General features: G+C 37.0%; 2 long non-coding RNA genes across 2 annotated transcripts; both read left to right on the forward strand.

Moving 5' to 3' along the window:
• Window positions 1-7,335: 7,335 nt before the first annotated feature.
• On the forward strand, window positions 7,336-108,438 carry LOC105491480 (uncharacterized). The gene is made up of 4 exons (XR_011616176.1): window positions 7,336-7,585; window positions 94,039-94,164; window positions 102,503-102,647; window positions 104,502-108,438. It is a non-coding gene; the product is annotated as an uncharacterized lncRNA (long non-coding RNA).
• LOC105491479 (uncharacterized) lies at window positions 16,621-37,694 on the forward strand. The gene is made up of 3 exons (XR_011616175.1): window positions 16,621-16,719; window positions 33,072-33,232; window positions 36,899-37,694. It is a non-coding gene; the product is annotated as an uncharacterized lncRNA (long non-coding RNA).
• Window positions 108,439-144,179: the final 35,741 nt, after the last annotated feature.

The following is a 144,179-nucleotide window of genomic DNA, read 5'->3' on the forward strand; positions in this document are numbered from 1 at the left end:
ATTATAAAGTGAAACTAAGTGGATCCAAAATAACTTAGTGACTATTTGGACCTCATATACTAATTTTCTACTTTAAAAATATCCAGATTGAAATTACCCAAAGCTGAAAAGAGGACAGTTGCATGAGCTGAGAAGAGTTATCTACCTATCTAACTAGATGCACATGTAACTTCATACGTGGAAAATCTATTACTAAAAGTATATAGCCAGTTTATCATCTTTATCATTCTATTATTACACATTGCTAGTTGAGACATTAAAGAGGTTTGATAAACATACTCCTCAGTTTTCTTCTTCTTCTTCTTCTTTTTAATTTATTTTTTTCTTTTTTTCTTTTTTCGGTGTTGGGGAGATAGGGTCTCGCTCTGTCACCCAGGTTGGAGTGCAGTGGCACAATCGTGGCTCACTGCAACCTGGAACTCCCAGGCTCAAAAGATCCTGCCTCAGTCTCCTGAGGAGCTGGAACTACAGGCACCTGTCACCACACTCAGCTCATTTTTTGTTCTATTATTTGTAGAGATGGGGCCTCCATGTATTGACCAAGTTGGACTCAAACTCCTGGGCTCAAGTGATCCTCCCCGCTCGGCCTCCCAAAGTGCTGGGATTACAGGCATGAGCCATCATGCCCAGCTATATTCTTCAGTTTTCACCAGGGAAAAGGTTATGTTGTTTCAAAAAACAAAATCATCCATAGAGTAAATAGGAAGCAAAATAATTCATCAGATACTAAACTAAATTCCCCTAAACAAAGGTGAGACCTTCTGTCCCTAACTCCCTGAATTGAGGGAAGGAAAAAAAGGAATGTAAACTTTGAGTAGACACCAAGACTAAGAACATGAGAGTACATATTATATCGCTGAATCCTGTACGCTGGATGATGCTGCCTCCTCTTGGAGACTTCTTCCCACGCAGAACCATATATTCTACTTGTCTTCTCCCACATCATTTCAGTCTCTGAGACTGAGAACTAGCCTCACTTAATTTATCCAATTATATCATTTTTATCTTCCATGTTCAGTTTTGGCTTTTTGTTAGCTCTGGCTACCACTGATTTGATTGGCAGATGAGAATATACTGATTATCTACACATATGATTGCTTTAAGAAGCCAGTAGATGAAGAAAATTTATGTCAATGATTGATTATCGGCAATGGTCATTTGGTGCTCGCAACCAATTGAGCTCTAGGCTTTTATTTCCCTCTTGGAATGTGTGTATATCATTGTATGAACACACAGACACAGCATTCAAACTAACACAATCTGGGATAAATATCTTCTTCCAGTTTTCAGGAAATATTTTTGAGAGTGGGACATGGATGTAATAGGATGAGTTAATCATGTCCAGTAGTTCTCAGCACACTCTTGTCAGTAGACTGTGCGAGACTTCCTCTCCTGCTTGACTGGTTTCCTTTTCTCCTTTTCCACACACATCCTTCTCACCCGCTCATGAACAATGTTTCTAAAATGTTGGTGTATATATTTTTCTTGTTATGTATAATTGCTAAATGTTCTGTTTGTGTACATGCATTTTTTATTTACGTAAGTTGTATTATACAATAGATCTTACCTGATTTTTAAAAATTTTCTTGCACTATGGCTTTAAGATCTATTCATGTTATGATGTGAACCTCTAGTATACTTCTCCGGCAAACTTTTTAATGATAACCATCCAAGTAGTTATTAATCCTGTTGCATATCAAAATATCTTATGGAAATTTTTGCTTATTTGTTTTTCTTTTATTGTAAGACATATATACTAGATGCCCATCCCAGGAAACTCTCATTTGGAGATCTAGAGTACCAGCAAGTTTTAAGTCTTTGTAATATTGGGGTTCAGTCAAGATTGAGAATCAAAAGTAGGTTCCAGCTCTACACAATTTCTTACACTTCAACTCATACCCTTTATGTTATGAATCCCAACAATTCAATTAAACCTGCTTTCTTGGAGAGTATTAGTGTCAAGTTAATGTTAATGTTTTAAAATAATAGGTTCATTGGAACCTTCTGCAGGATCTGATATTAATTTGTGACTCCTACTTGAAAGGTTATCTTAGTTTGCCTCTTCGCTTTCCCCAGTGCCTGAAACATAGACTTGGGTACAAGTAGTGATTTTTGTTGTCGTCGTCTTTTGTTTTTAAAATTGTATCTTAGGCTGGCTGGGTGTGGTGGCTCACGCCTGTAATCCCAGCACTTTGGGAGGCCGAGGCGGGCAGGTAACTTGAGGTCAGTATTTCAAGGCCAGCCTGGCCAACATGGTGAAACTCCATCTCTATTAAAAATACAAAAATTAGCCAGGTGTAGTGGCAGGTGCCTGTAATCCCAGCTACTTGGGAGGCTGAGGCACCTACTTGGGAGGCTGAGGTTACAGTGAGCCAAGATTGCACCACTGCACTCCAGCCTGGGAGACAGAGGGCAACTCTCTCTCAAAAACAAAAACAAAAACAAAAACAAAGCTAAAGAAATAGAGTGAAGAAACAGAAGGCGATCAATGGAAGCAAGAAAGCCAGTGAAGTTTACATTATTGAAGTATATACCATCATGGACACCTGTGACTCAATCCTGTTGTTGACCTATGGAACCACGGAAAGAGTTTCACAAAAATGTTCTAGCAAATGATCAGAATGTGGACATTTATCCAATAAGTTCTTCAGCTCTTTGGTTGAGGATTTACCCTCTACCTGCCCCAGGTGTTAAGTGAGCTCCCTTCCTCTGTACCATCAGGCTGTGCCTATGCGACCAGAAGAGCAGTCACTCAACACTGGAGAAAGCCTAAAAGCTGCCACAGGGTTCCTTGAGATGAGATTCTGGAAGTTTGCAAAGTGCTGTCCCCCACTGCTATGCTGAAACTAGGGGGGCCAAGGGAATATATTGTGGACCTCAAGTAGTGTCTGCTTCCAGTGACTTTCTCTTACTATCCTATTCTTATTTGTTCTTTTTTTTCTTCCTGCCTGAAAATAAAAATATGTTCACATACCGTGTAAAAATCTAACAATAGGCAAGACAAGATACTTTCCCATTCATAAATGCTTGATTTAATGTGAAAGGCAGATCATTCAATTCAAAATGGTAGTGGAGGAGATATGCAAATAGAACAACTGAGACTGTTTTTGTAAAATCACCTTAGGAAAGTCAGAGAAGGCTAAGTGGGAAGGGCTAATCCCTGAGATGCATCTTAAATAATGTTTACAAGAAAGCCCATGACAGAAAACAACCTGTTTCATTAACATGCACTCTGATTATTTCCCTTCCATCTGCTTGCAGAGATAAATTATTCTGTTCTTGGCTTTCTCTCTTTACACATATTCTCATTGTCATTATGTAAAATTTACATTCTTTATTTGAGTGATTATTTGATTAATGTTGGGCTCCACAATTGACCAGAGGCCATTAGAGCAGAAATATCTGTTTTCATTAATCTTGCTTGAATCCCAAGTAGTAACACAGTGCCTGACATACAGATAAATAAACAAACAGATGAGATGATAGAGTCCCAATATTGAGATTTAAGAGTCCAATGCTTTAGCAATCCCTTTAAAACAAACTTAATGTATGACTTTAGGAAGGTCATTTTTCTTTCATGGGCCTCAGTCTTCACAGTTGGTTATTGCATTTAGAGTCCTAAAATGGACCTTGTAGTCGAGTCTTTAATGACTCAAAATACCATGAAGATAAATTTGGCATTTTTGTTTTTCAATAAATCATTAACAGCCACTCTTTGTTGAGGCATTTGCCTTGGAAAAGAATCAACCACCTTTACATAGCCATAGCATTTACTTCCTCAGACTGGAGCTCACATCTACACAGGTCCAAACCCTTACCTCTCTTACCCTCCCCATATAGTGCACTTCTATATAATCTTATGCTAGAAAGAGAAGTGTTTATTATTTGAATATCAAACAACATAGACATGAGCATGCTTCCATTTGAAAAATCTTCTTGGTTCTATAGTCTGAAATATCCTCCAAGTAGATCTGTAACCAGGGAATATTTAAAGTCACTATATATATATTTTGTTTTTTATTTTTAAAAAAGAGTGGTTTTTTTTTTGTTCAAATAAAGCATGTGGAATTGCTATGTTAATATAAATCAGGTAATGACACAGTTGATTTTTAGTGTCTGGTCAGCCCCCACTATCTGGAAGGTCCATGGAGTCTCAGATGTGTCACTAAGTCATACAGTCTTTGGAGAGTTGGGGCAAAAACAGAGGTCTGGTAAATTCACTGTAAAACATGGTTGCCATAGACAATCATGGCAAGTTTCTAAAAGCAGAAAAAATCCTCATTGGTAGAAAGTCACAAGATGAAGGCCCAGATAGTCTTATTTCATGCATCCAGGCCTCTTGTTACCCTCTTGTGTACCCAATTACAAAGTCAGGAGAGAGATCACAAATTCGTAATGGATGTGCCTACACACGACCCTACTGGGGAAAGCATCCACAACTGCAGAGAAGAGAGAATATACTCTGAGAAAAACTATCTAGTGAGCTAAACATTTCCCTCAAACTTTCTGAGTTGTCAGCAGAACACAATGTCCCGTGCTGAAAATTATGTCAGCCTTTCCCCCCAGAAATCACTCCATAAAAATTTAGCTCTGTGCCATTTCAAATTCATCTGAGAAAAAGAGAGATAAAGTGTCCTTAAATCAAAGAGATTTATGTATTCCAATAAAGCTGCAAGATTTTGTTTTGATAGCAATAATGCAAAAGCCCACAAATTAAATGCTCTTGAGGAATGATTATGGCTGCAGGAGTTATTTTGTTTTTATCAGGATTGAATGGCTGTGTAACTTGTCTCTTACAGTTGTACAGATTGCAGTTGTATTGATAAGTGGCTTATGAGAAATGGTGTTGAATGAGGAGGAAAGTATAATTTACTTTTAATTTGATTTCATTTGGTAAACCTGACTTTACAGCTTGCATTGTACTTATTTATTATTCACCATCCATGATACAAAGTAACCTGCCACCAGGGACATCAATTATGACCCCCCAACTCCCCACCCAATGAAGATTGCTGTCATCGGAAGGAATGCCACGCTCTCTGCCCGTGTGTCAGTGACGAGTAAATGTAAAATTGCCTCTGACCTCGAAGGGAGTTTCTGCTTCTTCTCACTCCCTATTGCCAGAGGGTCCTTCACTTTACTTGGCATTCACTAAAGAGCCACAGAGGCAGAATAGACTGATCAAGCAATCCGGAGGCCAGTCAAGATAAATTAGATGCTTAATTTATATGCCAGGCTTTGCAGACAGACTAATTACACAAAGACAGTTTGATAAAGTAATATAAGACTCTGCACATATTAGCCAGAGTCTGCTTCCGTGAAATTATTGCTGATATATGTGCTATGGGCTTTGAGATTTCATATGCGCAAATGTTCAGTGGGCACTATGAAACACATTCTATAAAGGTATTAAAACTGGGTGCTATCTGCCAATTGTTTCTAATTTTATGCTGCCACTAAGAGACTATTCTTCCTTTGCTTTGTGATTTTATAGCACTCATTGAGATGAATGTGAAACAGTTAAACAGGAAATCTGAAGATACGATGGCCAAGAAAGACACTGGAAATGAAGCACAGACAATTTTCATGGACCCAGTCACTAAAATATTGGTGAAAATGGGCCTTTTGAAGAATCACGCTGGATCTAAAGCTCTTGCCTTATCTCTTGAGAATTCAGTCTATCTGAGTGACCAGAGACACAGAATACAAGATAGGAGCTGAAACACACCGATACAACAAGAGAATCCTTTGGCTGCTAATGTTGTATTGCAGGATCACAGGATCAAGGACAGACTTTATATTCCAGAACTTTGTGTTTGTGGACAGTGGCTAATAGGGGCAGCTAATAGCTCATGTTCTTGGAATAGCTTTAAACACTATAATTGAAATGTAAGCTTCACCTAATTGCATAAGAGGGGCTAAGAATTGAGTGCATTTAGTATAAATACTGATGGAAAGAAAAGGACATTTTAAAGTGAAGGATGTGAGAGATGAGATAATTGGAAGAAGAAAAGAGTTTTAGGTAATTGAATGAGAAGTTTGAGGATATTAGTACAGCCAGAAGAGAAACAGCTCTCACAATTACAGGAAGGTAAAATTTTTAGAAGTTCCCAGATATGAGAAGATAGCATCAGACTCTCTCTCTCTCTCTCTCTCTCTCTCTCTCTCTCACACACACACACACACACACACACACACACACACACACACACAAAGTCTTCATTTATTCCCAGAGAAAGATATTTAAAGCAAATACACATATAAAATAAACAAAAAATGTATCCAAAAAGTCACTGCAGCAACATACAAGGACACAGAATTTCTAGATGGGATAAGCACTGCCTATAGCAAAGTCAGACCTGAATAAATTTCCTCTGATTGTTCTACATGTTATGTTTCCAGTACAGTGGCTGCTCCCAGGTGAATGATGGTGCAGAGGTCATGGATATCTGGGCCATTGTATACATTCATTCCTTTTCCTAGTAAGTTTTTAAGAGACACTTTCATCCCTTCCTGAACTTTGGTTCAGAAACCTCATAGGGTCAGAACCTTGTTTTCTGACTTTGAGTCAAGGGCTACCTTGGGGCTTCATAGAAGTTTTGACATGAAAAGTCCTCAATGTAGCTTCTCTAGAATTTCTGAAGAAAGTTTCAATTAATGATTTATAATTTCTCAAGGGAATGTGTTAAGTTCCTGGACATCTAAAATCAGCTTCGAAAAAATTTCTGTTCAACCCATGATTTAGCCTTTCCAGAGAGTTAGAGCACCTAATATCTCCTCTTTGATCTGTAGAATGATCAAGCAAATAATTGTGGCTACAGACACATGCCTTTACGTCCCTAAGCTCCATGATACTTGGTTTGCCAACAGAGTTTCCTTGGCAACATGCTTTAGTTATGTTTTACACTCTCTAATTCCTCCTCTGACTCAATTTATATCAGCATGAACTTGCTTTAACAACAACAACAACAACAGCAACAACAACAACACCACAGTCCTATATTTAAATTCTTCACTTAATCATAAGCTGCTGATTACAAGTGCATGCTGGGAGGCAACACAGCATCCTCCATAAGTTTAAAAGGTCTGTAAGTTCTGAAGGTAGACTTCCTCAGTTCTGTTATTTTGTCACAATGTAATCTTAGACATGTTATTTTTAAACCTTCAGATTATAATTTTTGTTAGTTTATTTAATAATATAGCAGTAATAATGCTTACGTCACTGGATTGCAAAGGGAATTAAGTAGCATAATGTGTGCAAAAAGCTTAGCGGTATGCTTGGCACACAATTGGCATTTAACAAAATTTCAGTTGCTACAGACGTCTCACCAGACTAGAACAGTTTTTTTTTTTTTCCCAGAAACACATATGGATAATATTTCAAAGAAATAGAGAGTGGATTCTTTACAATCTCAAAAGTACAGTGCTCTCAGTTACACACAAAAAATTTCTACTTCTGTTTAACAGATACACAGATGAAGATGACATCTATGGAATCTTTTCCTTGCAATTGATGCATTCTTTAGTCCAGTAATATCATCTCACTTTGTATCCAAGACATTCTCTCTGTTCATGTAGAATTCAGGTAAGTCCCCTAAACTTCCTGGTCCTTTTCCATCTGTGGAAAAAGTGTGGTGGGAATATTTGTACACCAATGCTACTCTTTTATGGCTTTCAGTTACCAACTTATAAAAACCTCAGTTTTATCTAAAAAGTTAACTTTAATGTTTCATCAGTTACTAAAGTATCTTCATTCTTGGTTTATTTCCAAGTTTAATTTCTAGCCTAATGACATAGAAATGACTAATTCCTCTGGCACAAGAAAGTAATCAGTAAATTAAATATTCTTATGCCTGTATTCCAAACTTAAAATTGCTTGTTGGAAGTAAGGATTGAATGGAGTATTTGATTACAGTCTTGAATAAATTTATTAATTTATTCAAAACTCATTTGAGTGTCTATTATGTGCTAGATACATACTAACTTCTAAAGAAAAAATGTGTGTATATATATATGTTTTTATATATGCTTTATAATTCATAAAGTGCTTTTGAGTGACATTATCTATTTTAACATTTACAATAATCTGATAAGAAAGGTGAATATCTCCCGTTTTAAGATAAAGAGTTTGATTGTGGGAGATGCCAAGTGACTTTTACATCATTCTATAATTAAGTACTGGACGGCATGTGGAAACAATCTACTAAAATTATATGTCATTTCCAATCAAACTGCACTCATTCTAAAATTTTGTATTTGTTTGTTTTACCACATAGTCAGGAAACATCCAGTTCAATACTTGTCTTTATCAAAACTTTAACCCTATGATAAATAAAATTTCCTTTCTTAGCCTGGGTCAGTTTTAGGATATACTTATTTCTGAATGATGGACTAATGCAGTGAAAAGCAATACATTATGCAGAGTCGGAGGGCCTGGAAAAAAATTTTTTTAGCTAATATATAATGATTTCAGGTTTTCTGACTAATGAAATAGAGAATGTCATGTTTCTCTCTAAATGGTGCAATTTCAGCTCTCAGGCTGGAACTTTATCAGAAATGCAGATTTAGAAAAACAGAGTGGTCTATGCATCTGCTCAGTAGAATGGGCCATGAGAATGCTTGTGAATCTTTATTTCTGTAAACCTGATGATTTGAGAGCAGAAAGAATGATTAAGTTCCCATGATTTCTAAATCAGGGGTTTGGGACTCAAATCCATTTCTCTCTGGCTTCTAAACCGCAGCCCCTGCCCCTGCCTAATGGAGTCTTCTGAATGTTCATCTTTTCATTATGGGGATGGGTAAGCTCCTTCTTCTCTGTAGCCTCAGTGCCAAGCATATTATGGGTGTTCAGTAAACAGGTGCTGAATTGCCTGTGTGGATGAACTTTTCATCATAGCACCAAATACCCGCCTAAGTACTCCATTTTATGGGGCTGGAGGTTTTAAACTGGTCTAGCCAGGGGCAGTTGCCTTGTCATGTTATTGAAATTACTTATTAAGCTTGTTTATAACAGTCTCATCCAGAAGGTGATTGTTTCATGTTTAACACCTTCTCAGTGAACTCACAGCATCTGATGTTGTCTATTCCATTTTCACAGGCGCATCTGTACCCACATGCACACAAACATGGAAAAATGATGTTGTTATTATCTATTTTTTTAAAAAAAGTTACTTGTGATTAGCTTATTATAAGCCAAAATCTGGCCCCTGAAATTTCCATTATGTTTTCTGTCCTTTTTGGGGGGACAAATATGTAGTTTAATTGTCTATATATCCATATATATAATCTCAATATTTATATTACAGTCCTTTCCAGCTATTGCCAATTAAATACAAGACCACCAAGGTTATTTTTCTTCTAAAAATACTTTCCTTTGACCATCATGAGCACAACTAATACCATGACCAAGGACACTTTCTGTAAAATATCTCCATGGAATTTCTATGTCAGTGAAAAAAATATGTAGAAAAGAGAATTACCTTAAAGGCAAGTTAAATATTGAGACAACACATACGTTGGTATGTATAATAGCAAAAAACAATTTGGTGAACATTTAAAGTTCAAACTGCCTAAAATTTTTATCTCAGTGAAAAGAATATTGCAATGCACTTTCTGTACATAAACAATGTATTGTAATTAAATATTATTCAATATAAAACTGTCGATTTTTAAATATATGCTGTTATACCCAAATATAAATATGTTTATGTATATCTAATATATGTATATTAAAATTTATTTAACCATCTATCTCCCAAAAAAGATTTACCACAAAGTAAATTTCAAGAGAGCAATGACATGTTTATATTTTGTTCACAGTTATATCTTCAGTAGCTGAAACATTACCTGCCAGATAGTAAGTAATCAGTAAATGTTTATTGACTTAATTACCAATGAAACTAATCCTAAGAACTTCTAATGGTAATAGCTTTATGTTAGGCATAAGGTTACCACTGATAATTCGAAGATGAATTTGAACTGTTCACCGTCTTTAAGGACCTACTAGTGTGTTGATTTTTATAAAAGCATATAGGGTAGGCATCACTTTCAATTAATCCATGTCCCAAAGTTGGAAGTCAAGGCTCCGTGAGACTGAGTGTCTTGCTCAAGTTCACCTATCTAATAGTGGCAGAGTCAAGGCTACAACAAATAATATCTATCAGAAATTTCTTTCAGAAATTGTTCTGCATGCCAACAATTAAACTGCCAATGTTTAGACTAAGGAACCTCAATGAGTAAACCTGAAGCAGTTCCTTAATTGACTCAGCCTCTGGCATGATTCTCATGCCAGAGAATCAGCTAAAAGATACTCGGGGTCATCCCAAGGAACTCAACTCTTTAATGTGATTCATAAGCATAAGAAGAGCTCTTGGAGAACGATTTTTCCCAGAGTCCCTAGAATTCCTGAAGTTATGGGTGTGAGACGAGGGAAGTGCTGGGCCAGGGTTTTTAGCTGTGAAAGGCACTGATTTTTGAAGTCTAAAAGAAGCTCACATGATTTTACTAATTTCTAGTGTTTTTTACAAAAATGGTTATTATGAGCATCGCACATTGAGTTGTCACTTTGAACACCTGGCAATTACAACAGTCTGGCTTTGCATCCCAAAGGAAAGACATACCGATACACTATCAAAGATTGTAACAAGTAGCACTACATATTACTGCCATAAGTAAATATGTGAATATATGTTAAGTGCCTTACAAATGGACAGGTCTTTAAATGATTTATTTCTAATTTTAGGATTACATTTCAAAGAAACAATCTCAAATAAGGACAGACTTTTTTGAGAAAATGGTATATGTATTTTTTTCAAATAATGGAAAGAAGAAAATATTCAACTTACAATGGCTTTAGGGTTGTATGATGTGTGTGTGTGTGTGTGTGTGTTCATTTTGTGACTACCTACTACCTAAAATAGTTAATAGTTATAAATGCAAAGCATGTCTTTCATAGTGGTAATGTGCAGTGGACAACTATTTCACTTGATAGGCTTTAACTTTCTCAAGGTATTGTTTCTCAAATAGCATATTTCTAGGCCCCAAAAGGACATATTTGTAGCAGTCTGAGAAAAACATATTTTTCCCTTTGCAAAAGAGATGATTCATTACTCAAATTTAAGAAACACTGTTTATTATAAAGTGTAAAGCCAAGTATATAACATATGCATGTGTTAACACACACAAACTTACACAAAATCCTAAAAGAAAATGAAAATGTTAAATATTATTTCTTTTCAGAATATTTTTATTTAAATGAATATATATTTTCCTTAGATTAAAAACAAGCAAAAAGCAGTAAAAATACAGTAAAACCATATTAAATTTACCAGTTATTGTATAATGAAGTCCAAATATATCTTATTTAGTGTTATTCTCTTTTACTTAGAATCACTTTTAACTCAAAATTTTATACATCAGCTCTATGGCTATCAGGCCATTTTGCAGTTTATTAATTGGACAAGATCTGTTGAGAACATTTTAACATTTTTTAAATCTTTAAACATATGTTCAAAAAAGCTACAATAATATTGCCTTTCTGATCAATTCTGGATTGTTTTAACACAGAAAAAGATATTTCCTATAGTTTCAATAAAAGTGTATTATAAAATATAAATTATTAATGATATTACTATTAAGATTAATAATAATTATAATTATAGCCTGAGTAATGAATGAGTCTGATTCTCCACAGAGGAAATGGATGAAAAGAAAGAGGTGTTTCTGAATCAATTTGTTAGGGCCTTTTACTTGTGAGGTTGGCATTATTACCTCTATTTTTTAATGCAAAGTTAACACAGAGAAGTTAGCAACTTTAATCAAAGCTACATAAGTTGTATATAGGTGAGAATGCCAGAATTTGAATTTGAACCTTTGGTCTTTACATACACTTTTTCACCATTCCTATGCATTCCTGCCTCTTAAGTCCCCTTAAAGATGAAGTCAAGATTCTGACCTTGTCCCATGCAGCCTTTTATCTCTGCATGTCACATCTCACCCTTTCTTTACTGTCAGTTCCACTGAAACCAGCTTCCCCATGGTCAATCTGGAGACCCAAATGCACCTGGTATTTTTCTTTTCTTTCTTCAACTCAATTAAAAAATACTTCTACATTTTCTTCTTCGGGTTTACTACTATGGACTACACACATCAGATGCTGAGAAATATGCAGTTAAGATACAGATATTCTTCAGAATCATTTTCATCATCTGCTATTCTTCAAGTTATCATTTTAAATATGCTCTGAAGATGTTTTTAAAGTACAATCTAGTCCAGGCGCGGTGGCTCATGCCTGTACTCCCAGAACTTTGGAGGGCCGAGGCGGGCGAATTGCCTGAGCTCAGGAATTCAAGACCAGCCTGGGAAACACAGTGAAACCCCATCACTACTAAAATACAAAAAATTAGCCAGGCATGTTGGCAGGTGCCTGTAATCACAGCTACTCAGGAGGCTGAGGCAGGAGAATCACTTGAACCTGGGAGGCAGAGGTTACAGCGAGCCGAGATTGTGCTACTGCACTCCAGCCTGGGCAACAGAGTGAGACTCCGTCTCAAAAAAAAAAAAAAAGTACCATCTAAAACTTGAAAGAGGTTCTCAATTCTGAATAGCTATTAGAAAACACATACACGTGCGCATGCACACACACACACACACACACATCTCCCTTTATATCTACTTCTATCTGTGTATGCTTGTACGTCTATATTTTGCCATCGGATTCATGGAGTTCAAAAGCAACACTAGCTTTCATTGAATACTCCTATAGCAATATTAGCAAAGTGCTATTGCTGCTGGCTCAGTGCTTATTTAAATGGAATAGCAGGGCCATTTCTCCCCATGTTATGGGCTTCAGTGCACAGCAGGGAGCAGCTAAGTCTTTCTTGGCACACATCTGAGTGACTCTCCACAGAGGTCACCTAAGGACACAAGAAATTGGAGGCCAGATAAATATCCCTTTTGCATCTTCAAAGACTGACCTTTCTAGGTGTGCTTAAAGGAAGGGGATTTTTCTTCTCCTGCCAAGGACAAGAATCTGGCCTAAGCTCAAATGTTAACAGCAACAAAAACATTAATTCTAAGATGCCACTTCCTCATCAGAGCTTTCTAAGATGGGAGCATTCATTGCCAGTGTGAATTCTGTACCAGGAAGAAAATCACAGGAACAAGGGTACTAAATTTGAACTAGGGCACTGTAGGAAGTGTGGGTGCAAGTGTGGGCTTTGTACACAGACGAACCAAAATTTGTAACTGTTCACCCGAGTTCCACCTTCTAGCAATGGTCTTTTGTGATCTGGCAGACCCCAAGACAAGGATTTGAGAAAAAAGATCCCAGGAAGTACCTTCTTACTTAGTAAGAGGGAGTGCTTACTAGTGAGCCAGAGAGACGGGGAAGGATTAGTAGTTAACAAAGGATATTTTAATAAGCAGCTTACAGTTATGGGCAACTGAGGCTCAGTCCCATTGGGAAACTCTAAGAGACAGTATAGAACATGCCTCAGAGTTTTCCCACCAGGTAGGCCAAGAAGCTAGGTGTTTTTCTTCTCACTTCTATTGATCATTGCCTGAAGTTACTTCTGAGACCATGAACATCCTGGCACTCTAGGGGAGTTGCAGGAAGGTCCTATGAATATATATTGGAAACATGAATGTGAGAGGAATCTGGGTGGGGCCCTTGCTGTACTAGGTAGGTGACTTAAACTGCTCTTACCTTCATCTGTACATTGGGTAGAATCATCAGTATTTCACAAAGTGTTATTGAACATCAGCTGGAATTACATACATAAAAGGTCTAACAATGCCCATTCTCAACGACTACACAAAGAAAAGCATAGCTATATTTCACTTCTAAGGGGTGGCTGACAAAGGGTCCATTTAAATATTCTTAGGATACTATAAGCTTTAAGGCAATCAAGTCTCTGGGCCACATGTTGAAAGTCCTTGTAAAATAATATTTGAAGTGCTTTTATCTAGGGATAGAGGTGCTTTATTTGAAGGTGAGGATAGAGGTAAGAATGAATTATGAGTCCACTTACTAAGTAGCAAATGTATATTAACGCCAGGGAAAGGAAAGTTCATATAGGAGGAGGGAGGAAGTGAATTAATTACAAAGCATCTTGTTAAATAATTGTAAGAACCAGAGAAAAGGCTAAAAGAATTATGGTTCCACGTGTTGACTGTGGCCATGTCTACATTGAGCAAACAGGTCAACTTATTTAACCAGGAAAAGAAAGAAAATATGCAAAGAAGAGGAAACAGCCTGAGACAATGAAATTTTCAGGTTCTGTCTTGGTGTGTGGACATCTAAATATATCAATTTACCTAGAAGAGTTATTTATGCATTTTGTTCAGTACTCTCTGTGGATATCTGTGCATGCAATGTCTATGTTTAAGTTATCAATACGTGAAAATAGTACCTTTCCTTGGGTTTTATAGGAAAGGTATAATTACCTTTTCATGTATAACAAAAACAGTAAAATATACTATAAAAAAATAAAACCAATGCAAAATAATTTTAAGTCCATGTAAGGGTATTCTATTCGATATAATTAGGTGACTTAATTGCTCTTTTAGGACTATTTCAGATTCAAAGCTCAGTTTAAGCCTCATCTGAGATTTGAAATTTAACAGCATGCAGTTCTATGTGAAATACATGAAAGCAGACAGATAATTGGTTTGAAATTATGACTGTGTCCTTTACTAGACAGAAGACAGTGACATAATCTCTGCAACCCTCAGTTTGCTGGGCTACATGGTGACAGTAACAATTCTTACCTTGGATGAAATGTATTTGCCAGTCTAGAGTACTTCCTGGCGCTTACAGCATCATAACTCAGATATAATTCATTTAATCAATGCTCCTATGGGATGTTCTCATAGCCCAATGCATGACACATGGGACAGTTTCTGCAGATGAGCCAGGATGAACAAATTACGGTGTGGCATGAGTCTACAGAGTACATGTCCTAGAGGTACCACATATATTCATTACTAGAGGTACCACATGTATTCAATTATTCACAATATTTGTCAATGACTATCAAATATGGGACCATTTAAAAACCTTAGGAAAAAAAATACACAGAAGATCTAGCCATAGTTCACAAGTTGTTTGTTTTAATAGGGAATCCATTTATATAATTAGCTATATAATTAATTACAATAAAGTGTTGCTAGGGATGTTTGAAAACAATTAGGAATTAATAATTACGAGTAATATCTGCAGCTGACACTAAGGTAGGCAGTGAGGCATATGGAGGTAACAATAAGAATCTGAAGACTGTGTGTTACAGTCCTACTTCTGGTACTAACTATTAGAATGACTTTGGGCAAGACATTTAACCCCTATATGTTTTAAATTTCATCATCCATAATATGGAATCCTTATGGGTCATGTAATTTTTTTCTGTGAGGGAAACACAGGGTGAGTAACTAGAATGTTGTCTGATATGTGGCAGAGTCTAATTAAGTGTTGGCTTTTATTTTTATGTCCTAGATTTTAGATGAAGGGCTTTATGAACACCATTTAATCTGATCAATACAGTGAACTAAGGCTAATGTCTTCCTCATTTTGTAGACAGGGAAATTTGACTTCAAGACGTTATTTTAACTTGCCCAGTTTTACACAGATAATCTATAACTGAGACAGGTTTTCTTCTATATGAGTACAATGCTATCTCTTACCCACACCACCATATACGCTCTTTGAAAAATCAGACAAAGCAAGGAGAAAAGTCAGGATAATGTCTTTGTTGGAAATGCAGACTCGGACAATTAAAGGATGTTGGCATTTAAAAAGGGGGTGCCTGGAGTGCTTAGAGGCCAGGCACAGTGGCTCATGCCTGCAATCCACGAACTTTAGGAGGCCAAGGCAGGAGGAGAGCTTGAGGCCAGAAGTTTGAGACCAGCCTGGGCAACATAGAAAGACAAAACAAAAACAAAACACTGAACAACTTAACTTGGTGTGGTGTAGTTGTGGCTTGACTTCACAAGCTAGAGGTCAGAGTGAGCTATGATAACGCCACTGCACTCCAGCCTGGGCATCAGAGCAAGACCCTTATCCCTCCCTTCGCCAAAAAAAGGAGGGCTTATAATCTTATAATTGTGCCTGAAAAACAGTAGGTGGGACTTGCGAATCTGTATCCAAGGTCCCTCACTGTTTGGTGTGGTTGATAACGTAATCATGATTGAAGCTAAGATTTACCTGATATTGAAGAGAGTTGACAAGAAAATAACCCCTCTTTCTAACAGGCCATATTGCCTTCTCTATGTAATATTTTAATATATACTTAAAAAGGGCATAACCCAAATATCTTTTTTTCCACTCAAGAATCTAAATTAGCCTAGGTTCTTTGGGAAGACCCAAAAGAGAAAAACTGGCAAGTCTATGTGGGTGTTTTAAAAAGTCTGCTGTGAAAGTTCAGAAAACCAAATGACTAGTTCAGACTGGGTACAGCTGGAAAGATGATCATGCAAGACTAGTCTTACCTTGAGGCTGTAAAAAGATGTGTAAGCTATTATTCTCCCATAATGAGTGTTTTATTGACAGTAGATTTTAACCCCCTTTGCTCAATTACCTTTTATTTTACTTCCTTCAAACCCTCCATTCTCTAGGTGGCCATCTATTCGGTTATCTGCTCCAAAAACAAGTCATTCAACATATCTAGCAGTAAACAGCAAATATACTGAAACTAGCCTGTCTTACAAGGAGTACATATTCAGCAGGTAAAGATGAGTTAACGGGATTTCTTAAATCTTGAGAGGGGGTTTCCTTCAGCTGCAGTAATTAACATGTTTGAAAACTAGAATTAATAAATAATCATAGCAAGTTCAACTTCAATTACCATTACAAATGTTTGTATTTTTTTTTGCAAAACAATTGACATCTAATTAGCATGTTAAAAGCTACTTGTGTTCAGATATTAATCAGATAGCTTCTAAAAATCTTCGAGTTATTTATTAAGGATAAGCAGACATATGCATAACCGTAATTAACTCATAACACTACATGATCTATGACTCAAATAATTGTTAGAACTATGACCATAGACTCACCTGTTTATTCGTTTATTCATTCAATAATATGATACAGCAGAAGCCAATTATTCCCTAAAATATACTAAGATTATTATAGCTGAGAGATGTGTGTCTCCTCTATATTACTCCAGAAAGCTAAAAGTTACAGGTACCAGAGGATATATATATCCTACTAAACAAAACTAGCTTTGCTTATAAAGCTTCTTCCAAATTTTAGTGCCCTAATGCTTTGATTGTGTTTTATTACTTCTTATTGCATTGTATGATAACATTTGTTTACAAGTTATACATTCCCATGTATTGCAAACTTCCAAAAAATGATATTGAAGTCTTTTAGTTTGCATTCCCAGTTCATGACACGATTGTCTAGAAAATAACAGACATCCACAAAATCTGTCAAAAAGGATGGAATATCTACTGGTGTGATCTGTTGTTAAACTGTGCACTTTAAGTCTTTTTAAAGAGAGTTAACTCAAGGAAAAGTTCAGGCTTTGACATTAGACAGACCTAGAATGAGAAGCATGCCTCGGCCCTGCTCTACTTAATGTGAGCTAATCACGTAACCTCTGAACCTCAGATACCTCATCTGTAAAGGAGGAATTATATTTCTTACCTCACAGAGTGGTGGCAAGTATTTCGTGAGATAAATATAAATTCCAGCCACTATGAGCATTAAGAGACCTCTTTCCTGCAACTCATACATCAACTATAAAAGGCCTCCCTTTCAGCCTTAGCCCAGTTTGTGGCATGAAGTCAGCCCTTGGAATGTATAATTTTCCTTTATGTTTTTTAAATGTAGAAATATGATAAACTTCAAAAATGAGATTGCATTTGCAGAAAACCCACACTGATCCCAAGAACTCATTCCATGGCACAGCACTTGTTCAGACTCTGATAGAAGGACACAAAAATGTGGAGCCATTCTTATCTTCGCCTGGAAGTTTCCAAATTGCATGGCTCTGGAGAGCAGTCTCACTGACTCAGCGAATGTGGCTTGGCCCAGTATGCATGCTGCTTTGAGATGTTCCTTGGATTTCAGCAGCTCTGTCCTGCTCTCTCTGTCCCAGGGTATAATGTGTTTTCCCTGACTCAAAGTTTCCATGTTTGGAAGTCAGTAAAATAGTCTGAAAAGCAGTTTGTTGTTGTTGTTGTTGTTGTTTGTTTTTTAATCAAATGAAAGAAAGTGGAGCAGAGCCAACTCTTGAAATGAAATACAAAAGCAAGCCAAGTGAAAATGCTAATATTTCAATTGCTACCCTGGGTATAGAAACTCAGAAGTGTAACAAAGAAATCTGAGTTCATATCTAAATGAGTCCTTACTTCACTGTAACTTAGAATAGACATTGCCTTTGATAGCATGTTGAGAGAGAAGTCCGTCTACCTGGTTAGGTCATCTCTTGTGACTGGGACCTCAGTATCTCATTTTCCAGTGCCTCTATCATTGATTTGTTTGTTTGTTTGTGCTTTGTTTGTATGTTCAGCAGCAGCTTTTAAAATGTCTACCAATAATGCCCCATTTCAGGTATCCCGGCCCTTTATAATCCCCTCCCCTTGAGTCTAGGCTGGAACTAATGATTTGCTTCTAAAGAACAAAATTTAGCAAAAGGAATGGGATATAACTTATCAGATTAAGTTACAAGAAGAGTCTGGTTTCTGTTTTGTTCAGTGTCTCTTACTTTCCCATTTGTTCATTCTGATGGAAGGCAGCTGCCATTTTGTGAGCTGTTCTATGGAGAGGCCCACATGGTTAGGAAATGGGGGATGCATCCAGCCAACAACCAGAGAAAAACTGCAGTCTTCTGTTCACTTACCCCAAAGAAACTAAATCTGAGCAATAGAAAATATTATGAACTAAATAAAAAAGAAATCAGTCTGGCGTGGGCTCACGCCTGTAATTCCAGCACTTTGGAAGGCCAAGATGGGAGGATCATGAAGTCAAGAGATTGAGACCATCCTGGCCAACATGGTGAAACCCCATCTCTACTAAAAATACAAAACTTAGCTAGGCATGGTAATGCGCGCCTGTAGTCCCAGCTACTTGGGAGGCTGAGGCAGGAGAATCTCTTGAACCCAGGAGGTGGAGATTGCAGTGAGCTGAGATCGCACCACTGCACTCCAGCCTGGTGACAGTGTGAGACTCCATCTCAAAAAACAAACAAACAAAAAACGTTAAATCAATCATATCAAAACATATCAAATTTTGTGGGATGTAACAAAACAGTGCTCAGAGAAAAACTCCTAACATTGAATTTTTATTTTGTATAAAAGAAAGATTTCTGATCAATAATCTAGGCTTTCAACTGTAAAAAGTAGAGAAATGAGGCAAAAAATGAATTTGAAGCAAGTAGAATAAAACAAGTAAGAAATAATAGCAGAAATCAATGAAATAGAAACAGAAAAGAACATAGGAAAAATCACTAAAACCAAAAGCTGGTTCTTTGAAAAAGTAAACTGATAAACATCTAGCAAGACAGACAAGAAAAAGAAACAAATAATCAATATTAGTAATGAAAGAAGGGTTATCACCACAGACCACATAGACACTACAAAAATTTAAGAGAATACTACAAACAACTCTACACAGATAAATTTAACTATTTTCAAGAAATGAACTATTTCCTGAGAAGCGATAAACTAAAAAATGGTCACTAAGAATGAAAGAAAACGGTATAGTCCTATAATTACTAAATAAATTGAATTAATATTTAAGGAGTCAGTTTTATTTTCAAAGTTTTTGCAGAAGTAATCCGAACGGTTTCCTGTGTGCGGTACCCTGTGGCCTACCTGGGAACTTCAGAGTGGTCTATCCTGTTGGTCATTTCTTAAAGGCTAATGAATACTGCTTAGGGTCAGAATCGTGCAAGAATGGCTCATGGGTGATCCCAGAAGTTCATAAACAAATATATGATGTCTCCTTTTTGAATTCCTCTCTCTTCATTTCTTCTATACTTTACAACTCCCTGAGATTCCTCTTGAGAATATTCACCCAGAGAGCTGGGGCTTTATTTACACTGTTATCCCATGCACTTCCTATCAATGCACCTACATCTGGGGCCAAGTGGTAGAAAAAAGAGAGAAAGGAAAAATAATCAGGAAGTTTATTTTATCCTTTTGAGACCCATGGTTTTCCCTCCAGTGTTCAGCGCCTATGGGCTATCCTGGCCCGAGGAACAATAGAAAGAAGAAAAGAAAAATAATAGAAAACAGAAGATTTTCTTCTACTATCTAGGATTCTTAAGAGACCTCTTTCTGACATCTCCTGTATGAACTATAAGTTTGTCTTTCAGCCCTCACTGCTAAGGCTACAGCCCAATTTCTGTTTTGGGGTTGCCTTGAGTATAGGCTGGGAGACACTAAAAGGGGAGAAAAACGATAATTTCAATGGTACATAAATTCTTGTTTACTTCCTCAATCTGCCTGTTGCTCTCTATTTAGTCCTCAAATAGTTGCTACATTTATTCCGTTCAGGTTTCACAACACATTCAGTGGGGAAAAGAGAAACATTTTTTTTCCCTAAAATTTAAACGTGACTCAGAATTGTAGTATTTGCTAATATTTTTGTAGGTTTTGTTTTGTGTAAAAACAAAAGATTCCTAGTATGCTACCACTCAGAAGATACTGTTAGCTATTTCATGGTGCACATTTTAAAAAAAATGAATATATGTTCTACTTCTAGGGGAAATGTACATTAAAAATCCGTGATATGCACTACTGCAGAACGACTTAAGAGTAGTATAAATATTCTCACAATGTAAAAGTGCATTGTACTGTCTGATAAATACAATGAGAGGTTTTGCTGGCCTATGTCTTTGGAGGATCTTACTGGAACATTTGGAACTAAAAATGGAAAAAAAATGTGTCACAAAACTTTTGATGAATATTTGTTATTTTGAGATTTATGATCTAGGATTTTTGACTCGTAAGAGATCTAGCTCACCCACTGAACTGCAGTTACTTGTCAGTACTGAGGCACCAAGCTTTAACTCAACAACAATATTCAGCAGATGCTTGGAGTATAAAAAAGAGAAGTCATCAAAATCAATATGAGCCTATGTTTATAGAAAACTGTACTTCATAAATAGCACTCCCTTCATCTTACAAGTTCAGAGCACAGAAGTTTCTTCTTTTTGGAGTTGATCAAAATTCTCTCTTGCTTTCCATTTCTTTATATCTTACTTTCTTTCTCCCATATCTCTTTTTCTTTCCATTCCTCAAATTTAAAATTCAATTTGTTAAAGTTTTATGTAGATTGATGCAATTATTTAAGAACCATGGACCAAAAATCATGCTGTGAAATTTCAATATATCAAGAAATAAGATATGTTTCTAATATTTTTCTTCCAAGAAAAGGATTAAATTTGAGACACAGTTCAGTGTAAAGTGGGGTGTAGAGAATGGGGTGGTCAGCTTTGACTTACAAAGTCAGAGAATTTGCCTTTGCCAAATCTATTAAGGTTTGGATATCCTGTCACTTGCAATCCTTGGGCTTCCATTTACACAGAAATCTTCATAAAGGAAGTAATCTGACCTGGATCCTGGGGGAATTGTAGAAGATATCTAGGTTTGGGGCATTGCCTGGAGTGAAAACAATATGTGCAAAGGCAATCCAGCGCTTTTCAGAAAGTACCATATATTATATACACACATATATATGTCTAGAAATGGTGAGCAGTAATGGAAAGAAAGTTAAGTTGAAATTAATCTAATCAAAAAGGACCCATATTAGAATTTTGCTGCAAAAGGCAGGGACTCATATCCTTTTATGTGTGTGTTTTGAGGGGGACATGAGTGTACATTTTTATTTTAGAAAGTGGAAATAATGGATTGGATGGAGACAATCAAGACATGCAAGAAATAGTTTTATCAGTTGGTAGATTATGATAGTAGTTTAGAAAGGGAAAATGATCCCAAATGAATAAGGTCATCAGTTGAATTTTTTAAATTATTTCAATTTAAATGTCAAATTCTCTGTAGTATAATTTATTTAATAATTTGTTTCATACATTATTTCTATTTTATAATGTATAATATGACTTCAGATGTATGGATTATAAAAATTTAAGTTTTTCTACATTTATATTCACTTTGAGGAATTTTTAGGTGGGTTTTTATATAAAAATATCAGAAAAGCTGTAATGGAGCAAGTGGCTTTAACCCACTGAGTTTCTGTTACTGTGTTTCTCCAGTAGGGATAATAATATCCACCCATCTGGACACTAGGAGTGATGTCAGTGTTGTTTAGTTGGGATTGGAGCTTATTTATTTCTGGGATTTGCTTACAAGGGATCACAGCAAGAAATGGAAACAAAAAAATACATGATTCATATTCTTAAAGAGATTTAAGACTGATCCACAGAAACAACATGAGGACCATGTTCAAAGAGAGAAAGTAAAAACAATATATGAAACCAGGGACTAGCTGTTCAGTTAAATGCAGTAGGAACGAGGGCTAAAACAAGACAGGTATTGCCCTGGAAATTGCTGTTGACTTTTCTTTGTGTTCCTAGGATATCAAAATGTAAGACTTGTCTATTATTTGTATCAGCAGGCTGGTAAAGACACATATGTTTTAGGTTGATTCAGAAGTATGGATATTAAGAGAAAAGTATTAATTATTTATAAACACTTGGAAAGAAGAGATTAAAATATAAACACTTGGAAAGGAGAGATTATCTTTTGTTTTGATCGTGATTTGACTGTTTACCTAGAGAATTTAAAATAATATATTAGAATTAATACAGTATTTAGTAAGGTTAATGGAGAAAACATACAATTAACAATAGTTTTCCTCTGTTTCAACAATGTACTTCCAGAATTCATAATTGATTTCTTCATTTATCAAGGAATTACTAGTCATTAACCTGCATTTGTCCCACTTGTTGGTGGATAGGTATAAATAAATATACAAAAGAAACAAAACGCTTGACCTTATTGAGTACAATTCTAGATAGGATAAGTAAAATATAATCAGTAAACCCAAGAGATAAATACAATTGTATGGTATGCTACTGATGGCAGCAGTGGCCCATCTGGAATAGCTGTTGCCAAGATGCTGGCTTCAGCAGGGGAGGTACAGCAGGGGTTGGACTTGGTGGGATTCCTGGGAGCTGGGAACAGGCAGGAGCCTCTCCCCTTACTGAGCTGTCAAGGGGAGACCTGCCCTCCCAGGCACAGCTGCAGCCACTCAGCCATGGCTTCAGGCCTGGGCATCCCTGCACTCTTGGGGGCCCAGGAAGCCCCCTATCCCCACAGGCTCAGAATTGCCTGCTCCCACTCCCTGGCCTCTCCCTTATTCTGGCACTTGCTCTAATTCTGGAGTAAAGTTGAACCGAGCCCAGGTGCTGTAGTGACCTCGCTGGGAGTGTGTGCACTCAGGGCGGTGCTACACACTAGTCCTCCAGTTGCCTTGGCCCCATCCAGACTTTGGGCACTGAGGAGTCCAGAAAAGAGGCCAGGGGTGGGCTGAGGGTAGCTCGGTGCAGGCCTACAGGCACTCCTCAGCATGAACAGCCTGGGTGCTGTGGATGGCATGTTGAGGACAGGAGGCAGACAGGCTCCTGGGAAGAAAGGGGTAGGTCCCAGGTGAAACCCTACCTTGAAGCCAGGATAGCCTGAAGCCTGGGGGCTGAGCTGCCAGCTCCAGGTGGAGTCCTTGGCCCAGAGTGAGAACTTATGGTACTTTTTCTGGGCCTGCCCATGGCTATCCTTGGACCAATCAGCACTCACTTCCTTCATTCTGAGCCCATAAAAACCCTGGACTCAGCCAGACTTGTACAGATGTCAGGACTACCAGTTGTGGAAAGGAAGTAACCACTGCACTTCTCCTCTCTGCTGAGAGCTGGACACTGCTGAGAGCTGGACACTCGTTGGCATGGCCTGTGGAAAGGCACTATCCATTTTCAGGTCTCCTGAGTTCTGTTCTGTCACTCATTGAAGCTCCTCTCCGCCTTACCCTCCAGTTTTCTGCCTACCTCATTCTTCCTGGATGCAGGACAAGAACTCTGGAGCCTCTGAATGGCAGAACTGAAGGAGCTGTAATATAAACAGGACTGAAACATGCCCTCCACTCACTATGTGGCTTGTGATAAGAAGGAGAGAAGCACAACAACCCTTCAGGAAGCCCAGACCTAGGGTCTCCCTGAGCCAGAGTAGTGACACCCTCTTTGGGGCTTTGCAGTTCCTGGCATCTCCAGGCTTCTGGGTGTCGCTGTGTTCCCTTCTCCAGACATGGTTGCCCACAGTGGAAGCCATGTGTGGCACATGTGGTCCAGCTGTAGCCTTGCACAGAGCCTGCACCTGTGTCAGTGCCTGGATCTGCCTGCTCTGCTGCACAGTCAGCATCCCTGGCCATGCACAGTGGCCAGACTCCATGCTTGCTTGCTCACACAGCCCGTGCTGTTCTACACCTGGCTTACCCTTAGCAGGTGTGGGGTCCATGCTGGTAAAGTGAGCCAAGTGCAGCCTGCCAGGCCAAGTGAGGAGAATGAGCTCAGCTCTGAGTATGAGAAATACTGAGGCAGAAGGTGCCACTGGCCACAGAGGTTTCTGGCTGGTGAAGTGACACCCCAAGAACCCTGTGACACTACAAGTGGAAAAGTGTGTTTGAGTACAAATGTAAGCAAGGGAGCAGAAAATTGGGAGTGTGAAAGGGATGCAGTTCTAGATTGAGAGATTATATTCTCAAGTTACATAATAAAGTTGATATGACATTGGTATGGAGATTGACAAAGTATTCAGTGAAAAAAAAACAGAATGTTTCCAGAACTGGATCCCAAAGTGTATCATAGTTTAATGTATAGTAGTGATGTTACTTTAATTCAGTGGAATGAGACATGTTCTGTTTATTCAATCAAGCTGGAACAATCCGTTTGAAAGTAAATAAGAGGGGACTGCTCTCTCATACTAAGCAGAAAAATAAAACTCATTTAGAAGAAAACCTAGATGTAAAATTAATGGTAATAAAAAATGATATCAAAATTCTCTTGTGGAAAACTAGAAAGTGAATACATCTTTCATTCATTAAATGCATAGTTATTGAATCCTGTTAGTCAGGTGTAATTCTGGGTGCTTGAGGCACACAATTAAATGAAACACGGATCTCCATGTTGAATAAATAGGAGACAATAACTAGCAAGCAAAATAAATAATTATACAATCTATTTTGCCATGAAATAACAAGGGCTGTGGAAAAAAGTATAAATAAAATGAAACTGGGAAAGAGAGATTGTGAATGCTGGGGCCGAAGAGGGTGGGTAAAGAGTAGGCTAGATTACGATTCTTTGTAATACCATAAAATAGGACTCATTGAAAATGTGTCATTTGGTAAGTACATTGACTCACACCTGTAATCCCAGTGGGATACTAAGGCAAGAGGATCACTCCAGGTCAGCAGTTCCAGACCAGCCTGGATGACACAGTGATACCTCCATCTTCACCAAAAAAAAAAAAAAAAAAAATTAGCTGGGCATGGTGTCATGCTCTTGTCATCCTAGTTACTTGGAGGTTGAGTCTGAAGGATTGTTTGAGCCCAGGAGGTTGAGGCAGCAATGGGCTATGATCACACCACTTCACTCCAGTCTTGCTGACAAAGTGAGACCCTGTCTCTAAAAACAAGAAAGAAAGAAAATATCGCACTTGAGCCAAAATTTAAAGAAACTGACTAGTAATTCAGGCAGACGCCTTAGAACACAGAGCTCTAAGCAGAGTCAGGAACTGAGGTAAAGGTTCTAAGGTGTGTGTTTATACACAGAAGAGCAAAATCAGTATCTGGCTTCAAGAACTGGAGGGATATTAAGAGATAAAATGGAATCAGGTCATACAGACTATTGTAGGCTGTTTTAATAACTTCTCACATAACCATTCTTTATATGCAAAAATTCAAAGTTGAGCCCCATTTGACAAGATAGAAATTAGAAAACTTTTTGAGTTATAATACCATAAAAAGAAAATACACAAACCATAGATTTGAAAAATTCTAATTGCCATACCTAAGATATACTACATGTTTAATTTACGCAAAATAGAAAAATGAGTTAAATGTGTTGAAGGCAATTCACAAAGAACAAATCCAACAGTTCAACAGACATATGAGAGTTTATCTACCTTTATGGTAGTGAAGTCAATGAAAATTAAAATAACAGTGACTTTTGAAATACTTATGAGACTGGCATAAGTTAAGAAGAAAATAACTATAATTCTAATTGATGGCTAAAATATAAGGATATACTTTGCTAATGGAAATATCAATTAGTCTATTTTTAAAGCAATCTGTAAATATCTAGTGACATTAGTGACATTTATTGAAAGTACAATTTTAAGTGATCGCTTCTATATCTCTGTAAGCCTTTTTATAGAAATCATTTTAAGTACTGATTTAAAAATCTTTGGACAAAAAAATCTTGATAAACTATAAAACCTGATTGTGTGTATGCAAAAGACTGCACATGTGTACCTATACTCACACAGGTGTTTTTTGGATGGACTTGAAATTTGGAGAAAGATGCTCAGTAATTCTGGCTTTGGTACTACCACCCTGTTTTAATTGTAAATTTGTCATATTTGTTTTATACATTATTATGTACATACAATTATTTATATGTGTGTGTGTGTGTGTGTATATATATATATATTCCAAACAAGTATTTTATTTTGCGTAACAATTCAAGCTTACAAACATAGACTTAATAATCTTTGGTTTATATCAATATTCTTGTTGTATAATGTGGAAACTGAGGCCTCAATAAATATACAAATTTACATAGTGAATAACAAAGCCAGATGTAGCTAACATCCTCTCCCTTCTGCCCCACCCCCCTTACTTTCTTTCTCTCTCTTAACCATGCCAGTGTTCTCTAGACAAAAGGGCGTGAGAATCTTGAATTAGATGTTTCCACATATAAAGCTTGATTGTCTTCTCTGAGTTCTGTCAGGATTTTTGCTACTATTTTCCAGCATCTCCCAAACTTTTTGAAGTTTAAGTTTGAAATAAAGTAACATGCAAAAGTTCCCTGGACTGGGGACAAATTTCTTCTTTGATTATTGTGCCATATTCCCCATTATAGGAAGGTCAGAAGGAAACATCTGGCCAGCAAATTGCCACGGAGTAGAATTGAAGAATTACTGGGAAATTCATGAAATTCCATGGACAAGTGACAAACGATCCCGAAGTCATTGATGCCAAAACATTCACAACAGAAAAGAGAAAATAAAGAGCGTTTTGTCCTAAGAATTTAAAAGAAAAGACAAATATAAATGTCAACCAAGGGCCATAGATGTTCTATATTTTATTCCAAGTGGAAAACAGCAAGTCTTCCAACTTTGTGAAACACTTTCTTTAGGCAATAAAGATCACATTTATTTACGTCTGGCATCTTTAATCATCCTCATCTAGATTGTCTAGATTTATATAAATTAAATAGCCAAGACCAAGAAAAAAGGGTAACTTGCCCAAGGTCACCCAGTTAATTATCAGCAATATCAGACTAGACGTGTATTTTCTGACATTATCCTCCCCCATCCTTTCCCTCATAGAATATCTTGGGGTGAGATATTGAATGAATGTAGAAAACAGATAATTCATACTTAGAGGAATAAAGAAAATTAGTTTTCAAAAACATGTAACTAATATAACTGCACAGAAGACATTCTCTGCAATACTGATATTACTTTTTGTATTTTTTTTTTTTTTGGACGTAGATAAAGGGTGTGTGCTACACACCACAGTTGGGAAATAGTTTCTTGAAGGTGATACATGGTTAAGTTCTTAGCATCTTCTTTCCTGTGTCTTTTTGGCCCAGAACTATAATGTGTTTTTCACTTCATTTTGAGCACCGTGAGTTCATGGAATTTTTCATTATTATTATATTTGGTCCTTGGGCCACTTAATATGATCACAAAATACATATGAATAGATGTTGAACAAACAAATTGATAGATGGATTAATATATTCCTGGCTTGTAAATGGAAAATACTTCCACTTGTTTACATACGGCCTTAGGAAGTTGTTAGTGATTCCCAAGCCCTTAATCATGAAAATCCCTTGTGTGTTAGTCCATTTTCATGCTGCTTGTAAAGACATCTGAGACTGGGCAATTTACAAAAGAAAGAGGTTTATTGGACTTACAGTTCCACATGGCTGGGGAAGCCTCACAATCATGGTAGAAGGTAAAAGGCACATCTTGCATGGCAGCAGACAAAAAAGAGAGCTTGTGCAGGGAACTTTCCCATTTCAAGACCATCAGATCTCATTAGACTTATTCACAATCACGAGAACAGCATGGGAAAGACCTGCCCCCATGACTCAATTACCTCCCACCAGCTTCCTCCCACAACACATGGGAATTCAAAATGAGATTTGGGTGGGGACACAGTCAAACCATATCACCTGGTTATTATACCTGTAAGTGTGCATGTGTGTGGGCACTGATGCTACCTCCCCACTGATGCTACCTCCCCACTGTTGTCACTACTCAGAATCATGTGCTGTCTATGACACGTTAGTGTTCGTGTGATATCAGTACGAGTTTGTCTTCTTGAACCAACTGATGATCTTTGATTGAAAATACAACTTTGGGGAACCTACTGTAGGTCAGTTATTGTTCCAAGCACTAGAAATAAAATAGTCAAAGACAACTTTTCTACCTGTGCAGAAAACTCACAGATAAGTTTAGGACAGAGATGCACAAAGAACTGGAGAGCATTAAGAAGAGCTTCTGAGCTGTGTTTGGAGGTGAGACCTGAAAGATGAATATAAATTGTGCAGACAAAAAAGTAGGAGTTTAGTGGTAGGCAAAAGAGTATTTGAATAGGGCTTGCTTTTTTTTCAGAGGAATGGGTCTGCATGTGGGAAGGTAAATGAGTAGATCCGAGAGACCATACACATTCATGCATGTGAAATGTCTACGTTTATTTGGAATAATAGGTGAAGAAAGAGATTAAACCTGAATGTTAGGAGAAGACAAAATCTGAGACATTGAAGAAGAAAGGGGGCCGGGCGCGGTGGCTCAAGCCTGTAATCCCAGCACTTTGGGAGGCCGAGACGGGCGGATCACAAGGTCAGGAGATTGAGACTATCCTGGCTAATCCAGTGAAACCCCGTCTCTACTAAAAAATACAAAAAAACAGCCGGGTGAGGTGGCCGGCGCCTGTAGTCCCAGCTACTCGGGAGGCTGAGGCAGGAGAATGGCGTAAACCCAGGAGGCGGAGCTTGCAGTGAGCTGAGATCCGGCTACTGCACTCCAGCCTGGGCGACAGAGCCAGACTCCGTCTCAAAAAAAAAAAAAAAAAAGAAGAAGAAAGGGATAACACTGAGAGTAAGCAAAGCCACACCTTGCAAAACTTTGCCAACCGAATAACTTATACTTTATCAAGGGTTTTTGAAATTTATTGAACAGTTTTCAGAAGCGGGGATTATATTTAAGTTACTTTTTTTTTTTTTTTTTTTTTGAGGCGGAGTCTCACTCTGTTGCCAGGCTGGAGTGCAGTGGTGCGATCTCGGCTCACTGCAACTTCCGCCTCTCAGGTTCAAGCGATTTTCCTGCCTCAGCCCCGTGAGTAGCTGGGAGTAAGGCGCGCACTGCCACGCCCAGCTAATTTTTGTATTTTTAGTAGAGACGGGGTTTCTCTTTGTTGGCCAGGATGGTCTGGATTTCTTGACTTCGTGATTTGCCTGTTTCGGCCTCCCAAAGTGCTGGGATTAACAGGTGTGAGACACCACGCCCAGCCTCAAGTTGCTTTTAAAATTACTTGGTCTTCTCTGTGGAAAAAGAAAAAAATGGCTAGGAGAGCAGTGTTGAAAGGAAGAGATATGTTTCTTTATCTAAAAGGTAATGATAATTGTAAACTGCCTAGGCTTATTGCAAATGGGTTTTATACCCTTTGGTGTAATGGGGCAGATTGGATTTGAAATGGAGTCAAATACAGAGCCTGGGACATAGAATTCCTGTACTATACCTTAGTTTCTCTCTACCCATATCTAATTTCCTTATTTGCTCTTGCCTTGCCAAATTTTTTTTTTTTTTTTTTGAGTGGAACTGTATGTTGCTTCTGTCATGCTTGTTTTATCCATGCCTGAGAAGAGTGGGGAATAAGCACTGGTCTAACTAGAGCCAAATCTCCAGGCAGCACTGAGTCTTTAAAGAATCACACGGGACAGGCGCAGTGGCTCCTGCCTGTTATCCCAGCGCTTTGGGAGGCTGAGGTGGAAGGATCCCTTGAGTCTAGGAGTTTGAGACCAGCCTAGGCAAGATGGTGGGACCCAATCTCTACAAAAATTAAAACAATTAGGTTGGCGTGGTGGCACATGCCTGTAATCCCAGCAACTGGGGAGGCTGATACAGGATAGTGTAAGCCTGGGAGGTTGAGGCTGCGGTGAGCTATGATTGTGCCACTGAACTCCAGCCTGGATGACAGATTGAGACCCTGTTTCAAAAAAAAAAAAAAAAACTCCTCCTTTCCATTGTCCTCTTTATTTCCTTTTAAGTTAAAGTTACATAGTCTTCTGTCTACAGATACTCTTTATCATCAGACAGAAAAAAAATGGAGGAGACGTTTACCGAGCTTTTGTCCAGTCTTTGAGTGTGACATTGTTCCATTGCGATATAATCTCAAACTTCAGGTATGCATGGAACAGATTAAGCGAGGCATTTTTGTCATCCTCTCCCATATATTTACTTGATATCTGTGATCTTCTTAATGAGAACCTGGGATAAAGTCATAGGATCATAAGATACACATAAACCTGATACTGGTACCAGCATCTGCTCATCCCTTTGCTGTTTTAGATGAAAGAAGCTTATTGTGCTGTATTTAGCCGGATGGCAAACTAGGAAAACTGTCAAAAGGGCATTATAGAAAAAGAAAAAAAATCTTTCAATAAAACATGTTTCATTTCCATCATTTCAATTGCTTTGGAATTATGGGCTATTTCTCCAGGGACAGCAGCTTTTCAGCAAGTGGTTGAGTCTCTAAAAAAACTACTGATCACTTTCCTAAATGGGACAATCTCCACAATAAGATACAATGTTTGAGTCATGTTCAAAGGAAAGTCACAACCACTGTTCACTTGACAATTCAGTCTTGAAGGTCAAACAAAACATCACATTTCTATGAATTTTTTAAAATCTCCCAGAAAAAGAATGTCACAACTTCCACTGTGCTCACAAAGAACTTTGTACCCTGGGTTGTACTTCACTGTATAGTTTAACTTTGGGTTTGTCTGTCCATTGGTCCCACTTAGTATCTTGTGATTACATTATGTTCTCATCATGCCTTATCTCTGTGTATCTAAAATCTTCACATAGAAATAGATGGTTAGCAAGAAAAAAAAATGCTTTTAAGGAATGGATTCATTGGTAAGTACAGGTTCTCAGAAATGTATCCCAAGATATTTTTACATTATATTTGCAAACAATTATAGAGTCACTGGAAATTGAAAAGATAGTACAAAAAGTTCCCCTTTGACCTTCATTCAGCTTTCCCTAATGGAAACATTTAAATAACTATTTTACATCTTCAAAACAAGGAAATTGATATTGGCACAATACAATTAACTCAAGTTTACTTGGATTTCATCAGGTTTTGCATGCACTCTTTCTTTGTGTGTGTGTTAATTTTTGTAATTTTGTGTATAGTTATGTGAGATTTTCTCACCTGCTTAGATTTATACAAGTGAGAAACAGAAATGTTCTGCCACTCAAAGGACCTACTTTTATAGCCACACCCTCTTCATCTGCACTAACCACAGGCAACCATCGATCTGTCCTCCCATTGGTGTAGTTTTGTTGTTTAGAAAATGTTATATAAATGGAATCATCTAGCACTTAACTTTCAAAGAATGACATTTTTCACTCAGTGTGATGCCCTTGAAATCCATCCAGGTTGTCGCATTACCTGCAGTTTCTTTCTTTTTAGTGCTGGGTAGCATTCTATTATGTGATTGTACCACAGTGTGTTTAGCCAGACTCCTCAGATATTTAATATAATTTTCAATTTTTTTTCACCGTTACCATCTCATGCTTACACTTCTCATAGGTAACAGTTAAAAAATTCTTTTCCCAAGATCTTTCTTGTGAATGCTTCTCATTAAATTCTCTATAAATCATGTCCCTTTATTGATGTGTCAAAGAGGAATAGCTCCACATCTAACTTGGCCCTCCAGCATTTTTCAACTTGGAACCCAGTGGAAGAATACAACTTCCCCAATAGTAAGAACAACATGGTTATAGGATCTTGGCAAGAGTTTGGAACTGTACAGGTTACAGTAAGTAATTTTGGCAAATGTTCCTAATTCACTCTGTTCTTTTGCACACATTAATCTTTTACTCCAGGGTTCTTTAGCAATGCACTTTTAAGTGCTATCAGAGAGAATGTATTTGTTCTAAACCATGCATAACCCAGTGAATCTGAGAGCTTGGTCTTTGGGGGGAACTGTTTTTAAAGGAAGACCATTTTGTATTTGATACAGCTCTGGCCAGAACTGAATTTAACAAATCGATATACACTTATGGTTTCACCAAAGGCTTCGGGTGGGTAAGGAGGTGGTGGTGTGACTTGGAAAGGCATAGACAGCTTTTTATTACTCTAAGTAGTGGAGTTGGCATTTTTTTTTTCAGTGCAATAATGATTCAAACACACAAAAGGAATCCCCATGATGCTAAGTAAAAAATACTTTGTGTTTTCTTTTTCTGCCTTTTTCCAACCTCACCCTGAGATCATGAAAAAGAATGGAAAGAAAAAGATAATAATGAGAGTCTGACTTAGTAAAAGCAAAGTTCTTTCTCTGTTAGTATCACACAAACAGAGAAGTCCCCAGGCCTTTCATGTGTATTCTGGAAGGAATGCCTGCTTCCAAAAATGGTAAATTTAACCTTCTCAAAGTTACATTTTCCTGAATTATCAAGGCTCAATCTTGTTCTTTTGTTACTGAATACATCTCTCATAAAACTCAGACGCCTTTTTGGGCTGACCCTGGAGCTGAGGGTGGAGGCGCAAAGAGGCGGGTGAGAAGGAAGCCCATGTATTTCATGTTTCTTCTAATCAGTTTCTTTCAGGTGCTTCTTCAGGGACTGCCTGATCCCTGCACAATGCTCCTGCTCCTGATCAAGGAAAAGACGTGTGATTTTGCAGTCTCCTTTAGCTCTCCTTCATGGAAATGATTCTCTTGATACTGAAACTAAAACATATCCTAGGCATGGCTGAAAAGTAAGCATCCTGGGCCTCTTTTCAATTTCTCCAAGCACCAGCCGCGACTGGAAATTGTTAAGCAGTCTTTCTCAGAGTTTCTTTCTGTTTTTACTATTTTGGTTTCCTTTATATGAATCATTTTTCACTGCAGCAAGAAAAGCGAGGGAGTGAAAGGTAACAGAAGTGCTGGGGAATAGAATAATATTTGCTCTCTGCTGCGTCATCTGACTCGGATCTTTAGTAGGGGCCTTTCAAGCCTGGATTTCTAGCTGGAAAGGGATTTTTAAAATGAGAAAAACTGAAAATAACCCTCATGCTGATGGTCAGGATTTAGCTAGGAATAGAAGTTTGCCTCCAAGAATGTTAGGGGAAATTTCTGAGAGGATCTTGCCTAAGAACTTCTCACTTGTGGATTCCAATTTTTTACTTTGAGTTTTATATTAAAATAGGTGTGTCATGTTCTCCTAATATCTGTGAAATATTTTTTATTCTATGATAGGATAGGCTAGGAACAAAAGCAGGGAATTTTCTGAACCTTGGTTCATGTCGTGAGTGGATATTTGGTGTAATAGAGACAATTAGGTATTGAAGACAGACAGCCCTGACTCTGTAAATTAGGTATTGAAGACAGACGGCCCTGACTGTGTTTTCTCAATATATCATTTATCAGCTGATGTTTTCTTGAGAAGCCGTGTTACGTTTTTGATCTGGAATATTGTAATGCTATCTTTCTTTCAAGGGTGCTGCAGGGATTATAATGTGGAAAATAAATCATAATTTATTATTAGAATAATAGTATTATTATATTATTAGAAATCTAAATTAGACAAATTTAGATGTTGTACACGCCTTCAAAGTAGTTTACACAAGCACCGTGAATTTAAAAATAGTATATCAAAACCTAGTGACATGAATTTATAAAGATAGAAAGCTAGTATTAGAGACCTTCTGACTTTTAGGTTACTGTATGTAGAATACTTTTGACTTACATTTGTAACTTCTGTGTGTATGCTTGTAAATATTTATAATACATGGATACTCACTACTTATAATACTGATTAAATAATTTTAGAGTAAATTTGTCATATATCTCATAATAAAAAATATAAATACAGGTAAAGAATTTGCAAGCAATGACAACTCAAAAGAAAATAAAAGTGATTCGGCTAGATCCAAACCAAAGATTAAATTGAACATGAGGATACAACATGAGTTCACTTATTTTTATCATATCCAGCCTACATCTGACTTTGTTACCCAATAAATGTTATGCTGGGACTGTTATATAACTTTCCAAATTCAGCTGTTGTTCCAGCAGATGACATTAAAACTCCTTCAACCACCATTAAGATAACAAGTAAGTTTCACTTCCTTAGGATTTCTGGCAATAATTGAAAACTTATTGAACATATGCCTAGAAAGACCAGCTGAAGAAGAGAACAGAAAAATGATTATTCAACGTGTTCAGAGTCTGCCTAAAATTACTCCAGAATGATTGAACTGACAATTCCCATTGGATAGGAGGCCTGTGGCCCTTATGGTCGTAAAAAGACGCATGATCTGTGACCTCTACAATAAAAGATGGGAAAGACAAAGCTGGGTGTACAATTGTACAGATGCTGAAGGAGGTAGAAATGTTCTTTCATATTTAATGATTAAAGATACAATTTAATCTTTGAAAATACATAAATTACATGATACATAAACAACCTCCTGTATCTCCTCTAAATTATATTACTCAAACAAAACACAGCTTTAGCCTAAGGGAAGGCTTTTACAATAGCTAAGTGAACTGATAGAGTTTCTTTAAAAAAAAAAAAAAAAACCTACTTAATAAACATGTAAGTATAGAGTACAGTATTGTTAACTATGTGCATTGTATATAACATAACTCCAGAAATTTTTCATGCATAACTGAAACTCTATAGCCAGAGAACTCCTTATTTCCCACTCCCTGCGGCTCCTGGCAATCACCATCCTACCTTCTGCTACTAAGAGTTTGAGTACTTTAGATGCCTCAGATAATTGGAATCATACAGTGTTCAAAAGATTCGAAAACAAAATCTCAAAGAGATATTATTTATAGTCTGAAGTTTATTCTAGCATTATTCACAAATGCCAATATATGAAATAACCCCAAAGTCCATGTATAGATAAATGGATAATGAAAAGGTGATAACGATCTATCTCTAGATATCTATCTATATGTCACATCTATCTATCTATCTCTATCTACCTATCACCTATCTGTTGTTAGATATCTATAGATAAAGAGAGATATAGATCTCTCTATATATACATACACACATATATAGGTATCTACATATTTATATGTAGATATAGGTAGATATAGGTATCTACATATTTATATAGAGAGATATCTATGTCTGTCTATCATCTATCTATCTATCTATCTATCTATCTATCTATCTATCTATCTCTAGCTACCTATCACCTATCTGTTGTTAGATATCTATAGATAAAGAGAGATATAGATCTCTCTCTCTATATATATATACACACATATATAGGTATCTACATATTTATATAGAGAGATATCTATGTCTGTCTGTCTATCATCTATCTATCTAACTATCTATCTATCTATCTATCTATCTACCTACCTACCTAATACATAGTCATGGTCTTTTAACGGTGGGATACTTTCTGATAAATGCATCCTAAAGCGATTTTGTCATGCATTGACCTAATGTACATACAAAAACCTAGACAATACAGCCTATTACATGTCTAGGCTAATTATGTAAACATTTCTTATAAAGAGCTTGAGGCCGCCGGGCGCGGTGGCTCAAGCCTGTAATCCCAGCACTTTGGGAGGCCGAGATGGGCGGATCACAAGGTCAGGAGATCGAGACCATCCTGGCTAACACGGTGAAACCCCGTCTCTACTAAAAATACAAAAAACTAGCCGGGCGAGGTGGCGGGCGCCTGTAGTCCCAGCTACTCGGGAGGCTGAGGCAGGAGAATGGCGTAAACCCGGGAAGCGGAGCTTGCAGTGAGCTGAGATCCAGCCACTGCACTCCAGCCTGGGTGACAGAGCGAGACTCCGTCTCAAAAAAAAAAAAAAAAAAAAAAAAAAGAGCCTGAGGCCAACTCCTTATATAAAAATGTAAATATTACCAAGACAAAATATTCTATGTTTAATTAGTTTTATATAATATAATAAATAACTTTTGTTCTTTGGGCCTCAATATTTCTTACCAGTTTGGGGAAAAAAAAAAAAAAGAAAGGAAGAAAGGAAGGAACTGAAGCTTGTTATTTTCTAAAGGAAGCTTGATAGTTACAAGTTTATGAAAGTTAACCTGATGAAGTTTAGAGATTTTCCAAGGAATTTGGAGTCTAAAGGCTTGGATCTGAGTTTTGAGTGTGTCATTAAACGGCTTTGTGATCTGGTTTTGTATCCTCGGTTTTTTCATATATAAAACTATGCCAATACCAGCTTTTCTCCAGGGTTTTTGGGTAAATCACATGAAGCTGTATATATGAATATATGTTTTGTTTACTAAAAATGTGAATGTTTGCTGATGATTCTATTAGCATTGTTAGTCAGTAGGATGTACTACACCTGAGGACTGAAATGTTAACATATATATATAAATATGTCAGTATATAGATATAACATTTCTCTGTCATTTAACATCTGTTTGCATGTTCTCTGTCTAGGTCATGCAGGTACTGGATCTTTACCAGTGTCTGTAAGTGAATCTGAAATTGTTTAGAAGGATCCCAAAATTTGAGAACTGTGTAGTAGGACCTGGAATCTGGGATCTAAAGATGCTAGGACAACTAACGAAGGCTAAGCCAAAGGCAAGTAATGATTCCAGATAATTAATGAAATTAAGAAACGTAAACTTCTGGGATAGAAGGCATTTCTAAATACTTGTGTTTTAAAATATATTCCTTATACAAATACTCAGTTATAATGTTGGTTTCAAGAACCGATCAAGAAGGATTGATAAGTGTTTCTCAAATACCAGTGAAGTGCCTGTCCATCGCCCAGGAAACTTGCATGTATTACTTTGTGTAATCCTCCTGATAATTCTATCAGATGGGTACTCCTATTTACAAATGTGGGGCCGAGTTGCAATGAATACTTAAAATGCCCGGAGCCATGACACAGAGATAAGATCTTAGCCCAATTGTTCTACCTGTCTAAATATCTGTTATCTAAATACACATGATGTATTTTTATCTATTTGTATTAGTACATTCTCTCATTACTATAAAGAAATACCTGAGACTGGGTAATTTATAAAGAAAAGAGGTTTACTTGGCTCACGGTACTGCAGCCTGTACAGGAAGCATGATGCTGGCATCTGCTTGGTTTCTGAGGAGGTCTCCATAAAATTATAATCATGGGAAAGGTGAAGCAGGAGCAGGCACATCACAAGGAGAAGCAAGGAAGCAAGAGTGAGGTGCTACACACTTTTAAATGACCAAATCTCATGAGAACTCACTATTGTGATAACAGTACCAAGGGGGATGGTGCTAAACCATTCATGAGAAATCTGCCCTCATGATGAGTCACCTCCCACCAGTCCCCATCTCCAACGCTGGGGTTACATTTCAGTATGAGATTTGGGTTGGGACAGTTCCAAACCATATCACTATCAATGTTTCTTTGTGTGCACATATCTATATATCCTTGCCTATCTCTCTATTTCTACACCTAGATAGTACCTTGAGAAAGTAAGTCTATATCTTATTTTCATATTGGCATATCTTGCTCAAGTAATAAAAAAGACCAACCACAAGTGAAAATCAACCTTAGGATCATGTCCACTGTATAGAATAAAGAAAAAAAGAAGAAGGAAAAGTAAAAGAAATCTGAAATAATTTATGAGTATAGGATGGGATAGTAATTCCAAGAAAAACATTTTAAGTAACAGTAGGAATCCTGTTATAAGCTTATATAACTCCATGGAAGAAATGGAGAAAACAGGGAAAAGTAAAATTAATTGTATAATTCAGTTACATTTTAACACTTGATTCACACCTTATTAGGATGAATCAGTTCTTAGTATTTTCTCAGAAGACAGAGGAATCTTAGGAAAACTCTAGGTGCCCCAGAAGCAATTTATTTGCATTATAGTTTAGTTAATGGCTTTTGGAAGAAAAAAGAGCCTGATCATATCAAGAAATGTGTTATGTTTTTTGTTTTTCTTTTTCTTTTTTTTTTTTTTTTGTCACCTGACAAACTTGGATCTGCCTGGGAAAGTTGAAAAGGGGTAGGCAGGTAAAACTATGTGTGCAGAATAGGCAGAGAGCATGCATTGTTTAGCATGAAGGCATATATGTTTCCAGTCTAAACTCTTTTATGAAGCCCACCAATGATCCGAGTTCTTTCACCTCCCTCCTGAATTTTCCTTCTCAGAACTCATCGTATGTGTCTAGCAGGCTGGATCCATCTTCAGGCATTACCAAAGACCTCAAAATGCTTGTGAAACTCTTAACCCTGTACTGATTTTTAATAAGATAACTCATCTGATTTCTTTTATAATCTTACTTAGTCCTTCCAAACCCTATTCAAACTCTTCCATTGATTTTAATTGTGAGTAACTTTTTGACAGGGGCCTATCTAATTATCCTATTTCCTCTGCACAGCATAGTGCTTTGTGCATCATAACTGCTCAGTAATATCTAAATAATTCTGTTTTCTTGACTGCTAGGGATCCACTACTAGACGTCCCTGCATGCTGATGTCCAGCTCTGTGCTCCTTAAAATGGTGCCTTATTATGCCTTTGCCTATGGCAAAGATAAAAATTCAGGTTTAGAGAGATTGAACAAAGTCACATGATTAACTAGTGGGTATGAGCATGAGTTAAGCTCCATGCTTGTCCCATTGCCCCGTAGTGCCTCAAAAGTTCACACGCAATGAATAAGGCACATTAGGGTATTTATCTGTGCCAAGGGAAGAGCGTAATAAAAGCTTGGAGAGTCTGTACTTGCAATGACATTTGCACACTTCCACACAAGTGAACACTCAAGTGACCCATTCTTTCTGTCCTATAATGCATGAGCTAACATTTGAAAAGAGATTTGAATATCTGCAAAAATGTTCTGAAAATGTTCATGTGTTTCACGTGCTCTTAAAATATTTTTTCCACATTCATATAGCCTTTTGCCAGTACAAAGAATGAGTTCTACATTTCTTCCTCTTAGAATAAAATTCAAAGATATGTTTTCCAAATGCTTCACAGTCTAACCTGTACACGCTGCTCTTTGATGGTGGCTGTATTTCAGAGCTCATGGTAGGTAAGGCAGATGGAACATTGTCTTATCTCCTTCCTGTCCATACCAGTTTCTTCTTGTAAGCTATAGAATGAACTAAAGGAAGATGACTGCTTTGTTTCTCACAACTAATGTGATCCGTGATTCATGATATGTACTATTCTCTTGGAATAATGTAAATAGGTTGTTTTATCCACTATAAGAGTTGACAAAACCAATATTCATGGAAAACAATTATAGTTTTAAAGTATGCTGTATGTTTCAGGTCCTTTTATAGGTGGTTCATACTTTTTATGTGTAATATTCAGTACAAGCCTATGGTTGATATTAGTGTTAATATTTTACAATAAGAACTCTGAAGATTAAAGTGATAACTACCACAGAGCTAGCCAATGGTAAAATAGGATTCAATTCAAATTGATCTGTATAAAATTAAGTTCTCCTTAATGACATTTCAGTGAGCAATTTTTTGTGGTTGCCTTTCAACTCTTGTAGCATCATGATGAAGCAGAGAAAAGAATATCTTCTGAGGAATGCTATATAGCATAGTAGCGTAGTATAGGGAAGGGAGGTAGACTTTGAAGCCAGATCCCCTGGGTTAAAATCCTGGCTCCATTATTTACAGCTGTGTCACTGTGTTTACGTCAGTAAAGTGCTCTTTGCCTCAGTCTCCTCATTTGTAAAATGGAAGCAATGATAGTAGGTACCTCTTTGGGTTATTATCAGAATTAAATGAACAGTGGTGAGCACAGTACAGGAGGAACTGTACGTGTTTGTTTGCTCTCACACCTTACCCCAGGCACTCCTGGGCAAGAAACTACCTCACCATTGAGTTTTAAGAAGAATATAATGTCTAGACTAAAGAAACAAAATTCAACACCCTATATCCTGCTATATACACATATGCATTCATTTTAACAAGAAGCAATGGAACATGTCCATTCTGTCTTTTTTTTTTTTTTTTTTTTTTTTTTGGAATTCTAGTTTGATGGTTTACTTACAAGGATAGAAGGATAAATTTAGAGATGAGACTACATATATATATATACACATATATATGCATAAATATGTTTGGTCTGCGATTTTTGAGTAGGTATATGGTTTTCAACCATCACTGTCTGCACATGAAATAACACAGAATTTAATCATTATACAACCCTACTTGTGAATTGGGAAAGGAGGGGATTTTTTTTTTCTATTTCAAAATATTCTCCTTATGTCTCTGAGTTTCTGAAAATCTTAAGTAATTTTCCCCCCTTTGGCGTCTTGTCATATCTTGAAGGTCAGGCTGACAGCAATGGACAAGCTCAATTTCTTTCTGATTTCCCAAGGAGACTCATTGATACACTTTTTTCTGTAGTGTATGATTAGGTCCCTCACATTAATAACAGAATACAGATCATCTATGATTCTGATTATTAGTCTCTCTTTAAAAAATGAGGGATTCATTTAACTAGTATTGAAGAACTAATTTAAAATTCACTAGCAATTCATTTCTCCCAGGTTATAGAATAGATTAAGAAGCACTGAATTTAAAATAAGCCTGGATCCTTAATGCATAGGGGAACATATTAAGAAACTATCTATAGGTAGCTTAACATAAAAAGAGAAATTTTAAAATTATAATTAAGTAGATATTATTTCTTGAGATTCTATCAACTGACTTAATGTTGTAATATTTTTTAGAGAATATTCAAGCAGATACACATCTGTACATATTAATGGGTATATAGAATAATGAGTCACACTTCTTAAATCAGGCCCAAATCAGTTCAAATCCTCTCACTGACATTTAGTAGCAGCCAGATCTTGGGAGAGTTGTTTATTTAACCTCTCTTACCATCAGTGTCTTCATTTATAACAGTGAGAAAAATAATTTTAGGCTTAAAGACAACATTTTTAAATATCTGTCACTTATTTCTTAGTCCACTTTATCACTGAAAATATCCCTTGATGTGTGTGTATATGTATGTTCAGCTATTCTATAAGAATGAAGGATTTGTAACATCTCATACATAGGTTTGATATTTGGAGCTTTGGCTCCAATCAAAAGTATTTTCAGCTTTATAGATAAAGGGAGCATTTGGGGTGAACTGAAAGAAAAATAGTCATCCAACAAAAAGTGATGATGCTTCTAACATCTTTTTACCAAGGTGATTTTTGCCTTTTATGGTTAATTATCTACCAAGTGCCTTTTACCCCCTTGCTGGGGTCATCATGTTCTATTTATTTTGAAGTCCTTCCAGAAATGTTTAAGGAGATAGCAAACTCCACTTGATCACTGGAATTTAGAAGGGGTTGGATATACAATGCTGATGTCCAACAGAACCAATGCACCTCTTTCCTACGTGTCCAAAACTCCAATTTTCTTTTTGCGTATAATTTTACTTAAAAAAAAGAATTGAAGTTTGACCTTATTCTATGTTAATACCCATTAGCTTGTCAGCAATTCTTCTTCTTATAAAATATTGCATTTTTAACTCCTTCCTGGAGGCTATGTTACCCAAGAGAAAATTTTTGCAGAATATGATCATATTTGAACCAAAATGTTGATTCTCAATTGCTACTGTTCATTTAGTTTTCACTTAGAACTGATGTCATCTGGTAGAAGCAATCATTATTAACACATACATCAATCTGGATTGTGTTAACTATTGAAAACTCTAGTTTATTTCATGGATCTCCCTTGTGTATATTGGCACATTTAGTGATGACCATTGGACTATGATAAATTTGAACTCCTGCAATTAGGTGTAACACCATTTATTTGAATAAAATTGTGGACTCTCTCTCTTTTAGATATTCACTATCTTTCAGCTTCTCTAAAATCTGACTATTTTCTTGTAATAATAAATTACAGGGTAAGAAAACATAAGATTAGTAACTGACAAAAGAATGGATAACAACAAAGAAATGAGTGACACTAATACTAATAACATCCAGCAGTTCCGAAGCATTGTCCACATGATAAACACTGGGTTAAACACTCTATGTCAGAAACCTCATTTAATCCTCATGAACAGCATATAAATTAGAAATAGTAATGTATTTCCATGTAACTGATGAAAAAACTGAGGTCAGAGGGGTTACAGGATAACCTACTCAAGATCATAATTGCAACACCAGACAGATGTGTGTGATGTATCGTATCAAAGTGGGCAGAGCTGGGCCCCAAGGAATCATCTATGTTTCGTGTCATGTTATGACACATGCTTCTAACCTTTACTATGGATTTGGCACAGTCTCTGTATATTTGTGTCACTCATTCACTATTTCAATTCTGGGCAGAAGCACCCACTTGACAGATGCTGTGGGGATTTCTTCCCGTGCACACCTAGGGCTTATCATAACAAAGTGGGGTTTTAAAAATGTTAAATTGGGTTATAGTTAGCTCCTAGAGGAACTGCATTTGTCCACATTGACTCATCTTCATTCAAATATTCAATTATGTTTTTTATTTGATCAAAAGGCATGAGTTTTGCATACATATATAGATATACACACTGACTGGATTTAAATAGGTATTGATGTTTAGCACAGCATTGGTTCAGAATCACTACTTGTTTTTATTGTGGAAGAAAAATGTACAGAAAACTTCTATGTTTACAACTCCATCACTGGTGCTAATCATGTTTTTATTATAATATCAACATTTAGGTAGCTAGTGTCTACAATCAAGTAGTAATATACTTGGATTTTTATAAGATGTTTATATTCTTTCATCTTGAACTGCATAACTGAGAATAAATTTCTATCATGTGTTATTTTTTAAAAATATTATTCTTTCATCTTTTAAATGAAGAGCAATCATTGTCATGCACTTATATATGTCATTTCACATTGTACCATGTGCATTTGAAATTTGGCAAATACTGTGTTAACATCAACAAATGATGGTTAAATTAAACTCAACTCGGCCAGTATATGTGTCTCTGTGTGTGTGTGTGTGTGCGCGCGCACGTGTGCATGTGTATAATACAAATTTGGTTAAAAAAAAATTCTAGAAGTCAAGAACAAGAGCTGTCTTAATCATTTTTGTTCTAGCAACACATTGAAAATGTATATCCTCCTGAGTAGAAAGATTTGGCAGCATATACTGCTATTTTGCCTCTTCTTTTAACGTTGAAATATTTGTATTAAGTTTTTTTTTGTGAACAATAAGAAACAATCAATTAACTCAAAAAGAAAGAAGTTCAATAGAAGGATATCAGCAAATGCACAGGGAGGCGAGTGAACCAGAGGAGGCTGGCCAGAGGAAATACAGATCCCATCCCTACTTCTGGCTCTGCCTTTCCTCCCAAGAAAGGGATGCTGCTGCCTCCACTTCAAAATAAACTGTGAAGTGTCTACACCTTTCTCATTACTCACTGAAGATTCCAAGTCCTGAGCAAAAAACGCTGATTTGCCACAGAGAAGCCAGGTCATGTGACCACATGTTAGTTACCAAAGAAGTAGGAGGAGAGAACACTGGGCGTTTTGATTTCTGAGTTGGGAGCAGCAGGAACAAAAAGAGGTGGCAAATGTCTCCTGGGAAATGACTAAATGGGGTTGATCACCGTTGATTTCAGTGAAGGGTTTTTTTCATAACTAGAATACGTTCATTTTAGAGGCGGAAAGCAAAAATAAATAAGGCCAGAAAAACTGTTCAAACATACTTTTTTGGGTACTGATTAACTTTGGGATCAAAATCATAACAGTTCCTTGGTGAAAATGAGAATGTCCAAACTACCTAGCACTTTTCAGGTAGAAGAGGTTGTCTGTCCAAGTGCAGTTACTGAGCTAAATGAAAGGGGCAGGTTTGTCATAATAACTTTTAAGCTTCTTCCCACTTGTATTCCTGGGGCTTTACTAGAAAAACATAAAACAAAAAAATCACACTTTTATATTATCTGTGGTTCTCCTTTCAAGTTTGATAGCTGATTTCTTACAAAAGGTTTCAGAACAAACTGAAGTCATAACCGAATTCCACAATATAGCTGTTGCAATCATTTCTGCCCAGCCACATGTTTTCAAAAGAAGAAGAAGAAAAAAAAAAAAACCTAATGAATCTGATAAAATCTTATACATGTTACCATATAAACAATACATGATTTTAAAAACAAAAGAAATTCTTATAGAAATGGACAATTGAATGGAATGTCTGGAGTGATGAAATTAAAATACCAGGGCTTTTCACCTATGAATGAAGTTTTAACACATAGACTTGACATAGCTTTGACTTGTTTATTTTACTCACACTTTGTTTAAGCATTTTCATAGTTACACCACAATTTCCTTTCTCTCTCAATATAATGAAATAATAATGATTACAACCACCACCAACATTAAAATGACTTTGTTGAATCAAACCCTTTAAAACAATGATTTAGTTTGTCTTTGTAATGACATGATATCAGCTTTTTAAAATGTTCTTTTTATTTTATTTGCTGAAGTCTCACTATATTATTTAATCATAATGGGGATAGTGAATATCCCTGCACAGTCTCTAAGCCGGTGCCTGTCACCTGATTGGTAACACATGAATCTCTATTGAATGAAATTTGATGAAGAAACCATTTATTATGTAATGCTAGATTAAAAGTAAGATGTCACAAAATGTTATATAGAAGGAGTCAGTCAAGATCGAGTACATCCTATGTAATTCAATTTTATGAAGTTCAAGAACAAGCAACATTTATATATGGTGATAGATATTAGTTTAGTGGTTTATCTCTGGAAAGGGTTTTGACTGGAAGGGTCAATAGGAAGCCTTTTGGGGTACTGCAAATGTCTTTGGTCTTATGCTTTGTGCATATTAAATTATGCCTAAAAATAAATCATAAAACAATACATATGTAGAGTTACTGATAAATTTTAAATATGTGTGTGGGAGCGTTTAATTACTTTGGAGAACATTAAAGCATATTAAAGGTCTTTTTGTCTTAGATGCTGCAGTTATGGGTAATTATGTTTTTATATCATATATTTTATAATTTTCTGTTATGATTACTTATATACTTTAATAAATGAAGCCAAAGATTTTATCATTGTATCACAATACCTATGAAGTCTTATACAGAGTTTATGCTCAAGAAAAACGAGTACAATTATTTGACCGGGAATAGAGCTGTTATTCTGAGTCAGAGGTTTTGAGCGGAAATAGATATTTCAGTTCACTTCATATATTTGTGTTTTGGATAAATGTCTACTTTCTTCTCCATAGTACCCTTAGTGGCTAGAATAGTTCTTGACACAGAGTGGGATGCCTATTAAATATTTGTTAAATGAGTGAATGAATCTCATGCACACTAAAATTATTACAATGAGCTTAAGTATAACTTGAAGCAGAACTCAAGTGTCCTTTACCTGTAATGAAATTGTGTTTGTCTCTACTCAGATAGGTAGTGAATAAACAATGAGGCATTCTCTTACAGAAAAGCCCTCCTAGTTTCAATAGCAAGTCATGTAGCATAGCAAGAATAAGGGATGGGAATTAACATCTGACAGATTCATTTGAAATCCTGATTTTGGCCGGGCGCGGTGGCTCAAGCCTGTAATCCCAGCACTTTGGGAGGCCGAGAAGGGCGGATCACGAGGTCAGGAGATCGAGACCATCCTGGCTAACACGGTGAAACCCCGTCTCTACTAAAAAAATACAAAAAACTAGCCGGGCGAGGTGACGGGCGCCTGTAGTCCCAGCTACTTGGGAGGCTGAGGCAGGAGAATGGCGTAAACCCGGGAGGCGGAGCTTGCAGTGAGCTGAGATCCGGCCACTGTACTCCAGCCCCAGCGACAGAGCAAGACTCCATCTCAAAAAAAAAAAAAAAAAGAAATCCTGATTTTGTCACATTGTCTTTTTGTGAAGTTTGCCTGGCTGCCCAAATATTCAAGTCCAATTTTCTTTATCTGCAAAACAGAAATGCTTCTGAAATTGAAGTAGATGATAAGAGTCAGCTCCTACTAAGCATTTGCTATGTACATTCTCTGTGCTAAAAGCATTGCATATGTTACCATATTGCTTGTATGCAAAGTATATGAATTGCTTAGCATAAAGCTCAATAAAAATACATTTCTTTTTTATGGCAATTCAATTCTTAAGACCATTCCAATTAACTTTCTACATATTTTCTATTGTCTAATTTATTTTCTTTGGGTTTTGTAAATTATTTTAGATTGTACTTTGTTGGCATTTCCCTAAAGACTTTAAATTTCTTAAAGGAATGAACATTTTGCTTTCTGAGTGGTATAAAGTTCAACGAATTACCAAATCTTAGCATGGTCAGTGATGACATGTAATCTTTCCCACAATAAATGCAGTATTTCTCTAATGATGACACATTTGATGGATTTAGGATACAGGATTTTTTTGAGATAGGGTCTTGCTGTGTGGTCCAGGCTGGTCTTGAAATCCTGGGCTCAAGCTATCCACCTGCCTCAGTCTCCTGAGTATCTGGGACCACAGGCACACACCACCATGTCTGGTGGCTTTATACTTTGAGTGAAGCAGAGTTATTCTCTTCTGAGATGCCAAGTTCCATTTTTTGACAACTCTGTGCCTTCCACTCTTAGACCATTCTTTTTTTCTCTGAAACAACATAGTTCTCTGACAAGCTGGAGATGGTTGCATATGAAAATCCCCATAAATTGATCATAAAAATAACAAATAGGGTAGTGATAGCTCTATTCTATAAATTGAAACTTTGTAGGGAGTGGCATATTCGATTTAAGAGTTTTGACTCAGAGAAAGGTAAAGATAGTGGAATCTGGAATAGGTTCTGATAGGAAAAAAGGGTGGTTGATTTAAAAAAAGTAGAAGAATTTCTTAACTTCCAGGGACTGGTGCCAACATAGGAGATGTCTTGGCTAAGAAACTGGAGAAGTGACATTTGCAGAGAAGATGCCATGGAAGAGAAAGACAAACACATACAGAGCCTCCTCCTTGAAAGTAGGTTTGAGAAAGGTGACAGGTTGAGTGGATGGATTCAGGGACTCTAGTCACACTAACAGTGCCAAAACCAATAGGAACTGATGTCCCTGGAGTTTCTCTATAGTGAGGGGACTATCAGTTCCTTGTGGAGTGTCTGCTTTGTGTCAGCTTCTCTGCTAGGCATTTGGAGGAGTTATTTCATTTAGTATTCGGAGCAGCCTCCGTGTTAGGAATCATTATCCCAGATGAAGAAGCAGAGGCTGAGGGAGATGAGGAGGGGGAAAGAAGAGAAAAAGGCATAAAAACTTTCCTCCTTTGGAACACAAATGAGAATGAGGCATGAGTTTTTTAAAAGTACTGAGATTTCTCTCTACACCCCCTCCCAGCTTTTTTTAATGTCCTCAAAAGGCTGGGATTAGGAATCCTCCCACAGCCCATGTCTCCTGAGAACTTACATAGCACTGCTTCTGATTAAACTAACAGATTAGACCCAATGGCATAAGGCACAGCTTCTCTCCTTTGAGAAAGAGCAAGTAAGAATGAGGTGTTAGATTGCAAAGCTAATTATACATTCTGTTCAAGTGTCAACCATCTGTTGCAATTGTTTAAAAAGCAGACATAAGTCAACTGTTGGGGCGGGATGTTTATTGTAGTGAACACACAGGAAGCTTTCAACACCCTTGGAGAACCCTTGCTCTATCACGTGCCTGTAGGCTGCAATGAGATTCCACTGATGTCTTGAGAAACCCACCTTTTCAAGGGAGGGTAAGTGATAGCTCCAGGTAGCTGAAGATTAAGGACTAGTCACAGAGACTCCATCAGCACTGGAAAAGACCTTAAACATTATGTGATCCACACTCAGTGTACAGATGGGAAAACAGAGATACAGTGAAGACAAGGCACTACCTATTACTTATAATCTTAAAATTTTCTGCAAAATTTTGTGTCTGCACATAGAGCCCTCTCTAAAGGAAAGGGTAGAACACTATTTTTATTTTTCTCTGTACTTCATGGATAGTATAATACTCAATGCAGAAAAATAAAGGAAAGTTCTTCTCAACATTGGAAAGTCAACAAAGAGAAGGAAGTTGTCCAAGGGTGTGCTGCTAGTAATGGTCAGGGTCATTTGTAAAACGTTGTAAAAATATAATTAGTTGTAGTGTGGATGAAAGGTCAGGATGTACAGAGAAAGCGGCACATTCCCTCCTACGCCAGAGTCGTACTGTTCTTTTCCTTATCAATTTCTTTATTGAATAAGCTGAAAGTTCTACCAAACTGAGGCTGCCCATAATTTTCTTTGTTAAGAACAACTGGAATGAGCCTGAAAGTTATTTTCACGTACAAAATGGGAGTCAACTGACATCCAACAATAAGGAACACTAACTCAAACCAGAAAAAAACCTTTTATTCTGATTCATTCTATTTCTGAGTGAATAATGAAGTATTTTTGATAAAAGCAAATTTTGCCTTTTTGTATTAATGAATATATTTAGTTTCTGAGACAATCAAGGGGAGATTGTTGTAGGCATCATGGGGAGGACTTCCTCCAGCCCAGTTCCATTGGAGTCTGCAACCACCATGTAGAGGTGGGAAGCGTTCTCTTGCATCCCTGGCTTCAGATCACTCACCAGAGATGTGCATTTCACTATCAGCATGTCACAGTGCATAGACTGAGTTATCTTTCATTGATTTGAATGAAAGACAACTTCCATGTTTCTTTTTGTAATTCTATAATTGATTTTTAGTTTTGCCATCACTAGCAGCATGTCCATGTACAACTTGCTTCTCTCTTTGTTGATGTTCCAATGCTGAGAAGAACTTTCCTCTTCTATTTTCTATGAAAAATTACAAAATCCCTTCACTTGTTCTTCACGAGACCTATTACCCAGACTCTGGGACTGTTTCCTGTGGAAGCATTCCTGTTGTCAGTGACCTGTGAAAATAACATGCTCAGGTTTGGCCAATGGAATTTCTGAAGAATAAGTGATGGTTCTAATAACACCTTGCCACTGAGTTCCTATTTAATTGAATCACACTCAGGGAGTCAGGTAAGAATAAGAAGTTGTTTCAGATTAATTACTTTTCCTCAAAACTAGACATGACTTTAACTCAGGACTTCAGTTGGCTGCTGAGTCTTTCTTTTATAATTTTCCCCCTATTTTCATATTCAAGTCTTGGGCATTGGGTCCTGGGTCAACAGAGGAATACCTGACTACAATTTTCCAGCCACCTACAGAGTCATTTCAGCCATTTCCACCACTTTTTCAAAGAGAGTGAAATGGGCACTACTTTTCAACCTGAGGTGTGGCTGATGAAGCTCAGTAGAGCTTCTGCCTTTGAAATTAGATTGGTGATTTTTTTGTGTGTCAAAAGGAGTGGTCACTGAGGTTCATACAAGGACAACTTTAAGGTGTTTAAAAAATACTACCCCCTCTTGGGGTTTGGAGTTGAAGATCTCTCAGTGGGACTTAACTGGAAATTAGGTATCTTCTTACAGCTTAGAGAGAAAATAAATGAAAAAAATTATTGCAAGAAAACTCACTGGTTTTTTTCCACTTCATTTTCTTTACATTTCGTTGTGATGTCAGAGCTGCTGTGGCTGTATTAATGCCTCAACCTCACGATTATTTTTACCCTGTTTTCTTTACTGTTCTTACAATGTGAGGACCATATCGTTTCCTCACATAAATGCTGCTCAAATGACCACCTCACTCCCTCACTCAGGGGAATGCTACCCTCAGTCTCTATGCTTTTAATATCAAGAAAAAGAAAACTATCAGTGTATCTTTTTTATTTAGTAGCATTTATTTGCATACTACCCCCTAAAGATTTAAAGTGCATTTTAACAAACAAAAAACAAAACAAAACAAAAAATATATATAATAAAATAATGAAAAACAAAATGAGAGTAAGAAAACAGGAGTAAGAGGAAATATTATTGAGAATAGAAATTCAAAATCATGGTGAAAAATGAAATTAAGTGTTCTGCCACATTATGGCCACTTTCCCACCTCCAAGTTGGCCTCAATTTTGTTGAAAGCTAAGCATTATAATTTATATAGTTTTCATCATGGAAAGGAACAAGATAATTATTTTATCTTGAGTGTTTTCATCCAGATCTTTATTATAGTTGATGTGCAATGTCCCGGTTTTATTTTGCATTCTCTTAATTAGAGTGAAAATATATTACAGTTAATGTTAAAAGTAGTTTGTGTTTCAGTAAAAATACATAATATGACAAATAACAAGTCACAAGGAGTGAATAGGAATGAGAGAATGCACATAGCTCAAATCCATGTAACTAAATTTCTCCAAATTCTCTCAACAGTAGCCTTTGTTGTTAGCAATGTGTTGCTAGATACCATAAGGAGGACTCACAAATTAATGTCATCACAAAGTTCAGATGAGTGTGATCGCCTAATTGCCCCATCTAGGGCAATGTGACCTTCACATACTGAGTTAGTGCTGTTGCAGACTAGAAACTCAAGGAGTTCCCGGTAAGGAGTGTCTGCCCTCCTCCTGATCTTGCTCCTCAGCCTGAGTAACTAGGATCCGGTCTTTTCTGGTATTCTGGCAAAAACTGGGTCACTACCTTAGAACAATGTCTAGTTATCCCTTCTCTTAACAGGGTGATATGTTTTGCTTTCGTCATACTTCTTAGGCACTCTAATTTTTACCCTAAATCCTGTCCCTGTGGTTTGTCGTCTGCTTTGACCTTTGGTCATGAGTGTTCTTGATACAATACCAGCCAGATCAATTCATCTTCTTAGTAGCTGTATCACTGACTTCCCTTTTTTCGCCTCCTCCTCTAGGGATATTTGAGGAATAGTTTGGTCTGCAGGTCTCCAGCCCTAACCATCTGAATTATTCAAATGTCAACCCAGTTAAATTCTAGTAATAAATGTTCATCTCTGGATGATTTCTTTTTCTTTTAATCAATCATTAGAAGCTTATTACTTTACAGAATGGTTCTAACTATAAATAGATGTTTTTCCCAGGAGCTCTCCCTCAGGAAGCTCGGATGTTTGGGCAGTTCTTTCTTTTCTTTTATTTTCTTTCTTTCCCCTTTCCGGTCAATGTATTAGTCATCCTCCCAGGAGAATTTTGAAATCATGGGATTCACCCCAATGCATCTTTATCAAAAACCTATTTTATTTTCTGCAGATTTATGCCCAGGCCCTTTTCATACATTTTATATTATTTCATCTCAAAAAAGTCCTTATAAAATTGCTATTACTAGTATCTGTTTTACAAGTGATAAGAATGACAAACAGAAAGTTAATGCTATTTGCCCAGAGTCACAGAATTAGTCAATGACAGATACGGAATTGGACTTGTAAATTTCTTCTACTTTCTCTCTTAGGGGCCAACGTTATGCAAATATTTTAATACAGTGTTTCTGTTTCAAAGTATGATTGTTTCTTATGAATTCAAACTGATGTATTTCAAACTAGTAAGTAGCTTTATATTTCAAAGATGAAATCCAAAATCATCTGGCTCAAATATATTATATGTTTTTTTTGTTTTTTTTTAAATTTATTTATTATTATTATACTTTAAGTTGTAGGGTACATGTGCATAACGTGCAGGTTTGTTACATATGTATACTTGTGCCATGTTGGTGTGCTGCACCCATCAACTCGTCATTTACATCAGGTATAACTCCCAATGCAATCCCTCCCCCCTCCCCCTCAACATGATAGGCCCCGGTGTGTGATGTTCCCCTTCCTGAGTCCAAGTGATCTCATTGTTCAGTTCCCATCTATGAGTGAGAACATGCGGTGTTTGGTTTTCTGTTCTTGTGATAGTTTGCTAAGAATGATGGTTTCCAGCTGCATCCATGTCCCTACAAAGGACACAAACTCATCCTTTTTGATGGCTGCATAGTATTCCATGATGTATATGTGCCACATTTTCTTAATCCAATCTGTCACTGATGGACATTTGGGTTGATTCCAAGTCTTTGCTATTGTGAATAGTGCCGCAATAAACATACGTGTGCATGTGTCTTTATAGCAGCATAATTTATAATCCTTTGGGTATATACCCAGTAATGGGATGGCTGGGTCATATGGTACATCTAGTTCTAGATCCTTGAGGAATCGCCATACTGTTTTCCATAATGGTTGAACTAGTTTACAATCCCACCAACAGTGTAAAAGTGTTCCTATTTCTCCACATCCTCTCCAGCACCTGTTGTTTCCTGACTTTTTAATGATGGCCATTCTAACTGGTGTGAGATGGTATCTCATTGTGGTTTTGATTTGCATTTCTCTGATGGCCAGTGATGATGAGCATTTTTTCATGTGTCTGTTGGCTGTCTGAATGTCTTCTTTTGAGAAATGTCTGTTCATATCCTTTGCCCACTTTTTGATGGGGTTGTTTGTTTTTTTCTTGTAAATTTGTTTGAGTTCTTTGTAGGTTCTGGATATTAGCCCTTTGTCAGATGAGTAGATTGCAAAAATTTTCTCCCATTCTGTAGGTTGCCTGTTCACTCTGATGGTAGTTTCTTTTGCTGTGCAGAAGCTCTTTAGTTTAATGAGATCCCATTTGTCAATTTTGGCTTTTGCTGCTGTTGCTTTTGGTGTTTTAGACATGAAGTCTTTGCCCATGCCTATGTCCTGAATGGTACTACCTAGGTTTTCCTCTAGGATTTTTATGGTATTAGGTCTAACATTTAAGTCTCTAATCCATCTTGAATTAATTTTCGTATAAGGAGTAAGGAATGGATCCAGTTTCAGCTTTCTACTTATGGCTAGCCAATTTTCCCAGCACCATTTATTAAATAGGGAATCCTTTCCCCATTTCTTGTTTCTCTCAGGTTTGTCAAAGATCAGATGGCTGTATATGTGTGGCATTATTTCTGAGGACTCTGTTCTGTTCCATTGGTCTATATCTCTGTTTTGGTACCAGTACCATGCTGTTTTGGTTACTGTAGCCTTGTAGTATAGTTTGAAGTCAGGTAGCGTGATGCCTCCAGCTTTGTTCTTTTGACTTAGGATTGTCTTGGAGATGCAGGCTCCTTTTTGGTCCCATATGAACTTTAAAGCAGTTTTTTCCAATTCTGTGAAGAAACTCATTGGTAGCTTGATGGGGATGGCATTCAATCTATAAATTACCTTGGGCAGTATGGCCATTTTCACGATATTGATTCTTCCTATCCATGAGCATGGTATGTTCTTCCATTTGTTTGTGTCCTCTTTTATTTCACTGAGCAGTGGTTTGTAGTTCTCCTTGAAGAGGTCCTTTACATCCCTTGTAAGTTGGATTCCTAGGTATTTGATTCTCTTTGAAGCAATTGTGAATGGAAGTTCATTCCTGATTTGGCTCTCTGTTTGTCTGTTACTGGTGTATAAGAATGCTTGTGATTTTTGCACATTAATTTTGTATCCTGAGACTTTGCTGAAGTTGCTTATCAGCTTAAGGAGATTTTGGGCTGAGACAATGGGGTTTTCTAAATATACAATCATGTCATCTGCAAACAGGGACAATTTGACTTCTTCTTTTCCTAACTGCATACCCTTGATTTCTTTCTCTTGCGTGATTGCCCTAGCCAGAACTTCCAACACTATGTTGAATAGGAGTGGTGAGAGAGGGCATCCCTGTCTTGTGCCAGTTTTCAAAGGGAATTTTTCCAGCTTTTGCCCATTCAGTATGATATTGGCTGTGGGTTTGTCATAAATAGCTCTTATTATTTTGAGGTACATTCCATCGATACCAAATTTATTGAGTGTTTTTAGCATGAAGGGCTGTTGAATTTTGTCAAAAGCCTTTTCTGCATCTATTGAGATAATCATGTGGTTCTTATCTTTGGTTCTGTTTATATGCTGGATTATGTTTATTGATTTGCGAATGTTGAACCAGCCTTGCATCCCAGGGATGAAGCCCACTTGATCATGGTGGATAAGCTTTTTGATGTGTTGCTGAATCCGGTTTGCCAGTATTTTATTGAGGATTTTTGCATCGATGTTCATCAGGGATATTGGTCTAAAATTCTCTTTTTTTGTTGTGTCTCTGCCAGGCTTTGGTATCAGGATGATGTTGGCCTCATAAAATGAGTTAGGGAGGATTCCCTCTTTTTCTATTGATTGGAATAGTTTCAGAAGGAATGGTACCAACTCCTCCTTGTACCTCTGGTAGAATTCAGCTGTGAATCCATCTGGTCCTGGACTTTTTTTGGTTGGTAGGCTATTAATTATTGCCTCAATTTCAGAGCCTGCTATTGGTCTATTCAGGGATTCAACTTCTTCCTGGTTTAGTCTTGGAAGAGTGTAAGTGTCCAGGAAATTATCCATTTCTTCTAGATTTTCCAGTTTATTTGCGTAGAGGTGTTTATAGTATTCTCTGATGGTAGTTTGTATTTCTGTGGGGTCGGTGGTGATATCCCCTTTATCATTTTTTATTGCATCAATATGATTCCTCTCTTTTTTCTTCTTTATTAGTCTTGCTAGCGGTCTGTCAATTTTGTTGATCTTTTCAAAAAACCAACTCCTGGATTCATTGATTTTTTGGAGAGTTTTTTGTGTCTCTATCTCCTTCAGTTCTGCTCTGATCTTAGTTATTTCTTGCCTTCTGCTAGCTTTCGAATGTGTTTGCTCTTGCCTCTCTAGTTCTTTTAATTGCGATGTTAGAGTGTCAGTTTTAGATCTTTCCTGCTTTCTCTTGTGGGCATTTAGTGCTATAAATTTCCCTCTACACACTGCTTTAAATGTGTCCCAGAGATTCTGGTATGTTGTATCTTTGTTCTCATTGGTTTCAAAGAACATCTTTATTTCTGCCTTCATTTCGTTATGTACCCAGTAGTCATTCAGGAGCAGGTTGTTCAGTTTCCATGTAGTTGAGTGGTTTTGATTGAGTTTCTTAGTCCTGAGTTCTAGTTTGATTGCACTGTGGTCTGAGAGACAGTTTGTTATAATTTCTGTTCTTGTACATTTGCTGAGGAGTGCTTTACTTCCAATTATGTGGTCAATTTTGGAATAAGTGCGATGTGGTGCTGAGAAGAATGTATATTCTGTTGATTTGGGGTGGAGAGTTCTATAGATGTCTATTAGGTCTGCTTGCTGCAGAGATGAGTTCAATTCCTGGATATCCTTGTTAACTTTCTGTCTCGTTGATCTGTCTAATGTTGACAGTGGAGTGTTGAAGTCTCCCATTATTATTGTATGGGAGTCTAAGTCTCTTTGTAAGTCTCTAAGGACTTGCTTTATGAATCTGGGTGCTCCTGTATTGGGTGCATATATATTTAGGATAGTTAGCTCTTCCTGTTGAATTGATCCCTTTACCATTATGTAATGGCCTTCTTTGTCTCTTTTGATCTTTGATGGTTTAAAGTCTGTTTTATCAGAGACTAGTATTGCAACCCCCACTTTTTTTTGTTCTCCATTTGCTTGGTAAATCTTCCTCCATCCCTTTATTTTGAGCCTATGTATGTCTCTGCGTGTGAGATGGGTCTCCTGAATACAGCAGACTGATGGGTCTTGACTCTTTATCCAGTTTGCCAGTCTGTGTCTTTTAATTGGAGCATTTAGCCCATTTACATTTAAGGTTAAGATTGTTATGTGTGAACTTGATCCTGCCATTATGATATTAACTGGTTATTTTGCTCGTTAGTTGATGCAGTTTCTTCCTAGCCTCGATGGTCTTTACATTTTGGCATGTTTTTGCAATGGCTGGTACCAGTTGTTCCTTTCCATGTTTAGTGCTTCCTTCAGGGTCTCTTGTAAGGCAGGCCTAGTGGTGACAAAATCTCTAAGCATTTGCTTATCTGTAAAGGATTTTATTTCTCCTTCACTTATGAAACTTAGTTTGGCTGGATATGAAATTCTGGGTTTAAAATTCTTTTCTTTAAGAATGTTGAATATTGGCCCCCACTCTCTTCTGGCTTGGAGAGTTTCTGCCGAGAGATCTGCTGTTAGTCTGATGGGCTTCCCTTTGTGGGTAACCCGACCTTTCTCTCTGGCTGCCCTTAAGATTTTTTCCTTCATTTCAACTTTGGTGAATCTGGCAATTATGTGTCTTGAGTTGCTCTTCTCGAGGAGTATCCTTGTGGCGTTCTCTGTATTTCCTGGATTTGAATGTTGGCCTGCCCTACTAGGTTGGGGAAGTTCTCCTGGATGATATCCTGAAGAGTGTTTTCCAACTTGGTTCCATTTTCCCCCTCACTTTCAGGCACCCCAATCAGACGTAGATTTGGTCTTTTTACATAATCCCATACTTCTTGCAGGCTTTGTTCATTTCTTTTTCTTCTTTGTTCTTTTGGTTTCTCTTCTCGCTTCATTTCATTCATTTGATCCTCAATCGCAGATACTCTTTCTTCCAGTTGATCAAGTCGGTTACTGAAGCTTGTGCATTTGTCACGTATTTCTCGTGTCATGGTTTTCATCTCTTTCCTTTCGTTTATGACCTTCTCTGCATTAATTACTCTAGCCATCAATTCTTCCACTTTTTTTTCAAGATTTTTAGTTTCTTTGCGCTGGGTACGTAATTCCTCCTTTAGCTCTGAGAAATTTGATGGACTGAAGCCTTCTTCTCTCATCTCGTCAAAGTCATTCTCCGTCCAGCTTTGATCCGTTGCTGGCGATGAGCTGCGCTCCTTTGCCGGGGGAGATGCGCTCTTATTTTTTGAATTTCCAGCTTTTCTGCCCTGCTTTTTCCCCATCTTTGTGGTTTTATCTGCCTCTGGTCTTTGATGACGGTGATGTACTGATGGGGTTTTGGTGTAGGTGTCCTTCCTGTTTGATAGTTTTCCTTCTAACAGTCAGGACCCTCAGCTGTAGGTCTGTTGGAGATTGCTTGAGGTCCACTCCAGACCCTGTTTGCCTGGGTATCAGCAGCAGAGGCTGCAGAAGATAGAATATTTCTGAACAGCAAGTGTACCTGTCTGATTCTTGCTTTGGAAGCTTCCTCTCAGGGGTGTACTCCACCCTGTGAGGTGTGGGGTGTGAGACTGCCCCTAGTGGGGGATGTCTCCCAGTTAGGCTACTCAGGTGTCAGGGACCCACTTGAGCAGGGAGTCTGTCCCTTCTCAGATCTCAACCTCCGTGTTGGGAGATCCACTGCTCTCTTCAAAGCTGTCAGACAGAGTCGTTTGCGTCTGCAGAGGTTTCGGCTGCGTTTGTTATTGCCTTGTCCCCAGAGGTGGAGTCTACAGAGACAGGCAGGTTTCCTTGAGCTGCTGTGAGCTCCACCCAGTTCGAGCTTCCCAGCAACTTTGTTTACCTACTTAAGCCTCAGCAATGGCGGGCGCCCCTCCCCCAGCCTCGCTGCTGCCTTGCCGGTAGATCACAGACTGCTGTGCTAGCAATGAGGGAGGCTCCGTGGGTGTGGGACCCTCCCGGCCAGGTGTGGGATATGATCTCCTGGTGTGCCTGTTTGCTTAAAGTGCAGTATTGGGGTGGGAGTTACCCGATTTTCCAGGTGTTGTGTGTCTCAGTTCCCCTGGCTAGGAAAAGGGATTCCCTTCCCCCTTGCGCTTCCCAGGTGAGGCAATGCCTCGCCCTGCTTCAGCTCTCGCTGGTCGGGCTGCAGCAGCTGACCAGCACCGATCGTCCGGCACTCCCCAGTGAGATGAACCCAGTACCTCAGTTGAAAATGCAGAAATCACCGGTCTTCTGTGTTGCTCGCGCTGGGAGTTGGAGACTGGAGCTGTTCCTATTTGGCCATCTTGCTCCGCCCCCTCAAATATATTGTATGTTAATGGTCAAAGTACTCCTGTTGAAAATGTCAAATTTTGTGTTCGGTTACAGGGAATATGGAATTCCTAGAGAAGGAACCAATGGGGTATTTTTTCCACACGTTTTATTTGAAGGCCTGATGTTGCATTTTATTTCTTTTTAATTTTTTTAAATTAATAGATTTAGGTAAACAAGTGGTTTTCAGTGATATGGATTAACTGTGTAGTGATGATGCTTGGACTTTTAATGTAGCCATCACCCAAATGGTGTACATTGTACCCAATAGGTAGTTTTTTTAACCCGAACCCTTCTCCACGCTCCCTGATTCTGAGTCTCTAAAGGCAAGTATACCACTCCGTATGCCTCTGTCTACCCGGAGCTTAGTTCCCACTTATCAGTGAGATCATGCAGTAATTGCTTTTCCATTCCTGAGTTACTTTACATAGGATAATAAACTCCAGCTCCATCCAAGTTGCTACAAAAGGCATTATTTTGGTTTTAATGAAAGAGCAAGGTACGGCACACTGTGGCTCACACCTGTAATCCCAGCACTTCGGGAGGCCAAGGTGGGAGGATTGCTTGAGCCCAGGAGTTCAAGAGCAGCCTGGGCAACATAATGAGATTCCATCTCCACAAAAAATACAAAAAAAAAAAAAATTATCCAGGCATGGTGGCGCACGTATAGTCCCAGCTACTTGACAGGCTTAGGCGGAAGGACTGCTTGAGCCGGGGAGCAAAAGTTGCATTAAGCTGAGTTTGGTTTGTGCCTGTGCACTCCAGCCTGAGTGACAAAGTGAGACCCTGTCTCAAAACAAAACAAAACAAAACAAAACAAAATGAGTAGTCTTCTACGGTGTACATATACCACATTTTCTTTATCTGCTCCTCAGCTAAAGTTAGATTGGTTCCATGTCTTTGCAATTGTGAATTGTGCTGCTATAGAAATACAGATGCAGATGTCTTCTTGATATAGTGACTTCTTTTCCTTTGGGTCGATGCCCAGTAGCGAGATGGCGGGATTGAATGTATAGTTTAGTGCTTTGAGAAAACTCCATACAGTTTTCCATAGAGATTGTACTAATTTACCTTCCCACCCACAGTGTATGTGTTCCCTTTTCACTGCATCTGCACCAACATCTATTGTTCTTTGACTTTAATTCCGACTGGAGTAAGGTGATATCTCATTACAGTTTTAAATTACATTTCTTTGATGATTAGTGATGTTGAACATTTTTTCATAAGTTTGTTGGACATTTGTACATCTTCTTTTAAACAGTGTCTTTTGTGTCATTTACCTATTTTTTAAATTAATTATTAATTTTTTTCTTGCTGATGTGAGTTCCTTGCAGATTCTTGGTACTAGTCCTTTTTCAGATGTATAGTTTGCAAATATTTTCTTCCATTCTGTAGGTTGGCTGTTTACTCTGTTGATTATTTATTTTGCTGGACAGAAGCCTTTTACTTAACTCTTATTTATCTACTTTTATTTTTGTTGGATTTGCTTTCAGAGTCTTAGTCATAAATTCTTTCTTATGCCAATGTCCAGAGAAGTTTTTCATAAATTTTCTTCTAGAATGTTTAATGTTTTGGTCTTATACTTAAGTCTTTAATCCATTTTGAGTTAATTTTTGTATATGGTGAGAGACAGAGATCCAGTTTCACTCTTCTGCATGTGGCTATCCAATTTTCTCAGTACCATTTATTGAATAGAATATTTCATCCCTAGTGGATATTTTTGCCTGCTTTGTCAAAGATTAGTTAGTTGCGTGCATTGTGCTTTATTTTTGGTTTTTCTGTTCTGTTGCATTGGTCTATGAGTTATTTTTACACCAGTCTCATGCTGTCTTGCTTACTATAACCTTGTTAGGTTATATGAAGTTAGGTAAAGTGATATACCTCTAGATTTGCTCTTTTTGCTAGAGATTGTTTTGGCTATTTGGGTTCTTTTTTGGTTCCATACAAATCTTAGACTATTTTCTCTAGTTCTGTGAATAATAACATTGGTTTTTTGACAGGAGTTGCACCGAATCTGCAGATTGCTTTGGGCAGTGTGGTCGTTGGCCAGCTCGCCAGTGGGAATGTGTGTCACTGAGACAGTCTCTCTCCTATTCAGGCTCTGGAGACTTATAGCTTTCTGTCTGACTCGCAGTACAAGTTGCTGCTCACTGATCCTTTCAAATAATTCAAAGTTTCTTTCACTATTTCTGTTGAGTTCCCACGTTCTTCTTGGATGAAAGATCACCATGTGACTCTCTACACATTATCTTTCTCTTTCCACATGTTGAGGCATGTTAACCAAGCCTCCAAGCTAACATCTTAAAAATGCATTTTATTTCTAATTCTGTTTTCTTCTGGTCTGTTCTGTACCTTGCCCAGGGTTAGGCACACGTCAGAAAGATGTCTTTGGCACTCTCCCTCCAACAGTGAATAGCTAAATGGCGAAAGTTGTTAAGGTGGGAAGACTCATCTCTGGCCAGTCTGTTTTATTCTCTAGGTCTGGGATTCTGCTTTTGTCTCCATGACCAAAGTACTAATTCATCTTTTACAGGAGAGTTATATTCTGAAAACCTTGCAGTTAAATTTTTTGTGGGACCAGTTGTTTTGCCAAACTATAAAAACAATTCCGCTTCAGAAATAGAAGTTTCCTGCCATGATTGAAATGCTGCTCTGCTGTGAAGATAGTGCTATTTAGAACCATGGGATTTCACCATTTGACCTACTTTGTGGATTACTCCATGTTAGGGATGGTTCACTAATCGTACAAGGCCCTGGAGGCTGACAGGAGCTAGGAGAGGAGGGAGGGAGGATTTTCTACCCTCAACAGCATTCTGCCTCTCTCAGTAACTGGGATGTGCCCAGATCCAAAGGAAATTCATCCAAGAAACCATGAACTCTTCGTTTGCTTTATCACCTTAGGTATAAGTTGTTCCATTTTTCTTTTATATATTCATTCACTCTCTTCATTTTTCCTTTCTCTGACCTGTAACTTATTTTCTTTTTCCATTTTAATATCAACAAAAATCCACAAAACAATGATTTTTTTAACCCTAAATCCTAGTAGTTTTTGCTGCATCTCTTCTCTTGGTTTACTGCCAAGTTGTTGAATGCCTAGTGGAAAACTTGAAGTTTCTGTGTTCTTTCATGCTATTCACTCTGTTTAGCTATGTACTTCATTACCCTCGTAGAACCCTTCTGAATCTATTCCTCAGTGCACAGAGTCCTAAATACTATTTGTCCTTATATCAGAAACATTAATACTGTTAAGTCTTCTTAAAATGTCCTTTTGTTTGAAAATCTTACCAACTGTGGTTTACTTTGCATGTTTTTGTTTTGTTTTGTTTTGTTTTCTTGTCTATTTCTGAAAATAAAGAGTGAGCTTTCTGAACTCAGTAAGCAGAGACTTGGGTTTGAATTTCCATTGATTAAGTTACCAGCCACTTACTCTTGGACAATTTATTTATTTATTTATATTCCCTAAGCACCTGTTATCAATACAATTTTATTGCTCCTATTGTTGTTACCATTATCATTCTTCTTTACATTTCCCAAAGTTCTTCCTCTTTTCTTAAATTTAGCTTCCCCTTTGGTTGACTCTTGGCTCTTCATCTTGTACATATACCCTTGCTTATCTTTAACGAGTATGTATATTCTGGTAACTCTCAGTTTGTATCTTTGGTTTCATTTTATTCTATAAATTCTAAACTTTTATATGTGACAGCCTAGTAGACAACTCCCACTGCTTCTAGCACATATAGCAGCAAAATGAAATATATTTTAAAAAATAAGTAACAAGGAACAAACACATAATAATAAGAAAATCACCATAAATTTACTCTGCCACCTGTGTTAAAATCTGGGAAGCATCTTAGACTCTTTCCCATGCCTGCATCTAACTCACCTGTAGATTTTAACAAAAAGAAATTCTGTAGATTTTAATAAATTAGACTCTTTCCATTTTCATTCCTGGAGCTTGAGTTCTTATCTCAGCTGGATTAGCACAAAAATTTTATCAACCATTCACACCCTTCTCCATCCTCTATCCTAAGGTCAATCTTATGAGAGTAATATTTTCCAAACTATAGTAAAAAATGCATAAATAATTAATATCATGTGTCTCCCCCATCAAAAACTCCTTTAGGGTCTATATTGCTTACAGGGCCCATTCCCAGCTACTTAGCCTGGCTTAGAGGGTCATGCTCTGAGTCCTACCTACTCTTGCTTAGAGGTTGCATGGTATAATTGTTAAGAATAGGGCTCCAAAGTCATCTTGTCTGGGTTTAAAATGTGCCTTCACCTCTTCCTCCCCATCATCTTGGGGACATGGGATAGGCGTCTCCTGTTTAACCCTCCGAATCTATATGTCACCCTTCACCTGCTCTGCCAATTAGCTCCCCTGCCCTCTGGAGCCACCTAGCTCCCCAGCCCTGCAGTGCCACTCAGATTTGGCCATTGAAAGCCACCTGCAGGACCTCCTCAGGACACCAAGAGAGTACTCCTTCCCTGCTGGGCTGCACGGGTTGATAGTGCTGTCTACTGATGGCCACAGCTCCAATTAGATAGACTTCTCCTATTTCTTCTTTCTGGGTTCTGATAATTGCCTTCTCTTCTTCATGGACTGAGGATCATAGCATCTTTTTCCATATTCCACAGCCCCATGGTACTGTACCATCCATGTTGACTTCCCTAAACCCATGGTTTTCAAATTTCAGAGTGCATCAGAATCATCTAGAGGGATTTTAAGAAGAGAAATTGCTGGACCTTATTCCCAGAAATTGGGATTTTGTAATTCTGGGATAAGGCCTGAGAATTTGCATTTCTTACAAATTCTCCTGTGATGCTGACAGTGCTGGTCTAGGGAACCCATCTTTGAGGACCATTGGCTTAAACTATGTTCACAGCTTGATAAATAGTCCCTTTATTACACACTCCAGAATCATCCAGTTTGAATGTTCTGTGAATTCACCAACTGAATTGACATGCCACTAAACTCTCTAGAACTCAGCTTTCTAATCTGCTAAATAAGATAAATAGTAAAATTGTTCCAGTGTCACAATTCAATGGAAAGATGAAATGAGAAAATGGGTGAACAGTATATGGCACAAACCAAGAGCTCCAGATGTAGTAGCTATTGTTACCAAGTTGCAAAGTCTCATTCTCGCCTGCTTTCCCAGGCATACCCTGTATTTCAGCCAAATGCAAGTAATTAAAATTGCTCAAAAACAAACTCTCACATTTCTATGGATACCATGGTTAATGTAGGTGCTTTAGCCTGAAGTACTCTCTGGCAGCTTTCCTGCCTCTTATATTTGTAATTTAATGCTTCAGGACTCAATTCAAGACTCCAGTGCATTCTTAGAATGAATGCTTTCACTTTCACTTCCTGATGCCATAGTACTTTTATCCTAATTCGGTTTTAGTCTTGTCATAGGACATTGTTTTCATGCCATTTTTCCCCGCTAGACTGTTGTGGGTAGCGATAGTGTCTTATACGTGTTGGTAACCACAATTCCTTGTCTAATACCTGAAGCAGAGTAAATATTCAATAAAGTTGAGTCAAATGAATGCATCAATTATTTCTAGGCTTTGTTTCCTAAGAGTGACCATGTTATTTAGTTTTGCCTATGACACTCAGAAAAATAGAAACCCAAACCCAAAATGTCAGGAACCATTAGTACTGTAGTGGCAATGTGCACCTTTACTGTCACTGTTTCTCATTATCTGAATAAGACAGCACAAGGAAACAGATGGCTTGGGAAGGCATAAAATAAACATGAGTAACACAAAACCTGCCATTCAATAACGCTAATCACACCACAGATTTTGGACAGTGACGTCTTCTCCACTTGCTAATAAAACTATTGTGAAACATATGTTCTGGGAAAAGTGAAAATAGATAAAAGAAAGTTAGAAAAATTTCAACCCTGCCACTTGCTTTAAAATACTTGTCTTCCTGGGATGCTTTGCTACAAAGTCAGTGAGTATACATTAAAACTTCTCCATTTCAGAAGGCTCTCATACCATATACAACCCTTCTATCACTTACTTTAAAAACCAACCTGTGCTTTCTCTGAAACCCTGTCATTTTTGTTTGTAAAAGTATTTCATATTCTAAGGCTGACATGATTTGCATAGGTCTAGGTTTCTTATTTCGTGCACATATGACAGCTTTTCAACAAAAATATTTTGAAGCCATTATGTAGAATTATTATTTTATGGCTTTTCTAAAGGCTCGTTTTGACTTTTAAAAGTTTTATACTGTTGCATGTTTAGAATTTCAGCCTTCAAATAGACACATCAAAAGAATCAGTGGAATTTTTGATTCTATGCAGAAAGTTTTATAATATAATGTATTTGAAATAAAAGTAGTATGACCCATTTCTGTACCAGAGAACATGGCACCAGGTCAGTTTCACTGTTGGAAAGCATCATATGTAATTTTTCCCTTATTACATTTTTCACCTTAGTCAAGTCTCCACTTGTTGCTCCAGTTAAAACCCTGGATTTTGAAAGTCATATCATTTAAAAAATTTGTAAAATACAATATCTGAAATCATTTAGTATTTGAATATTTTTAACTCAAAGATATTTGACTCTTAGAAAAAAGATACTTGATAACAATCCAAACACAGTACTTTTTTTTTGGATCCAAGTTAAATTCTTCTGAATTCAGCCCACAAATACTTGGCACTACTTAAGTCTCTGGGTAGAATGTAAAAACTGGCTCATCCATCAAATATTTATTTGGTACTTTCTGTATTCCAGGCATTGTGCTTGGCCCTGGTGGTACAAAGAAGAATGTCAGACTTGTATCACTTGTTTTCTTGGGTTTACCAGAAATCATTGTGAATTGAAGGAGGCAGTTCCTTAGAGAAGTGGCTAAGGCTCAATGAGAAGTCAATAGGAACTGAGTGTTACAGGAATGCAGAGAGTGGAGGGATGAACTGAGAGAGAGTCAGAGAGATTATTCAGTTAAATTGAGAGGCACCAGTGGGAGATTACTCATGGAATCTGAGAGCAGAGACTTACAGACACAGGAAATCATGCTGAACTGCATGCAAAACATAGAGAAGTGAACTCCCATGTACTTTGAGACATCAGACTTTAAAATCCATAAGTAAGTGGCTGTGTATAGTTCATGTTCCATTTTAGCCTAGCTAAATGTGTCTAGCACAGTGCATAGCATATTTTTATTGGACATGAAATACTAAATGAAAGAGTAAATGAATGACTAAACTACAGCTTTTGTCCTGTGATAATGAAAGAGGTAGTGAGTCCTCAAACTAAAAATTTTGGCCAGGCATAGTGGCTCAAACCTGTAATCCCAGAACATTGGGAGGCCTAGGCAGGAGGATCACTTGAGGCCAGGAGTTAAAGACCAGCCTGGGAAACATAGTGAGACCCAGCCTCTATAAAAATAATAAATTAGCTTGGTGAGGTGGTGTGCACCTGTAGTCCTAGCTGTTTAGGAGGCTGAGGCAGTAGAACTGCTGGAGCCCAGGAAGTTGAGGTTGCAGTGAGTCGTGATTGCACCACTGTACTCCAGCCTGAGTGATAGAGTGACACCATGCTTTAAAACACACGCACACACAAGCACACACACACGCACACAAACACACCTCAGTAGGTTGGGAGTTTGTTGGAGTATGTGTTATGATAATTACTTAGGATTTTATGCTGCAGGATATGAAGGATCATTATGGCTAAATGTTAAATCAAACTAAACTCTGAACTGATTAATACATTCTTCTTTCAAATAAATATTTATTGAGCATCTACTGTGTACAATTGAAGTGCAGCTAAACTCTGCCTTCTGTCCTCCTGAAGTAGTCATTCTAATTAGTATTATAACAATAAACAGGTATAAAATAACATAAATGTTCCAATTATAATTTGTAGTAAGTATTATGAACCAGAAAGTCAGCCAATTACCTCTGCTTGCTGAATCCTACCAGCTTCCTATTTTGTGAATAAAATGATATTGTTACACACTCATGGTTTTTCTTTACGTAGTGTCTGTGGCTGCTCTCAGGTTATGGTGACAGAGTTGAATGAGTGTGATAGACACCTTAGGGCCTGTGAAGCCTAAAATATTTCTACCTGGGTTTTTGCAGAAAGAGTTTGTCAATCCTCAACATAAATGAAACAAATGAGGAGCAGAGACAAAAACAAACAGAGAGTAGACCACGCCAGACAGGATTCCAGAAATGACCTTGGTAAGCAGGTGACATTTAGGCAAGGGTATAAAGGATGAGCAGAAGTCAGCCACATGGAGATAGAGAGGGGACCCCGGAACAGGCAATAATGTGAGCGAAGGCCAAAGGCTGGAATGGCCTTAGCCTGTTTGGTGTCCTCAGATATGAGCAATGTAACTTGGGGACATGATCAAACAGAGAAGGGGGTTGTTATCAGATGATGTTAGAGATAAATCAGATTTATCTCTCTATCAATCTGTCCATCTACTTCTCTATGGAGATAAACCTTGATGGGATTAAACAATCAGCTTAAAAACAACTCATGCAGACCTTAGCCTATCAGTAAACACTTCTTGGATTTTCACTATGAATATTGTTAATAGACATAACGGGTATACTGATGACAAAGATAGGCTCTTCTCCAACAGTGGCAATAAAGCTGGCATGAAGAAGGTTATTTGTGAGGCAAAGCTAATTAAATCTGCATTTACGCTGATTTTGCAGTGATTCTAGAGTATTTTTTTTTTCTTTTGAATGGCAGAGCTGGCAAAATGCTAACAAATTCAATGTACCATGCACCACATGAAGCCCAGAGAGTATTTCTAGAAAATGATGATGGTTTTCTAAACTAGTTGAAAAGGGGAGGGTTATTTTAGCCCTAATGCACTCCACTATATCAAGTTGTTTGCTTGAATTATTTATGTGTGTATTGCGATTTTTAAACGGGAGCATCAGAGACACTTAAGCCACTGAGAAGTTAAAGACCTTGTAGGTCGTTCAAGGAGAATGTTAACTAGGGCAAGCGGCAGTGGCTGGAGAAATATGCCCAATCCACTTCACAAGTCACAGGGGTTTGGCTGTCAGTACCGGATATGAAGATGGATTCGGCTATTTTTCAACTCCATGAACTGAGGCACTTACTACCCTTACCCCAAGCCTCAGTTTCCAAATCTCTAACCTTGGAATCATACATTCTGGATTAGAATGTACTGTAAGATTTAGTAATACGCCAAAATAATGTAATAAATAGTAAATATAATGAATTCTAACTATTGCTATGATTATTACTGTTATTTTACTCCAGAAAAATCCAATAAGCATAAGAATGCAAACTCAACACTAGGAATTTCACTGGGTCCAGAACACCTTGGTTCTTGTGGTACTGAAGAAAAAATAAATCCCACATAACTTAAAATCTATGGGGAGAAGGCCAGTGTTTTATGAATATCCATGAGTGCTTGTTAAAATACTGTGCCCTAAGCCCCATTCTAAAATTCACTGAATCAGAATCTTCTAGGGAACAGCTAGAAAGCTACTTGTTTAACAGATAACCACGTAATACAAATTGTTTGATATTATTCTGTGATCATCCATGCAGACAAACACATATATGAATTCCTGAATTAAGAGAAGCATAAACAAAAGGCATTAGGAAATCCAAGGTGGGAAAAATACCCCTAAATAAAGTCCTAATTTTCTGACTCTGAGAATGTATTTAGGAAAAAGACAATTGTTATATACAATTAAAAATAAAATGAGCGAGACTAAATGATAAAATATATCTGAACCAAAAAGCAAGCTTTATATCTGAATAATAAAATACTTATTTTCAGGTAAACTTCTTCTAGGATTTGCAATTGAGAAATGAATTTTCTCATCAGCTAAAATATCATGAAATTTCAGTCACAGATGCTCTGTGAGAAGAAGGAGTATGTTTTGCTCAAATCTAAATAGTAAAATACAGCAAGCAAACAAAGACCTGCCCTTAACATGTATCATGACATGGTTGCCCCACTTTCCAGGAAGGAATATGCCACAAGAAGTCAGATGTTAACATATTTAGGTCTCGCAAAGTTCTGACAGTGCTGAGGTCAACATAGCCATTGGGAATAAGAATATCCAGCCCAGATTTTTTTTTAACTTCTATTTTTAGGCTCAGGAGTACATGTGCAGATTTGTTATATAGGTAAATTGCATTTCATGGGGAGTTGGTGTACAGATTATTTTGTCACCCTGGTAATAAGCGTAGTATCTGATAGTTTTTTAATCCTCTCCCTTCTCCCACCCTACACCCTCAAGTAAACCCTGGTGTCTGTTATTTTCTTTGTGTCCATGTTTTCTCATCATCTCATCACTTATGATGATGTTTTCATCACAAGTAAGAACATGCGATTTTTGCTTTTCTATTGCTGCATTAGTGTGCTTAGAATAATGGCCTCTAGTTCCATCCATACTGTTGAAAAGGACATAATCTTATTCTTTTTCATGACACCATGGTAATTAATGGTGTATGTGTATTTTCTTTATCCTGTCTACCACTAATCAGCATTTACATTGATTCCATATCTTTGCTCTTGTAAGTAGTGTTGCAGTGAACATACATGTGCTCATATCTTTATGGCAGAATGACTCATATTCCTTTGGGTATATACCTAGTGAAGCAGACTTTGGTTATATACCTAGTGAAGCAGACACCAGAGGTTCAGATAAAGGATGTGGATGAACAAAGGGTGAGGTTTAGAGTAGAAATTTAATAGGTGAAGGAAAGAGAATAGTTCTCTGCTACAGAGAGGGGCTCCAGAAAAATGGGTTGTTGTTTCAAAGTTTGGATACAGGGGCTTTTATAAGAAACCCATAGTGGGTTGGGCATCTCATTTGCATAAGGCGTGCATTTCTGGTAGTTCCACCCCACCCTCTTAGTGTGCATGTGGGCTCTTAGCTTGAGTTACTTCATGTTGCTTTGTTCCCTTTACTGTGCATGTGTCAGGGGACAAAATTTTCCATTGTGGGCACGTGTGGGAAAGTCTTCTGTGTAGTCTTTCTCATCTATGTGCCTGTGGGGATGTCTTAGGCAAGCCCCCTGGGAAAGTTCCCTTATCTGTGCCTGAAGCTTGATTTTTCAGGTTATTCTTTTGTTTGAAAGAATTTAACCAAGGACCTGCTCTAAAACTAGGACCCACCCTGTCTTCCTGATCGGTTTCTTCCTTTCTCCTCTCTCACTAGTAATAGGATTGTTAGCCCAGATCTTAAAACCCATCTGAACAGCCCAAAGTCAGATCTGGGGACAAATACACAGAAAAAAAAAAAGGCAGATCTTGAACTTTATTCTATGAAGAAAAGTCAGATAAAATAGCAGTGGTAAGAGGTAGTTGTACCCAAAGCAGTAGTGGTAGAAAGGCAATGGTGAAGCAATGATGGATTACACACAACTATAATATACTACCAAAACCTTGAGTGCAACATCTCCATTAATCATCTGCCATCTTTTGGATGGATCCTAATGTTGTCTCCATTTTACAGAGGAAGAAAATCAGCTGGGCTCCAATCAAGTACATTTCATTAGGTCAAAACTTATAAGTGGCTATGCTGAGATTTGAACCCATGTTCTCTAAACTCTAACCTTATTTCAATTTAAAATTGCATCTCAGGAAGTAGGAATGAGAAGTCTGATTCTATTTCTTGTTGTTTGACTGTGGACAGCTATTAGACTCATCTCCTTGTTCTCCACATCTAAAAAAAAACGCAAGCAAGCTTTCCTCCCTTGGCCCGCATAGGAAATTAAAACTGTGCACATCACTGCCCACCTGGAACTCTCATTGTGGGACCCATCCTTTAACAATAAAAACCCAAACTGTTACCCACAAAAGGGTGAATTCAATCACTTGCTTGCAGTGACAATCCAATGACCACAACCAAGGAGGATTTAACAAGGAGATTTTGTTACTTGTAAAGAGTAATACGGACACCCACCGGGGTAGTCCCTTAAAGCAATGTCACCTCGAACAACAGGGAAAACAGGGCTTTCATTAGGCTGGTGAGCTGAGTCATTGTATGTAGAGGTGGAGTAAAGGCAGAGCAGGTACAATCACCAATCATGCTTCTGCATATGTCATGTGTATAAGAAATAGCAGATAGGCTCCTCCCAGGGAGGTGCTTTTAGTGTTGTAGTGAAGAAATTTCACCATGGTTCATCTCCAACTCAGGTGTCTCTGGGTCCAACAAGTTTTTTGTTTTTCCCAGGCTGAACTTCTTCCAGACACTTTTTGAAACAACAAGAACTCAAAGTTCAACCATTACAAGTGGAAACTTTTTCACAGTACATACCCTAAAACCCAGGAACCCTGGGTTACAAAACCAATTTTCTTTCTATGCTATCTCAGGCCATATTTTGACCTTCTTGAAAGTCCTGCCCTGATTGTCCCAGAGATTTAAATTATATAAGTAGTAAACCTTTTAAACCCTCTTGGGGGGTGTGTGTGTGTGTGTGTGTGAGAGAGAGAGAGAGAGAGAAAGAGAGAGAGAGAGAAAGCGTCATTAATCTTGACATCCAAAATAAATTTTGGGTGGGAGTTTATCTGCCTCTACAGGTGACCATAGCAAATGAAATGTGTTATTTAACTTGTCTCCAACTTTCGTTTTTTCCCCATATGCAATATTTTGATATTCTACACTAAACACCCTCATCTCCATCCTCCTCCCTGTTTCACTCGGGACAATCGTTTTAATAGCAAATGTTGAACGTAACAGGTCTTCCTCTCTGAACATTGGAAATTATCACTAACCAAGTACAGCCTCATGTCTCCCTGAGATCTGTGGCAACTCTGGCATTCTTCTTACAATTATTACTTTCCAGACAGCCAGAGTTGATTAATGTTGAGAAAATAGATAAAATATTTTTACTGTCCTAGACGTATGTGTTTGTGTTAGGACAAGCAGGGAGCTGTGGCTGTTCTTCAACTGCAGTCTGGGTATATAAGATGACTGAGATAGAGTAGTTGTTAGAAATACTAAGCAATAGGAAAGGAACAGTGCGTCTCAAAAGTCCTTCAAAGAGGCAGGAAAAGTAAGTAATGTCAGAAATATATCTGAGATATAATAGGGACCTCAGGAGCTTTGCTTTATATAGTTGAGACCTGTAGTTCTCAAATATGTATTTTTCTCAGATTTGATTAAAAAAACAAATAATGAAGCAACAGAAAAACTTATTTTCCTTAGCACCAACTGAGTAGCACCCATTAGAGAGACCCCCATAGGTACCTTTACATTCTTGAGAAAATATCATGATATTAAACTCAGGGTGTAACAGTTGGTAGAATATCCCTTGAAAATATTTTGCCTTTCAGCTGCGAAAGTTTCTCTAACAAAGTGGATGTTAGAAGAAGCTCCCAGGCACCCCTGGCTATGTCTAGAGCTCATTATCTCCTCATTACAGGGAACCTGAGGGGGATGAGGAAAATGCATTCGGAAAGATGCATTCATGTTTTATTGATTGCCAACAGAGCTCAAGTCTCTGAATTCTCACACTCTGGGATATTTTGTTAGGAAAATAAGCACAGTAGGCTCTTGTTTACATGCCCTCTTCCTTCTGGTACAATTGATTCCAGCACAGCACAAAACTGAGCATCTTCCCCAATTAGGTTCTCATGAGCCACCAACACACAAGAACTAAAGCAAAGCTTTCAATAAGCACATTGCTTATTGTCTCAGAGGATCTGAAACATATCCCATTCATTCAATCCCCTCTTTTGATGAATGAGAAAACCTGGGTCCAGAGAAGTTAATTGGCTTGTCCCTGGTCACACAGCCAGTGGTGACAGAGCCTAGGTTAGAATTCAGGGTTCCTGATGTCTTCAATCACACCTTTTTGGTTATTCTAACCATATCATTTATATTTTCTTATTTATATTATTATATTATATATAATATAAATAACCATATTATTTATATTATATATATTTTCGCATTTCTGGAGAAAAAAAGTAATAAAATGGTAATTTTAAACTGTCCTCTATAATTACAACATATAGAGTCCATTTGGCATGCTATGATAACTCAGCTTGTGGAGAACTCAGATTATATTGGGAGGTAGCAAACTGGGGAGGCAGTATGCTGAGGCTATGACAAATAACAGATTTGTGAAGAAACTTAGGAGATTTCATCCTGACATAAAGATACAACATAGTGGAAGCATGATAGCTGTCTTGAGGAAAAAGGAATTGATTGACTCTTAAAGGCAGAAACAGGTAGAACCAATGAGAAAATTGTTATGAGCATGGACTTTGGAATCAGAAAGAGTGACTAGGATAACTTTGGGCAAAATATTAAACTTTTTGAGTTTCAGTTTCTGTGCCTGTAAAATAGAGATAATACTTAACTTATGGAGATAATACTTAGAACAACTTTATAGGGTGGCTGTGAAAAAGATATTAGACCATATTAAGAATGACTCTTCATAAGGCACTTATTGTGTGGTGTTTTAAGCATTTTACATGTGTACATTCATTTTTGTCCTCCCACAACCCTGTGAAGCAAGTGCTATTATCTTTTTTTGGATAACAGAAAAACTGATGCACGGAAGAAAGAGTTTATAGTTGGAAGAGCAAAGATTTTTGGGTTTTGGGTTTTATCCACTAAGTCAAATTGGCTCCAAGATTCGTGATCTTCACCACTATGTTAGAATTACCATACTTTAAGAGTCCTTTACTGAGTGCATAATAAATGCTCAGTAACTTCTGTAAAATGATAACTTCTATAACAATAATAATTACTATTGTCATAAAACTAAAGATGATAAATAAAAAAAAAGGAGGAGAAGGAAAAAGGGACAGAGGAAGAAGGTAATTAAGAACTTGCCTAAGTTCACATATGTGTTGCATCAGCCAGAAAAGGCTACATTTTGCTAACAACTAGCCACAAAATCTTAGTGGATTGATACAATTCACTTCTATTTACATTGAATTGTTCAAGGTAAGCCACAAATCACACTTCATATCAGTGAATAGGGAAGTTCCATAATATTTGTGCTTAGAAGAAATTTAACGGTTATGAACTGTCTTAATGACTTCTATTGTCCGTAAGTAGCAGAGCCAGAAATAGAAACTGGGTTTTAGTTTTTAAGAAATAAATTTCTGCATTCATTTTCTATGGCCACATCACAAATTATCATCAATTTATCAGATTAAAGCAACTCATACTTTTCTCACATTTCCCAGGTCAGAAGTCCATGTGAGCTCAACTGGGTTCTCTAATTAAGGTCTCATGAGGCTGAGATCAAGGGATGTGCAGGGCTGGACTCAGACTTGAAGAAAAAAATCATTTTCAAGTTCATTCAGGTTGTTGACAGAATACTTTGTTTGGAAGGTCCCCTGTTTCCTTGTGTGATTCTAGAGGCCATCCCCAGGTCCCTTCAGATGGCCTGTTCCATCTTCCAATCAGGAACAGTGTGTCAATTAATCTCAAACTTAATTTCCTTGGTTTCTCTTTCTGTCACTATCCAGATGAAATGTCCTGCTTTTAACAGCCTATGCAATGATTACGTTGGTGCAAAAGCAATTGTGGTTTTTGACACTACTTTTACTCGTTCAGGCCCATCCAGCTAATCCCTTTAACCAAATCACTTGTGCTATATAACATACACAGCCATGGAAGTGATAGTTCATCATATTTCTGAGTTCTGAGTTGTCTTATTCAGTTTGAGCTGCCATAAGAAAATATCAAAGACTATGTACCTTATAAAAAATCAGAAATTAATTTCCGGCTTTTGTGAAGGCTGGGAAGTCAAAGATCAAGGCACCAGCAGATTCAGTGTCTGGTGAGGGCCTGTTTTTGCATAAATGGCACCTTCTTACCCTGTCTTCACATGTGGAAGGGGTTAGCTGGCTCTTTTTCATTTATTTTATAGGGGCACTAATCCCAATTATGAGGGTTCTTCCCTCATCAACTAATCAGTTCTCCAAAAACCCCACCTCCTAATATCTAAAAGAATTACAACATATACACTTAAAGGAGGTTCCAACATTCAGACCATAACATGAGGTTAAAGTGGAACATCTCTGATGGACCATTTTAAAAAATTCATCTGCTGCACCATAGCATTCACCAAGGGTGGTATGGATTGTCTTCCAAGGCAAGTGTTTCCTTAATTGCAAGCAAAAGTCACAGCCCAGGATGGAAGATATTCTTTCAGTTAAGTTGCAGAGAGGATATTTTGGCTTTCTGGAGCCTAAATTAAATACTCAATTGTTGACTCTTGTTTATTTTTGTTTTTTATTTCTTACATAGTAGAAATAAATGAAATTTAACTGTATTAGCTTGTAACCTGTAACCATATCACTGAGTGATTCACTGTTTAGGTAAGAATGTGTGTGATTATATACCACATATATATAACTGTATTAGCTTGTAACAAATTACCCCTAACATAGTTGCTTAAGCTATCCAAATTTATTATCCTACAAGTTCAAATTTATTATTCCACAAAGTGGAAAATGTGACAGAGGCCTCACTGGACTAAAATGAAGGTGTCATCAGGGATGTATCCTATCCTTTCTCAGGTTTTAGAAAGACTCATTTCCTAACTTTTGTGGATTTTAGAGGCTATCCACATTCCTTGACTCATGGTCTCCTTTCCCCATCTTCAAAGTCTACAATACCAGATCAAGTCCTTCTCACATGGCGTATCTGCCCCTTCATTTGTAATTGCAGCTCTCTTTAACCAAGTGTCCTGTAAAGGTTCTAAATAATTATTTGTTTTTAAGGACTCATTTATTTAGATTTGGCTAACCCAATATTCCAGGGTAATCTCCCCATAACGAGAGTATTATCCTTGATCAGATCTATAAAATTCCATTTGTGATGTAAGGTAATACATTCTCAGGTTTCAGGATTAGGTCATAGACAATTCTGTGGATTATTTTTCTGCCTATTACACTGACTTAACCAAGCAAAAGTGGAAATCTATTCTGAGGATTTTTGCATTTATCAGGTAAATTTAGGATTTCCAAAAGAGTTTGGGATTATAAACCAGGAAAACAGCTGCAATCTCTCCTTGTGTGTTTTCTCTGCTCTTTCTGAAAATCTGCTTCACTTTTTCTTCTCACAGAAACCACCTTTTCTGTCTACCCCGTCCACATAACAGAAAATGGCTGTTTCACATCTCTTGATTCTAGGATATCGATCTAACCACTGGCAGAGATTGTCTTGGCTATTTTCTCAGACCGTATTTTCAAAACAAGTAATAGTGAAGCCTTGGTGTAATAAGCAACACCGAGTAGTAAAGGATTATGAGGCCAAATAACAGCTGCTAAAGATCAACCACAGGGTTCAAGGGTGATTACTCATAGATGGGAAATGTTGGCTTGTTCCCAAGCAAGAGGTGTCCATTTCATGTCAATTTGACTATGATTTTTGTCGTATTCCCGCCATAACTATGGTCTTTTCTACCAGAGTAAGATTACACATTGCCAGAAGAAATGTCATCAGATACCATGAGGCTAACATGATGCATATGTGTGAAGCAGCTTTGCATGTGCAGCTCATTGATGCATTAAAACTAATTTTGTGAATTGCAAAACATGAAAGAAATCAGGCAGAATGCACTGAAGAGATGACAGAAAGTTTTATGTGCAGGAAAAAATGGAAAAGCCAGACACACATGGGATTTTGTTTCTATACACGTGGACACTGATTGTCAGAGCAGCAGTGCTTGCCAGGCAAAAATCATCAAGTAGCTTTCTAATGTTTTCTTCTGTTTATATTGAACTCAGCTGATCAACAAAATTAAAAACTGGCAAAGATATCATCTAAAAACTCAGCATAAGGTATGTAGAAATGTTGTATTAAAATTCTTATGGTTGGACATAATATCAGACTCAGTCTGATATCTGGCCTACTGGGGGAAAATATACTATAGAGATATAACTGAGAATTGAAAATATTAAATATAAAATTATACAACGGTAAAAAGTAATACAAATAAAAATTCAGTAACAACTATTTACATGGCATTTACATTATATGAGGTATTACAAGTAATCCAGAGGTGATTTAAAATATACAGGAGGATATGTGTAGGTTATATGCAAATACCATGTCATTTTATATAAGGGACTTGAACATCTGCTGATTGTATTATCCACAGGGATCCTGGAACCAATCCTCCATGGATGCCAAGGAACAACTGTATATATACATGTATATATGAGTATATTTACATGTATAATAGCATCATTCTGTGCAAACCTGTTATTTGGTGAAAAATATGAACATTGGTTGCTATGTAAATTTCATTCTTTTATATGGCTACACCATAAGCCATTTAGTCCAAATCCTAATGCTGAAATTTTGTCCATTTGCAGTTCACTATTATGTACAAAATTGTAACTTCTTTGATTATTTCAAAATTTAATTTCTAGAATTTTTTTTTTCTGTGAAGGGAATGAGGCTATTGATGCATATTTAAAACTACCATTTAAAAAGGTTGAATTAAGAAGTTGCCTTACTGTTTGGATTAGCATTTTTGCCTAGCATAAAGGTTGAATGAATTTTTCCCCAAATTATATACAAGAATTACTTTTCTTTCTCAAAAAACACTAATGCTAAATATCATCATTAAATCAAATACTGAATAATATGACTTTATTTTACAAAAAGAAATACAAAAGAAAATTTGTGGAGGTGTACCTAAGTATAGGTAGAGGATACTTAGCAAGATTTTGGACATCTATTGTCAGGAAATAAGACCACCTCTCTCCCGTATTTGTATGCATCAGTTACCACCATTGCCTGAGAAACAAAGCATATTTTTTATGATTCTGTCAAATAAAAAATTAATAAAATCTGTAAGTAATAGTGAATATCTGCCTCTGTACAGGTATTGGGATTTTAGGAATCTGGCAACTGTGTCCATGAAGCATTGAGAAAGGGAAAGGACATCAAGATCAGATGAAAATTATCTGCAATATTTTGGAAGAAATGCAATAAACTGCATATCTAGAGTGATAGATATGACAAAGTGGGAGAGAAAAGAGATATGAGATATATTGTATATAAAGAATAAGCTTGACTTTGTAACCTATATGTTTTTTTGAATGGCATAATAAAACAGAAATCAGAGATAATGAGATTTTTAAAAAATTGGTCTACTGGCTAGTCATTAGTAAATTTAGAATGTACATGTATATACATATGTGTGTGTATATATATAATTTTATAGAGAGAGAATTATATATATAATTATATATATAATTTTATATGTGTGTGTGTATATGTATATGTAATTCTTTTTTGAGACAGAGTTTCACTCTTGTTGTACAGGCTGGGGTGCAATGGTGCAATCTCGACTCACTGCAAACTCCACCTCTGAATTCAAGCAGTTCTCCTGCCTCAGCCTCCCAAATAGCGGGGACTACAAGCTCATGCCACAACGACTAGCTAATTTTTTATTAGTAGCAGAGATGGGGTTTCACCATGTTGCTCAGGCTGGTCTCAAACTCTTGACCTCAGGTAATCCACCCACCTCGGCCTCCCAAAGTGCTGGGATTACGGGTGTGAGCCACTGTGCGAAGCCAAAATTAGAATATATTTTAAGAAGCTGTATTGGAAGAAGAATCTGATGTATTCAGGAGCCTTCTGTGATTCTTTTATCAGAAAAAAAAAATCAATGCACAAATATAAAATTAATATTTGGTAAGTAGGAATAAAGACTCGGAGTTCAAGGCTAAGTTCAGCTTCTAAGATCAGAAAATAATCTATACAACATCAGTATAAAAGTCATAGAATTGAATGTGATGCCAGGATGCAACTCCAGGAAGAAATAAGAAGAGACTAGTCATGATTACGAATTTCAGAGTCCAAGATTATTGGTTTTAAAAGGATGAAAACCTTAATTTCTTTTAGATTTATGAAACCATTTTAGTTGCTCCTTAAAAATACAAGTCAACAAATTTAAAAATAATAATAAAATGATATATCTCTAAATAGTTTCAAGAACTGTCACATCAGCCACAGCATTTTTCTTGTATTTCAGCTTGTTCTCTATGATGACTAAGCATGGCATAGATTTAAAATACAATGAGACTAATTTTTATATTCAAGCAAGATATTAATTTTCAGTGAAAATCAATTATTTCCTTTTTTGAGCCACTGAGCCTTCCTTTGGGACTTTTTTTAAAATTATACTTTAAGTTCTGGGATACATGTGCAGAACATGCAGGCTCGTTACATAGGTATACACATGCCATGGCAATTTGCAATACTCATCAACCCATCATCTACATTAGGTATTTCTGTTAATGCTGTCCCTCTCCTAGGCCCCCACCTCCTGACAAGCCCTGGTGTGTGATGCTCCCCTCCTTGTGTCCATGTATTCTCATTGTTCAAATCCTACTTAATAGTGAGAACATGCGGTGTTTGATTTTCTGTCCTGTGTTAGTTTGCTTAGAATGATGGTTTCCAGCTTCATCCATGTCCCTGCAAAGGACATGAACTCATTCCTTTTTATGGCTGCACAGTATTCCATGATTTATATGTGCCACTTTTTCTTTATCCAGTCTATCATCGATGGGCATTTGGGTTGGCTCCAAGTCTTTGCTGTTGTGAACAGTGCTGCAATAAACATATATGTGCATGTGTCTTTATAGTAGAACAATTCATAATCCTTTGGGTATACACCCAGTAATGGGATTGCTAGGTCAAATGCTATTTCTGGTTCTAGATCTTTGAGGAATCACAACACTGTTGTCCACAATGGTTGAACTGATTTATACTCCCACCAATAACGTAAAAGCATTCCATTTCTCCACATCCTCTCCAGCATCTGTTGTTTCCTGACTTTTTAATGATCACCATTCCACCTGGTGTGAGATGGTAGTTTTGATATGCATTTCACTAATGACCAGTGATGATGATCTTTTTTTCATATGTTTGTTGGCCACATAAATGTCTTCTTTTGAGAAGTGTCTGTTAATATCCTTCACTCACTTTTTGATGGGGTTGCTTTTTTTTCTTGTAAATTTGTTTAAGTTCTTTGTAGATTCTGGATATTAGTCCTTTGTCAGATGGATAAATTGCAAAAATTTTCTCCCATTCTGTAGGTTGCCTGTTCACTCTGATGATAGTTTGTTTTTCTGTGCAGAAGCTCTTTGGTTTAATTAGATTCCGTTTGTCAATTTTGGCTTGTGTTGCCATTGCTTTTGATGTTTTAGTCATGAAGTCTTTGTCCATGCCTATGTCCTGAAGCGTATTGCTTAGGTTTTCTTCTAGGGTTTTTATGGTTTTAGGTCTTATGTTTAAGTCTTTAATCCATCTTGAGTTAATTTTTGTGTAAGGTGTAAGGAAGGGGTCCAGTTTCAGTTTTCTGCATATGGCAAGCCAGTTTCCCAATACCATTTATTAAATAGGGAATCCATTACCCATTGCTCATTCATGTCAGATTTGTCAAAGATCAGATGGATGTAGATGTGTGGCATTATTTCTGAGCCCTCTATTCTGTTCCATTTTTCTATGTATCTATTTTGGTACCAGTACAGTGCTGTTTTGGTTACTGTATCCTTGTAGTATAGTTTGAAGTCAAGTAGCATGATGCCTCCAGCTTTGTTCTTTTTGCTTAGGATTATCTTGGCTATATGGGCTTTTTTTTTTTTTTTTTTTTTTTTTTTTTTTTTTTTTTTTGCTTCAGTACGACATTTAAAGTAGATTTTTCTAATTCTGTGAAGAAAGTCAATGGTAGCTTGATGGGGATAGCATTGAATCTATAAATTACTTTAGGCAGTATGGCCATTTTCATGATATTGATTCTTTCTATTCATGAGCATAGAGTGTTGTTTTTGTTGTTGTTGTTGTTGTTTTCCATTTGCTTGTGTCCTCTCTTATTTCCTTGAGCAGTGGTGTGTAGTTCTCCTTGAAGAAGTCCTTCACATCCCTTGTAAATTGTATTCCTAGGTATTTTATTCTCTTTGTAGCAATGAGAACAAAGACACAACATACCAGCATCTCCAGGACACAGCTAAAGCAGTGTTTAGAGGGAAATTTATAGCACTAAATGCTTATAGGAGAAAGCAGGAAAGACCTAAAATTGACACCCTAACATCACAATTAAAAGAACTAGTGAAGCAAGAGCAAACAGATTCAAAAACTATCAGAAGACACAAAATAACTAAGATCAGAGCAGAACTGAAAGAGATAGAGACAGAAAACCCTTCAAAAAATCAATGAATCCATGAGCTGGTTTTTTGAAAAGATTAACAAAATAGAGACTGCTAGCAAGACTAATAAAGAAGAAAAGAGAGAGGAATCAAATAGATGCAATAAAAAATGATAAATAGGATATCACCACTGATCCCACAGAAATACAAACTACCATCACAGAATACTACAAACACCTCTATGCAAATAAACTAGAAAATCTAGAAGACATGAATAAATTCCTGGACACATATACCCTCCCAAGACTAAACCAGAAAGAAGTCGAATCTCTGATTAGACCAATAACAAGTTCTGAAATTGAGGCAGCAATTAATAGCCTACCAACCAAAAAAAAGCCCAGGACCAGACGGATTCACAGCTAAATCCTACCAGAGGTACAAAGAGGAGATGGTACTATTACTTCAGAAACTATTTCAAACAATAGAAAAAGAGGGACTCCTCACTAACTCATTTTATGAGGCCAGCATCATCCTGATACCAAAACCTGGCAGAGACACAACAACGAAAAATAAAATTGCAGGCCAATATCCCTGATGAACATCGATGGGAAAATCCTCAATAAAATACTGGCAAACTGAATACAGCAGCACATCAAAAATCTTATCTACCACAATCAAGTTGGCTTCATCCCTGGGATGCAAGGCTGGTTCAACACATGCAAATCAATAAACATAATCCATCACATAAACAGAACCAATGGAAAAAAGCACATGGGTATCTCAATAGATGCAGAAAAGGCTTTTGATAAAATTCAACCCCTCTTCATGCCCTAAACTCTCAATAAACAAGGTATTGATGGAATGTACCTTTGTGACCTTTAAAATAGTACTCCCATTTCCCTTGCTCAAATGGTGGGGTTGGGGGAAGATTAGGGAGTTCGAGAAGAAAATGAGGAACTCTGTAGACCTATTCCACAGGAAAGCAACCAAAATTTGTAAACACTAAAAAACATATAATACAAAGAAAGAAACACAATACTTAAATTCATAAGGATATATAGCACATAAAGTAACTTAAAAAGATTTTTTAATAAAAAATACTGAATCCCCATATGAACAGGAAAAGTCTCCAGAACTTGAGCCATGACCCATTTTCTGACCCCTCAGCTCAGCGGGACAGAAGTGCCTCTACTGACAGGTGTGGAAAAGAAGGTAGATTGTATTCTTCCCCCAGGCTACCAGGTCTATGATATTTTCCAGAGGGAAACAGGACACCAGCTTTCTTATCTCTACCAGCTCCACGCTGCAGAGGCTAAATTCCCCGAGTATAGTCAAGAGGCTGGGTGCTTCCTTATTCCAGCCAGCTCTCACTTATAGGGCAGAGGCTCTATGCCAGATGTAACAGTCCAAGAATAAATACAAGGGTCCTTGATTGCTCTCAGCATAGCAATCACATAGAGTGAAGTTTCCACAGTGGGAAAAGCATGTTGAAAATACTAGAGGCTCCTGCCCATAGATCCGCTCAAAGAGCTGGAGGATGAGAGCTATATGACTGGGAAAGTAGTGGGCCATTGTCCCTACTTCAACTGAAGAGCATGTTCTTAGATACTTTGCCCAGGCAGAAAGGCAGGCCCTTAAGATGCAGAGCTCTAAAACTCCCCTCAAATGAATTGAAATTAGTTGGAACAGAATGCAGAGAAGTTCAAGCCAATGAGCATTCTCACAAACAATGGATATTTTGGTGGTAAGAAATTCAGAAGAGACTGGTAGTTCCATAAGAAAAAAAAACTAAGTCATTTGCCAGAGGTTTTTCAGAGAGTCAGAGAAAAGGGCAGCTAAGACGATCTCTCCTGAAGTCAGAACAGTTCTCAAAGAATGGCTTCAAAGTCACCTCCTGCAAAGAGGACCTATTTTATCGTAATTTGTATCCCTGGAAATTGTCAAAAGTAATAGCACAATCAGCTAGTAATTTATGGAGCTGATTAACTGGATGTGATACCAACCCAACCAAGGCAGACAGCTTAACCGGTAAATCAGGGGGAAAAAAAAAAAAGAAAGAAAGACCTGACAAAACTGTTGGCATCCAAGGCTGACTGTGGACATGCCCAAGTGTATATACTGGAAAAAGTGACATTAGATGCAAACTCTGGGAGAAATAGACCAGGGTATTCAATAGCACAGTTAAGTCACTAAAATAATAAACAAATAAACAACTACAGTAATAATCCATGTTGGATGGGATTCAGTGTTCAGAGTTGCTACATTATGTTACCTAAATATTAGGAAAAAAAAAACTATGTGACATGCAAATAAGCAGAAAAGCGTTCTCCATATACTGGAAAATAAGCTGCCCAAATATTGGACTTAACAGACGAAAATTTCAAAGAAGCCAACATAAATATGTTGAAAGAACTAAATGAACTCATGCTTAAGTAAGTAAAGGAAGGTAGAATGACAATATCCCAATAAAAAGGAAATATGAATTAAAAGTTAGAAATTACAGAAAAGAACCAACTGGAAATTCTGGAATTGAAAAGTAAAGTAACTGAAATGGGCTGAACTTGAATAAAATAATTAATCTTGGAGCTCAAGGGTAGATTTGAATTGTCAGAGGAAAGAATCAGCAAGACCAAAAAGAAGAAAGAAGATAAAGATGTCCACTCTTATTTATATTCTATGTTATACTGAAGGTTCTAGCTGGGATAATTAGGCATAAAAAGAAATAAAAGACATTCAAATTGGAAAGAAAGAGGTAAAATTATTTCTGTTTTCAAATGACATTGTCTTAACTATGGAAACACCTACGGAATCTACACACACACACACACACACACACACACACACACAGAGAGAGAGATGGGGAAGGACACAATTAGAGGTAATGAATGAATTCAATGAGGTAGCAGAATACAAAATAAATATCCAAAAATCAATTGCATTTGAATAAATTATCGATAAGCAATCCAAAATAAAATTAAGGAAAAATATGCACTTTCAGTAGCACCAAAATTAGTAAAATTCTTAGAATTAAGTTTAACAAAAGAAGTGAAAAATATATTCTGGGAACAACAAAACATTTATCAAATAAATTAAAGCTTAAATAAATGAAATGACACTATATGTTCATCTATTAGAAGCTATTGTTAAGACAGAGATATTCTCTAAATTGTTGTACATATTTAATAAAATCCCTATCATAATACCAGCTGTACTTTTTTCAGAAATATGACTGCTATTAAGGTTCATATGAATTAAAGAATCCAGAATAGTAAAAACAACCTTTAAAAAACAAATTTGGGAGACTCACACTTTCCAATTTTTAAACTTACCACAAAGCTACAATAATCAAAACAGCTTAGTACTATTGTTGAAATAAGGAAAGATATGTAGTTCAATGAAATAAAATTGAGACCAGAGGTAAACACATCTGTATCTAGTGTATTCTTTTTTTTTAATTGAGATGGAGTCTCCCTCTGTCACACAGGCTGGAGTACAGTGGTGCCATCTGAGCTCACCGCAACCTCTGCCTCCTGGGTTCAAGCAATTCTCCTGCTTCAGCCTCCTGAGTACCTGGGATTACAGGTGCCCACCACCACACCCGGCTAATTTTTGTATTTTTAGTAGAGATGGGGTTTTGCTATGTTGGCCAGGCTGGTCTCGGACTCCTGACCTCAGGTGATCCGTTCGCCTCAGATTTCCAAAGTGCTGGAATTACAGGCATGAGCCACCGTGCTTAGCCTGTATTTTTTAAAAGACTCTCAAATTCATACAATATGAAAGACTGACCCTTTGGAGAAATAGTGCTGGCATAATTGAATATTAACATGTGAAAGAATATTTACATCCAAAATGTTGGTTGGGTGCTTTCTACACAATACACAAAATTAACTCAAAATTGACCATGGGCCTAAGCGTGAGAGCAATAACTATAAATCACTTAGAAAAAATATAGAAGTAAATCTTTTTTACTTTGGGTTAGGTAAAGCTGTCTTACACATGACACCAGAAGCAAAACCAATAAAAGAAAAAAGAGATAAACTTCATTTTTAAAAGTTTGTGTTTCAAGGGATACCATCAAACAAGTGAAAGGCAACCCACAGGATGGGATTACAAATGTGCATTGTAAATTATATACCTGATAAGTCTGGTATGAAATTTTTATGTATAACATATAAACTTATTTTTACAGCTGAACAATAAAATGACAAGTAACTCAATTTAAAAATTGGCCAAGGATCTGACTAGATATTTCTTCAAAGACAGAATACAAAAGGCCAATAAAGTCATAAAAAATATGGTCCATACTGTAAGAAGTACTTTTAAAATTGTCTATTTTCAGAAAACAGGCCCAGGCAAGTCCGGACAGCTCCCTTGCGGACATGACAAATCACATGGTACAGACATCTGGGAAGAGCGATAAGACGCACAGAAGTCAGAGGGGACGGAGAAAAAGGCCGGGGGCCTAATCCATAAAAGGAATGAAAGCTTTGCCATTGGGAAATTGAAACTTAAAGTGGGGAAGGGGACAAGATATAACTTTACAAGGGGATAATGAAACTTAGGCGTCCTCCGGGAAGATCGTAACCCCATAGTTCTCCCCCTATGAGGAACTGGGGGAAGGATTTGCACACTAGGGGATAAATTGCTTGTTGAAACTGCACTGGGTGTGTCTGCTTGCCAGATACCCAATCTTACAAGACGGTCATTAAAGTCTCACTTTTGCTGTTCTTCATGTCTCTAAGTCCATTTTTTGGTTTGGACAGGTGAGTGTGTTTCTCACCAACAACATTAGCCATTAGGAAAAGAAAATAAAACACATACACACACACACACACACACACAATGAGACACTACTTCATATACATTAGGACTGCTGTAACCAAAAAGAAAAGTATTAGTAAGTATTGACAAGAATGTGGAGAAATTGAAACCCTCAAACACTGTTGTGCAAATATAAAATGGTGCACCTACTTTGGAAAACCATGTGGCAGTTCCTCCAAAGTTTACACACATAGTTATCATGTAACCCAACAGTTCCACTCCTAGGTATATACCCAAGAGATGTGAAAATATATGTTCACGAAAAAACATATATATTCAAATACTTACAGCAGCATTATTTACAATTGTCAAAAAGTAGAAAATTCCCAAATGCCTTGAACCAATGAATGGATACACAAAACTTGGTATATCCATACAACAGAATGATATTTGACAATTAAAAGGAATTAATTAATGATATATGCCACAACATAGACATATCTTGGAGATATGTTAAGAGAAAGATAGTCACACACACCCTCCACATATTTTATGATTCAATTTATATAAAATGTTTGGATTAGAAAAATCTATGGAAACAAAAAGTAAACTAATGGTTGCCTAGGGCTGAGGGTTTCTAAGGTAAACTGACACTGGTCAATAATGGATATGGATTCTTTTAGGGGTAATGAAATGTCATAAAACTGATTGTGGTGATGTTTGTACAACTCTGTGAATAGACTAAGAAAAACTGAACTGTATGATGTAAATGTGTGAATTTTATATGAATTACATCTCATAAAGATACTGTGTGTGTTTGTGTGTGTGTGTGTGTGTGTGTGTGTGTGTGTACGTGTGTGTGTGTTTTGAGACGGAGTCTCTCTCTGTCGCCCAGGCTGGAGTGCAGTGACGCGACCTCGGCTCACTGCAAGCTCTGCCTCCCAGGTTCATGTCATTCTCCTACCTCAGCCTCCCGAGTAGCTGGGACTACAGGCGCCCGCCATCGTGCCCGGCTAATTTTTTTTTAATTTTTAGTAGAGATGGGGTTTCACCGTGTTAGCCAGGATGATCTTGATCTCCTAACCTCGTAATCCACCCACCTCGGCCTCCCAAAGTGCTGGGATTACAGGGGTGAGCCACCCTGCCCAACCCTAAAGATATAATGTTTTTAAAAGATATGTATAACAACTTTTCAGAGACTATTATATTTATCTAAAAATTATGAAGATAAAAAAACATGAGCACTTAACACTAAGGCAAAGGCATATTTGATTAAGGTTTATTAAGCTTATACATTACATTTCTGGCCATTTTATTTTCTCTGATTCTTTACCTTAACTTGATTGACTGGTTTTCTTGCAAAAGGAATATTGGAAACATTAAAGTAGAAGCAAGAGACTGTGACATTAATGAGACAGAAATGAAAGTTATACAAATAACAGTAAGAATGTAACTACAAAAGGATATATAAATAAATAATGTAATTAGGGGTCATTTTTCTACAGAGCAAGTAACTGGCCACTCTTCAGCAATTGGTATCTATAAAGAAGGTCACGATAATCAATGGTTTTAACTTAAATTTACAATTTATATTTAGTAATACAGGAAGTACATAGGTGTTTCAAAACGATATAAAGCCAAAATGACTGATTTAAACAAATTTAGATTTCAAAGTTGGATATATCAGCTATCTGTAGTATATATTTTATAAAACAATACACTTCCACTTATTTCAAAGAAGGCATCATTGTTTAATATTTCCTTATGTTTAATATAAAGACATCAATTAGAAATGTCCTTCTTACACCATGAATATGTTTCTAATAAAGATGTAAACTCTGTGTTTATGTCCTTGTGTGTGTGCATTTATGTGTGTGATTATATGTTATCTGCAAATTTGATAGGTGCAGAAGAACCCTATTAGGGAATCAGACACTCCTCTCTCATGCCTTCATAATTCAAATCCAATGTCAACACAGGATCTAGGACTCCTCCAAGTGTGATTTTATTACACTTGTAGACAAGTGACATCCAGCACCTGGTAAATGCTCTTCATAACATTTCTTGATTTTCTGTGCAGTTCAGCTTTCCCCTAAGCAATCTTTCCCAGTTAGTAACTAACGGTTTATTCAGTGTACAAAGTTTATTGCTTGTTTCTGAATGTGTTCCACTTATATTTCAGGCAATAGTAACAAGTTAAAGTCATAATGGAGGAGAAAGCAAATAGGGTCCAGGAAATGTCAATGCTGAGAGGTTGTAACTACACAGTCACATTTCTGGTTTAGGGTTTCCACACGTTTGATTGGAAACAGGGGGATTCAGTATTTCTGGGAAAGAGATTGAGAAATACAGTTTTAAGTGTCCAGTATTTTCAAATTAAGTTTCATTATTTCCATCTTAGACTGTGATTTGCACTGGAGGATTCCTTTTTGCTCTCTCAATTTGGATTACATGTCACTATGTGGTTTATGACTCAGACACAGTCATCCGTAGCATTACTGACCTAGCAACAAGGGAGCCTCAAAAGCTGTGCTGGACACAGGCCTGCTGGTATGGTTGTAAATCCATATTAACATTGCCTGTCTTACAGTCCACATGCAAGCTGGTCTGCGGTACCAAATATTCCTTGTTTTACAGCTGTGTGAGTTGTGAATATGTTTTTCCTGCCTTTAACTACCTTGTATCTCACAATACAATGACTTAAAGCTGATTACTTTCTTGTGATTTTAAATAAAAAGCTCATTACCAAAAATTAAAACCATCCAGAAAAACACAAAGAAGAAAGCAAAAATGTACACATATCATACCTCCCATCCAAGACAAATTATCATTATTTTCATTAGCTGAACAGCATCTCTCAAAAGCAATAGTATTTTAGGGTAAAATTGCATGTCAGCTGCAACTACAAACAGTGATTTTAAAAGAATAGTGCTGAGACTTTTTTTAAAAAAGAATGAATGCTTTCTTTTCCTATGGGGAAGTTGAACTTTCCATGAAAGAAATCCATAGTGCTTATATTCCGTGTAGTGCATAAGCATGCTTGAATCAGAGAATCTGTGCCGAAGTGTACCTCAGCACTGGGAGAACTGAGTGTCTTTAGGAATTCATCACATCATTTACTGAATGATTTAACTTTTGCCAGAACAGAATATATATGTGCATGTATTTTGGAGTGGCAATTAAAATTATATTTGTGTCACTATGGGAAATAGAGCCTCCTCTGAACTGTCTACATTAGCAAATAGGTACTCTGAACATGTTGCAAACTTACTTGCAGAAAATCATATCTCTTAACAAATAATAGGTTAACAAATGAAGTCCATCTCACCTTTTTTTGTAATAGCTGCATATATCTCTGGTTCATTACTGCAAAGGGCAGACCCTGAAAGAACTGCCAGTTATTCTTGCCTTCTAGTATTCACAGCAGAAGGGACTGTGTTGTCTCCTCCCATAGAGTGGCGATATGACTTGTTCCTAAGCCATACAATATTGCAAAGGAGATGGACTGTCACCCTTTCCATTGTATTACATTATATGGCAAAGGTCATGGGATGTCATTTCATGATTACATGATATCATATGAGACATAATCTTCTTTGAAGATCTACATTAGATTTCTTGCTGTCTTGATGGCATTGCAGAAGCAAGCTGCAATTGTATGAGCTGCTTTTAAAGAGAACATTTAGCAGGGAACTGCAGAAGCCCTCTAAAATCGGAGAGTGATCTATAAGAAAACTAAGACCTGGGTACTTCAGTCCTACATTCACAAATGATCAATTCTATCAAAAACCTAAGGGAGCTTGGGAATGGATCCATCCTCAGTTAAGCCTTCAGAAGAGAACCCAGCCATTGCCAACATCATGACTGCAGTCACACAGAGGAAGCAGCCAATCAATACCAAAATTCCTGCTCCACACTGTGAGCTAATCCATGTGTATTATTTGAAGCTACTAAGTGTGCCGAATTTATTATATGTTAATTGATAACTAACATAGTTTTCTAACTTAAATGCAAGTGTGGACAAAAAAGGGTATGGATTCAACATATGGAGGCAACAAATTGGCAGTGCAGATAGTTTAGAATATATTATTTAATATGCATGTATATTTTGGTTTCAAAATACAATGCATGTCTGACAAAATGGTGGATGGATAAAAAAGCATTATTATCTGGGAAGCCTGAACTGTGTATTTGGGAAGCCTGAACTGTGATGCCTATTGCCACGAGGATCTTTGTGTATGTGTTTATGTGTGTACATGTGTGTTACAGAATGTTTCTGGCATGCCTATTGTCCCCAGAATAGGGAAACAAGAGAATCAAGACTCTCTTTATAGATGGACTTACTCAGGGTATAAGTCTTCCTATGTCATTCTTTATTCTTTCACATTTATTATCTTTTATGATGTGTAGATGTGGCAAAGATTATTCCCACTTTACAGATGAAGGAGCATTTATTTGAAAGGATGCAGAATAAAAACAGATATAATTCATATGCTAAAAGACGCTTCATAGAAAATGACACAATTATTTCTCCAAAATGCCCTACATTATATGATTTCTTATCTTCATTGCGTTGCTGATTAAACAGTTTAAGTGATTTATCCAGTTCCTCTCAGGAAGTGGCAGAATAGAAAGCTGTGATGGTTAATTTTATGCGTCAGCTTGACTGAGCCATGGGGTGCCCAACATTTAGTCAAACATTATTCTGTTGTATCTGTGAGGATCCTTCTGGATGAAATCAACATTTGAATTGTTAGACTAAATAAAGCAGATTGCTTTCCCCAATGGATATAAGCTCATCCTATCTGTTAAAGGTCTGAATAGAAAAAAAAAAAAATGTTGACTATCTTAGTCCATTCTGTGTTGCTGTAAAGAAATATGTGAGACTGGGTAATTTATAGGGAAAAGAGGATTATTTGGCTCACAGTTCTGCAGGGTGTGCAAGATGCATGGCACAAGCATCTGCTTCTGGAAAGGGACCTCAGGAAGCTTCCAATCATGGCACCTGGGGAAAGGGAGAAGGGGAAGGTATGCCACATGGCAAGAGAGGTAGAAAGAGGGAGAGAAGAAGAAGTTGCCAGGCTCTTTTTATCATGGGAACTAATAGAGTGAAGACTCAGCACAAAGTCATGCATGAAGGTGATGAAACGGTTTCCACTAGGCCCCACCGCCAATGCTGGGGATCAAAATTCAACAGGAGATTTGAAGAGGACAAATATCCAAACTATATCACCCTCCCATAAGGAAGAAGGCCCCTCCTGATCCCAGTGTGTTTTAGTTTAAGCTACTAGGGAAGGTGAGGCAGGAGGATTACTTGTTGAGCCTAAGGGTTCAAGTCCTGCCTGGGCAACATAGCAAGATCCCACCTCTAAAAAAATGGACCCCTCCTGTCAGAGTACACCAGATATTTCCTGTCTTCTAACTTGAACTGAAACATCCACATATTTTATGTCTCAAATTTACAAATCTTGGGACTTTTTAGCCTCCATATCACACAAGCCAATTTCTTATAATAATAATGATGAAGATACAATATATAGGGTATATATTGTTTCTGTTTCACTCAAGAGCCCTAATGTAGAAGACAAGCAGCATCCTCTCCAATGTCACCATCAGTGCTTTTTCTATGACGTGCATGCTCCTCTCCGAATGAAAACCTGGCTCACATTTTATGCTAATACTAAGGAGGAAAAAACAATCCATTACTTATTGTACACCATAAAGCATGTTTTCACATGCACCATCTCAATTGTCATGAAGTTTTTATTATTTTTAGAACGGTTTTTTTATTCACATCTTCACTCACCAAAATGTTAAAGAAATAGAAGCATCACTGTACTGGTTGAAGCGGAGGGATCGCAGGCGAGGCACTGTGCGTTCTTAAACCCCTTCTGCAATTCCAGAGCCTCACAGAACATACCTTGAAGAAACGGTAAACATTTCAACTGGTCTTTCACACTTCTGAGGATATGAATGACAGGGATTATTTTCTCTACTTGATATAGGAAGAAAACTCTGTGGGTTTAAGCGAATCTATCATGGTAAAGCATGTTTCCAGCAAAGCCTAAATAGCAGTGTCCTGATCTGGGGTACTAGAATTCTGGCTTCATCATTTCCTTAATGATTATTTCTAAAGAAGTTGGTTCTGTCCAGTTACCATGCTCGTGCAAGTCACTTCTGAGCATCCCCAAACTGTTTAACATCTCAGATAGCCTAACGAATCCATATCAATTCTATTGACTCTATCTATCTGATATACAAACAATAAAGGAGTTTATGTTTCATATTGATAGCAAGATCATTATGTGAAAGCTAATGGAGTCTAATGGTTAAAAGAATTTTAGCTGTATGAGTTAGGCAACTTTCTTTCCCTCCCCTGCTTAGATTACTTCTCTGAAAATGAGGATGATTATGCTATCTCATGGATTTTCTGTGACAATTGAAGGAACATACATGATAGTACCTGCACTATGATTAGAGATAATTATATTAGCTATCAGTAGACATGTAAATTCTTCATAAGGTAAATATTATCTGAATTTTCAGATCATGAATTGGATATATTGAAAACATAGTTAGAAAATCAATGGCAGATTGCCTCAGTGAAGAGCAGCATGTTTTGTATAATACAGCAAAATAGAATTTCAATTTATTTTCAATAAGACCGAGTTCTACTAGCACACTGAAGTAATGAATGCCAAATTATCTCATTCAGACAAAAGTGAAATGTCCCAAGCTTAATAAAATAAGATAATTGGTTTTGGCTTTTATATTAAATTTCTATTTGGCTACACACTGTAGTTTCAGAGCAGATGCCCTGCAGGTGAATGGAGCTATAGATGAGGTTACACATAAACCATATGTCCCCTTTATAAGTCCCCTTGTACTATCTGTGGTTCACTGCTTTCCAGAACATAATGAAGACCAAGTGCTTATAGTACAAAAAGCAGGTCAATCAGAAAGCATAGAAGCAAGAATGGGGTCTCCTCGTGGTCCAGGTAATGCTTCACCTCCTTATGTAGTGGCATGCAGTATAAAGCAGGAAGAAACATCTGTCTGACTCTAGTGGGATTCTTGGCCTCATAACCTGCAGATTCTCATGTCAGATTCTGAAGATTGATAGGTCACTGGCAGGCTCCATGTGCTTTATGTGCTTTTCCAAAAAAAAAAAAAAAAAATGCACTAACAAAAGAGGATCCCCGTTGAGTTTTTAGTTAACTCATTAACTAGTTTAAGCACTTAGGCTTACCCCCTATAGATAATTGGTGTGTTCTCTGTACTGGGTCATATCTCACACAGTTAGAAAATATCCTTTTTTACCTGAGTATTAGAGGTACTTCTAACCAGGCTCTCAAATAACAGATATTATGCTCAAATGAAAGCGAATCTATAAATCCAAATGTCTAAGTTTTAATTCTTCTGCCATTAAACCCTGTGAGTCCCTATTATTAAGTTATCTAGCTATTCCAGGTCTTAGTAAACTCACCATGAAGCTGAAACCATTGAAATCCCCATTTAAACAAATGAGAAAACCGAAGTTCAAAGAGTTGAGATATTTCATGGAAGATCGCACAGCCTGTAAGCCACAGGGTCAAGTTTAAACCAGATGTGTTAGCACCACTGCCCACATTCTTGGACCTGCCCTTACATCTCCTACTGTATTGAATGCTTATCAAAATCATTCTGAACAAGTATCAAGGTAAATTGCTGGTTTTCACAGAACACAGTCTCCTCTTACATTAACTCTGTCGTCTCAAGCCAATCATTCCAAATTTTCTGAGCCTCTGTTTCCTTATCTGTAAAATGTAAATGAGATGATAAGAGTATTTAAGTCATAGCTTTATTTTAAGGACTAAATGGATTATTACTTTTAAAGTGCTTAGAACAGTACCTCAATAAACATTGGCTATAATTATTATTATTTATTAATTCCTGAGGCTACCTAGTGACTTAAAGCAACAATTAGTATGGAGCCAGTATCAGTTGACAGACACAAGTGTCATTCACATTCAAGCAAACAGTTTAATAAAGGTAATTTTATCACAACTAAATGCTAAATTAAAAACTGCTGTTTATGGTACTAGCAAAAGACAGTTGAGTTGTGGGTGTGGCATAATCTCTCAATGTTGGAAAGGCATTAGAATCACCTAGGAGCTTTAAAAAATGTCTGTACCCAAGTCCCATTTGAGACCAATTAAAATAGAATCTCTTGGTTTGGAATCTGCGTATTCTTACATTTTTAAATCACTCCCACACCAGTCGATTTGGAGTTAGGAAGGGACCAGTTTATGAAGGAATTTGAATTCCAGGAAGAATTAGCATTTGGGTAGGGGAGTGGGGCTAGAAAATATTAGTCAGAGATTCTGCACAGGGCTACTATACACTTATTTATAAATATTTTCACTTTTCAGCGATGGCTTCTGCTGTCATCCTTTGGCTCACAATAAAGAAGCTTTTAGTTTCCTCTATTTCTTAAAGTTGATCTAAACACAATCCCTCTGACTTGGTTGTTCCATAATCAAATTATCATCTCACTGGAAGCCACCCTAATCCTATTTAAAGAAAGACCATTTTCCTCCTGACCTGAAGTCTCACTTTTTATCTTGCTGGCTGGGTATTCAAGAAGTGCATTCAAACTGTTGAAAATCCTGGGAGTTAAGATCACCCTGACATTGTCAGGTAAAAATAAAAAGGAGAAGAAACCGGAATGTAATTTGCTTATCCTCAATACAGCTTTATTTCTTCCAGTTTTAAGCATGACTTTACATTTCTTTTTGTGGTAGTAAGGACCAGGACTGTGTGGGAGCTCAGAGATGGAGAATGACAACTGTCTAGTCATTGAGCCATAACACATCCTCTCCCTGAGCAATAACTCCTAAAAATAATCACCTTTTGGCTGATTTAAACATTTTTTTTGCAAGAGAGTTACCCACGTCCAACCTGGCGAGTGAATTGCCCAGTAGACCGGGATTGTTAATCAATCGGAAAACCATTTTAAGATCCAAGTGTTTACAACCCATTAAAGTCTGCTCTATGTATGTAGTCTTTGTCACTCCCCAACTGCTAAGTTGTATTAGTTTTAAGTTGTTTACTTAACTCGGGCCTTTGTTCTATCAGGAATGATATAAAAAGAAAGGAAGATGAGATGAAGAGAACAGTGCCAACCCTCAAAGAGGTCCTAATCCATTCGTGCATGTTTGGGAGGAAGACAAAGAAAGAAACTTCCAAATGTATTACTGTATGGTAAGTACCAGTAGTGGAGAGGGTAGAACACATTGGAACAGCCCCTACCTGACCCTAGGTCAATAAAGAAAGACTTACTCAGAGAGGTGGCCTAAGTTGAGTCTTGTAGGGCTTCTCTATGAGAAAAGGGGAAAACACAGCCTGTGGAAAGGCCAGGAGAGTCAGGAAAACAAGGCTTTTCTACAGAGGTGCAATGTCAAGGGGTGCTATCAGTGAGTCAGAGAAGAGATCGGCAAATATAACATCATGAGCATTAAATGTGAGAGGCAAGAGTTCATCCTTTATTCTGATGGTGGCTTGAAAATAATTTTGGCTTTTAAGTAAGAGAGCAACATAGTTTGGTTATTATTTTAGGTGGGAAAGAAGGTACTTCTGATTGCTACATTTAAAATCACATGGGGATGTCAGAGGAAAATGTCAGGTTGTTGAAGGAATTAACATTTTATTATATAAGGAACAGATTATAGAACTGGTGCAGATTTTAATCTGAGGGGATAAGACCAATGTAGGATACCATATGCCATGTGAAAGAGGAAGAAACGTTGTTACTCAAAATTTTTGGAAACCGAAAAACCTATTAATTATTGGTGCTGTATTTCAGTTCAGCATAACTATATTGCCTCTGGATGTTCAGAGTTGTTTCAAGATGGGATGTTTTGCCTTTTGCATCTGATTGACCTCTGGTTGATGCCATAAGTGCACATATCCAGTGGATACTGGGTTGGGTCTACTTAAGTTCTTTGCAAAGACTGTATACCCATGTGGATAGCTTTGGTCACCATATGCAGCCACTAGAAAGACGAAACAAACTAGTTAAAGGTCACTAGGGGAGCAAGCTTCCTCAAGGGCTGAGATGGAAGTTCAGATAATGAGAACTCTTTGTACTCGTAGACACATTCGTTCAATTAGAAGCAAAAAACAAAGTTAAGGTCCTTAAAAATCTGTGGCCTTCACCTTATAAGCAAAAGGATATGATTCAAAGAGTTCTTGATTGGATCCTACCAGCAAGGGATCTTATATCACTTTTTTTGCATAAGCTATCATGATTCATAGGGCACAGGCTCATCTTTACAATTATATTACTGAACATCTTCTTTTTTTTAATTTCCTGAAACATGGAGGTAAAATATAGCTCATAAAATGCTACATGTTAATAAAAAGGATATTTTGAACTGGAACAAAACATAGAATAGTTATGTGTGATTCATATATACAAATAGTTATGTGTAAAATATGTTATCACATAGAATATGACTTTAACATATTATCCTTCACACTATAATATTGTAGAGATGATAGTCTATGAGTAATGAAAATATTCATGGGGGCTCTTAGAAAAATAAGAGAAAGGAAGGTTTGTAAATATCTGTTCTTTCAGTTTAACATGCATTTCAGTGACAAATATGAACCAGTTTTCTGGTCCAGTTGAACTGAGATCTAGAACCATTTTACTTGACATTTCATTTGAAATTTTGAATTAATTTGCCTTTGCAACCATGGAAGCAGAATAAAATTACTTGTTGTTGATTATCAATCTTAGAGCACTGTACCTGGAATCGGTTAGGTTGAACCATACAAAGTTACTGATATTTAAACATTTTAACCTAAGAATTGGCAATTTCTATGGTCTACCCTAAGGGAAACCTTTGTTTCAGTCTTTGTTGTAACACAGAGACTTGAAAATTAAATAAGTTATTCAACTTTTTAGAACCTAAATTTTTCTCTTTCTGTTAAATGTGGACAATAGCAGCAATCTTTCAGAGGTATGTGCATTAAATGAGACACTGGGTGGAAAAACATATTGAAAATTGTAAAGTAATTTGAATTGCATTTAGAATCCTCAAAAACCCCAGTGAGATTGTTGGGTTTATAAACTTTCACTCCCTGCTGGTTAAGTGATTGCTTGGTTAGAATACACAGGGGTTTATGTGTTTATATTTCTTTCTGAATATGATCTGACTTTCCCCCTATTTAGTGTTTATTCTGAAAGCTGTTTTCTTCCATCCTTGAATTTACAGTACAGATTTCTTCTGAATGGGTAGAATATTTATACATTTCATTAACAATATGTACTCAGACTTTCTGGTTCGTTCATCCAGTGAAATGCTCAGCAGAAAATGTGCTTCAGGATTTTCCCCTACCAATGGGGAGTTGAAATTAATTCTATTATAATTTCCAGGAGCTTTAAGCATTTGTTTTGTTTAGGAGTAAAACAACTGTGCTGGCAAAGCTTTTCTTATTGTTAATGTGCTTTGGCCATTTATATCTGGATGATACATTTTACAAGCATTGATCAGATAGTACTTTCAACAACTGTTTTATGGACTATGGTTCCAACCTTCAGTGAGGTCTTTTCAACCTTCAGTTTCTCTCCCCTTCAAATCTATTGTCCAACTTACCAGCTGCGTTTTACTTCTAATCACAAATGGGATCGTAATATCCCTTATTTTAAAAGAATCTTGCGTGACTCCCCTGTGTGTAAAGGATAAAATTCTCAATACATGGTTTAGTGTACAAGGACTTCTTAAAATATTACTTAACAACAATTTGTCTGTAGCTTTTACTCTCCCTTCTTCTGAATCCAATTTACTGGACTCGTCACCATTCTCTAAATATTCTATGATAATGTTATTTTCTCTCTGCCTGTTCACAACCTGGTCCTCTACCTGGAGTGACTCTGTCTTCTTTAACTAGCAAAATCATCCTTATGCTATATCCTTATAGCGGTCCAACTCCTCAAATTCCATCTCTCTATGAAGTCCTCTGCTCCTCCCCAAGGCAATTCATCATTTATTTCCCTTAGAACTGTGCATAATCTTTTTATGGTGATAATCGTTTTACTTACCTGTTTCTCTTTCTCCAGTCTGTGACCTCTTATAAAGCAAGGACTCTTACTTACTCACGTTTGCTTCCCTAAGGCCTAGATGCTCAGGAAACATTTTTTAAAGGATAAATGAATCCTGCTAGTACTGCCTAAATAACACACAATGAAAATTCATAATTACTCAGTGAGCGTCCAAATGTCTGAAGCTCTCAGAGAAGAAAATTACTGAAGAGTTTTCAAGAGAGAATGAGTTTCAGATATGTGATTCCCTACACCCTGGCAAAATGTGAAGGGGTATACATAGGGTCTACTTCCCCAAATCCGGCCATAAGTAGAGAGAACATGGAGATGATTTGTTTTGGTGTCTGGGAATAGCATCTAGCATTTGAGATGATCACTGGCTTAATGAGATGCTGTAGATGTTTGGTGTTATATTCAGATCACAGAAAGCGAATCTTTTACGATACTCGCCCTCAGGGAGAATACATCTGCATTAGTTGGTTAACTGCATAGGATATTTTTTGAGAGGGACAATGTTGAGTTACGGCTGGCCCATAAATGAGGAACCAAAAAGATGGAGGATAGACATGACATCATTAAAGTAAAATAAATTGAGATAATTAGATGAACATGAAGAATAAAAGAGCTACCATGTATTCACACTGGGGCCACCTAGGTGAAGAGTTGACACATGAAAGGGCGGTGGAATGCACGTCCCATTGTACCAAAAGGAAAGGACACTCATTACAAGAAAGTCATCTTGTTTCTGTGTTACAGGGGGACAGGCTTCCTTAGCAAGTTAGCAAGTGAAAGTGCCACATAAAATAGTGAGTTTTTTTGCCCTCTAAGCAGGAGGCGAACAATCATTTGCATTGCATTTATAGTAATAGGGAGGAGACTAAATCAACATTTCACAAACATGTGAACAATTGAGGATTTGGGTTAAATGCAGATTCTTTTTCAGAAGATCTGGGGTGAAACTTGTGATTCTTCAGTTCTAACATATTCCTAGGCAATGCTGATACTGCTGCTCAGTGGTTCGTACTCTGAGTAACGATGCCCCAGATAAAAGGGAAATGTCGTAGTATGTCATAATTGTTAGGAACATAAATTTCAAAACCAGAAAGCCCTGATATGAGTTTCTATCAGATGTAACTTTGGGAAAGGTGCTTGCCTTTCTGAGCTTTAATTTTCTCATCTATAAAATAGGAATTGCTCTTGCCTCTTTCATATTGTCTTGGACCAGATTAATGAGAATATGTTTGTATGTAGAACATTTGATGTCATGCTTAACACATAATAAGCTCCTCAATAATGTTAGTGGTTATATTTTAGATTTAACAATATAGTACCTTTCACTTCTATGATTATATTATTCTGATTTATTTCCAAATGTATCAGAACACTAAGAAGACAAAAACTCCCCATGAAAGTTAATTAAAGTGAATTTCATTGTTCTGATCATATAATGTTTAATAAAACTACAGCCAAGATCAGCCCAGTGCAAAATTATTTTTCTGATGAGTAACTATACCTATTTGAAGGTTCAACTGAAATATCACCTATTTTTCTATTTTATACCTTCTTGATAACAGCCAGGGGATTATCACTCAGCTTTTTGGCCCATCTGGTGTACCTGCTGCAGGCGTATCTTGCAGCATTCCTCATAGAACTATGCAAACAACTGCCTGCGAGCAAGTACGTCTCCTCCTCTGAACTGGAAATGCATTACATTTATGTACTAAGTCTTACACACATTGTGTCCCTACATCTATATCTAACATGAAGTATGGTCAATAATGGGTCTCTAGTATAATGGATGAGCAAAAAACATAGATGAATAGCTTAATGGATTAATGACATGGGAAAAATCAGTTGTTAGTGCTCACATTTTCCTTTCAAAAACTTCCTGCCCTGTCATGACATTTTCTGCCTCATTGGGATGGGGTTTTGCCCCTAGATACTGTGATGATAGCTGCTTTTAAGATGTTTTTAACAAAAAATATAATACTTGTCTTCTCTTTGAGGAAATTGTATTTCAACCAGGGTTATTAGGCGATATGTAGATATGTAAAGATATATCATTAGATAAAAAACAAACTAGACACTGAGATATGATACGGATATTTGAAGGGAATTATAGGTTATTTCAAAATCTTTTCAAATGGTAAATATTCAACTCTGTCCATGAGGTCAGTTTTGCATCATTTCAAGAGTAAAAATTAGGAATAAGGAAATTGCTCTGTTTGTGCTTTTGCTCTCACTTTATGGAGAGGTCATTCCTTTTTTGGCACCAATGAGAGACACTCCATCCACTCAGCCAAGAGCATCATGCAGAATACGCATCATTTGAGGAAATTCAAATGGCTAAGAAGTTAAGACCTCTAGATTCTAAAGAATCTTACAGATCATCCTGTCTGTTCTTCTGTTTCTAGAGATAAGAGCTATGTTGAAATGCAGGGCAGCCCCATGTTAATATCATCTTTGTGGACTAAACTTAAATTAATTTATTTACAACTCTTTTTTTTTTTTTCTGCAAATTCTTTCAAATAGTACAAAGGAAAGCGAGGCCAGGCATGGTACGACCCTTACCCTGCTGACAATGGCTGCTACTAGAATTGCAAGTGGAGTAGATAGATAAAGCTCTGCAATTCCTCATGAAACAAACTAACAAGAGTAGAAAAAATTATTGTTTATTTTGCAATATTGATAATTGTTATACTATTAATAATAGTAGCTGCTATTTATTTAGTGCTTGCAATATGTTAGACATTGTACTAATATCTAAGTGCATTATCTTTTTTTTTTTTTTTTTGAGATGGAATCTCACTCTGTTGCCAGGCTGGAGTGCCATCCTGGCTCACCGCAATCTCCACCTCCTGGGTTCAAGCAATTCCCCTGCCTCAGCCTCCCAAGTAGCTGAGACTACAGGTGCACATCACCATGCCCAGCTAATTTTTTTGTATTTTAGTAGAGATGGGGTTTCACCATGTTGGCCAGGATGGCTTCGATCTCCTGACCTCGGGATCTGCCCGCCTCAGCCTCCCAAAGTGCTTGAATTCCAGGCATGAAACACTGTGCCCAGCCTTCAGTTTGTTTTCAATCTCCATGAAACATCTGAGAAGGAGGTGCTATTATCCAATTTTAGACAATAGTAAAGTTATCTTAGAGGTTAAATAATGTAGACAATATTGTACCTCTGTACATGCAAAGTCATGTTCTCCACCACAGAGTTCTATGCCTCGCTACCCACAGAAGCATTGTAATTTCCATTTCAAAAACGGCACCATTGCTTGTCCAAAATCTTTAAGATTGTAGAAAGATACACAAGAGATGGACTTTCCAGATAGAATGTTTTTCTTTTTGGAACATAAAGATTAAAAGCAATAGTGTTTTTAAAAGCTTCTTAAGCAAACGCCTTGGAGGTACAATAAGCACACTTCCTTGCATGTCCCTCTGAAGCTGCTCATGGAGTTTCACTCTCTATATTGGCCACTAAAATCTTTAAATAGCCCTATCTGTGCTTTGTGGCTTTCATTGCAATGTTCCTCCTACCATCTGTAGTTAGAGGCTATGGGAAACATGTGGCTGGATATAAAGTTAACCCTAGCATGAGGTACTCAGAGTCAGCAGAGACCAGTATTAGGGCATGCAATAGTCATCTCTTCTGCAGGCTGGCTTAAGAGCTTTAGGTTTTCCCCTATCCTTGAATTGAGGAATTTCCAACTTGTAAATTTCTCTTTTTGTTTTTTATGTTCGGTAAAGCTGAACCCACCTAGAGGGCCTGGCAGACCCATTGCTCAAGTCTATAACTGAAATTGGATGGCCTGACTTCATATTCAATTGGAACATTTTTCTTCTTATTTCTCTTTTTAAAAATCAATAAATGCTTTATGATGCCTCTCAAAGAGATTGAATGAGTGGAAAGCAGGCTTTTCCATAGTATTACGCCAACTAAACACTCTGGAATAGATCCAATTTCAAATATCCTACCTTGTCCCCCATTTGTATATTAGGTCAATATTTGCTGACTTTTTATTAGAGAGATACGCTTTCCTCAGAGAGCAGAAAAGGAAAGGAAGCCTTTTTGATCATCAACATTTTTGGCAAGAAATTAGACTTGGAGACACACACACCCACACATACACACACGCACACACACACGCACACACATACACGCACATACACACATAAGGATATACTTGTGTACATATGTATACATAAGTGAATACGTGTGTGTGTGTTTTGTCCTTATCATGCTCCCATTATAACAGTGGAAAAATTGAAACCTACAAATTTCTCTTAGCTATACTGCTTTTGAGGAGCTGACATAGAGTTCCAACCTGATAGTCTGTCTTAAAAGCCTGTGGTCATTTTTCTCAATCTTCCTAAATCCTCAAACTTATTTTTTAAGGGTAAATTTTTCCATCTTCATCCAAAACTATTTCTACTGAGAACATGCCCCAGGCTCCTGGTCATCTGGCTTCAGATGCCAGGTAAAGGGGTAAGTTACCCTGTCCTGAGCCTTCTATCTATTCTACCCAGCTTCCTGCCTGTCCTGTCTTTTCCTAACTCCTTAATTCTTGCTCCTGGGAGATGTGAATCAAACACCACATACCTGAACTGGTGCCTGCCTGAAGAGCCATGATTGATTGCCATGTACTAATTGGTTGGAAGGATTGGGAGTGGGTACAAGAATAAAGATGATCACAGAACAGTTAAAAAGAGATTTGTTTCTCTTTTTGCTGCTCCCCTGTCATTTGCAAATGTCTGTTGGTTTTCTTTCAGCATATTTGTGATTAAGAATCCTGCTGAGATGACACTTGGTGGTTTGAAAAGCCAAGTGTTTCTGCATTTCCGCAGGTAATTTAGCAATGCATCCATGGGAAGCCCACCCACACATTACAAGAGCAAGGCTCTCCGTAACATTTTAAAAGTCTGTAACAATTGACATAAAAACACCAAGGTGAAATTTTCTAGTGAGAACATAATTGGTGAACTATTAAGATTTTCATTAATAAATCCTTTGACTATCAGCTTTTCACTTTATCTTGCTGCTTCTCTTAAACACATGCAACACCACCATTCTGATGATAGTTAACAACCAAAAAAGTAAACATAGCTTTTAGGTAATTTATGTGGCAGAGACGCCCATCAGGTATCATTACTGGAATCTTTCTATGTATGAGTCAGGGCCAGGGGAGCGTTGAAATTAAATCTTTGTAAGGAAAATAACCTACACAGGTTTGCAAGATTCAAAATTATAAGAGTGACCCCTAGTGACTATGAAACTGCTTAAATCTTCCCTGAGTCTCTGTATAGTGTTCAATGTGAACATCTGAAGAAAGAGAATATCCTTTTTTAAAGCACAAAAAAATTATTCATTTTGAATTTAGTAGTTATGTTTTGAAAATAGTAGGAATGGACTATCCCTCTCAAAACATTGTTTTTGTTTTGTTTTCCCCAATAAAATACATATGTGTCTTACTATTCCTCCTTTGGTTTACATCAAAGAGCCTGCATCGTGAACCTACTGTGTGCAAAGTGCCTGGAAGCCCTTGAGGATGGGAAGATTAAGGCCTCCTCGTGGTTTCTCTGGTGCCAGCAGACTCTGGAGGAAAGAGACAAGCAAACAGGAGCCTTGCAGGAGGGGTGAGGGGTAAGTGAGACAACAGAGTGTAATAATAGGGGCTCTAAGAACAGAATCATTTTTATAATGGTTGTGTGGCCATTCCTACATAGAACAGATCAGAGTAAGAGTTTACCCAATGGGTGGTGAGAGGGAACAGTTCTACCTAGGCACAAATAAATGAAACAACATATTTTTGTGTAAGAATCACAAGTAGGCTGGGCGCCGTGGCTCATGCCTGTAATTCCAGCACTTTAGGAGGTCAAGGCAGGCGGATCTTGAGGTCAGAAGTTTGAGACCAGCCTGGCCAACATGGTGAAACCCTGTCTCTACTAAAAATACAAAAATTAGCTGGGCGTGGTGGCAGGCGCCTGTAGTCCCAGCTACTTGGGAGTCTGAGACAGGAGAATGGCTCGATCCCAGGAGGTGGAGGTTGCAGTGAGCTGAGATCGTGCCATTGCACTCCAGCCTGGGAGACAGAGCAAGACTCTCTCTCAACAACAACAACAACAACAACAACAGCAACAAAGAATCACAAGTATTTCAGCAGGGATACAGAGTTGAGCTATCAAGATGTACAAGATGGGGCTTGAGACATAAGCATGAGATGGCTCAGAACAGTCTTGGTACACTGCTGTTGGCCATTCCACTGAAGGCAATAGGACTAGGCTTAAGCAAGAAACGAAGGTGCACTGATTAGCATTTTGGAAGAATTGTCTGGCTTCTGGGCAGAAGGTAGTCTCAGAGCAACCAAAACTAGTTGCGGAGAGATCACATAGGAGGACTCCTGCATTTTCACTGTTGGAAATGTAAGACTTCTCTTTCTTCAGCTAGATCATAAATATCTGGGCCTGGTGCTTTATACTTCATTCAAATTTGTATTATCAGTAGACATAATATGTTTTGAAAAATGCATATTGAATAAAAATTAGCATTAATTTTACTCTGAGTTAAATTACAATGCCATATCTAGGTATGCATGTATAAATGTGTTATATATACATATTTATATATGAATATAAATTATAAACACACATATACTTTGATAATACATGTTAATGAAAAAGTATATATTTTGGTTGTATAGAAGTAGAAACATTAATTCAGATATAATAATTACATAAACCACATCATGTTTTATTTTAGAATCAAACCTTTTAAATCTTCATTACATAAAGACTTTCAGCCAGGCACCATGGTGTGCACTTATGGTTCCAGCTATTTGGGAAGAGGCTTGAGCCCAGGAGTTTGAAGCTGCAGTGTGCTATGATCATGCCTGTGAATAGCCACTGAACTCTAGCCTGAGCAGAACAGCAAGACCCTGCCTCAAATATATATATATATACAAATCTGTCTTATTATTCCCAAGAAATCTAATTATACATATGCCAAACATTGGAATGCTGAATGACACTAAAATAATCCATTTTAATGCCAAAAATCTGTGGAAATAAAGGACATAATTTATATCCATATTGTTTTTAAATTATTGATTATTGCTTACTAATTTTGTTTGGTATTACATTGCACCAGGATATAAGCACTATGGGGACAGGAATCTTATGAAATTAGTTCTTAGAAGCATTCATAGCATCAAATAATATACCTGAAATATTGGGCATACCAATAAAGTATGTAAAATTATAGCTTATTGCATCTTCTCTAGAAAGCAGATAAATATCTTGGTATAGTTTTGCATGTACAATTATTTCCTATCCATCAAAGACTGGGTCAAAAGCTACTCCTTCATGATGTTTGCATTGATTTATCCCAGGTAAAAGAATCAATCCTCACTGAGTTTTCTGCTCCTTTGCAATGTCTGTTACTTCCTGCCACCTATTACAGTTATTTAGCTCTCTTTCCTACATTTTTTTTATTAAACAGCAAACCCTGAAGTTGAATGAAGGGAATTGCATCCGTTCTCCATGATGGCTGAAGAAGGTGTGGAGGAGGGAAGCCACATGTGGATGGAACCTTTTTGAAGCATAAACATTTGGGTACACTCTAAGATTTGGAACAATCTTCACCATGATCAGGAAATACGTTATATTGCAGTATCCCCTACTGTGCCTAAAAATGTAATGTGTTCACTTTGTCTTACAATTGATTTCTAATGACTTCAAACTTATGTATCTTCTTTGTGTCTTAAAGTAAATTTCAAATAATGGAATGTCAAGCATCAGAATAGAGGGGTAGAGGTGTACATATATTGCAATTATGTCCTTGATACTGATTTAAGTAATCACTCCCTAACTCTACTCTAACATTTTTATAGATTATGAACTCTGGTGAATTTTATAGCTGCCTCCTTTGTCTGCCTGATCCTATACTCTTAAATCTATCCAGTCCACATAAGCATGAAGTGGAACGAAGAAAACTAGTACAAACTAAATTTACATCTCCAGCATTACATCACAAAGTTCCAGACCCCCTCAATATCTCCTGAATAGGTTCGTGCTCTTACTCAGTTCTGCTGCGTAACAAGTTCTTGAGCTCTCAGAGTTCTCTCTCACTTCTAGAACTCATGTTGTTGTGGCATGTAGAATTTAACTCCTGCATCTTAAACATGCTACTTTTTGTAGGACATAGTTGGAGCTCACACTCTTTCTCTTCTTTAGATATTTGAGTCAATGAACTGTTTTCAACAAGTATAAATAATTGCTGTTTTTCAGATAGCTTCTGCTTAATTTAGGTTCCCAGAAATAAATACTGAGATGGAGATTTGTGGGCAAGACTTTTTTTTTTTCTTGGTGAGTGCTGTCTTCAAGATTGTCCTCAGTTGGGATGAGGTGCTTTTTATGTGTCTCCGTGAAAAAGTTATTTGAGGTAGGCTGCCTCCAGGGGAGAGGATGTGATCTTGGCAAGACAGCTGTCTTTATCTGAGGCAATTCTCCAAGATGCTTGACAACTGAGGGCTGTCTGTTGGCAGCATTCCCAGCAGCTGAGGAATAAGTCTTTTCTGTCTTAAAGCAAGATCTGGACAGTGTTGCATAGGCTCCTATAGTTGGTAAGGTCTAAGAACCTTCCAATAGGTAAAAATGTCTTAATAACCTAATTTTTGGAAATATATCATAAGAAAAATTTCAGTGGGATGGTCTTCCTGTAAGAATAATACAGTATTTCTCAAAGTGTGATTCTGAAACACTACTACTATTAGGAATATGTTGAATACTGAATAACAATCTCTGAAGATTGGTTCAAGGTCATTATATTAATTAATACTCCTCTAAAACCAAGTGAATCAGACCTTCTAGAGTCTGTGGAAAAGACTGCTATGTAAGAGGGAGGATTTTCCTGGTCTTAAGGCAAAGCCGTCTTTACTGTTATGTGTGTGTGTGTGGATGGGGGCAAGGGAGGCAGGTGTGTGTGTGTGTGTGTATTGAATGAATGATAAGTATTCATGTTGATAATGTGACACACATAACAATTTAAGTGCAAATTGTATATGAAGGCCTATTTTAACAAAAACAATATTTTGAGGATTTAGGGTTTTTTTTGTTGTTAAAATGGACTTTGAATGAGTGTTGACAAATTTTTGAAAGAGGAGTAAATTCATTGGAATGTAAGATATTTAGCCATTTTAAGTATCCATAAGCAACCTCAGTTATCCAAAATCATTTGGAAGCCTTTGGATAAATGGGAATTTGGTTAAAATGTCTTGTTAGATGGTGGCCAGGAATAAATCACCAGCTAGTGAAATTCATCTAGTAATAACCTGGGATCTACCAAACAAAACTGTTTTGTGCACAGGAACTGCAAGAGATGATATAAATGTTGGCCTTCAAGGTAGCCATGATTTTTAAAATTATCACAATGAATCAAATTCATTGTCATTAATAGCTCTGTCAGCCCCTTGCCTTCCAACTCAATGAAGATGACTCAATATTTACATCTCCATCTGCAATATCTTGGCTAATCTCCAGATATATTAATTCAAATTCCTGCTTGAAATCTCTACTTAGATTTCATAAAATTCTACTCGAGCATTAACAGAGCCGAAAGCAAACCTTTTATTCTCTACCACATCATTCCAAATCTGTTTGTTCTCTGGCATCCCTATGTCATTAAGTAATGCCACCATATTGAAATTGTTCAACTCAAAACTTGGAAAACCACCTCAATCCATGACTCCTTCAGCACCTTCCTAAAGCTAAATGTAGTATAATTGTCCCCAACTAGCCTCTTTTTCACTCTTCTCTCAACTCCAAGCCTATATTGTCTCCATACAGCAGCCAGAGTCATCTTTTCATATTATCATTAGGTAGCATTATTACCCTTTTGAAATATCATCAAAATCTTTTCATAATACATTTTATAACATACCAATGACACCTATCATATCCTACACATTCCTACTTGGCATGACCCCTGCTCATTTTTCCAAATCTTTTATCATTCTTTTCTTTGTTTATTCTTCAAAGCACAATGACATTCCTATTAATTTTGGGAAAATAAAAGTGAATTCTTATCTTGGAAATTTTTTCTTGCTGTATTCTTCTTCTGGAATGATCAGCCTCCAGATCTTCTCCAGGAGGAAGTCTGAATATTCCCACATGTACCCAAATATTATCTTTCAGCCAGGCTTTTTCTTACAATCCAATATAAATCACCACCTCGCCCATCTTCCCCTAACATATCACCTTTTATTTATTTATTACATTTGTCATTATACTATTTATTAGTGCTTGTGAATATTATTCTTAAGATAATTGAAACTCTACAGATAAAGTATCTTGCTTGGCTTATTGGCTACCATGTTTTCAGCTTCAGTAACAATGTTTGCATATTGCAAACACTCAACATATATTTTGAATTAATGAATTGATATCCACCATAATAGAAATCACTAATTTTATTTAGCCCTTAATATGCACCAATTTTAAGCAATTTAAATGCGCTATTTCATTCCATTTTTACATTGGCTTTATGAGGCACCACTATACTAAAGAAAATTACAATTGTTAAAAAATTATAGTTTTATCCTGGTAGAATTTACATTAATAAACTTACGAGTGGCTTTATTATCTGTTTATTATATAAGGAAGTAAAAGTGTTTACTAATTTTTAAATTAATTCCTACATAATTTCAGGGTGAAAAAGAATATACTAAGAGTAGTATATATGAACTGGGGTATTTTTGTAAAACACTATCTTGGTACACTTTGTGTTGCTATAAAAATACCTGAGATTGGGTAATTTAAACAAACAAAGAAGAGCTTCATGTAGCTCATGGATCTTCAGGCTGAGAAGTTCAAAGACATAGCCCTGGCTTCCAGCAAGGGCTTTCTTCCTGTATTACAACGAGTGGAGAATGGTGGAGAAGGACAAAAAGGAAGTGGACTCATGTGAAATGAGAAAACATGAGTGGTGTCCTGGCTTTATGAAAAACTCATTCTGGTGGAAACTAATCCATTTCCCCAAGAATAATCCAGCTTCACAAGAGTGAGAACTGACTCATTACTACTATATCAGCACCAAGTCATTCATAGGGATCTCTACCCCTAACCAGTTACCTCCTAGTAGGTCCCACCTCTCAATACCACTGCATGGGGATCACATTTCTATATGAGTTTTAATGGAGGAAAACAAATCATATCCAAACCATAGTAAACCGAAACATTTTCCTTGGCAACGTCAAAAATCTACTTACTTAAAGCAGATGAACCAGTGTCTAGAAGCAGAGCATCTTTTAGTTATACACACATATTATGCTAATGGAGCTTATTCTTTTATTACTATAAAGTATTCTGAAAATGTCCTCAAATTGTTTTGGAAAATAATTCATGGGAAAAATAACAAATGCTCATAGAACTGCATGAAGCAATACTGCTGGAAAACAAAATAAAATATGTGATGGTGTTTTATTGATGGTAACAATATTATCTAGTACTTGGTTGGCAAGATTAAAATGTATCTAGGACTTGGAGCTATTAAAACCCATCAAAAGTATCTCATTAGATGTTAAAGTATTAAGGAAATAGAATTGCAATTACCTAAATCATCAAAACAAGTTGCTTAAAATTTTATTCTCAGAGGTTTAGTAAAGAAGATATGGCATTTTAAAATAAATAGTGCTCGTGACTATTTACTTAAAATAATCATGTGATTCTTCATCTTGGCCATGTAAAGAAGTATGAGTTACTGCCTCTGAGTTGGCCTGAGATGACAAGACTGTCAAGGTGAGGATATCTCATAAATTCCCTGAGTGTTAGCTAATAATACTTAGTGTCATTCTATCCTTCCAAATAAGTTGAATACAAAGTGCAAGCTATGGATTTGGGAAAATGGGCAGAAGAACTTAAGAATGTTTTTGGAATAACCAGACTTAAAAACTATAATTTAAGACGTTTTGTTGTTGTTGTTGTTTTTGGAGTAGAGACAATAAATTTAGCTTCATAATCAATAGAGTCTGAGATTATAGTCAGGGAGGTTATTATCTGGTTCTGATCTGGGTAACCTGTAGCTTTATTTCTTTTTATTTATGGTATTTACCATTGAAAAGTGCATATTAGAAAAATTATCCCGGTGTGGTGGTGTGCACCTGTAGTCCCAGCTACTTGGGAGACTGAGGCACGAGAATCTCTTGAACTTGGGAGGCGGAGGTTACAGTGATCTGAGATCGCACCAAAAAAAAAAAAAAGTATTAATTATAGATAAAACTAAATGCTCACTACATACCTCATTCTCTCAGCCATTCTGTTTGATAAATTTCATGATCAGTAATCTTTAATGTGGAAAATAAAGACTCAGATAATTAAGTAAATTCCCAAATTCAGGTCCAATGTTGATTAGAAAACACTGGGACCCAATCAATTGTCCTCAGTCTGTTCTTGAACCCTCTTCTTCCATTTCCTTTTATATAAGTTCAATGCAAGACTATACAATGATCACCACCATGCCAGACCCCATAGGAGGTAGCAAAGGAAAAAGAATACCTAGCTGGATCTAATTCATATATTTGTGCTGATACTTAAATGTGATTTTTTAAAATGCTAAGCACATTGACTGGGTTATGATTATGTTTATCAAATCATGGAGTTTATTTTTTCTCCTCCTCCTCCTATTTGTTGATGATGGTGATGATAATGATAATGATGACTCTATTTCTGTCTTCAGGAATTGAAATCTAATGAAAGCAACAAATATAAAGACAAATAAAAACATTAAATGAAAGAAATTTGGTAGATGTTAGAGGTGCTATGAGTACAGGAGATGAGTCTTAGAGTATTTGGTTTAGGAGATATCTTAAATTTTGAGTATGATTTAGCTTAGTAGAGGAAAAGGAATTCTCAGCATTAAAACTTTCTTGAGCATAGATATGAAAGAAACTGTCTCAATCCCAAATCAACTTGAGGTTGAGTAGATAGTGGTAGAAGATCCTCTTCCGGAGATTCTGACCCCTTCTTTTCAATGCAGACCATCAAATCTCTTGAGGTTTATAAAGCTCCCAGCCAAATCTCACTCCATTCAGAAGTGTCAGATTTCCCTAAAAGAGAGGAATAAAAAGTAAAACCTCTGTGGTGTCACATATATTCATCTCTCTCAAGATATACTTTAGAGCTAAAATGTTCTGTCCCTGATTCAACAGAGAGGCCTGTTGTAGGACTTTCTAGAAGCAATGGCTCTGTGAATACCTGTTCTAGTTCTGATAATTTTCTCTGTGAAACGTTCTGGTATTAAATTGACTGGTTTTAGCCATTTCTATCCCTGCCCTGCCCTACCACAGCGACTTCCAATGATTTTTTTAAATTTTTTGCTAGTCACTGATTAGTTCAGCTAGGATGAATCTGATTTTTGCTTAGTTCTGTGCAGATTTCTTCCTGTGAACTGCTGCTGGTCTGCTGGGGCCCTGCCAAGGACACTTCCTCACCTGGAATCTTGTTTAGAGTTTCAGGCAGCAAGTTGGCAGCTGAGATGTTTGTAGTAATAGTAACTCCTGCGGAAGATTAGGGATGCACCTATGTGAAGATGTCTGGCCGTGTGAGTGTGAAGCTGCCTTTCTCAATTCTTCCTTCTATCCATTCATTCACTGATTCAGCCTCCACACATCATTACTTACTTGCTTCCTTTAAAAGAACCATTCATTATTTAATCCCTGAAAAAATATTTTTGGGACTTCTATAAGACAACCCTTCTCTGAGTTCCTGAAATGTAGGGAGGAGATGAATAGGATACAGTGCTTACCGTATAGTATATGTCATCCAGAAAAATCCAGAAAACCAAAAGAGTAACCACTATGCATAGAGCTCAGTGCCAAATACATTATTTTGAATCTACTAAAATATGCAGACATAAAAGCAAACTTCACTGCAGTGAGGGAAGTGTTACATAACTCAATAGTAGCGGATCTCAACCATGGACTATATGGCCCTACCTGGGTACATTTAGTAGTGTCTGGAGACATGTTTGATTGTCAGACCTGAGGAATGTTACCAGCACTGAGTAGGTAAAAGACAGCAGTGCTGCTAAACGCCCTAGAGTCTCCACAACAAATAGTTATCCAGCCCCACATGTCAATAGTGCCCCAAATGAACTTCACTCTACAGACAAATGCAGATGGCTATGAGTGAAAAAGGAAGGTTTGGTTCACCATCTTGAGGGTCAAAAAAAGACTTTCCAAGAAGAAGGCATTTCAGTTGGCGATTGCGGACTTCACTACACATTAGCACGATTTCTTATAAACCGGAAACTTTATAGAATAAACAGCAAATGACAGAAAATACTTTTCGGTTTATTTTCACCAAAATTACTGGGGAATATTTTTTCCAGGTGATTTTGTTAAATATTCCCAACTACTCTGTCATGGATATGGAACAAATAACAAATACTATTTTTCTGTGAAAAGTAAAACTCAAAGGGATCATGTTTTGTTTTATATATCCCTCTTAGTCCTAAGTCACCACTGTTTGTAAATGGCATCGCTCATCAAGTCTGACAATTGCCGAAAATAAGCCAGTCTACTCTAGCAATGAAGAGACAGGAGAAATATCAGAAATTCTTCACAAGGTATAATGATAATGTGCTGTTGGACCAAAAGTTGCACTTTTGGGTGATTAAGTATCAGGTGTCTTAGATTTTTTTTAACCTCATTAGAGACCTTCTATTATTTAACAATACCCTAGTTAAATAATCTGACAATACCATGCTGTTTTGGTTACTGTAGCCTTGTAGTATAGTTTGAAGTCAGGTAGTGTGATGCCTCCAGCTTTGTTCTTTTTGCTTAGGATTGTCTTGCTTATATGGGCTCTTTTTTGGTTCCATTTGAAATTTAAAGTAGTTTTTTTTTTTGTTTTTTTTTTTTGTTTTTTTTAATTTTGCGAAGAAAGTCAATGGAAGCTTGATGGGGATAGCACTGAATCTATAAATTAGTTTGGGCAGTATGGCCTTTTTCACCTTTCCTCCTATCCATGAGCATGGAATGTTTTTCCATTTGCTTGTGTCCTCTCTTATTTCCTTGAGCAGTGGTTTGTAGTTCTCCTTGAAGAGGTCCTTCACATCCCTTGTAAGTTGTATTCCTAGGTACTTTATTCTCTTTGTAGCAATTGTGAATTGTGGTGTATAGGAATGCCTGTGGTTTTTGCACATTGATTTTGTATCCTGAGACTTTGTTGAAGTTGCTAATCAGCTTAAGGAGATTTTGGGCTGAGATGATGGGGTTTTCTAAATATACTATCCAAAATAGATATATAGACCAATGGAACAGAACAGAGGCCTCACAAATAATGCCACACATCTATAAACACCGAATCTTTGACAAACCTGACACAACAAACAATGGGGAAAGGACTCTATTTAATAAATGGTGTTGGGAACACTGGCTAGCCATATGCAGGAAGCGGAAACTGGATCACTTCTTTACACCTTATGCAAAAATTAACTCAAGATGGATTAAAGACAAACATAAGACCTAAAACCTTAAAAACCCTACAAGAAAACTTAAGCAATACAATTTAGGACATAGGCATTGTCAAAGACTTCATGACTAAAACACCAAAAGCAATGTCAAGAAAAGCCGAAATTGAAAAATGGGATCTAATTAAACTAAAGAGCTTCTGCACAGCGAAACAAACAATCATGACTGAACAGACAACCTACAGAATGGGGGAAAATTTTTGTGATCTAGCCATCTGACAAAGGGCTAATATCCAGAATCCACAATGAACTTAAACAAATTTACAAGAAAAAAAGCAAATAACCCCATCAAAAAGTGGGCAAAGGATATAAACAGACACTTCTCAAAAGAAGACATTTGCGCAGCCAACAAACATGAAAAAAAGCTCATCATCACTGGTCATTAGAGAAATGCAAATCAAAACCACAATAAGATAACATCTCACCCCAGTTAGAATGGTGATCATTAAAAAGTCAGGAAACAACAGATGCTGGAGAGGATGGGGAGAAATAGGAATGCTTTTACACTATTGGTGGGAGTGTAAATTAGTTCAACCATTGTGGAAAACAGTGTGGCGATTCCTCAAGGATCTAGAACCAGAAGTACCATTTGACCCAGCGATCCCATTACTGGGTATATACCTAAAAGATTGTAAATCATTCTACTACAAAGACACATGCACATGTATGTTTATTGCAGCACTGTTCACAATAGTAAAGACTTGAAACCAACCCAAATGCCCATCAACGATAGATTGGATAAAGAAAATGTGGCACATATACACTATGGAATACTATGCAGCCATAAAAAGGATGAGTTCATGTCCTTTGCAGGGACATGGATGAAGCTGGAAAACATCATTCTCAGCAAACTAACACAGGAACAGAAAACCAAACACCACATGTTCTCACTCATAAGTGAGAGTTGAACAATGAGAACACATGAACACAGGGAAGGGAACATCACACACTGGGGCCTGTCGAGGGATGAGGGGTTGGGGAGGGATAGCATTAGGAGAAATATCTAATGTAGATGACGGGTTGATGGGTGCAACAAACCACCATGGCACGTGTATACCTATGTAATAAACCTGCACGTTTTGCACATGTATCCCAGAACTTAAAGAATAATTAAAAAATAATAATAATCTGACAAATAAATGAGGACCATTAACAATGACAATTTAAACCCTTTAGAAGAGCATTGATTTGAGGAATACCCCCAAAAACTGCCAAGAAAACATAGAATTGTGCAGCAATCACATTTGGCAAGAAATGGAATAAGGAATGGAGTTGAGCTTCATTAGTTATTTCTCTAATGGACTTCCCACCTGCAGGGAATGCCAGAGTTAATCAGGTAGATAATTCTTCAGATACTCTGCATCACCAAAAGGTTTAGTTGAGGCTTATAATCACTTGCCCACTTGCCCATGTGTAGCTATTTCCTTTCAAAGCAAGTCACCCATATCTGCTTATTCTACCATCTAAATACTAATCTGTTCCTAATCTCTGTTTCCCAGTGTACAACTAGTTTAGGATATTGACTACTATATTTTTTATATTCTGTTTCCATGTTACATCTAAATTATTCAGCTAACATATTTATCTAAAATCACAAACATAATTGGATTTATTTTGAAAGAAATAATCCAGGAATGAGAAACAACCTCAAGTCAGAAAGAGAAGATAACCTTAAAGCAATTACAATGAAAAACAAAAGGAGTTGTTTAATTCTACCTGGAAGCCATTATGACGAGGTCACCTCTAACTGCTGAGAAGGGGATTAGCAAATTTTAGAGAGGTGTTAACAGCCATGATCAAACTGTGACCTTCTCTTCCATGTAATCAGGACTGAAAAAGCACTGAAAAAAGAACCTCATCATGTGAATGGTGCTAATTTTAACCTATTTTGCACCCTGTAACTCATTCCATGCCTCATCAGTGGTATGGATCCCTCACTTTGAGAAACACTGATTCAGGCTTGTCATCTTGGCCTGGACCATTGCAAGGCATTTAAATTGGCCTCTGTCTCATTCCCTTCCAAAATGCCCACCACACTAGGCACCCATGTGACTTGAAAAGACAGATTTTTATTTTTCTTTTAAACCTTTCTCACTTTAAACTATACAGTGGTTTCATGGTATGGTATGTGTCCCCAAAAACTGTTATTACAAGGAACGGAATTTTTAAATTTTTTTTTAAAAGAATTCTGAAAGTTGTGTTTTGAGTTACCAAAAGACAATCATGAAAAGATTGGAAGGTGTGGATGTAGTTTCTTTCTTTTATCTTAGCCAATAATAATAACTAATATTTATAATATCAAATTACTCAAAATACTTAAAGACAAAACAGTGTCAGGAACTGTTCTAAGTAGTTGTGTATATGAACAAATGAAACAGATCTGAAAACTGGAGTACAGTGAAGTGTCCTGTCCGACATTTCAGATCCTATTAGTGGCAGAACCAAAGCATCGCTCAGATTGAACACAGGTGGTCTGGCTTCTGAGTCAGTGTTTTCAGCCATCTTTTGAGTAACTCAAAATCTAATATATTTCATTAGAATATTTTGTGTTGTTGACATTTAATAGGTTTGTATCCTTTCAGCTTCTTCAGATAAAATGAGGGATACTGATACAGAACACCAATTTTATGCAAACTACAGACAGTTTTCTGTCAGTCTGGTTATCAGTGGGCCTGAATTGCTTTGTGTGTGTGTGTGTGTGTGTGTGTGTGTGTTTGTGTGTAAAACAAGAAGGGAAGAGTAGAGAGGAGCTTTGCTAAATTGTATAGAAACAGTATATTATGAGGTGGATTGTAAGATCATTTTCACATATTGGACATTAATTCTATGGAATACCACTGGAATCTGAAACTCTTTATGTAGATTCTTTAAAATGGTCTTTTGCAGCTTGTGCTAAGCATAATGAAAAAGGATTATGCATTTTTAGGCCTGTCTTGCAAAGAGGTTATGATATCAACAGTTCCTATTTCCCATTTTCAGGGCAGAAGTAAATCTAGATTCCTCTTGCAAGACACAGCTTGTCACAAATGCTAGACTAAACATTCAAAAATAAAGGTGAGCTCCAGAGAGAGCACAGAGCTTCCAAAGGCCAATTTGTACACGCTGTCTTGAGAGCTATTTTCTGACAGACAACAAAAGATGCTGTTCTTGAAAGAAGAAGAGCTTATTTATTTGGGTTGTCTGCAGTAAGCTTGTTTGATGTTTCTTTGACTCTTGATTTTTGTTGGAGGAAAAATGGAAGAGAAAGAGAGACAGAGAAAAAAAAAGTCTATTAAATTGGTAAAGTTCTGGTTCTAATTTTGGAATAAAGAACTCTTTAACCCCACTGGAAATACAGACCTATCTTGGTTTCCCTTTCTCTGGCTTCTACAGCTCTTTGCTATGGGCTATACTCCAGCTCTCTCTGCTATCTCAGAACCACTTGCTCCTTGGGACACTGCTGGCAGGGGGAGGAAGATACTCAATACTTTAAACTTACTCTCACCCCTTTTATGAATATACAGGGATTAAGATTAAGTTGCTACCTCCTATATGGAATCTGGGGAGTCAACTTTGATTATTAGACACTGGCTTATCGGAATGGACTGTTGAGTACCAGGATAATTTTGAGTCTCTAAAATCTTTCTTATTCCATATTCTTAGCCTGGTTAGTTGCACCCTTCTCAATTCTGTATCCCCTTCTTTCCTTCTCTCTCTCCTTTCTCATTCTCTGTCTTGTGTATTCCTTTAACAAACATTTCTGACAGTTTTTCTACCATTACCTATGAGAATCATAAAGGAATTTCACAGATATATTAAAACACAATTTCCTAAAAAAGATGTCATAATATATGGGAAACCATATGGAATACCACTTGTTGGTTAGCTGTTGGGATGTCTTTGGAAGATATCTAGGACCTCTTCAGAACTGGAATTAGAAAAGCCACAAAGAGCCCAGGCAATCCTAAATCCTTATTCTTCTCTTCTATGCTTTTCTCTAAATCTGTGGTATGTTCTCCTTTGTACAAACTACTCGTCTTGGTTGCTTCATGTCCAAAACACAAATTTTCTAGGTTAAATTGTTTCTATTATGCGAGTAAAACCAAACTCATTTACAGGCCCCCAGTCATAATTCCAGATTTCTCAGAAAGAGTCTGATTGTCTCCACTTGCTTGAGATGTGATGCCAATGTTTAAGTGATTTCTTGAAGAAGAGCTTCTCTCTTTTTCAGCCATAATCACTTGCTCTGGTAGGGATGTCCTCTCCTCTACTTTTGTAGTTCGGTCTTGAAGCCCCACATCATCGTCATCATCGTCGTTGCCCTGATTATGTGCTAGAATCATGTTAAGACGCCCCCTGGACTTGATTTCCCTCCCTGGGTGCCAGCAGAATACTTTGACATACAATAAATGTTCAACAAAAGTTAGTGGCAGTACAGTAATGATGATGCTGATGATCAGCAAGAAAAGAAAAAAATTATTCCAGACCAAATTGCAGTTAATTGAGGCAAACGTATCTCAGTTAATTAACTGGATTAATAAGTCTGCTTAGGCCAAATTAATGTCCCCACACGGTAGCAAGATAGGTAAATAGACAAAGATAGTCTTAGAGGAATACATGATATGTAAACACTCAGTAAATGTCAGTTAATACTATATATACTCCCATAAAAGTAGCTTTAGGTGTGAAAAAAAACCTGTGTAAGTGCCTCTGTGTGGGTGTGTTCATGTATATGTATCTTTTCCCAATACACTTGCATCTTTAAAAAAAAAATTCCTAGGTCATTTCCCACCATCCCAATTATCCATTTTGAAACATGTCTTATTTTTTATGAGTTGGTGTTTTGGGGGTATGTACAGTTCAATATCGATTTTTGAAAATTATGTAATACTGTTAGTTGGTGCTGCTGGATGGGATAATGACAAAAGATGTCTTTAAAGAAAATGTTTTTTATTGTAAGAAAAAAATAGAAGCACTGGATGTTCTAGCCAGAGCAATTACAAACACACACACACACACACACACACACACACACACACACACACGAAGCAATAAAAGAAATAAAGGGCATCCAAATTGGAAAGGAAAGTGGAATTATCCTTGGTGGCAGATAATATGATTTTATATTTAGAAAAACCTAAAGAGTCTACCTAAAAACTCTTAGAACTGATAAACAAGTTCAGTAAAATTGTGAATATAAAATTCGAATACAAAAATTAGTAGCATTTCTGTATGTCAATAGCAAACAGTCTGAAAAAGAAACTAGGAAGGCAATTCCATCTACAATGGCTACAAATAAAATAAAATTCTTAGAATTAAATTTAACCAAAGATGTAAAAAATCTCCATATTTAAAACTGTAAACATTAATAAAAGAAATTGAAGGGGTGACAAGAAATTGAAAGATATCCCATGTTTATGGATAGGAAGAATTAGTATTGTTAAAATGTCAATATTACCCAAAGAAATCTATATAATAAATGCAATACCTATCAAAATAACAAATATAATTTTTACAGAAATAGAAAAAAATTATAAAATGCATATGGAATCACAAAAGACCCAGAACAGCTCAAGCAATTCTGAGCAAAAAGGACAAAGCTGAAGATATCACATTACCTGATTTCAAATTATAATATAAAGCTATATTAAACAAAACAACACAATACTGGCATAAAAACTATACATACAGACCAATGGAAGATGATAGAAAATCCTGAAATACATTCAGGTATTTGCAGTGAATTCATTTTCAACAACGGTGCCAAGAACATACACTGAGGAAAGGACAGTCTCTTCAAAAAATGGTGCTAAGAAAACTGGATATCCATATGTAGAAAAAATGAAACTAGATTCCTATCTCTCACCACATAAGAAATCAAATTGAAATGCATTAAAGATGTGACGTAAATCTAAGATCTGAAACTATAAAACTTCTAGAAGAAAACATTGGAGAAACACTTCAGGTTGTTGGTCTGGGCACAGATTTCTTGAGTAAGCCTTCAAAAACACAGGCAACCAAAGTAAAAATGGACAAATGGAACCACATCAAACTAAAAAGCTTCAGCATAACAGAGGAAATAATCAACAAAGTGAAGAAACAACCCACAAGATGGGAGAAAATATTTGCAAACTACCCATCTGACAAGGGATTAATAACCAGAATATAGAAGAAGCTCAAACAACGCAGTAGAAAAAAATAATCTGATTTAAAATGGTCAAAAGATCTAAATAGACATTTCTCTGTTGCTGCTTTACAAGGACTGTTTTCTGTCCTGATGTATCTGGGTGACTATCAAATTCTCTTATACTATTTAAAACTTAGAATATTTACTATAGCCTTTGTGAATATGACCCCAATTCTCACGTACTTGACCCTGAATACGTCTTCTTTAGTTATGCACAACACGAGATTCTTTGCCTTGTGAACACTCTTGAACAATATTTTTATGATCTGCTATTCGATATTTGAGTTTCTGCCTTTGTGTATTAAGAAGTCCGCAGTGTACCTGCAGTACTGTGCTAGGCACAAGGGAAACAGTGGTGAACAAAACAGACATCCAGATACTCCTAGAACATGTAGGTTAAGGGACAATATGAATGATAAGCAAACAAACAAAAAATACAAATCATCAACTTGTTAATACATAAAAGATCACCAACTGATCTTTTAAGAGTAAATGCCAGGAAGGTAAAGCTTAAGAAAAGTTATATATCATACACAAGAGTGTAAAACTTAGCTTGGCCATTCAAAAAAAAAAAGGTGTCCCTGTGGAAATGATGTTTAAGCTGAGACCTCAAGGATGAGTACAAGTTATCCAGTTATTGAAAAAGGAGACAATCAATTTGAGGAGAGAAAAAAATATGCAAATATGCTAACTCTCCTTCGTGCATTTATTTATCTATTCAACAGACATTGATTGAGTGCCCAACTGATGCTGAGTACTGTTGGAGATAGTGGAAACTCAGAAGAGAACAAGTTAGAAAATTTTAACTCATTTGGAACTGAAATTCTGGTGAGGAAGGCAGAGTGCACACCTTCTTTTGGAACTTAAATTCTAGTGGGGAAGACAAACACATGAGAAAATGATGCTGTTTCTAGCACTGACCTGTGTAATGAATGAAATTTATGGCCGGGCGTAGTGGCTCATGCCTGTAATCCCAGCACTTTGGGAGGCTGAGGCAGGCGGATCACCTGAGGTCAGGAGTTTGAGACTAGGCTGGCCAACATGGTAAAACCCCATCTGTACTGAAAATACAAAAATTAGCCAAGAGTGGTGGTACACACTGGTAATTCCAGCTACTTGGGAGGCTGAGACAGAAGAACATCAGGGGCAGAGCTGTGCATAATTTGTCTGGAAAAGTATGTGAGACTGGATCCTGCAGGAATCTCTGATTTTGAGTATTTTCCAAATGTCCATGAGCAGCAATTAAAAGGTATTAAACAGGGGCATCACATGATCATATTTGCATTTTGTAAAATGAGTAAGCGAGATCATCTTGTGGAGCATGGATGCCTGTTAAAATCTCTCCTGAGCTTCTAATAGGCATATAAAGACTCGACACTGACTGTCTGTACTATTAAAGCTGAACATGCATGCAATCAGGTGACTTATTCATCCCATTCCTAGGTACATTACCCAACATAAATGCATGAATATTTGCACCAAAACAGATGTGCAGCATTTGATATTTGAAACATTTGAAATTGATAGCAGCACTGTTTGTAGTATCTCCAACCTAAAACCAAACCAAATATTCATCCAAAGTAGATTATATAATGAATTATGTCACATTCAAATAATGGAATACTTTGTAGCAATAAGAATAAACCAATTACTGCTACACACAACACTGAAGACTAGGACAAACAAGACATTGAGCAAAGGAGCCAAATGTACAAGAATACATACTATGTGATTTCATGATATAAATTTTCAATCTAGGCCTTTAGTGTTTGAATTCAGAATCTGGCTGTCTTTGAGGAGGAGAATGGGAATACCTTGGGGAAGTGGCTTCGGGATACTAATGATGTTCCATTTCTTGATCCACAGAGAAGTGGGATACATGGGAATTTACATTATGATGATTCATTGAGTTGCACAATTGTAATTTTTGCCCTTTCATTGTGTATCTTATAATTCAATTAACAGTTTAATAAAACCAAGAAACCAAAAAAAAAAAAAAAAAAAAAAAAAAAGAATAATGGCCACAGGCCAGGTGAGGATTGATTACATCCCAGACCTGAAGGTATAAGAATAAATAAGTAGATTCAAGTGATACTCGATGGATATTAAGGGGCTCAATGATTGGTCACTGAGGAATCAGGAGGAGTCAGAAAATTCTTAGGATTTTGTGTAAACTTACTCTCTCCCTCTCTTTTGCAAGCTTCTTAAAGTTGTGTCTGTATCTCATTCCTATTATCCCCACAGCCAAACACTACAATGGATGTGGAATAAATGAGCAACAAATATTGAATTAATAAATAAACGCCACACTTTCTGATGAGGCGGGAGGCTCTCACTTGATAGCAGAGGATAAAGAGAAGAACAAAAGCAGGTCAGTAAGCTGTAGCGCTCTCAGCTGTTACTTCATCAGAAAAGGAAATAAATATAGAATTGTTTTGAACAGCAGTATTGATGTTTTCTTAGGTCTCGTGGACACAGCAATGAGTCCTGACGTGGGGTGAGAGACCATCTATTGACAATCGGCACTCATCATAAGCCTTTTAAAGTTTTCTGTGGAAAGCCGAGATGAAGTAAAAATAGCACCATATTATTCTAAGTCTGACTGATGGGAACAGTTGCATAAAGGTTTCTTGTTAAGCACATCAAATGTTACCCTTTGTGTGACTTTGGTTTAGCTTGCTAGTCTGATTAAATTCCATTCACCAGCAGAGGAAGCAATTGGTATTTATATGTCTGAAGCTGCTCTGAATCTGGCCGTCCTAGACAATGTGGATATTTCTGGAGAGAGAGGGAGACAAAAGCCAGAGTTTATCCACTTGGTTTATAAATGGTCACCAGGAACAAATAGATACTGTGTAACCACATGAAGTGCAGTCAGGTTCAGTAGATCTGCCTGCATCTGAGCTGTTTCACATCAGCTTTTTTCTTTTCTTTTTTTCTTTTCTGGATTTATAAAGCTTTTAACAGTCATTTGCCAAAGCATTTTTTTTTTTCCTTCATGGTAAGTGGATTTTTTTCTACAATATATTAGATGCTTAACCACTTTCTTAAAAAGGGCATATTTAGAAAAAACTGTTTCTTAAAAAAAAGTGAGGTTCATGACTATAAACAGCTTCACAGCCTGGACCATGGCTAGGCCAAGAGATTCTGAGTGAGACTGGCTAAGTTTTCACACCTCTGTGCTTACTCTTGTCACAGACATGTGACACCAGTGAAGGAATTTGGGTTAAGGGCCTGTTTTTGCTTAACTGTAAAATTGTGAGCATACTATGTAACTAACAGTTTTATCAGTATTTAAATCTTGAAATAATGCATATTTAATGCCTAAGATGATTCCTGGCATGCAGAGACATGAACATGACTACTACTGGCGTTCTCTTTGTCCGTATTTTGATGTTGAATTACAGTTCATTTTTATGAGCAGGTTTGTTTTATCTTATACCAAGAGCCCTAATTTATTTTACCCTAGGATAATTATATTTCAATTTCAGTTTTTGCTTCCAGTTACTTCCTCACCATCAACCATCAGTATTATTACTGTGTGCCAGTGGATGTCGGTATTCCCATTTGTTCTTTCTTTATCTGCTGGTAAATCAGGTATCTACATTCACAGAAAGGAAGAGCAGAATCTCAGTTCAGGCCTAAGGAGGACTTCATGGGTGAGTCCCTGGACTCTTAGAGCAGCCCTTGAACATCTCTCTTGGCTGCTCAGGGTTCAACTCTTCATCCTTGAGGATTCTTGTTGGATAAGTGAGGTCTTGCTTATAAGTGTTGGAAACTCCTCAAAAAGTCATACTTTTGTGCATGAAGGATAGAAGCTCACTGTAAAGGTGTATAGAAATGAAGCTCAAATATCCTCAAAATAACATTATAATGCATGTTATGAGAATACACATTCTGCTATGCTCATTTGAGGGAGGCACCAATGTTAAGAATAACTACACATTCCTACTCTGATAAAAAGACAAGTAGCTGAAACCAGTTTTACCAATAAGGAAAAACATTAGTATACATTGCAAGGATCAGAGCAGAGCAAGGGGAAAGAAAAGAGCAGATCCATAAGCTGGGCATGCTGACAAGTGCCTGTAATCCCCAGCTACTTTGGAGGCTGAGAAGGGAGAATCGCTTGAGCTCAGGAGTTCACAGTCAACCTGGGAAACATAGTGAGACTCTATGTCTCAAACACAACACATACACACACACACACACCCCAAACACAGATCATTAGGATCATGCCTGTTTCTGAGGCAGTGGGTCTGGAATGAACTGGAATGATCATCTGAAATGCAGGTGATCCCACAAGGTAATACTAATATTTTTGGTTTTGGGGCCACGCTTTGAGAACTGGTTTGGATCCTGACTACTCAGAGTGGTTAAGCATGGTGCACAGACCAGTAGCACTGGCGACACCTGGGAGCACTGTTATACATGCAGTCTCAGACCCCCTCTCAGACCTACTGAATCAGAACTTGTGGGCGCAGTGAAACCTAAGATTCACCAGCTAAAAAAAAAAAAAAAAAAAAAAAGCAGACCTGAAAGCAAATAGGCAAAGGGTCAGCCCACTGTTGGAAGAAAATCAGCTGTAATCAAGGGTTAACGTTTGGGCAAATTCATATGGAAATGGAGTTGAAATGATCCTGCATGTCAGGAAATTAAAATGGCAGAGGAGTAAGGGGGGTTGTCATGATAATATCTCACAAATGGAGAAATACAGTTGCCTAGGATGACCGACTGTGTACAAGTTGCTTTTCATCCTCTGGATGTGAACAGAGCTCAAAAAGTATATTCCTGACCTTACTTCCTTCTATAAATTACTGACATGAATACCTCCCTTTCTGTGGATGCACTGAGAGATAACAAAGCATAATGCTCTATAGCCTCTTTCCTTCAGATTCTCAATCTTCAGTGTATGGATGAAGCCACCAATCTGGCAAAACACCCAGGGAAAGCAATTACTTCATTTATGACACATTTAAATTTGTTGAATAAACAATTTTGAGTCTTCTATGGGGCCTATTACACTTGAGCCTGAGAAGTACTTATTATTAATTTTTCAGTTCATATTTACTCAAAGCACTCTAAATCAGCATTTCTAAATAAAGCTGAGTCCAAAGGGCAGAGGTTCTGGTAGACACACGATGAGGAAAGCTGACTCTCCACATTCCTTTAGAAAGCTGAGGTTTATAGAGGGTTGGTTTTGGCAACTCCACCGGAAACTTATGTTTGGATAGCAGTCTAACTCTAAACCAGTTCTGACTTTGCCCAGATTTTGGGTATGAGACAATAAATTAGCCTGATATTGTTGGAAAGAAATCTACTCGGGCTAACAGTCAGAAAACAAACTTGCTTTTATTAGCTCTGTGACCTTGAATATGGCACTTAGCATTGCTGAGGGTTAGAAGGTAGGACAGTAGGGGTGGGAGTGGGGGATGATTTGTTTTATGCGACCACCGGAGCAGGCACCGGAGATGAGGCAAGTAGGCAAGGTAAAAAAGCTTTATTAGCTAGCCAACGTGAAGGAGGAAGGGCCGAGGTTCACCGGTGTCCGGAGGTGGAGGCCGAGGAAGTCCCTCCGGCGTTCTCAGGCTAGGTTCCTAAGGTCCGCATATGAGGAGGGACCCAGGAAGTTCGCGCCCGGCGCCTGCCGGGAGCTGCATTTCTGTATAAGGCTTGGGAGTGGGAGGGCAATAGGCGGGACACGGGCGTGTCGGGGGCGTTCCGTAGGTGCGCCCAGGTAAGTTTCGGTTTCCTTGATCGGACGCCATGTTGCGCCTGCGCAGTTGGTCTGTATTTTTCCCGGGCGGGCGTGGGATGCATTTTCCCGCGCGCGGGTAAGTTGGTGATGAAGAACCCGGAAATGCGCCATCTTAGTCGTCTTTGTCTCTCCCCCGGTCCAGACAGGGGACAGTTACTGAGAGCAAAGCACAAAAGACTTCTATAACAATGGATATTAACCCTGCTTACTCTGTTTCCATGCACTCAAAGACACATGCAAGAGACACAGAGATGTGCATTAAAATGCAGAGTTTGCTGCAAGCAGTTATCACATCAACTTGATCGTATCAGCCATGTCTCTAAACTTGTCTGTCTGGATTCTTCTTCAGGAACTACTTTCGGCTGGTAAGCAGATCTTACAGTATAGTAGTTAAGCATATAATGTTTGGAACCTGACAGATACAGGCACAAATCTCAAGTCCACAACTATGTGAACGTGAGTAAGGTGCAAAACATTGTTAAGCAATTGTTTCCACATCTGTAAAATGGAAAAAAAAAAAAAAAGTTCCTACCTCAATGCTGTGTATGCTGAATGAGAGGGAAAATGTATAAAAACTCTTAACCATAACATAATATGGAACCTAACACAAACTTAGCCTCGATCAATTCTGAATATTTTGACCACTGTGAATTTTGAATTACTTACTTACATTTTAATCAAGATGGCTATTTCTATTTTCTAATCTTTGTCCATCTAGATATCTCTTGTGGGACACTTTCACCTGGACTACATTTGTAGCTATTTAACGATTCCTAGGTCCGATGCATGTAATATGAACAGTCCTTTATCCCAACCTTTCTTAAGTTCAGTCCCCATTCAGTTCCTAACCACATTCACCTTTTTTCCAGGTATATTAAGTTGGGCTTCTTAGAAGTAGGTATCAGGAAAAGGATCCATGTGAATACAAATAAATCAAGAATCGTTTTTTTTAAAAATGATATCTTTTTTTAAAAAATGATAAGAGGGAATGGGGGAAGAAAAGAAGGCCCCACAAGAGTGTGGTATCAAACAATGTGTCAGGGAGGTAAATGTTGGCGCAGCCCCACACATGATCTCTGGAGACAGTATGGATTATACACAGGTTTGCAGGTAAACTAACTCCCTGAAAATATTGGAATTATCCCAAACAGATGGCAAGATAACTGGCTACATCCATCACTTATTATTTGAGGGCTGCCCCAGAAATTTGAAGGTCTCCATGTATTAAAGCAAGTTAGCTACTGATAGCCTGAGGGAAGGCTGCCTGCTAAGAAGCACATGTGCCAGCTGTTGAGAGTAAAGGTGTACATGGAACTGACCATGAAAACAGTGTAAAAGGAATCATAGGAACATAGGCAGAGCCCTGACAACATCTGCCATAACAATAATGCTAATATTAATGTTATCAGAAAAGGGGTCTTAATGCAGCCCCTAAGAGTGTGTTCTTGCAGACAGGAATTCAAGGTGAGTCGCAGAGAGAGGAGAGGGTTCATAGAAAGCTACCCTATTACAGAGTAGGGCATACTCAGAATGCAAGAAGAGGAGTGCTTCACAGTGAGAAGAGATAGTTTCTTGAAAACTACTCCATTACTGAGTAGAGTGTCCTCAGAAACCACGTGGAGGAATTCACTATCTTTGCTTGAAGATTTTCTTATACAGGAGTCTTATCTATGTAAAGAATAAACTAAGCTGTGACTACATGTGGGTGGGCTGACAGCATGACAAAATTTGTTCTATTGTTTTAAATAAAACTATCTGTGACATGTTAGTGTGTAAGTACCTTGAAGTATAACTATAATTATCTTGAAAGCACATGTTGTTATGGTTATTGAGGCATCTAGGCTTTCTGTTTTTGTAGGAGTTTGTCCTTACAGGCATGACCAAGCTGACTGCATAGGTAGAAACATCTTAGGACTGTAGGTCATGACTAGCAAAGGCTGTGCCTTGTCAGTTTTAAGATGGAGTTGATTTTAAAATGGTGGCACTCTGGCTTTCCTAGGCTCCTGCTTTCCTGACATTAACATCCCAGCAAAAAGTTTCCATGAACATAGTAGTCTGCCCTTTGTACTTTTGCCATCGTCTCATTTTGCTGGGTAAGGATTATTAGTCCCATTGATAGATGGTTTAGGTGAATATCAGTTAACATACATGCATATGTACACATCCATAGACATCAATATTTTAAACTTCCTGTTTAACAATTTATTCCATGATATTTGGTTTTACCATGAATGTAGGTCATTTAATTAATTAATTAATTAATGTTCGTTATACAAATATATCTTTGCTGTAGTGCTTTACATGAAAAGGGGAATAGTCTTTGATAAAATGTATTTTTAAGTATTTAAGTCCCTTTTGAGTCCAGGCAGTTTCAATCATCAAAAGTTTGCATGTATAAATTGCATGGAAAAGTCCCAAAGGAGTGCAAAGAGAACTCTTGTCTCTCATCTGGGCTACAAGAGACATACTTTTCTAAGATTCTGACTTATGATGTTACTATCACGGTGCATATTAAATTTTTTTCTCAATATGAGAGCCAGTGTTGATTTTCAATGACGCATGTAAAGAGCTGAATACAGAATAACTAGATTTCTGTCATGTATTATTATTCTCTACAGTTCCTGCTGATCAGTTGAACCTCACAATAAGATATGGAACAAAGATGGACCTCAGAATTCCCCACTTATCAGTTCCTAGAATGATAAAAGAGTTGAGAAACATCTAAATTCCTGATATCTATTGATTCTGACATGTACATAAAGCAAACTGCAGTCACTAGGGTCATATAAAGTTCCTATAGCTATCAGCCCATCACCTTCCCTCATGGGAAAAGAGAACCAGGCAGTGGGATCTTCTCCTTGACTCCTGGGACCCCAGGCTGCCTTTCTTTTTATTTGAGTTAAGATGTGTTGGTTGCCTGGATACGGCTGAGCTTGTGAAAAAAAATGTCACTGAGCTGCTGTCATGATGGCCATTTTATTACCATGATTTATAAATGGATTATTTGTGAAAATGGCTCTGGTTTTAATCATGCCCCCTGCAGGAAATGGCCTGTTCTTATTGGTTTGTTTCAATGACAGGTTCAGATATCCTGATATTTTATAACAGTTGGCAGATGCTTTACTGCAAATGATATCCGTCCTCCAGAAAGAATTAGTTAACATCTAATAGCATTAACCTCAGGAAGTGTATCCTGCCCACCCCCTCAATCTTATTTCAGATTCCTTCTTCTGGAGCATCAAGCTCCCCTTAGCTTTCCACCCTGTTTTCTTGTAATTCTGTTTCAAGGAGGAAACAATCAACAACAAATTACTTCCACAATGTTCCACATATGGGATTCACTCTTTGATGTTTTACAACAAATGGATTTCAAATAGTGAACGGGAGAAGATGCACGGTTTCCTCGGTTTTGTGGTTCCACAGGAGGAAGGCGATGCTTTGCTAGAGTGCCTGGAATCAATCCTATCATCAACATCAGTTTATTGAGTCTTTATCCCAGGCTGATAGCTTTACACGTGTTGTTCCTCACTTTCAAAGCAAGGTGGATAATCTTCAAAACAGGAATTATCTTCACCACCCCCAGTCACACAAGGTTAATTTAAGTGACATAGTTAAGTGGTAGGAGTGAGATTCCACCCAGGGGTCTAGGATACAAATCTTCAGTTATTTTCTTCACTTCATTGCTTGCTAAAGCTTATTCCATAGAACACTAGTTCTGTACAACATCCAATCCTTCATTCCCTACCTGCAATAAGGTTAAAAAATAAAGAAGCAAAAATAAATATCTGGGGAATAGTCTTGAAGATTCACTGTACATGCTAATATTATTCTGAAAGCTCTGAGAGTCCCTACTTTCTGCTGATAGTTTCAACTGATTTTTTCCCAAAACTTAGTCAAACATGAAATACATGTTTAATTAACACCTACTAATGGAACCCTGTAAATAAGGGTTTGCTAAGCTTCACTAGAGTATGTTTCAGTGCCTATACTTACAGATTTTTTCTTCCTTTAAAATCTACTTTTTTAGGAGTTTGATATAATTTTATAATATTTGTAAAATCCATACACTCTATCTTTTTTTCCATCACCACAATAACCTTTCTTTGAGCATGAATGCAGTGTGAGTACCATGCTTTTCCTCACTTCATCGCAATTACAAAGATCAAAAAGATTAAGAATTTTATCTAAAATTACAGAGCTAGAAAATGGGTGAGCAGACAGTCAACACTCTCATTTACTTTTGAATTTTGAACATGGAATCACAAGAAAGTGTGCATAGACATTATCTAATCCTACTCCATTTTTTGGTCTTGGAAATTTGAGTTTTTGAGGATTTAAGAGATGATGCTCAAGCTTCAGAGTAAAAAGGCAGTGGAGCAGGGATTAGAATTCAAGTCTTCTCATCCTCAGGCTAAATCTGTTTCCAGAAAGATCTGAGTGGCACTTCTGGCAACACATCAAAAAGATTTTCTACCACTCCTTCTCATTTTAGAAGTTCAAATATGTGAATCAGGTCATCTAGCATGCAATATGCTCAGCACCCTAATGCGTTTTGTAACTAAATGGAAACTCCACTTTTAATTAACTAACATTGATTAGCATATCAGTTACTCTAACTCATTACAAACAAATTAGACCAAAAATCTGACCATATGAGCATGAAATAAGCACTATTAAATTTCTATTCAGATAGAGATTCAACTAAACTGTTGCTTCTAGTATCAAAAAAGCAAAAGTATCCTTTGCTAAGATTTAACTTGGAATCAATATTAAAAGCTGTCTCTAGTTTTCATTTTATATATTCCTCTCATCTCCGTGGAATTTCCTGATCACCTGAATGATAATTAAATCACACCAAATGCGACTTACATTCAACTATAAGATTTTATCAGACATAAAAATTTTTTTAATAGATCTTAACATTTGAACATTTGCAAGATTTAAGATTTACTTTAGGAATGAAAAATAGACTGTAGTCATGTTCCTTTTGTAGGAAGCATATAAATAGGATATACATAAATCTGACCTAAATTGAGGCATGTTTATTTTCATTTATTAATATTCAGTTTTTAGAGGAGATTATATGCTTCTTATCAACAGTAATTCCCCCTAGCATTGCAAGATTATTTGTGTATTATTAGTTGTGTCTGTTACTAAAGGGCAGTAAAATAGAGAAAAATGCTAATCTTCTCAAGCAACTCAGATGGTGACCAGGTAAAAAAACAACCAAAAAAAAAAAAAAAAAAAAAAAGAGAGAGAGAGAATACAGATTTGAAACTATAGGACTATGACAATGAATATGGGCCTTATTTGGCTTACTAAAACATGTAGAATACAGTAAAGGAAATGGAATACATTTGATTTGAAGTCAAGATACTGGCATTTAAATCTTATTTCTCCACTAACTTCTCATCCTTTGGTAAGAATGTTAATCTCTATGGGCCCCTAAATATTTTCATCTGGAATTTACAGAGAGACTGCATTTCCTCCCTTAAAGTTATCTACTGTGAGGTAAAGGTGATTGATGTAAGTTTCTAATACATGTCTCACACAGTAGGAACTCAACACAGGGAGTGGTGTTACATTACCTTGTGATTGACATTTGCATGAAAATGATGCTATATAGCCAGCTATCATTCCAAGTGGGTTAGAAATTTAGTATAGTTCTACCTATAGGTACAGGGACTTTGGTTATGTCTGCTTCTTAAAGGTGAGATAGACAATTGATACATAAGAAAATGTAAATATATTTACTTTATTCACAGGCTGTAATTTCATTGGTGCTAACCAAATTGGAAACATTGCATTATTTTTAAGCTATTACAGTTACATGTGAATAAATCTGTTTTATTAAACCATGCCTGTTACAGACAATTATCATAGAATAAACTGAGCTGAAACTGAATGGCAGCCAGCAGGTTATCCTCTTTCAAAGAGATCAAAGCAGAACAGTGTATGAAAATACCATGAGGCAGTTTGGTTGTGTGATCTTTGCCAATACACTGATGTTCTGAGATTTGCAGCTTCTTTACATGTCAGGTGGCACTAATAAAAAGTAATAATAATATATGGAGATCTATGTCTGAACCTATCACATAGATATATGTGTATTATTATTTTATATGCATATTGGGGTTTTTATTAGTGTGGCTCGTATATAGGAATACACATATGTACATACATAATCACTCTTTGGAAAATGCTTATTGCTACTGGAGAGTTGTTAGACTCCAAGTTGAGGGTGGTGTCTATTTGTGTTCTCAGAATAACATCAGAGCAGAATACCAGGCCAATATTCCCCACATTCTGTTTGTCAACATGACATCAACCATACACCAAAGAAGCAGTCGTTCAAATTTATTTTAAAAAAGGAAGAAAAAAGGAATAAACTAGAGGTTTGTAGTAGAGCAACCATCATGAAATCTGTTTGGTTCAACACAGTATTGGACAGTAGTTTCATTTAAATGTGGCCTGACACTTGGCTTAGAAGTTGACCACCGTCTTGAGTCTCTGACCTGTACATCATGCGTGCATGGACACACACACACACTTACACACACACACTTATTCAATTCTTACAAAGCATATTATGAACTTGTACTTTAAAGCAATAATCTGATTTCTTATTGAGTTTTCAAATATCCGGTATAATTTCAAAGCTTTTACAAAGAACTCAGGCTCTCTGAAAATCATTGTTCTGATACATTGGCATAATCTTCATGTTTTGATTTTCTTGTTTTCTATCTATATATAAATTATTTTACAGCTTTAATAATTAGAATTAAGATGTTTCAGTATTTTGTTTTCCATTTTTCTGTATCTATTTTCTTCCTTCCAAATTCATGGAGAGTAAACCCTTTAGAGAAAAGGAGGAGGGTGACATTTAGAGAGAACCATGATGTGCCAGGCATAGAACAGAACACATTACAGTGGTGATTTCGCTTAATCATCACAACCATCCTGTGAGATGGGTATAATTTCCAGATCTCACAAGTGAATAAACAAAGCTCCAGAGTGGCTCTCCAGACCAATGAGTGGTGAAAGAGCTGAGTCTTGAGCGGGAGTTTTGGTGATTACAAACCACAGTCTTTCCATGCTCTTGTTCCTTTGAGTGTCAGGGATCGAACTCCTCTTCTATAAAACTTGTCAGTCAAACAGAATGTTAAGCTTAGTCTTATCATACAGAACCTCCAATAAGTGACAATCAGTGGTGAAAAAACAAAACTAGGTCATGCAATGAAATCGTCGTGAAATATTGGCTTTGACTTATTGATGAAATTAATGGGAAACCAGTGTATACATTTAATATATTAGCTCTTCTCTGAATGAGAAACTAATATGGGGACTTGGCAGTAATACAGAGGAGATTCTTGTATACTGGTCAGATGTGGTAGTGGTGCCCCTTCCAGCCTTCTCTTTCATTTCCCTCATCAGTAGCACCAAGCCTATCCTGATATCATCATCAACATAAGTTAACGATGCTGATTCCTTCATCATGATTAGCATCACTCCACTGAAGATCACTGGAAATGCACCTTTGGCCTGGGGAATCCAGTCAAGTTATCCAACCCTGGAGTAGCTTCTTCGGAAGTTGTCTCTGACATCTTAATAGTCTGCAGGTCTTTGTCATTGGAAAACTGAATTTCCTGTTGTAGTGGCAGAATTTGCTTATTGTGAAAACGATTACCACATTAGATGTCTCTGCTTGCAATTTATTTGGAAAGATAAGACAATATTTTAGAAACTACTGCAAATACCACACAAATGATACATGAGACACAAATAAACACATACACACACGTGCAAAAAAATTGCTTGTTTCTTTACTGATGTCATTTGAAAAATCCTAGGTTCAATCATGTTGAAAATATTTTAAGCAGTAAAACTTTTTTCCAGACTCATTAAAATTGCAATATGAATGCCTGGCAAATGTATCTTTGCACATAGGATTTTCTTCTATTCCTGGATTAAGTCTGAATTCTTGCAGTCAGTATAATTATACAGAAGGCATATATGAATGTATGGGACTATGATTATCCATAAACTTTGAAGATTTCTAAACAACATGTGCACAGAGCTTTATGTGGCAACACAGATTGGGGAAATGATGTCTTTCCATGAGATGAGAAGATGAGGATAAGATCATCATCAAAAGGAACAAAGAGTAAATGAAACAGCTTAGCTCCCTTGAAAAGACTCAGGCACATTTGTCATATGTGTTTTTAAAATTTCAGTAATGTTTAAATTGCACTGGACCCACTGGCTAGTTAAGCACCATGAACCTCCCAATAACTCCATCACTTAGGCCCTAAAGCCATTTATCTTTTGTCTGTTTTTTGTTTGTTTGTTTTGTACTTTTGAGTAATCTGGCATTATAGAAGGAAGTTAACTATAATGGCTACAGGCTCTGTGGAGCTCAGACTTTGAAGCCAGATACAACTTCAATACATCCTTGAGTTAATTGCCAGTATTTTAAAACCTTACTTTGAACAATATCCCCTTCTCAGAAAAAAAAAAAATTCCCAAAACATTTCGCCTGCCAAATGACTGTGAATAATACTTATCTAAAAAAATTGATGTACTAAACAAAAACATAAATACAAAGCCCTTAATACAAAGCTTGCATTGGTCAAAAGTTCCTTAATTATAAATCGTACCGGTAGTAAAAGTAGTAATAGAGACCTGGTAGTAATATCCATATTAATTATCTGTACATGATATTATTAATTCCATTTATGAACAACTGTATATCTAGGGGTAGTTCCCAAGAGAAGAAAGGAACTAAGTATAAACAGTTCTGGAGCCCCATCACAAACCAGCACAATGGTTCACAACAAGTGAGAATTCAACCTAGAAAAGACTTGTGTTAGCGAAGGGCTAGGAACTTCCATGTTGTTCAATGCCCGCACTCACCACAGTAGACCCTTCTGCTAGATGAGTCCCGTGTTTCCTACAGATAGCTTTCTTCAATTCTCAACAAACATTTTGAAAATGTTCCTGGAGACTAGGAACATTGAATTGTTTGAATTGTCCTTTTAAGAAACCAAGAGGGCCGGGCGCAGTGGCTCATGTCTGTAATTCCAGCATTTTGGGAGGCCAAGGAGGGTGGATCACTTGAGGTCAGGAGTTTGAGACCAGCCTGGCCAACATGGCAAAACTCCGTCTCTACTAAAAATACAAAGAATTAGCTAGGCGTGATAGTGTGCGCCTGTAATCCCAGCTACTGGGGAGGCTGAGGCAGGAGAATCACTTGAAACCAGGAGTTAGAGACTGCAGTGAGCCGAGATCATGCTACTGCACTCCAACCTGGACAACAGAGTGAGACTTTGTCTTAAACAAACAAACAAAAAGAAACCAAATGGACAACACAGCAGTTCTTCCCCAAATCAGTCCATGTTATGATGAGACAAAAACAGGAAAGAAGATCTTTACCAAGTATAGACAAGAGAGACTATGAGCTTTAGAGGACATAATCAACACATTAAATGGTATTCAAAATAGGACAACTGAAATAGTGAAGAATTAAAAAAAAAATACTTGTACTATTAGAATAACATTTAAAGGCCAGTGCGTGGTTAATTTGATGATGAGAAATCAGAAAGAACAAAGATCTGACTACAACTACGTGTAACTGAATGAATCCAACCATAATTCATATTAATCTGGAAGGTCAATTAAGGAGCAATAGAGGTCAATTGATTCTAATAAAAGAGTTCTCTAATAGAAAGACTTATCCAAATATATATTGTGCTATCTCAGAAGGTAGGAAGCTTCCATCAGTAAAGTTATGCAAGAAGTTAAATGTTCATTGTTCATGAATCAATCTGGAGGAGCGACCATATGATAGGGGAAAGCTTTCAATGCCAAGATGGTCTTGAAGGCAGGCCTGATGGTTTTGTGTCTGTTGAGTGTTGATCAAATTTTCCTGCAATCATAGTAAATCCTTGTGCTTTAATTTCCAAAAATATCAACTGAAACTACATTTTCAAGTCCTAATTATAATCTTTGACTCAGAATTTTGAAGCAGGAAGGGACCAGAGTAATAATGCAGACCAGCTTCTACAGAGAGGTTTTACCATCCTGACTGACTGGGACGGAATGTTGGATAGGGGCCTGTGGCTTTGTCCTGGCTCTGTAGGAGTGAGTGCCTGATCATTTAATAATGACTGCAGTGGACCAGGGGATAAGTTGAGTGGGAGGAGGAACATATTTGTGTGCATGTAACATCTTTGCCCAATCTATGCTGCTTTCTTGCTTCATAAGTGGGACTCAGAAAATTTCAGTTTCCCAATGGCAATGCTTAGGTTATGGAAGAGGACATGAAGTGTTATCAGTGATGTGCCATGAATAAATTGACTATCCGTAAGATTTCTACCGACCTTTTGTTAGTTTGTTCTTTAGTTTGTGTACACCACATATACAGAACTAACTCAAACGTGTTAATGATACGTTTGAATGGCCCTTCAATAATGTCACTTATGTGGAACTTATAATGTGTCAGGCACTGTTCTAGGCACTTGTCTACCTATACTTTACTCATCCAATCCTCACTCATAACACATCTATGAAGTATGTTCTATTTTGATAACTCCTATTTTACAGATAAAAAACTAGACCCAGAGAGGTTGAATATCTTACTAAAGGGTTGTGTAAACAGCAAACCTAGAATTTGAACCCAGAAAGCCTAGACCGAGAGCCTGTGGTCTGAACTACTTTGTTGCTTTCTTCTGTGGGATGTTTGTTAGGCTACTGAATAAATAATTAGTGGCAGAGCCTCTTTACAACATCTTAAGGTTGTCCCTGGATGTTCCAAGAGGACTTTTCTGGATATTCCAGTATTGCACAATCCTCTAGCACCTTAACTATCAGAGAAAGAGATGTGTACAATCCACTTGGAAGAGGCTACTGATCATTATCAAAATAGTTTTAAGAAGAAAAGAAATAAAATTCCCATTCTTTCAAGCCAAATAAAGACTTCTTTCATGAGGAAACAAGACACATGAAGCCAAAACCAATCCTAGAACTCTTTTAAAATTAATGAATGGAGACATTGGCAGAATGGTGTGTACCCTCTCTCCTTTTACTAGTCACTCATTTTCTTCAGAACTTCTTTTATGACCCACTGGGCTATAAAAATTACATTTTTAAAACTCTGAAAAGAAATTAGCAAAATTAGCAGTTTACAATAAAAAATATTTCTTTATAAAAGATGCATGCCCTAACCACAGTGTTCCTCTGAATTGTGTGCAACATGCTAATTACAAAGGACCCCAGGTTTTGTTAAGTATAGGCTTTTAATGAAAGAAGCATAGTCATAAGACTAACTGCAGCTGTTGAGGGCAAAAAAAAAAAAAAAAAAAAAAAAAGGTTGAAATAATAGGGTGGACTGGAAAAGAACGAGAGAAATAAATCTGCTTGCAATAAGATTTGTGGACCAGTGCCAGCAAAGTCAAGGGGAGGAGGGCTCCCAATTCAGTATTTCCCCCTGGTTTGAGGACAGTATATGGGCATGTGTGCTTACAGGACACACAATTCCCAACTTGCCCATTGACAAGTCAAACTTATAAGCAGTTTTGGCCTGGAACAAGGGCTTAATCAAGGAACAATGGCTTCAAGGCTATGAAAAGTTTAGAATACTGTATTATAATAAAAATCATGAAAGAATTCTGATATAAATGCATAAATGATATGGAAAACAATGCAGGGACACAAATGCCATCAGAAGAAAGAGGGTCAGGTAAATTTGTATGAGACGTACAGAAAAATATGCAGATATAAAAAGGATATTTTTATGAGAGATACAGATTACAATTAATTTTACAATTTAACTGTAAAATTAATACAAGGGCAGAGGTGTTTACTCCCAATGACCACCTGGGCTTAGATATATAACTAAGGAGAGTCTTCTCTTTTTCTCCCATGATTCCAACTATCTTAGAGCTCTCTATACCCTCTTCAATGTGCCTTTCCCCCTTTCCCTTACCTCATCCAGTTTTATTCTTTCTCAGTGCTTACCTTTATCAGAAACTTATTGTTCATGTATGTCATTATTTGACATTCTTTCTTTCCAATTAGAAAGTCAGTTTTGCGAGTGCTAGTGCCTTGTCTATCATATTGATTATATCTTCCCAGTACCATAAATGAAGCCTGATGTAGTGAGTTTGGATAAAATTTTAAATGAATGAACAGCACTCACAGGAATAGTCCCCACTGGGAATTTGACCAGATATTGGGCTTTGAATTCTAGAAAGAGCAGGGTTATATGTCAAGAACTTGGTAGCCTTAACAGAACAGGAGATGTTGAGTAGTTCAGAGTCTCAGAGACAAGGAAAAGTCTCAGATATCAGACAAAAGAAAAAAGATCCAGATGGGACTCATAGACGAGGTGATCTGCTGCTTCACCCTCTTCTTCCAGTTATTCGTTGAACACTTACTGTTCAACCACTACACTGTACACAGTAGACTCTGGTGAAACAGTGACAAACCATGCCTAACCACTCTATTCAAGGATCTTGGGTCTAGAAAGAAAAACAAATGTGAGATAGGGCAAATAAAGCACAGAGGGAGAATTGGGTGATGTTGGGCAAGGACAGATGCCAGGGAGCATCCCTGGGCTACATAATTAAGACTCATCTGAGTCAAATTAGTAGGGAAGATTGTAAGGCAAGTACTGAGGACCTGGTAATTAACAGAGTAATTAGTTATCTGAATTGTGGGGAAATGGAGAGCTATGAAACAGGACCATTTTCCTTTTTACACATTTTTTTTGGAATGGGTATGGAACTAAGATAGCATGAGTTGGCCAACTCACCCAATACAATATAATATTGTGTTTCCAATACCGTAGTCATTATTCACATGCAGCAATTTTAAGTTAAATTTTAATTAATTAAATTGAATTAAATTAAAACTTTTGCTGCTTATTTTAAGTGTTTGATAGCCATATTTGGCTAGTGGTTACCATATGGGACAGCACAAATGTAAACCATCCCTAACATTACAGAATGTTCTATTAGACAGTGCTGGTCTAAGGAGTATTAGCTATAATCTGCCTTTCTTTCTTTTTATTTATTTATTTATTTTTGCCTAAAGTCAAATGAACCAATTTTCTATGGCTCAGTACTCAAAATTCTCTAATGTCGTTCATTCATTCATTCATTCATTGATTCAAGCAACAGTTAAGTGGCTGTTATGTACTAGTTTCTCTTTGATGATTTGGAGACACAAAAATAGATGTGGCCAATCTGTGAGTTTCTCTTATGGGGTATAGACCCTGCGGAAGAAGAAGACAATAAATAAGTAAACACATCTAGACGTGATGTAATTTTAAGTAGTGATACAGAGTTCAAAATGTCTAAAATGTTGTTAGTTCAAATTAGTCTGAATGGAGCCATTCTATGTCTGAGCTCCCCTTCCTAGCGTTGGTATTAGTAACACCAAAAGTAAAATTTTTATCTGTTGTGGTTTTGCTTCTAAAATAAATGTCATTCCTTTCAAATGCCTGGATATTGTACATTTTTCTCAATTACCATATTTTCTAGTTCAAATAACAGGGCAAGTGATCTCATAAGAGCATTTATTTTGATTTTCTGTTTGTGAATATATTGTTAGCATGACAAAAGAAAAATTAACTGAAATTTAGCTAACAGTTTGCTCAATCATTATTGAAAAGCATATACAGATAATCATGGAAAATCTAGGGATACTGTACCATTATCTGGGATCAGTGGCATTTTTCTACTTTGAACTAGAAAGACAGCATCTATGTATTTCAATCTTTAAAAGCAGGTCAGTTTTAGAAAATGCTCAACTTTGTCAATCTTATAATCATATTATCAACTAAGTAGGAGAGAAAGAAGAGAGAGTTAAACACCACCACCTGATTAAATAGCATCATCGCCTTGCTTTAATGTAAACTTTTGGTTTAGAGAAGCATTACTATGTAATTCTCTTAGCTTAAAAATCTCAAATATTTACTAAACTTTAAAATTTTGGGAAGATATTTGCCTTAGACGTTGTCATAAATGGCTTTTTGAGGTTTAATGATTACTTACTATCATTGTATCATTTTGTTAAACTATAACATCATTACAGAAAAATGTCAAGGCAATTATTTAAAATTTGCCAACAAACATGTACTATGCAGTCAGGCCCCAAATGAGGCTTGTTCTGAGCCTCATTTATTCAGCATAGCAGAGACTTCATGAGTGAAGTCTCGGGAGTTGCCCTTTTTGTCCATCCAGAGGTAAGTATAGTTTATGTATGTTTGCTTAAGCAAGATTCAAGTTGGTAACAATTGAGATTTCAAAGTTGGGAACAACTGAGATATAATCTTGGTGTTAGAAGCAGCCCACTTTTTTTCTAATGCAGAAAATCTCACAGCAACTAAAGGTAAAGTTACAGCTGGAAGTAAAATGAATAATTGCTTATTATTTCTACCTTTCTATAGAGTAGTGACTAGGCCCAATGAAATGCACAGCTGTATTTTTAACACTTACCTAATGCACAGCTGATTTTTAACACTTTGTCATGAGGTTGAGCCATCCATCCAGTGCCCCTTTCTTGGTGACCTAAGATGGGATGAATTCCTCTCAGGTCTTTTTATCAGGAAAGTTGTTCCTTTGGTATATTCAGAATCTAACCATGTGCTTGAGTGCAATTCCGTCATCACTATCTGTCAGCGCAGAGCAAAAGCAAACTCCTAAGCCTAGTGACAGAGTTTTTGAATGTTTGCCTGCTCCATACTTCATGTGATCCCCAGTGCGGGAGGTGGAGCCTGGTGGGAGGTTTTTTGGTCATGGGAAAGGTTCCTTCATGAATGGCTGGGTGCCTTCCCAGTGGTAATGAGTTACTTCAAGATCTGGTTGTGAAAAAGACTCTGGGACCTGCCCACTCTCTCTCTCTCTGGCTCCCTCTCCAGCCATGTGACACACCAGCTCCCCCTTTGCCTTCTGCCATAAGGAAAAGCTTCATGAGGCCTCACTAGAAGCCAGGCAGATACTGGCGCCATGCTTGTATAGCCTGCAGAACAGTGAGCCAAATAAACCTCTTTTCTTTATAAATTACCCAGCCTCAGGTATTCCCTTATAGCAATGCAAAATGAACCAATACACCTAAATAATGATTTCAGTAGTTGAAAGTATGGGAAAACTTTGGATGTTTATTCTTTGTTTTGGTTTGATTGTGCCTCTGTCTCTCCATCAAGAAACAGGCAAGAACTCATCTTGGTCAGTGTAATTACTTTTGTTTATTTGGGCATGGTTAGAAGCATGTCTATAGTCGGTGAACAGGTTAGTGCTAGTTTCGCGAGGTAGAAAAAATTCTCCCCACTCCTCAATCTATTTTTCTAAGTTATTTCCTAAGTTGAATTTGCAGGGAAATTTCTGAGAAATAGGGATACAGACTAGGAATCTAAGTGTTTACTCTTATCACATGCTGTGAGGTTAAAATAATTATGGTACAGAGGCTATTTCAATAGTACCTGAATGATGTGTGTGTGTGTGTAAATGATGTCTACATATTATTGTACATATGTATATTTGACCATTATATACATATGTATGTGTAGGTAATGATTAACTTGTTTATTGACTTGAATGATTATCTTACTTGTTCATCCCTTCACTCATTTGTAAATTGTAGTGGCAGTGTTTATAATAAAAGTAATAGCCAAACTAAGTAAACCTAGGCCCTTGCCCTTACAAGGGTGACTTAAAGACCCTACTATGTGTCAGGTTTTTTTTTCTCAAATGGCACATATTGAAGAGTACATGGCTTTGCTCAGGAGTGTGTCCCTGAAGATGGATTCATTCTCATGTATGTTTAAAGAAAGAGACTGCCAGGGTTTTCCTGAAAAATGGAGATGTTTGAATAATTTAGCAGATTGTCAGTGGTGAGACCACATAGAGCTTGTGAAACAGGCTACAGCATAAGACATGGTTCCTCTCACGGAGCTTGGTTTTAAGAGCTTCCCTTCTTGGGAAGGAGGGAGAGACTTCTAACTGTGTGGTTATTTACTTCCTGTTGCTAAGCATCTCAGCCTCCACAGAATGTATGCTGTTTTCATTGACATTTTGAAGAATAACCTTCAGTAATCATAAATTATTCTCTCTTGTTTACTTATGAGGAGAGATCTTCAACTTCCTGGAGATTGAAGTTGCTAAAGTCTGTTAAAAGAGCATTTTGGAGATGTTTTGGTAAATGGAAATGATGACTTCCACAGCTAACCTACAGCGTAATGTCATTACGTTTTGTCTATAAAATGATGCTACATTGTCTATAGTTTGAATCACTAAATTATGTCTCCCTTAAGCTGAATATATTATCATAGAATAATTTTTAATATTATATTTTACAAAACCATTATTGTAGCTTTTGTTTTGCATTCATTTTTTTCTTTCTTTTCCGCCACAAAGACATTGAAGTTTCAATTAAATAAGAGATCACATGACATAGTATGTTAAAGCCAGAAGTAAGAAATTTACCCTACAACTTACTAGGTACTTGGCTATGGGTGCTTTGAGCAGCACTCTTTGCATATGGAATGCATGTTAATATAAATTATATGAAATTATATATAATATACACATTATATAAGTATGTAAATAGTACATTTTATAGGTATGTAAATCTAATAGTATGTAAATAGTATCATAGTATAATACATTATGTAAGTATGTAAATAGTACATAAGTATATATGTAATAGTATGTAGATAGTGCAATAGTATTGTAACATTATGTAAATATGTATATGGTACATTATATAAGTATGTAAATAGCACAATAGTATAATAATGCATTACATAAATATGTAAATAGTATATTACATAAGTATGTAAATGCAATAGTATGTGACTAGCACAATAGTATAATGCATTATATAAATATGTAAACAGTATATTATATAATTATGTAAATGTAATAGTATGTAAGTAGTAAAATTGTATAATAATACATTACATAAGTGTGTAAATAGTACATTATATAAGTAAGTAAATGTAATTTGTAAATAATACAACAGTAGAATAATTATATAAGTATGTAAATAGTACATTGTATAAGTGTGAAAAAGTAATAATATGTAAATAATACAACCATAGAATACATTATATAAGTATGTAAATGGTGCGTTTTATAAGTATGTAAAGGTAGCAATATGCGAATAATACAACAGTAGAATATATTATATAAGTATATAAGTAGTGTATATTACATATGTATCTTTTAATGGTATTTGTTATACTGTAAGTGTATTTTATATTTACTACATAATAAATAATATAAAATATATGTAATTACAAATGTTAATTAACTCTAACAACTGCTGTGAGTAGAGTTCTTAGAATAAGACAAAAGGAAAAAATATCCACCCAGACCATGCAGTTAAATTTGAATTTAAGGCAAGAAATAGAAATCTTATTAGTATAAATATGTCCCTTGGAATATTTGGGACACATTTACCTTAAAATAATTTACTGCTTATCTGAAATTGAAATTTAACTTACTGTCCTCTATTTTAAATGGTAATCTTAGTCATGAGAGTAACTCTCAAAGTAACTCACATTGGTTTTATTTATTTCTCCTTCGGTATTAGTATACACTTGCTTAATAGTGTAACATTTGTAAGTACAATCTCTGCAGGCAAATATTGGGGGTTCAAATCTTCATACTCTTTTGTCAGCCATGTGAATTTAGACAATTTGGTTAATCTCTCATTGTTCCAATCTTCTGATATTTAAAATGGAAATAATAACAGTACAGACTTCATATAGTTTTAAAATAAGTTAAATGTTAATATCTGTAAATTACTAAGAATCTTCCTTTTACACAAACTTATTAGCATACTTCATACCGTCTCCAGTTTTTGCAACAGAGTATATACCCGATAAATATGTTGAACAAGAATACAATCAATATATATGTTGAATGAAGAAACAGAGAGAGAGAGAAAGAGAGAGAATGAGCAGGTGGGGAAGAATAAATAGAGTCGTCTGGAGTACCAAAAAGTACTGTAGAAAACAGATTCGTATTTAATTAGGAAGACTAACCACACTTTCTCACAAGCAGGTAAGTTTAGCTCTAAAAATGATTGACAACTTTTGCTTTATTTCAAGGAGAAGTAGCATCAAAGTTAATAATAATTTTTAAAAAGCTGCCAAAATCTTACCCAAATAAATACATTTGGAAAAGAATCCATCTCTTGGCTTATGGGGAAAATAATAAAAAGATGTGTAGTGATGACACATTTCAGGAATAAATTTACAGACAATTGTTGAATACAATTCCACAAAGAGACCTTAGGGAAGGAGAATCTATACAGTAATTAAATCACTTGTTGCCCTCACACTTTGGCAGATTTACAGAGATGTCACTTAAGGGAATTTGAAGTCTGCTCTCCTGTGGGAACACTTCACTTTGGGGAACCCGAAGCTTTATTTAAACAGGTCATTTGCTCAATAGATTCTAACAGTGATTATAGCAGTGACAGATTTTCTTATTATTGTAAGACATGTAACAAACCTTTCATTTATTCACCTACCAAGCCAAGTTGGATTTGTTCAGTGGAGGTAGTTATATTTTAAATGTTTCAGAATAAGGATTTTGAGTACTTAAAAAAAAAATCTAAAATTAATGGAATGGAAACTAGTGCTATTTTTATATTCTCTGAATCCAACCATCAGTCTGACATATTATTAACATTGTGTGGAGGACAAAATGCAGGACCTGCCTGCTCAGTAAAGGCAGCCATTTAAGAAATGCTGCAAGGTTCTTTCACTGGAGAGTGTGAGACTATGGATCAGGGTGTCCAAATTATCTGGTCAGTCATTTGAGGGTGAAGCATGGAGGTGAGTAACAAGAAGATATAGCATCAAATAGGGATTGATGAAGTAGGAAAACATAGAAAGAGACAGTAGACAGAGCAGGAGCCTGGGAGGCCAGATTTCCTTTGCTGAAGTTGGCGATGTGATACAGAAACATCTTCAATTTGGTTTTGCAGATAGCCAAGATGCACAAGTGTAGGCAGGCCAGGTGAATTGTGCAAGATAGATTTTTTCCCCCTTTTTTCATGTCTTATCCATTTTACTGGGTAGGAAAATACTTGATAGGAGGGGCATTGCAGGTGGGTTGTAACAATACGCCATGGAATCACACAGACCAAAAATCAATGCAGGTTCCGAAATGTAGCACCTTGGAAAATGTATTTAGCCACTCTCTACCTTGGTTTCCTCATTTGTACAAAGATGGTTAAAAATTGTAGATAACTTAAAAGGTTATTGCGATTAATAATTACTAGACTTCAGTACTGACTTAATAGCTATGGTAAAACAACTGGTAATAAGTCAGCAGACTCTCAAGAGTCTCTGTACCTTGATTATTGATAAATTCATTGTTTCACATCTTACTGAAGGACATGTGTATGGGGAGGAGATGGGGAACTGGTTCACAACGTAATCTAAAGGGGATCAAACATCTGTAGGGACAGGTACCCACTGATAATAATATATGTGAAAATACAAGCCATTTTTATTCTTCATCCCAATTAACTTGAGATACTGTAATGATGAAGCATTTGATTGTACTGTGACCTCCTTGAGTGAGGTATAGCTTGGTTCCCCTCTCAGCGTTTGTTTCTTTTTAATATGCAAATGTGAGTGTGCGATCTTCAGTGTGTCTGCATAAGCTAACTTAAAATGAATTTAAGTACAGTTTTCTGAAATATTTCTACA

The sequence above is a fragment of the Macaca nemestrina genome, chromosome 18 (genome assembly GCF_043159975.1).
Source record: "Macaca nemestrina isolate mMacNem1 chromosome 18, mMacNem.hap1, whole genome shotgun sequence".
In the NCBI taxonomy this organism is placed as follows: Eukaryota; Metazoa; Chordata; class Mammalia; order Primates; family Cercopithecidae; genus Macaca; species Macaca nemestrina.